This window comes from Jaculus jaculus, chromosome 7 (assembly GCF_020740685.1).
Source record: "Jaculus jaculus isolate mJacJac1 chromosome 7, mJacJac1.mat.Y.cur, whole genome shotgun sequence".
NCBI classification, from domain to species: domain Eukaryota; kingdom Metazoa; phylum Chordata; class Mammalia; order Rodentia; family Dipodidae; genus Jaculus; species Jaculus jaculus.
In genome coordinates, this window is record NC_059108.1 from 114,732,014 (window position 1) to 114,844,594 (window position 112,581).

A 112,581-nucleotide genomic window follows, 5' to 3' on the forward strand; every position below is an offset into this window, starting at 1 on the left:
CGCGAGCCCTCGCTCGGCTTGTCGGGGAGGAAATGCGCCTCCTCCTCCACGCTCCGGGAGAGCGCAGCCGGGCGGGGTGAGACGCCGCAGCCCTACTCGACTCCACGACTTCCAGCGCGCACGCGTCCTGTCCCGCTCGGCGGCTCCCAGCGCGCATGCGTCCTGTCCCGCTCGGCTCGACGGCTCCCAGCGCGCACGCGCTCCGCTCGGCTCGGCGACTCCAGTGCGCACGCGCTCCGCTCGGCTCGGCGGCTCCCAGCGCGCACGCGCTGCGCTTCGGCTCGGCGGTTCCCAGCGCGCACGCGCTCCGCTCGGCTCGGCGGCTCCCAGCGCGCACGCGCTGCGCTTCGGCTCGCTGCTGAAGTTGATGTTAGCCATGGAAACCGGGAGCGGTCCTGGAGGCCCAGCGGTGAGCTGGTGGTGGGAGTGCTGCAGCCTCTTGGCCTCCTCCGGCGGGAAACCAAGGATATGCAGTCTCCAGGATGCCTCCGCGCCGCCTCTCACCTCCGGTGACTCGAGGTATGTTCCATCCCGACACACCACACCTGCGCCTGCCTCAGTTTCCACGTTGTGCACGGCCACGTTGTTCTTCCAGGCTGCACTGCGGCAGATCGTTCACGCGTTGTCGTAATTTTACTGAAGAAGAACACTCGTCCAGCCGCTGAAGTGGAAGCAGTTTGTTTCGGGGAGGCCATAATGGGAATGGGGAATGGCTCTTGGATCCTGGATGGAAAGATGGGCAGGCTACTGTATCCAGCTAGACCCTTCGCCTCAAATGCATTAACTCTTAGCCATGAATAGCTCGTTCTCCAGTCTTCTTTTTCCCCACAACCCTTGTCTATACAAGACCAGAGTTTACTTAAGTGACATCTGCTGCCATCTGAAGCTATGGAAGTTATTTATTATGCCGCTTATGCAACCTGTCATATTCATGTTCATTTTTAATTGTTGTCAGGTGTTTTGTTAAGATCATCAAATTAAAGCATCCTTCGTATTATGTTAGATCTACTGCCATCCACACCCAATCCCGGATCTTTCTCGTAGTATCTAATTAAGATAGAGCCATTTTGATAATTTTTTATTGTTGTTTTGTTTTTCGAGGTAGGGGCTCGTTCTAGCCCAGGCTGACCTGGAATTCACTATGGAGTCTCATGGTGGCCTCGAACTCACGGTGATCCTCTTACCTCTACCTCTCAAGTGCTGGGATTAAAGGCGTGCGCCACCATGCCTGGCTTTCATTTAGTAATTTGATTTTGGACACCTGTTAACTACCGTTGTTTTTTTTTCCCTGTATGTTATATAATAGCCTTTGCTACTATCATTAATGGCTGTAATATCAAGCAGGAGACCTTTTCTTTTTCCTTTTCCTTTGTAAGAGCATCACTGAGATATAATTACATTCCATACAGGTCATTCATCTGAACTGTGCATTTCATTGCTTTTCAGAATAACATAAGCTATCTTAACAACTACCCCCTACTAATCTAGCTTATGTTTAAAAAGCTTTCCATTTTGAAATTCTGTATTCCTCTTGGATCCACCATTCCTTGTATCCTCAAAATAAACTTTGTTTTCATTTGATAAGAGCTTGGCTTCAGAAACTCAATCTGTCAATAGTTGACATCGTATCTTAGTTGAGTCACTTAATATCGCTGATTATCACTTTTCAGTAAAATTACTTATTTCTAGTAATTAATATGAGTGGAAGACTTAACTCACATGATCCCTCGTTTTTGAAAGAAAAGCTTACCAATCAATTGAGGATGTATAGTGGATTTAAAGATGTGTGAGGTATGGGAATAGTAGGTCCAGGATAGGTTTGAAAGTATTAAGTGTTCCTATATTTATGCTTTGATATGAATTTTATTTTGGAATTATACATTGAGAAGAGTGAAAGAGAACCACCTGACAACTCATTGTCCTTGTGAACTATTGCCAATGTTTATATTAGATCCTTTGAGTTGTCTAGTCTCCCTTCCAATCAAATCATTGTGGTTGTTTGTGGTACTGGGGATAGAACATAGGGCCTCAAGCATGCTGGGCTTTTTACCACTGAGCTCAATACTCAGCCCTCATTTTTACTATTTAAATTTTTGACATGCAGTTCCACTAAGTTGTCTGCACTGGCCTTGAGTGTGCTCTATAGCCCAGGGAGTCCTTGATCTTGAGAACTTTCTGCCTTACCTTCCTGAATAGATGAATTTATGGGCCAACTCTTATTTTTTATAGACCAATTCTAAAGACTTGCTGAAAACTCTTCAAATTCATTGATATACTGTTGCAGTCAGCTTCACGTTACTGCACAAAGAACCTGACCAAGAGCAGCTTGTGGGAGGAAAGGGTTTATTTTAGCTTACAAACTCAAGGAGAAGCTCCATGATGGCAGGGGAAAACAATGGCATGAGCAGAAAGTGGACATCACCCTCTGGCCAACATCACATGGATGCCAGCAGCAGTAGCAGAGTGTGGTAAACACTGGCAAGAATGGCTATAACATCCACTGGCCTGTTTCCAACATTACATCACCTCCAGGAGACTCCAGTTTCCAAATTGTCACCAGTTGGGGACCTAGCATTCAGAACACATAAGTTTATGGGGGACACCTGAATCAAACCACAACATTCAACCCCTGGATCCCATAATCTGATAACCATGCATGATGTAAAATACAGTGCATTCAGTCCAACTTTAAAAGTCCCTATAGTTTTTATCAATTCCAGTGATTTTCAAAAACATCCTCATAGTCCAAGATATTTTAACTAAGCTGTAATACCAAAAAAAGAAGAGTAAAGAAACTGCGTAATGGCACAGAATAAACATTCACACTACAAAAGATAACATTGAGCATAACAAAGAAAAATTGCACCCAATACAAGATTTAAAATAAATGGCAAACATCAAATTGTGCAGTTCCAAGTCTAATAACTCTAACCAGTGACAAGTCTCTGAAGTTCCATTTCTGCCTCTCCAGCTAGGCTACTCACAGTCCCAGAAAACTTCCTCTGGTGCTAGCAGCTCTCTGTTCTATAGTCCTGGCTTCTCCATTGGGTCTCTACTGCAACCCATGGTTCATCCTCATGGCTCCATTGGGCCTCCGTGCAGGTAATCCAACAACCCTGCTTCACACTGCCCATGCCTATTTTCAACATTTCTGCATTTGTTTTACTCCATAGTACCTGGTGGGCTACCAGCTTGTTAATCTGGGGAGAAATAAAGCTGATTTAGAAGAACATGACACTCCTTTAGTATTCAGGCCCCTTCAGGAGTCTGCATTCTTCCTGTTGTCCCAATGCAGATCAGCTGGCCCAATAGCAGCAAGGACCACCCCCATCTTGGTACCCATTTTACTGTTGCAGTCAGCTTTGTGTTGCTGCACAAAGAACCCAGCCAAGAGCAGGTTGTGGGAGGAAAGGGTTTATTTTGGCTTACAGACTTAAGGGGAAGTTCCATGATGGCAGGGTAAAATGATAGCATGAGCAGAAAGTAGTCATCACTTCTTAGCCAACATCAGGTGGACACAAGCTGCAAGAGAGTGCGCCAAACACTGGCAAGGGGGAGCTGGCTATAACACCCATATGCCTACCCCCAACAATACACCTCCAGCAGGCTTTAATTCCCAAATTGTCACCAGCTGGAGACCTACCAGTCAGACACTTAAGTTTTTTGGGGGAACACCTGAATCAAACCACCACACCTACCAAAAGTTTTGAGTTTTAATACCATTTTAATAAAACCAAACTAATGTAATGTCCTCACATAATATTCTCACTCTTCCTTTTGAGACGACAATGGAAAGGCTATTTACCGTGCATGCTTTTAAACCAAACCATGGGATATATTTTTCATATGTCAGCTTCAAATGTCTTTAAATTGACTCTTCAAGAATTTAGCTGTCCATGGCAAAGCTTGCTGTTAAGATCCCATAGAGGTTGTTCAGAATTAGAGTGGCAGCTATCTTTGTATCTCTGGAATTTTTCTTGTATCCTCAGCAATTTACTCTTGACTATCCTCAAACAAACTGAAAATCCTTACCTGTAAACTTGAACTGCTCTGTTATGTAGTAATAAGTGATTTTTATCCAGAGAAGCTGAGAATTAACTTGGTTCAGATTTGTTTTGTTTTTCAAGGTAGGATCTCACTGTAGCTTAGGCTGACCTGGAATTCACTATGTAATCTCAGCATAGTCTTGGACTCATGGCAATCCACCTACCTCTGCCTCCCAAGTGTTGGGTTTAAAGGTGTGTACCACCACACCCGGCCTCATATCAGAGTTTTTGAATACTGAGATATTAGAGCCAGTTTGTTTCTTGTCCAGACAAAAAGTTTTCTGGTTTTTTTTTTTTTAATTTTTATTTATTTATTTGACAGAGAAAGAGGAGGAGAGAGAGAGAGTGTGTGAATGGGCATGCCAGGGCCTGCAGCCATTGCAAACGAACTCTAGACATTTGTGCCCCTTTGTGCATCTGGCTAACATGGATCCTGGGGAATAGAACTTGGGTCCTTTGGCTTTGCAAGCAAACTTTAACCTTAAGCCTTAACCACTAAGCTCTCCCTGTAGCCCAAAAGTTTTCTGTTTTTAAAATTACTAAATGCTTGTAAAAGTAATATTAAATCATACTTTCTTTTACAGTTCATGATATATATATAGTGGGGGGTGGTTGAATAGGGTTTCACTCTAGCCCAGGCTGACCTAGAACTCATTTTATAGTCCCAGAGTAGCCTCCAACTCAGAGAAACTCTGCCTCTCCTGAGTGCTGGAATTAAAGCATGTACCACCACACTCATAACTTGTTAATTATATTGTAGGAGCATGAATGAATCTATTTTCTTCATAGATTAATATGATAATTTTTTTAAAAAGGAACTTAAAGTCCAGGTAATTACAAAAATATTCCAAGAAATTTAATTATTTTTACTACCCTTAGAGAACTATAAACTTAGCATAATATAAACAAATTATATTTTATTACTTTTTTATTGTTTTAAGGGGTATTGTTTTAGTTGGTGTTAGAATAATTGATGAAGTTTTTTATAACTAAGAATTCCCTTACAGTAGAATGCCAGCTTGAACTTTGTTCCTCCTTATGGGTAATTCATAAGAAACATGACTCAGATCCCAAATAAAGCAACATGTCAGTGTCTGTCTTGTTGGCCTACTTTCAGAGTAGCATATGAAGAGAACATATGGCCTAAATCAGTGCTGTGGTACCATCTTTATCCCTTAAGCTATCTTTTCACAGCTTTTGTTTTTCTGTCTTGAGCCATTTTTCATTTGAACATGCCAGAGGTAGCAACCATGTAAATACATCAGTCCTTTCAGGAAGTGGCAGTCTTCCAGAAGTGCCTACTAAATTGTTAGGGAATAAGTTTATTCATTTTGATTATTTAAGTAATCCAGGTTGAAATTTGGAAATTTGTTTGTATAAATGTAATTGTTGTTAAGTCAACTATTACCAGTTTATTATAATCGTTGCTGTTACTTACTATTTAGTAATGAATATCTGGAAAATATATATCCATTTTCTCTTTTAACATTGTATTTATTTATCTATTTATTTACTTATTTATTTGCAAACAGAGAGGGATAGAGAGAGGAGAGACAGAGAGAATGAGTGTGCCAGAGCCTGTAGCCACTGCAAAGGAACCACAGATGCATGTATCACTTTGCGCATCTGGCTTTATGTGGGTACTGGAGATTTGAACCCAGGTCATTAGGCTTTGCAGGCAAGTGCCTTAACTGCTGAGCCATCTCTCCAGCCATCCATTTTCTTAATGTCCTTAAAATATTAGTCTTAAATATCTATATTTTGTCTTTAATTCTGTTTATGCTTACTACATGTACTAGTTATCAAATTTCCCTAATTTATTTTTCTTTTTATGCCCTTTTTTCTTTCTTTTTTTATTTTATTTTTATTAGTTTTCTATTCTGCAAGTACAGACAGTTTGGTACCATTATTAGGCTCATCCATGACCTACCCCCTCCCCATTGGCCCCTCCTTGTTGAGGTATATGGGTCGTGCATTGTGGATTTAGCCCACCGTTATTGGTATGATAAATGTCTCTGTATATCATGACCCAACATGTGGCTCTGACATTCTTTCCACCCCCTCTTCTGAAAAATTTCCCTGAGCCATGTTGGGTTCATTTTTGGTCTGCTTCAGTGATGAGGTGTTGGGGGCCTCTGGGGCTCTGGCTCTCTGATTTGGTAGGCATTGATTTTTCTCTGTGTTGGTCTCCTTCCCCCTTGTGCTGGTATCCAGTTCATCAGGAAAACAGCACCCTTGCTTGTTTTGCCAGTTTTCCTTAGTTTCAGTCAGGGTCCTTTTGAGGTATGATGGGGTGGCTCTCTCCTTAGGATCTGCATCTATCTGAAAAAGAGAAGCAGATCCTCTAATGGAGAGTAAGTTAGCACCAGATCAAATGAGATAACCCTTACTTTTTTTATAGAGAGTTTAATAGCTGTAGGCCCTCTTGTACCTCATGATTGATGATAACTTCATATTGGAGAGTGGGCTTATGTTTGGATATGGTTCCGACTTGTTTCCCAGTTCCAGCTATGGGTCTCGTGCCAATGAGGGGATCAGTTAGCCAAATCAAGAGCAGTTGGTTTCCCACCATGGCTGTGTGCCAATATTGCACTTGTGTGGGCATCACAACAGGTTATTTGCTGCTACGTAGGTTGGACCATGAGTTGCTTGGACAGATATTGGTCATTTCCCCCAGTCACCCATGTAGCACCTTCTGGCACTAGACACACTGACTGTCTGGGGACTGACTCTCTCCTGGCTTCCAGCCATGCCGTTCCATTTTACATGTCAGCTGCATATGGTGTCTTCAGCAATAGGGTCTTACCACAAACCTTTGGTGGGTCATCAAGTATTCTGACAGAAGTCTGTCATTCTTTTAGGAAACCTTGTAGGTTTCTCTGATCAAAAGTCAGTGTGGGTGATAGCCCCATGCTGGTACTGGGAGTTACAGGTCAGTGACCCCTAAGAAAATGAGGGAAAAAGGTAACTAATATATAGGAGTTAGAGAGGCGGGGGGGGGGGGGAAGGAAGGAAGATGTAGAGGATTTAGGTTAGACTTGATCCTACCCTCTCCAATGTCTTGTGGTTCAGGTGTTTCCTGTAAGGGCCTGGTGAAGGTTCAGCCATTTGTTCTACCTTTTAGGAAGTAGAATTTTATGGTACCATTGCCATTTGGGTCTAGATTAGTGTTTCCCACCCCTTCAATGCCCTCTCTTCCCTCCCCATCCCTCCTAGTGTCTAGTCCATGAAATGCTTGCTGGGTATGTAAGGTAGATTCAGGTTAGGTGCTGTAGATGAGTGAGACTATGTGGTGATTTTTTTTTCTGTGATTGGGTAAGTTCACTGAGAATGATCTGTTCCAGGTTCAACCATTTCTCCTCAAATTTCTTTGTGTCATTTTTTCTTACTGCTGTATAGAATACCATTGTGTAGATATACCACATCTTAGTTATCCATTCTTCTAGTTATGGACATCTGGGTTGATTCCAGCTCTTAGCTATTACGAATTGAGCCGCTACAAACATGGTTGAGCAAATCTCTCTGTCCTGTGGTTTGAAGGTTTTAGGGTACATGCCCAGGAAGGGTATAACTGGGTCTATTGTTATCTCTATAGTCAGCTTTTTCAGGAGTCTCCATATTGCTTTCCAAAGTGGTTGTACCATCCTGCATTCCCATCAACAGTGGATGAGTGTTCCTGCTTCTCCACATCCTCGCCAGCATTTATTTTCATTTGATTTTTTGATGTTTGCTATTCTTATTGGGGTAAGGTGGAATCTCACAGTTATTTTAATTTGCATTTCTCTGATGATTAGGGATGATGAACATTTTAAGTGTGTGCTTGCCATTTGTATTTCTTCCTCTGTGAACTGCCTGTTCATCTCTTTGCCCCATTTTGTGAGTGGGGTATTTGTCTTCTTACTGTTTAGATTTTTGAGTTCTTTGTAGATTCTAGAGACTAGGCCTCTATCAGTTGGATAACCCACAAATATGTTCTCCCATTCTGTGAGGTAATCTATTGGCTTTGCTTATTGTATGCTTGTCTGTAAAGAAACTCTTCAGTTTCATATGATCCCATTGGTTGAGTGACTGTTTAAAGAAAAATCAGCCTTACAGTCAACTAAGTTTAGAAAACTTATGTGATATATTTGAGGCATAATGATAGTCATATCCTTTAATTTCAAAGAAGTTTAGAGTTACTGGTTTGCTGATAATCATTGTGCCATTGTAACTTTTTTTTTTAAGCGATAGACATAATTAGTATGTAAACAACACATGTTGGTACCATCCTTTCCTTCCTCCTTACCCTTTTCCTGAAAAGGCCTTCTTTGTTTGTGATGCAGGTCAACCCCATGGGGGTTGTGGGTCATGCATTATGGGGAATGGGGGGAGGCAATGTTTCAATGTCCCAACTTAACGCTCTAACAATTTTTCTGCTCCCTTTTTCACAAAATTCCCTGAGCCAAGCTGGGAGCTTTTTAAGTATATTTCAGATATGGTCACTTAGGAGCCTCTGGATCTCTGGCTTGGGAGGTGTTGAGTGTCCTCAGTATCTATCTCCTTCATGCTTATGCTAATATCCAATTCACTAAGAAAGCAGCACTCCTGCTCATTTCCCCTATTCCTCTGTGGTTTCAGCTGGGGCCAGTGTTGAAGTTCACTTGGTCATTTATCTCCTCAGGTCCAGCTTCTGAATGAAAAAGAGAAGCAAATTTTCCAACAGAGAGTAAAGTCACCACTGGTTAAATGGGATAACCATTATTAATTTAGAGAGAATTTAAAGGGTGTAGACCCTCTTATAGCCCAAGATTAGTGGGAGCTTAAGGATGAAAAGCAGAATCGTTATCTGGATATGATTCTGACTTGTTTCCCAGTTCCAGATATAGTTTCTTTTCCGCTGAATGGATCTGTTAGCCAATCCAAGAGCAGTTGGTTACCCATCATGGCAGTGTGCCACTATTGCCCTTGTGTGAGCATCATGTCAGGTTGTTTGCTTCTGGGTCACTTAGCTTTTGAGTTGCTTGGAGAAATGTTGGCCACTTTCCTCTGGTAGCTCATGTAGTGTCTTCCAGCACTAGATGGACTAATTGTCTGGAGACTGGCTCTCTTCCTGATTCCAACCAGGTCTCTCCATCATCTGTGCTGACAGCATATGGTGTCTTCAGTAGTAGGGCCTGCTCTGACAGAAGTCTGTCTTGTTTGTTTTGGGAGATCTAGTAGGTCTCCCTGATCAGCAGCTGATTGTGGATGTAAACCACATCCTGGTACAGGGAATTACAGGCCAGTGCCAAGGGAAAAGGAAAAAAGAAAAGGAGAAGAAAGAGAAACAGGAGATATTTAAGGTTAGGTTTCACCTCATTGTCTCTAGGGCCCTTTGATTAATGTGCTCCCCCTAAGGTCCTCTTGAGGGTTCCACCTTTTAGTCTGACTTCCATATGGGATTCTGTGGTTTCAGTTTAATTTGGGTTCAGTTTTGTGCCCCCCCCATCCTTCCATTTCTCCCAAGCACTACCCTTCCTATTGACCAAGCCTGGAGATGATATTCAAGTATGTGAACAACTTAGGCTGATCTAGGTTAGGAACCACAGATGAGTGAGACTATGTGACGATTGCTTTCTGTGATTGTGTGAGTTCACTTAGAATCATCTGTTCCAAGTTTGACTATTTCTCTACAGAGTTCATTGTGTCATTTTTTTTTTTCTTACTGCTAAGTAGAATTCCAGTGTGTAGATATATTACTTCTTGGTTATCCATTCATCCACTGATGGCAACTGTATTGATTCCAATTCTTAGATATTATGAATTGAGCAGCTATAAACATAGTTAAGCAAATATCTCTGAACTAATATGTGGAGCATTTAGGATAAGTACCCAGTAAGGGAATAACAGGGTCTGTTGGTAACTATATTCATCCTTCTCAGGAGTCTCAATATTGATTTCCACAATGGCTGTACCAGCTTACATTCCCATCAATAGTGAATGATTGTTCCTGTTTCTCCACATCCTCACCAACATTTGTTTTCATTTGATTTTAATGTTTGCTATCCTTACTGGGGTAAAGTGGACTCTCATAGTTGTTTTAATTTGCATTTCCCTAATGGTTAGGGATGTTGAACATTTTCTTAAGTGTGTGTTAGCCATTTGTAATTCTTGCTCTGAGAACTCCCTATTTAGTTTTTTGCTCCACTTTTGGAGTGGGTTGTTTGATTTTTTAATTGCTTAGTTTTTTGAGTTCTTTGTAGATTCTAGCTATTAGGCTTCTGTCAGTAGTATAGCTAGCAAAGATTTTCTCCCATTCACTGGGTAATCTGTTGGATTTGCTGTGGGTATGTTTGTCTATACAAAAGCTTTTTAGCTTCATGAGATCCCATTGGTTGAGTGCTTGCTTAATTTCCTGGGCTACTGGGGTTTTGTTCAGGATGTCTTTTCCAGTCCTATATCATAGGGAGTACCTCCTATTTTTTTCTTCTAGTAGTTGAAGAGTTTCAGGTCTTATATTGAGGTCTTTAATCCATTTGGATTTGATTTTTGTGTATGCAGTGAGTCTAATTTCATTTTTCTACATATGGTCATCCAACACCATTTATTGAAGATGCTGTATTTTCCCCAGTCTACATTATTGGTACCTTTGTTAAAGATCAAGAAGCTGTAGTTGCTTGACCCAACATCTGGGTCTTCAGTTATGTTCCTTTGGTCTATGTTTTTGTTTTTATTCCAGTACCATGCTGTTTTTGTTACCTTAGGTTTGTAATATAGCTTTAGACTTGGCATGGTGATACCACCAGAGGTTATTTTTTTCCCCCTGAGGATATGTTTGTATATCTGAAGCCTTCTGCCATTCCATATGAATTTTGAGATCATTTTTTCAATCTCTGTAAAGAATGATGTTGGTATTTTTATTGGTATTGTGTTAAATCTATATATTGCTTTGATTTATTTTTATTTATTTATTTATTTTGGTTTTTCGAAGTAGGGTCTCACTCTAGCCCAGGCTGACCTGGAATTTACTATGTAGTCTCAGGGTGGCCTCAAACTCATGGTGATCCTCCTACCTCTGCCTCCTGAGTGCTGGGATTAAAGGCATGCACCACCACGCATTGCTTTTAGTAGAATTGCCATTTTAACAATATTAATTCTACCTCTCCAGGAACATGGGAGAGCTTTCCATCTTCTCAAATTCTCCTGTATTTCTTTTTTGAATGTTTTTATGTTTTCATTATATAAATCTTCAACATACTTGGTTAATGTTATTCCAAAGTATTTCATTTTTGTTGCTCTTGTTGCTATTGAAAATGAGATAGCCTCATGGATTTCTTTCTCTGTGTATTTGTCCTTTGCATATAGAAAATCTAAGTTTTGAGCATTGATTTTTTTTTAAATTTTTTTTTGTTCATTTTTTTATTTATTTAGTTGAGAGCGACAGAGAGAGAGAGAGAGAATGGGCACGCCAGGGCCTCCAGCCACTGCAAACAAACTCCAGATGCATACGCCCCCTTGTGCATCTGGCTAACGTGGGTCCTGGGGAATCAAGCCTCGAACCGGGGTCCTTAGGCTTCACAGGCAAGCGCTTAACCACTAAGCCATCTCTCCAGCCCTTGAGCATTGATTTTGTATCCTGCCACTTTGCTTAAGGAATTTATCACCTTTAGAAGTTTTGAAATAGAGACTTTCAGGTCACTTATTTATAGAATCATGCCATCTGCAAATAGGGCTAACTTAACTTCTTCCTTTCCAATTTGAATCCCTTTTATTTCTTTCTCCTGTCTTATTGCTTGGTTAGTACTTCCAGTACTATGTTGAAGAGCAGTAGTAAGAGTGGGCACCCCTGTCTTGTTCCTGATCTCAGTGGGAACTCCTTGAATTTTTCCCCATTAAGTATTACTTGGGCTTTAGGAGTTTTGTGTGTGTGTGTGTGTGTGTGTGTGTGTGTGTGTGTGTGTGTGTATGTGTATCCCTTATTGTATTGAGATATAAACCTTCCATGCCTATTCCTTCCAGTGTTTTGATCATGAAGTGGTATTGTATTTTGTCAAAGGCCTTCTCTGCATCAATTGAGATGATCATGTGGTTCTTATGGTTCAGTTTATTTATGTGGTGTATTAAGTTGGCCAGTTTCCATATGTTAAACCATCTCTGCCTCCCTGGGGTGAAGCCTACTTGATCAAGGTGGATTATGCTTTTGATGTGTTGTTGAATTTGGCCTGCAAGGATTTTTTTTCAGGATCTTTGCATCTAAGTTCACTAGGGATATAGGCCTATACTTTTCTTTCCTTGTTGCATCTCTGTCTGGTTTTGGTACTAGGGTAATGCTAGCTTCATAAAAGGAGTTGGGGAGGATTCCCTGATCTCTAATTTTGCTCAATAGTTTGAGAAAATTTGGTTTCAGTTCTTCAATAAAGGTTTGATAGAATTTAGCTGAGAAGCCATCTGGTCCTGGACTTTTCTTTTTCAGGGAGGATTTTGATTACCTTTTCAATCTTCATGGATGTGATAGGTTTGTTTAGGAGATTGATCTGCTCTGAGTTAGTTTTGATAGGTGGTATTTGTCTAGGAATTCATCTATTTCTTCCAGATTGTTTAATTTTGAGGGCTGGTTTTAGAAGTATGCCTTGATGATTCTTCCAATTTCATTGATGTCTATTTTTATTTCTCCTTCTTCCTTTCTGATTTTGTTACTTTGAGACTTCTCTCTCTCTTGTTTTTTTTTTTTTTTCCTGCTTGATCAATTTAGCCAGGGGTTTGTCAATCTTGTTTATTTTTTCAAAGCATCAACTCTTTGTGTCATCAATTTTTAAAACTGTTTTCTTAGTTTCCAGTTCATTAATTTCTGCTCTAATATTGATTATTTCTTTCCATCTGGAGCTCTTGGTGTTGGTTTCTTCTTGTTTTTTTTCCAGTGCCTTTAGGTGTACAGTCAGGTTATTAACTTGGGATCTCTCTGTCTGTATAAGGAAGGCACTTAGAGCTATAAATTTTCCCCTTATGACTGCCTTCATTGTGTCCCATATGTTTTGGTAAGTTGTGTTTTCATTATCATTTAATCCTAGGAATTCTATAAATTATTATTTTTTATTTCTTCCACAACCATTTATTGTTTAAATGTGTGTTGTTTAGTCTCCAGGAGCTGGTAGAGTTTTTGATGTCTCTTCTTGTTAATTTCTAGCTTTAAAGCACTGTGATCTGACATGATGCAGGAAGTTACTTCAATTTTCCTGACTTTATGAAGGCAAGCTTTTTGGCCTAATATATATATTCAATTTTTGAGTAGGTTCTGTGGGCTGCTGAGAAGAATGTGTATTCTGTAGAGTTGGGATAAAAAACTCTGTAGATATCCGTTAGGCCTAGTTGATCTATGATGTTGTTGAGCTCTGTTATTTCCCTGTTGATTTTCTGCTTGGAATATCTATGTATTGATGGTGATGGAGTACTAAAGTCTCCAACTATGATGGTGTTTGTGTTTATTTCTGTTTTATTGTCAAGTAGATTTTGTTTTATAAACTGTGGTGCCCCTGTGTTTGGTGCATATATATTTATGATTGTGATGTGCTCATGTGGATCAGGAACTGGGCCTCCCCAAGCAAAGTACAATGGGACTTACCAGGACCAGGGGACTGGAAGGAGCCAGGGAACAGGGATCTGGCTTGCTTACTCCATGCTGTGCCCTCCTGCACACAAAGCGGTTCAGGGAACTTGGACCAGGGACCTGGGAAGAGCCAGGAAGGGGGGCATCTGGCCTACTTACTCCCCACCCCCTGGCCGCCTGCACACTGTCAGGGCAGGGAACCCAGAACAGGAAGGTGGGGGCCATTGTAACTTTTTATTGAGACAGGGTCTCCTGTAGTCCAGACTAGCCTGGAGGTATCTATGTTGCCAAGGATGACCTTCAACCCTTCATCCTCTTGTCTCTACCTCCAAAGGGCTGGGATTACAGGTGTGGGGCATTGTGATTAGTTTATGCAGTGCTGGGGATCAAACCCAGGGCTTCTTATGTGAGAGGCAATCCTTCTGCAAACTGAGTTGCATCCCTTTCCCCTATTTTTACTCTTTGAGATGACAGTCTTCTGTACAAATTCTCAAACTTCAATGATTATAGACCCCTCAGGAAATACTGTCTGGAACAAGTGATCCCCCTATACATCAATCTTTTTATTTTTTAAATTGTCCATTAAACTAACTTAAGTCACCACCCAACAGTTTCTTCTCCTGTGTCGTTAAGGTTTCCGGAGGGAATTTGAGTTTTCTTTTTATACTTTTTTACTTGCTACTCAGGTAACTCTTGGTTGCTTCTGACATATATTGTCTCTTGTGCCTCCTGCTCCGCCTTAGCCTTCTCTCTCAATATAAAGTACCTCCTCCTTTCCTAATGATAAAAACATCAAATTATAGTGTAGGATAGTGATGTCATTAAAATTGTACTTCAGGAGTTGGAGGGTTAGCTTAGCAGTTAAAGTGCTTGTCTACAAAGCCAAAGGACTGGGTTCAATTACCCAGGACCCACATAAGCCAGACAGACAAAGTGGCATATGTGTCTGGAGTTCATTTGCAGTGGCTGCAGGCCCTGATGTGCACATTCTCTCCCCCCGCCCTGGCCTCTTATCTCTCTCTCTCAAATAAATAAATAAAAATAAAATTCTCCAGTTAATTTCTTCTCCACAGGAGAAAGCTTTTCATGTATCTATATTGCCCTCAGGTTTGACCCTGCTGCTTTGTGGCTTTGGATAATCCACTCTAGATAGAATCTTTCTCCGCCCATAATATCATTAGCAGATACCATTCCTTCTTCTATGATAAAAAGAAGTGGACATGTTTTTCACATATTTAAAAACTGGAATAACAACTTATGGGTTTATTGTTTAGAATGGGACAAAACAGGGTGAAAGTTTCCAGACTGGTACACTCTCCCAGCTTTTCTGTAAAACAGGAGTTTTCCAGCTCTAACCATCTTATTTAAGCTCAGAAATGTGTTGTGTGCTGCTCCAGACCAGCTTATTCTAAATATGAGAATCAGAAGAATCTTGACTTTTGGGCCTACGTGCAAAAACATGACTATCAGAAGAAAAAATACATGTGAGAAGATAGTATGCAAAGAGACAAACAACACAAGAACTTATTACAAGATATGTCTTGAGCTAGTCTGTGTTCCAAGATGAGTCGTGTAGAACAAGCATTGTTGGGAGGTAAACAAAAGGAGAGAGACACGCTGGCCAAAGTTCCTTGCAGAATTTTCAGTAATGAATATACCTGAGTCATAAAAGCTGACTAAGATTTCCAAGGAGGGAAGTACAAAATGTTTGTAGGAAATGGGGTTGAGAGTTCTGGGGAACATTTGGTAGTTTGAAGAGTTTTCACATATTATGCATAAAGCACAGAGTATACCTAGTGTCCCTTTAAAAACTTAAAATACATATACAAACTACTTACAACCCTCCAGCACACAGGTAATACAAATGGAGTCAACAATGCATTTATATCCTTATTTTTTAAATTTTTTATTGGCAAGTTTCATGAATATAAATATACCATGATCATAGTCCCCTCCCACCACTATCCTTTTTCCCTCTCCCAAGTTCCCCCTCTATGACATGCCTTCTTTCTAGTTTCTCTTCTATTTTGATGTCATCATTTTCTCTCATAACAGCCATGCCACCATTGTACCAGTTGATGTATTTGGCCTGGCTAGACAGCAGTAAAACTTGCAGAGTCCACTCGTTGATGACTTTTTCTCCCCCAACAAGTTGTATAGGTCTTACCAGCCTCCTGATAGCTAATCACTAGGAAGGAGACTTCCAGCTCAGCTCTAGCTTGATTTCTTACTGATTGCCACCCAAACATGTGACGTCTTTAGCAATAGGATCTTACCATTGAGTTCTGGTGGACAACCAAAAGCCTTGGCAATTGCCTGTAATGTTTGGGGGTTATCAGGGGCCTGTCTGGCCAACAACTCCCTGGAATGTATTCTACCCCAGGCACTGGAATTTTTCTGATAACAATCTAAGTCTTCAGAGCACAACATTGTCTACCTCCACAAGATATCTCTGCCCAGTCATACGTGCATGCACTCTCTCTCTCTCTCTCTCTCTCTCTCTCTCTTTTTTTTTTTTTTTTTTTTTTTTTGAGGTAGGGTTTTGCTCTAGCTCAGGAAGACCTGAAATTCACTATGTAGTCTCAGGCTGGCTCACAACGATCACAACTCACAACTCATAGCCTACCTCTGACTCCCAAGTTCTGGTATTAAAGGTATGTACCACCACACCCAGTGGAGAGAGAGAGAAATGGGTGTGGCAGGGCCTCCAGCCACTGCAAATGAACTCCAGGTACATGTGTCACTTTGTACATCTGGCTTTACGTGGGTACTGGGGAATAGAACTTTAGTCACTAGGCTTTGCAGGCAAGTGTCTTAACCACTGAGCCATCTCTCCAGCCTGCCTTTTTAAAACATGTATATTATTAGTTATCAAAAAGGGTAGGTTTCGGGCTGGAGAGATGGCTTAGTGGTTAAGCGCATGCCTGTGAAGCCTAAGGACCCCGGTTCGAGGCTCGGTTCCCCAGGTCCCACGTTAGCCAGATGCACAAGGGGGCGCACGTGTCTGGAGTTCGTTTGCAGAGGCTGGAAGCCGTGGTGCACCCATTTTCTCTCTTTCTCCCTTTATCTGTCTTTCTCTCTGTGTCTGTCGCTCTCAAATAAATAAATAAATAAATAAATAATTTTTTAAAAAAAGGGTAGGTTTCCATATGACTTATTCATAAATCTTAAATTTTGATTAACCTTCCTTCTACTTTTTCCTCTCCTTCATCTCTTCTTCTTAGACTCTCCCCTCTAGTAGTCTGCCCTTCTACTTATATACCTACTATACCTTCTCCTTAAGCCCACCCCTTCCTTCCCTCCCTCATAGTCCCTTTCTAGCTTCCTGGTCTCTACCACTGGATTTATTCCAACTCACATGCAAACCTAAATATTTGAAGCTGGAATCCACATATGAAAGAGAAGATGTGGTGTTTGACTTTCTAAGCCTGGGTTACCTCACTTAGTGTAATCTTTTCCAGATCCATCCATTTCTCTGTAAATTTCATATTTCTTTATAGCTTGAGTAAAACTTCATTGTACAAATATACCACATCTTCATAACAGTGCATTTATTTTACTATTCAGTATCTTTTGGGCATCTTTCATTATTTCTTCTTCAACAATCTGAGTATTCTGCCAGATGGATTTAAAAAAATACAGTTCAGGGACTGAAGAGATGATTTAGTGGTTAAGGTGCTTGCTGTGATGCTCGATTCCCCAGGACCCACATTAGCCCAGCGTCTGGAGTTCGTTTGCAGTGGCTGGAGGCCCTGGCGCGCCCATTCTCTCTATCTGTCTTTTTCTCTCTCTCTCTATCCGTTGCTCTAAAATAAATATATAAAAATGAACAAAATCTTTATGGTCCTTAAATCATAATCTACACTGAACAACATACAGATTATGTTATTATTTAATGCTTTCCCAGTTCTGGCATATTCTAGAGACTGACAATAGTGAGACTAAAAAAATGAATGATTATTGTCATGCCTGTTGAAAGCATAACTAAGTACGCATCTACCCTGGCACCAGTGTCTTCTGATTTCCAGTTTATTGTTCTTCCCACTACATACTGGCTGCCAGTTTCAATATGGGTTTTTACTGAGATGTCACTCATTTTAATGACATGTCACTTAATTTGTTTTTATCTATTTGCAAGCAGAGAGAGAAAGAAGAGGTAGGCCAGGGACTTCTGCCACTGCACTCCAGATGCATGCAACAGTAGCAGAATCAAACTTGGGTCTCTAGACTTTGCAGGTAAGCGCATAAACCACTGAGCCACCTCTCCAGCCTCAGCATGTGATTTTTTAAATTGTTAGCAAATCCTAAACTTTTCTGTAATTGTTAAATGACATGCATAACACTTGGTCTTTGTATTTCCATTTTAATTCATGAAATTACAGAAAATACCCTTATTTTGTATAGTAGGGATTGGCATACTACACGAAGCCCACTGGGATAAGTACTGCACATCTTACTGAAATATAGCCACCCACGTGCCTTGATGTTTATGGCTGCTGTTGAAGAATAGCAACAAGGTAGAGTCAGTGTAACAGAATCCACAAAGCTAAAATATTTACTGTCTGGCCATTTGGCGACCATGTTTGTTGAACTTTGTAATAACAGAAAAAGCTAAACAGCAAAACTCGCTGGGAAATAATAAAACCACTAGCAGGCTTGAGTCTAGAGCTTACTTTTTGAACTTTCCTTTGACAGCAGAATTTAAAACTATAAGTTTAGACCTACTTCTAGGGTTTTTTTCCTAAATTAATAAAGAATATAATTTTCTCTTTGTGTGTATTGTGTGTGTGTAGATGCACATTGTGGGTGTGCAGTGCATGTGGAGTTCAAAGGATAACCTCAGGTATGGCTCCACAGGAACTAGTGTCCTCCTTTATTTTCCCCCCGTATCTGTCTCCCTAGCACTGGGATCTTAAATGTGTGTCACCACATCAGGCATTTTTACCATTTTTACTTGGGTTTAGTTATTGAACTCAGGGCCTCACACTTTCAAGGCAAATATTTTGCCCAATTAGCTATCTCCCCAACCCCAAGAATAGAATCTCATTACAAAATTAGTGCTGGATGTGGTGGTGCACACTTTTAATCTCAGCATTTAGGAGGCAGAGGTAGGAGTATCACTGTGAGTTTGAGGCCAGCCTGGGACTACAGAACCAGTGCCAGGTCCTTCCCATTAGAAACTGCCCTGCAACTCCTCTATTAAGTGTGACTTTTTCAAATATTGACTTTTCTCCTTTCCCCCAGGTCCTGCTGGTTATGAAAGAAGATGTGACCTTAAGAATAATTCTCATTGAGAAGTATGAGTCCAGATGTGCCTCTGCTGAATGATTACAAGCAGGACTTCCTTCTGAAGCGCTTTCCTCAGACTGTTCTTGGAGGCCCTCGACTCAAATTAGGCTACTGTGCCCCTCCTTACATCTATGTGAATCAGATTATCCTTTTTCTGATGCCATGGATTTTAGGTGGAATAGGAACCCTTTTGTACCAACTCGACATCCTGAAAGACTATCATACAGCAGCTCTGTCAGGAGGACTTATGGTTCTCACTGCATCTGTCATCCAGGGCACAAGTCTGTATGCCAAAGGCAAATCAGTGATAGTACAAAGGATGCTGGCCACAGATATTCTAGCAGAGGAAGACAAGCATGAGTTTACAAGTTGTGCTAGTGCGGAAACAGTCAGATTTCTAATTCCTGGCAAGAAGTATGTAGCTAATACAGTTTTTCATTCTGTTCTTGCTGGGCTAGTATGTGGTCTGGGAACATGGTACCTGCTTCCAAACAGAATAACCTTGCTCTATGGCAGTCCAGGAGGTACTGTCATATTGTTCATCCTTGGATGGATGACACTGTGTATAGGAGAGTATTCACTGATTGTCAACACGGCTACAGAAACTGCAACTTTCCAGACCCAAGACACTTATGAAATCACTCCTCTCATGAGACCTCTTTATATTGTTTTCTTTGTTTCTGTGGATCTTGCACACAGGTAAAAACTACAAATAACCAAATACTGTGTAACTTGCCTTGTTCCTAAGTGTACCTGGTAAAAGAGCTCTCTGTGTTTAAAAATAATCTGTGTACTAAAAGTCAAGACAAAACCATCAGGTGATATGTTATTTTGATTAATCTTTCAGAACTAGTCTCTATAAGACATATGTCATACAGAAGTAGTTACATTTTATTGGACAGTCAAAACATAATACCATTTTTTAAAAAAAAAATAGGCAATTTTTTGTCCTGTGTTCTACTTTAAACTCAGAGAATTAAAAATTTATGGAATAGTCTAGTTGAGACCTATGAAAAGAAATGGAACTTTCTAGAGACTATAATTTAAAATTTATACACATAAATACTGTATAAAGATTGGGTGACAAAAAGAAAAAGATTGGGTAAGTTTAAGACAAATAGAACATTTACTTCTAATTTTGTTACAGTAATAATATATAGGACTATTGATTTTTACATTATAGAAATTTTTAAGATAAACATAATTTACAGAAGTACTTGATAGTCTACAGTTTGCTTGCCTTTTCTAAATCTGACTTTTCTCTCTGGGTTTCTGTAGATTGCTGCTTTCTCTTTACCAGATGAGTGTCTAGGTAGAAATATATAGGCATGTTATGGAGTGAATGTTTGTGCCTAGAAAAATTCATTCTGTTAGTTAGAGATGGAGCCTGTGGGAGATAATCAGGTCATAAAGGAGGAGCTCTAGACTGATATGATTGTGCTTGATCTCTGCCCTGTGAGGATACAGCCAGGAAGGGAGCCCTCACCAGGGAGCCCTCCTAGAGCCTGACTTTACTGGCAGCCAGACCTTGGATTTCCATCCTCCAGAAACATGATAAAATAGATTCGTGTTGTTAAAGTGTCCATCTTTTGTCATGTCCATCAAGCTGACTGACATTTTGATCCTGAACAGTACATGCTATAACAAATACCTAAAAAGCATGGATAATGGATGGCAGCTGGTAGATTTTTGCCTTGCATGCTAGAAATTGAAAGACTAACAGTAATTCTGATGAGGTCTTGGGTAGACAAGGGGTACATGTTGTTGGAAACTGGAGGAATGGGAATCCTTGTTATAAACTGGAGAGGAAATTGGCTAAACCGTGCTAGTATTTGTAGTCATAGAGCTTTGGATAATGGGATATATATGTAGGGAGATTTTGAAGCAAAGCATTAAAGAAATAGCTTGAGCTGGGCATGGTGGCACATGCCTTTAATCCCAGCACTTGGGAGGCAGAGATAGGAGGATCGCAGTGAGTTCAAGGCCACCCTGAGACTACATAGTGAGTTTTCAGGTCAGCCTGGACTAGAGCAAGACCCTACCTTGAAAAACATAAAAACAACAACAAAAGGAAAGAAGTTGATTCCTCCTGTGTGCTTAAACTAAAACCCAAAAGGAGAGAGATGAAGAGGAAATTGTTAAGCAGGGAGAGAGGGTGTTGCACTGAGGTTGGCATTGCTGGCAGAAACCACCTGACCAAGAGTAGCTTGTGGGGGAAAAAAAGTTTAGTTTGGCTTACAGAGTTGAGGGTTAGCTCCATTATGGCAGGGGAACCTCCTCACCAACATCAGGTAGACAACAGCAATAGGAGAGTGTGCCAAACACTGGCAAGGGGAAACTGACTATAACACCCAACAATACTGCCTTCAGGAGTCAATTTCCAAATCACCATCAGCTGGGAACCTAGCATTCAGAACACCTAAGTTTATTGGGGACACCTGAATCAAACCACCACAATCTGCCCCTCCCCCCATAAACTGATAATCATGCATGATATAAAATACAGTGCATTCATCCAATTTTAAAAGTCCCCATAGTTTTTATCAATCTCAATGATGTTCAAACATCCCCATAATCCAAGGTCTTTTAACTGAGCCATAATACCTAAAAAAAACATAATGGCATAAAGTAAGCATTCACACTGCAACAGATGGCACTGGGTATAGCAAAGAAATATTCAACCAACACAAGATTTAAAACAACCAAGGTAAATATCAAACTCTGTAATTCCAAGTCTAACAACTCTAGTCAGTGACAAATCTCCAAGTCTGATAATTCTAACCACTGACAAGTCTCTGGAGTTCCAGTTCCACCCCTCCAGCTAGGCTACTCTCACAGTCCTGGAAAACTTCATCAGAGACCAGCAGCTCTCCTTAGCAGCCATCGCGTGGTTGGTCATAGTCCCAGCATTTCCATTGGGTCTCCACTGCAACCCAGGGTCTGTCCTCACAGTTCCCTCAGGGTCTGTATGCAGGCATCCAGCAAACCTGCTTCACACTGCCCAGGGTCACTTACAAAACACAAGACTGTGTTGCAAATTCAATGACCCTCTATTTCCTGCATTTCTTGTACTCCACAATACCAGGCAGGGTGCCAATTTATTAATCCAAGGGGGAATAAAGCAGATTTTGAAGAACAGGACACTCCTTGAGCATTCAGGCCCCTTCATAAGCCTGCATTCTTTCTGTTGTCCCCATGCAGGTCAACTGGCCCAATCTGAATCTTTGTAATCTCTCAGTTGCAGCAGAACAGGCAGCATTTTCACCCCAAAATTTCATTTTTTCTATGCCAATCCCTCTGCTCACACCAGTCCATTTCTGCAAACTAAAACCCTGCACAACAACTCAGAACACAGCCATAACAGCAAGCCTTTCATACCCAGTCCAGGCAAAGCTCTTTCTCACCCTCATAAACCAAACCTCACAGTCCATAGTTCTTACTGCATTCAGGTCTTTCAACTCTGTCCAGAACAGTCCATCAAGTTGTACTTCACTGTAAGTTGTCTCTTAGGCCAAGGTTTCAAATCCTTCAACATTCCTCTTGATCAGTTCCAAAAGGCCAAAGCCACACAGTTAGGTGCCTAGCAGCAAATGACACCATGCCTCAGTACCAACTTCACTGTTGCAGTCAGGTTCACATTGCTGGCACAAATCACCCAACCAAGAGCAGCTTGTAGGGGGAAAAAAAAAGTAATTTTGGTTTACAGGCTGGAGGGGAAGATCCATGATGGCAGGGCAAACAATGGCATGAACAAAGGATGGACACCTCCTCACCAACGTCAGGTAGACAACAGCAACAGGAGAGTGTGCCAAACACTGGCATAGGGAAACGAGCTATAATACCCATAAGCCCATCACCAACAATACACCACCTCCAGGAGGCATTAATCCCCAAATCTCCACCATCTGGAAACCTAGCATTCAGAACACCTAAGTTTATAGGGGAACTTGAATCAAACCACTACAGAGAGGAAGAATCAGAGCTGAAGATTTGGAAAATTTCTAGCCTGCATAATACCTCACAAATAACAAAATAATGAAGACTAATCTTCCTACTGCAGATACGATCATGTAGCTAAATAATGCATAAATTGCATATGATCTTCAACCCTGGACAGTGGTCAGAAGTATCAAATTGTTTCTTAGCTTTCAAGAAAACTGAAGAGATATAACCAAAAGTCTTTATTCTCTTTCCTCATGCTTTACTCTATGTAGTATGGATGTGTTATGATTTTAGATGACTTTCTGTAAATTTGTATTTTACAAGAGGCAAGCATTAAACTCCAGTGCTTAGCTCAGACTCAGGGGTTACTTAGGTGAATTATGCATAATTATTTAGGCAGAGACCTAATTTTGGTAAAATACTTCTGGTTTCCTCATTTAAAGCAGAGGCAGCCTCTACTCTGAGAAAATTGCATTTTTACATTTGTCTTCTCAAAACCATACCACTGCTTATACAAAATAAAACAGCATTATAAATCCTGGTTAAGTTCCCAGAGTGACCTATAGAGATACAGTCATAATATAAGTTCACTGCAGATATTATCTGTGATGACTTTAAATTCTGAGACCTAAGAGGACATTTCAAGAGAGAAAAGTAGGAAACAAGAATAGAACTTTCTTTGTGAACTACTAATATATGCATGTGAGTAAAGTGTTGGCTTTCCCAAAGTTTCTTGCAATTTTAAATTATAAAATTTTGAAGTCTAAATAATTACTGGTAGGATTTTAGCCAATATGGATTTAGGAGGGAATATTTTCTGGCCTTAGATTTTCAGTTTTAAAATGTCTTACATTCAGTTTTAAGACTGCCAAGGAATAGCTTTTGTTTCTTTGCACAATTGAATCCACATATCCTTGTAAAACTTGGACCCATCTGAGATTGTTGCTGATTTGTAGGAGGGACAATGGTCACAGTATGTGTAGATCTGAGTTGGAACGAGGAGCTTCCTCTTGGTATTCTAGTCTTTTTCCAAATGTGTTATTTGTGGGTATGTGGACTTATTTCCTGGAAAGATTTTCTGTGTATTATTTTATATGGTTTAAATATTCTCTTTTTCTTATAGATTCCTTGTAACTGTACCAGCTCTAGAACAAATGAATCAGATTTTACACGTCTTATTTATATTTTTACCTTTCCTGTGGGCACTTGGGACTCTTCCCCCACCAGATGCACTTTTCTTATGGGCAGTGGAGCAGGTTTTAGTGTTTGGCCTTGGAGGCTCAACCATGTCAACTCATTTACGGTAATTTTTTTAAATATTCAAGCTTTACTTAACTTCTTAAATTTCTTTCAAGTAAATGTGTTTTTTTTTTCTCCCCCCCCCCCCCTTGCAGGCTAGTGGTAATGTTCGTCATTTCTGCTGCAACAGCTGTAATATCATATTTCATCCCCAGCACTATTGGTGTGGTTCTTTTCATGACTGGACTTGGGTTCTTGCTAAGTCTTAACCTAAGTGACATGTGTTTTGTCTTCAAGCACAGTGTGACCAGATGCAGAGCAAGCACCAAGTCTAAGGCTTTACCCAGTGATTCAGAAAAACAGTTCACATGGAAGGAATGTCTTGTGTGCATCATTATGTTAGGCTTGGCACTCTTGGAAACTGGCCTGCTGCATCAGTATGCTGTTTTCTCTCAGGTGTCCAGGAGCAGCTCACAGGCAATTGTTGGCTGTATTTTGATGCTGTTACTCTTAATACTATGTATACTCAGAGAAATTCAAAGCATCTATATCTTTGGACTTTTCCGGAATCCTTTGTACCCAAAGGATGTACAAGCTGTGACTGTGTTCTTGGAGAAGCAAGCCAAGCTTCTGAAGATTGGTGTTCTCAGGCGCATCCTACTAACTCTAGGTAGGAGAAGAGACCTACTGTCACAACCATGTCTAGAGGGTTCAGGTGGATCTTGTCACTCTAGGTAGGGGAAGAGATCTATTGATACAACCATGTCTAGAGGGTTCAGGTGTGTCTTGTCACTCTAGGTAGGAGAGGAGATCTACTGTCACAACCATGTCTAGAGGGTTCAGGTGGATCTAGTCACTCTAGGTAGGAGAGGGGATCTACTGTCACAACCATGTCTAGAGGGTTCAGGTGTGTCTTGTCACTCTAGGTAGGAGAGGAGATCTACAGTCACAGCCATGTCTAGAGGGTTCAGGTGGATCTTGTCACTCTAGGTAGGAGAGGAGACCTGCTGTCACAACCATGTCTAGAGGGTTCAGGTGGATCTTGTCACTCTAGGTAGGAGAGGAGATCTACTGACACAACCATGTCTAGAGGGTTCAGGTGGATCTTGTCACTCTAGGTAGGAGAGGAGATCTACTGTCACAACCATGTCTAGAGGGTTCAGGTGGATCTTGTCACTCTAGGTAGGAGATGAGATCTACTGTCACAACCATGTCTAGAGGGTTCAGGTGGATCTTGTCACTCTAGGTAGGAGAGGGGATCTACTGTCACAACCATGTCTAAGGGTTCAGGTGTGTCTTGTCACTCTAGGTAGGAGAGGGGATCTACTGTCACAACCATGTCTAGAGGGTTCAGGTGGGTCTTGTCACTCTAGGTAGGAGAGGGGATCTACTGTCACAACCATGTCTAGAGGGTTCAGGTGGGTCTTGTCACTCTAGGTAGGAGAGGGGATCTACTGTCACAACCATGTCTAGAGGGTTCAGGTGGGTCTTGTCACTCTAGGTAGGAGAGGGGATCTACTGTCACAACCATGTCTAGAGGGTTCAGGTGGGTCTTGTCACTCTAGGTAGGAGAGGGGATCTACTGTCACAACCATGTCTAGAGGGTTCAGGTGGGTCTTGTCACTCTAGGTAGGAGAGGGGATCTACTGTCACAACCATGTCTAGAGGGTTCAGGTGGATCTGGTCACTCTAGGTAGGAGAGGAGATCTACTGACACAACCATATCTAGAGGGTTCAGGTGGGTCTTGTCACTCTAGGTAGGAGAGGGGATCTACTGTCACAACCATATCTAGAGGGTTCAGGTGGGTCTTGTCACTCTAGGTAGGAGAGGGGATCTACTGTCACAACCATGTCTAGAGGGTTCAGGTGGGTCTTGTCACTCTAGGTAGGAGAGGGGATCTACTGTCACAACCATGTCTAGAGGGTTCAGGTGGATCTTGTCACTCTAGGTAGGAGAGGAGATCTACTGTCACAACCATGTCTAGAGGGTTCAGGTGGATCTTGTCACTCTAGGTAGGAGAGGAGATCTACTGTCACAACCATGTGTAGAGGGTTCAGGTGGGTCTTGTCACTCTAGGTAGGAGAGGAGATCTACTGTCACAACCATGTCTAGAGGGTTCAGGTGGATCTTGTCACTCTAGGTAGGAGATGAGATCTACTGTCACAACCATGTCTAGAGGGTTCAGGTGGATCTTGTCACTCTAGGTAGGAGAGGGGATCTACTGTCACAACCATGTCTAGAGGGTTCAGGTGTGTCTTGTCACTCTAGGTAGGAGAGGAGATCTACTGTCACAACCATGTCTAGAGGGTTCAGGTGGGTCTTGTCACTCTAGGTAGGAGAGGAGATCTACTGACACAACCATGTGTAGAGGGTTCAGGTGGGTCTTGTCACTCTAGGTAGGAGAGGAGATCTACAGTCACAGCCATGTCTAGAGGGTTCACGTGTGTCTTGTCACTCTAGGTAGGAGAGGAGATCTGTCACAACCATGTCTAGAGGGTTCAGGTGTGTCTTGTCACTCTAGGTAGGAGAGGAGATCTACTGACACAACCATGTGTAGAGGGTTCAGGTGGATCTTGTCACTCTAGGTAGGAGAGGAGATCTACTGTCACAACCATGTCTAGAGGGTTCAGGTGGATCTTGTCACTCTAGGTAGGAGAGGAGATCTGTCACAACCATGTCTAGAGGGTTCAGGTGTGTCTTGTCACTCTAGGTAGGAGAGGAGATCTACTGACACAACCATGTGTAGAGGGTTCAGGTGGATCTTGTCACTCTAGGTAGGAGAGGGGATCTACTGTCACAACCATGTCTAGAGGGTTCAGGTGGGTCTTGTCACTCTAGGTAGGAGAGGGGATCTACTGTCACAACCATGTCTAGAGGGTTCAGGTGGATCTTGTCACTCTAGGTAGGAGAGGAGATCTACTGTCACAACCATGTCTAGAGGGTTCAGGTGGATCTTGTCACTCTAGGTAGGAGAGGAGATCTACTGTCACAACCATGTCTAGAGGGTTCAGGTGGGTCTTGTCACTCTAGGTAGGAGAGGAGATCTACTGTCACAACCATGTCTAGAGGGTTCAGGTGGATCTTGTCACTCTAGGTAGGAGAGGAGATCTACTGTCACAACCATGTCTAGAGGGTTCAGGTGTGTCTTGTCACTCTAGGTAGGAGAGGAGATCTGTCACAACCATGTCTAGAGGGTTCAGGTGTGTCTTGTCACTCTAGGTAGGAGAGGAGATCTACTGACACAACCATGTCTAGAGGGTTCAGGTGTGTCTTGTCACTCTAGGTAGGAGAGGAGATCTACTGTCACAACCATGTCTAGAGGGTTCAGGTGGATCTTGTCACTCTAGGTAGGAGAGGAGATCTGTCACAACCATGTCTAGAGGGTTCAGGTGTGTCTTGTCACTCTAGGTAGGAGAGGAGATCTACTGACACAACCATGTGTAGAGGGTTCAGGTGGATCTTGTCACTCTAGGTAGGAGAGGAGATCTACTGTCACAACCATGTCTAGAGGGTTCAGGTGGATCTTGTCACTCTAGGTAGGAGAGGAGATCTGTCACAACCATGTCTAGAGGGTTCAGGTGTGTCTTGTCACTCTAGGTAGGAGAGGAGATCTACTGACACAACCATGTGTAGAGGGTTCAGGTGGATCTTGTCACTCTAGGTAGGAGAGGGGATCTACTGTCACAACCATGTCTAGAGGGTTCAGGTGGGTCTTGTCACTCTAGGTAGGAGAGGAGATCTACTGTCACAACCATGTCTAGAGGGTTCAGGTGGGTCTTGTCACTCTAGGTAGGAGAGGGGATCTACTGTCACAACCATGTCTAGGAGGGTTCAGGTGGGTCTTGCTACTCGAGGTAGGAGAGGAGATCTGCTATCACGGCTGTGTCTAAAGGTTCTTGTCACTCTAGATAGGAGAGGAGATCTATTGACACAACTGTCTGTAGTAGGGGTCAGGTGGATCTTGCTAATTCTAGGTAGGAAAAAGAAATCTCACAAACTGTGTCAGCACAAGGCTCAAAAAGATATGAACTCTCATTTGTGTAGTTTAAGCAAATGTATACTCATGTTTTGATTTTTTTGTTCACTCATATCTTGCATTAATTGCTTAAATGTGCTCATAAAAACTTTACCAAGATAAAAAATGGTGGAAGAGATCATGTTGCTTTTATTAAACTTAGTTTGCGGTGTTTTTTGTTTGTTTGCTTTTTGCTTTAGTGACACCTTTTGCAATGATGGCGTTTCTCTCACTGGATAGTGCTTTACAAGGGCTCCACTCTGTATCTGTCTCCATTGGATTCACAAGAGCTTTTAGAATGGTAATCCTGTTATGCACTTAATAGTCCTTTCCTATTGCTGTTTAGTTGTGGCTTTTATTTAGCAGTGCTTAGGCTACCAGATTCTGCCTAATAAAGTGGATAATTTGTATTCTGCAGGTATGGCAGAATACAGAAAATGCTTTATTAGAGACTGTTATTGTGTCAGTGGCACACTTGTTGATCTCCAATACAGACTCATGGTGGAACAGAAGTCTTGATACAGGAATCAGACTCTTACTTGTAAGTGTATTGTTCACAGTTCTGTCCAGGTATTTTCCCTATATAATAAAATTTATCCAATTGAAGTTTACTATTCATTGGTTAGTCAGAGTGTTGCAGCCATCATTGCAATCTAATTGAGAGCAATTTCATAAACAGCCATTCCCCACTCCTACCCTCTACCTCATCTGGAGCACTCCAGACCCAGCCGCCACCTATCTGCTTTCTGTGTATTTTTGCCTCTTAGAGACAGGTTACCTGATTGGAATCATGGACTGACCCTTCACATCTGGTCTCTTTAACTTTCTGTACACTCTCATAGTTCATTCCTAACATATGTATCAGTACTTAATTCTTTTTTAATTGCCTAATCATAATCCATTGTATAGATAACCATTTGGTTGGCTCCCTCATTACTAGTCTCTCATTGTTAATTTTGAGGTTGTAGAAAATTATAACAAAGAATCACATGTAAGAGCGCTTTCCCTTAAAATATTAGGTCAATAATAAAATATATGGCTTTTTTCTTCTGTGATCCTGAAAATTCATGACAAGTTTAAAAAAAAACAAACTCATTTCTATGTTTCTACAGGTTGGTATCATTTGTGATCGTCTGATTCAACTCATGTCTAAATTGCAGTTTGCTATAACTATACTTGTGGCATCATGGACAGAAAAAAAACAACATCGCAAAACAACTACCACTTTATGTCTACTCAACCTTATCTTCTCTCCATTTACATTGGTCATCATCGTTTTTTCCACACTACTGTCTTCTCCTTTACTCCCGCTCTTCACCCTTCCTGTGTTCTTGGTGGGATTTCCCCGTCCTGTTCAGAGCTGGCCAGGAGCCGTGGGCACTGCAGCCTCGGCGTGTGCGGATTCCGTGTACTACTACCAGACGGTGCCCAGGCTGACTGCCGCGCTGCAGACCGCAATGGCAGCTGGAAGTTTAGGTAAGTAAGTGGGTGGTTCTTAGTAACTTCTCTCTAACATATTTAAGGTGAAAACAAGAACACAGAGATAAATAATCTTTTTGATCCTACCATAAAATAGGATTAAATACTTTAATAAGGAGACAGAGACTAACTATGGAATAAAATTCTATCCCCTGCTCCTTATTTTGAGATAAAATTATAAAATAAAAATACTTAGAGAAAATTTCATTATAGCTTTTGAAAAAATAAATTTTTTGCTGTTGTTTTTTTTTGATGTAGATTCTCACTCTAGCTCAGGCTGACCTGGAATTCACTATGTAGTCTCAGGGTGGTCTTGAACTCGTAGTGATCCTCCTACCTCTGCCTCCCGAGTGGTGGGATTAAAGGCGTGTGCTAACACACCTGGCCAAAAATATATATATATTTCTTTTTTTTTTTTTTAATTTTTATTTATTTATTTGAGAGCGACAGAGACAGAGAGAAAGACAGATAGAGGGAGAGAGAGAGAATGGGCGCGCCAGGGCTTCCAGCCTCTGTAAAGGAACTCCAGACGCATGCGCCCCCTTGTGCATCTGGCTAACGTGGGACCTGGGGAACCGAGCCTCGAACCGGGGTCGTTAGGCTTCACAGGCAAGCACTTAACCGCTAAGCCATCTCTCCAGCCCAAAAATATATATATATTTCTTAAATAAACTGAGATTATAAATCCACTATTGAAACATAATATCCTTTCACCCACAGTTTCCATGAATTCATAATGAGTTGTCAAATAGACATACATAAAAAGAGTATAATATAAACTCACTAGTTATATAGCCGCTCTGCTTGTTACAGGGAAGCCAAGGTTCAGGTTCAGACAGTGAGATGCAGTGAAAGACTTATCAGTGCAGTAGTTCCCAGATGGCAGCCGAGGCTCAGCCTTTAGGCAGGCCGTGTAGAGGATGGCAGTCAGCTTTGCTGTATGAGCTCTTCGCTACAGCATGTTCTTTAAGCAGACCTATGCAAAGGTAATTTCTGTAGTATTATTTATAATGGCCAAAAATTGGAAATATCTGAAATGTTTTTCAACAAAAAAGGAACATGCAAATTCAATTATATTCATATAATGAATTCTAGACAATAATGAAAAACCTTGAGTAGTTTTTAATCAACATGAATAAATTTCAAAGTTTCAAACTAAGTTAAAAATATTTGTATACTGAAAAGTGATATGAAAGTGATGTAGAATTTTTAAACCATAAAACATTGTCATGTATTTGTCTGTGTATTTATTAAAAATGTTTATAAAAATATCCAAAATCTTTTACATTAGTGTGGATTGGCTTCTCTGTATTTAATACTTTTCCCAATATACTTAACATGCATTTAACATTTTATTCAGTAGTTTCTAACTTGTTTTCTGGAAAACAAATCCTTAATTTTTAAGTGTTATCATATATGTGTCATCCTTTCCAAGCACTCGTGAAGAGCTTCATTTTATGCCTCACGGTGTGTAGTGGAGGGTGATTTCTACTCTCATGATTGGTTTCTAGATGTGTTCAATTTTTAACATTCATGTAGCAGAATAAAACAAGCATGAAAAGTTATTTTCTTTTTTTCTTTCTATTCCATTTTAGGTCTCCTCTTACCTGGGTCTCATTACTTGGGCCGATTTCAGGATCGTTTAATATGGATAATGGTTCTAGAGCATGGCTATACTTACTGCTGTGTTAACATTAAGGTCAATATGCATTTAAACTTTGTTAGTGGTTTTTATAGTATATAAATACAGTTTTACCTGTTATGATCAATCCAACAACAATCAAGTTTGAAAGAAGAATATTGTTGTCTATGACAACATCTCATGATTGTTGAAGGTATATTTCATTAAGCACATAACTGATAGCTCACTTCAGTTGACTGTATCGTAGAGCATAGTAATAGATCTACCTGCCTACTCTTCTTCTAGTTTTGTTCTTTTTTCAATGTCTACTTGAGCATCTCAAAATATAAGTCAGGTTCTCACTTTGACATCATACATGCTAAAATTGGGACACTACAGAGAAGAGAAGATTAGCATGGCCCTTGCACAAGGATGACATGCAAATTCATGTAGTGTTCCATCTTTTTTTCCTGTGGTTTTTTGATGTAGGGTCTCGCTCTAGCCCAGGGTGACCTGGAACTCACTATGTAGTCTCAGGGTATCCTTGAATTCAAGGTGATCCTCCTACCTCTGCCTCCTGAGTGCTGGGATTAAAGGTGTGTGCCACCACGCCCAGCTCATTGTTTTAAAATATGAGTTAGTAATTTTTTAACCCTTATGTGTCATAGAAGCAGCCCCAGCTTAAAAACCAGTTTCCTGTCCTACTGCTTCATCTGCTGCATACCATTCTTCTCCTTTAAAAGCAAGTTGCCTTATTAGAGTTTCTTACTGTTAAACCTTCAGTTTCATTTTTCCCATTCTATCTTCCTCTTACTCTAGAGCTTTTAGCCCATTACCAAAACTGCTCTTGCCAAAGTCTCCACTAACTTTACCTTATGAACTCTGCTCTCAGACCCATCCTTGACCTGTCAGTAGCATGTGACACAATTCTCTTTTTCACAGCAACTCCGGATTGATAACCATGGTTGTCTCTCTAAGCTCTTCACGTCAGAGACCCCGAACCTTACAGACCCTGGAGACAACTGTCCTGGTGCTCAAGCCAAAAGTACCAGAATCATGTTTGACTCTTCTTTCACTCCTGCTGTCCCACATTCAGTCTCATTTGAAACCCTGCTAGTTCCACCTTTAAACCCATATTCTGCACCCCGTCACTTCTCACCACCACGGTGCCAGCCATCATTATCACTTGTCCATCCCAGACAGCTTTAGTAGCCTATTAATTGCTTTTCCTGCATGTACTCTTGCTCCCTGAAGTCTGTTGTCAGCCAACATGATCTTTTAAGCTTAAGAGCATCTCACTTTCCTACTGAAAAAGCCCTATAGTGGATCTCTTTCATGCCAAATAAAAGCCAGAGTCCTGAATGGGTCGGCTCTCTATTCCTTGTTTGGTCTTATCTACTCTGTACTCCCCTCTATTGCAACCTATTGGCTGTCCCTGTCCCCAACCATGCTGCCTGCAGGTAATGATTCAACAAGGTTGTTTATGGCCATTGTGTTTATAGTCACAGCCAGTCTCAACCCATTCCTTGCCCTCCTTATCCTTTTTATTTATTTTTGTGGCACTTTTTATTTATTTTCATGGCACCCAGCAAATTATTTTTTATTGACTGACCCTGTCCCTCACTAATATAAATATCTCAGGGACACAGATACCTTGTTTTTATTTAAGAATATCATCTAAACCTCTGAACGGTACCTGATGTAGAATATAAAATAGACCCTTAATTAATAGTGAGTGGATAATGTTTTTTTCTTAGCACAGATTGGATAAAATTACTACTGACCAAAAAGCGGTTTCATGGTTCTCAAAATGAAGTGGCCAGCAGTCTAGCAACATTAGCAATTCATGGAATGGGAAATTCCTTTTTTTTTGTTTTGTTTTGTTTTCTGAGGTAGGATCTCACTCTAGCTCAGGCTGACCTGTGTAGTCTCAGGTGGCCTCGAACTCCCAAGTGCTGGGATTAAAGGCATGTGCCACCATGCTCGGTGAAAGAAAATTCTTAAACTTCACCTTAGACTCACTAAATCAGAAACTGGGGTGAAGTCCAGCATTCTGCTTTGAAGGAGGAGGGGGCTACATGGTTCTCACTTATCTAAAAGAAGAGAACCTCTGCCTTACCCTGGCCTACACAAGTCCAAGAAGAAAAAACATTCATAAACTATCAAGGATATTTTTTATATTCTGTTTAAAAAAATGGTATGGCTTAATTATGTGACTCCTTTCAATGGTCTTTTGTGCTTTGAATGTGCATACTCTTTGTTGGAAAACTTTGTTTTCTCACCAAGGTGGCATAGGCTATTGTATTTACTAATACTTATACTTCTTTAAAATTTGTAAAACTTACTTAATAATTACAAATCTATTTACTGGAAGGTTTTCAAAGAGGGAAAGAGAGAGAGAAAGAATAAATGAATGAATGAATTCTTAGGATAAATGGCTTACAGATGTTTTAAACCAGCACCTGGTGGAGCCATGACTTTAAATTTGTGTTCTGAAGATATTGATAGTTTTATTTTAAATAAACTGGTAGATCTTCCCACTTCAAGTTGTGCCTCCAAAGGAAATCATCAGAATATCTTTACAATGCATATAAGTACATATTCACAAATTCATTCACTCAGCATACATTTATTTTTTATCTGCTGTGTACAGGTACTAGTTTAGGAAATAAGGCTATAGCAATGATAAAAGAACAACTGCTTTGTGAAAGGGCCTCCATACCTATGTGCATATGCCCCTAAATGTACCCATGCATCTCCACACATGTGAACACATACACATGTCTTTCTCTTTTTTTTTTGAAGTGTGATACAACTGTTATAATAGTCTTATAAAAAGAATATTTATACTCAGTAAAATGCTTTGCCTGATTTCTAGTGAAATTTATTTAATTTCTTTTGAAATAGTAGCACTATCTTAAATCTCTATCCAACATAAAATGTATTAAATAGTTACTGTAGATCCTTTTCATTAGAGAACTTTTTGCTTTTTAGTGTGTATATGTGTGGTAACACGGATGTGGTATGATAGGTTTGGTGTGAGCATGTATGTATGCCCTTACATTGCCTCATGTGTTGCCAGCTACAGGCAGAAGGGGTGTGTGTAGTCGCCTCTGAAGCAAAACACTGGGTGTTCAATTCCAGTCCTGTCACTTTTCTACCCATTTTTATTTTGAGCCAGAGTCTCTTACTGATCCTCAAACTTACTGTTTTTCATAAACCTGGATACTTCCTTGTTCTTTGCTTCCCTCTGTGGGACTGAAGTTAGGCATGTGTGGCCATGCCCAGATATTTATGTGGGTTCTAGAGATTTGAACTCAGGCAGCTTCACAGCCTCTCAGACCCTCCTGCTTGTACAGGAAACATACTTAGTCACTCTGGGCCATCTCTCCAAACCAGTTAAAGAAATTTTTGTATTTCCATAATTTTATGGTGACAATCTATTGCATTTACAAGACTAATATGATCATAAAGTCAGTATTTTTACTTCTTCAGGGATTAGAATTGCAAGAGACATCCTGTCATACTGCTGAGGCCCAAAGAGTCGATGAAGTGTTTGAGAGTGCTTTTGAGCAAGAAGAAAATGTAAAGCTATATTCCCTTAACAAACACTTTGGAAATGTCTTGACACCTTGTACTGTTTTGCCTGTGAGACTCTATTCTGATGCCAGGAGTGTCCTGTCCGGCATAATTGATTCTCACGAACACTTAAAAGAATTTAAAGATGATCTTATCAAAGTACTTGTGTGGATACTTGTTCAGTACTGCTCTAAAAGGCCTTGTAGGCCGGAACATGTTGACAGCTCGGAAAACAAAGAAAGAACTCCTGTAATAATCCTGCCTGCTTTGAATTCTCTGCCTCCTCCCACACCCGTGGAAGACACACACAGTTTAAACTCACTCGCTTCTGATGACTGGTCTGACGGTAGTATTTTTGATGATGCGCCAACTATCAACAGGGGAAAAGAAGAACAAATTCAGTTCAACTATTTAGCAAGTACAAATTTGCCTATTCCAGGATCGGTAGACTCCTGGAGGGTTGATGATCATTCTACAGGCACAGTACTTGAAAATGATTTTTACAGAACAGTTCTGTTGGGATACCCTGCTGTTGACAAAGGAAAACAAGAAGATGTAGTGTACATCCCCCTCGTGGAGTTCAGCTGTTCGCAGTCTCGCTTCCTGAGCTTACCTGAGGAGTGGAGGTCTGCCTGTGTGCCTGTTTCCAAAATGAAAGAGATGAGCTCCTTATTTCCAGAAGACTGGTACCGATTTGTCTTAAAGCAGTTGGAATGTTTTCCCTCAGAAGAAAAGTCTTCAAGTGTTCTGGAAGAAATTGCAAAGGATAAAAGTTTAAAAGACTTGTATGTTCACACAGTAATGACTTGTTATGTCAGTCTATTTGGAATAGACAATATGGCTCCTACTCCAGCTCACATACAGAGAGTTTACAATGGTATTTTGCCCTGGTCTAGTGCCTTGGATTGGCTCACAGAAAAACCAGAACTATTCCAACTAGCTCTGAAAGCATTCAGGTAACCCTTTTAGATTATATGCAAGTGTGACATTGGCATAAAATATTGATTCTTAAGCATTTGAAAGACTTTTTCTTTAAATTACTGTCTTAAAAATGAAACTGTGTGTTGTGTTATGAGTCTGTTGGCAACATACTTTAGTTTCTGCTTCTTTTCCTTGTGTATGTTTTCACATGTATGTGGGCCTGTTTCTTTTTTTTTTAAATATTTTTTTGTTTGTTTGTTTTTTGAGGTAGGGTCTCACTCTGGTCCAGGCTGACCGGGAATTAGCTATGTAGTCTCAGGGTGGCCTCGGCCTCACACCAGTCCTCTTAACCTCTGCCTCCCAAGTGCTGGGATTAAAGGCATGCACCATCATGCCCAGCTTTTAAACTTTTTTGTTGGTAACTTCCATAATTATAGACAATAAACCATGATAATTACCTCCTTCCCCCCATTTTCCCCTTAACAAATCCACCCTCCATCATATCCCCTACCCCTTTTAATTAGTCTCTCTTTTATTTTGATGTCATTTCTTCCTATCATGAGTGTCTTGTGTAGGTAGTGCTAGGCAATGCAAGGTCATGGATGTCCATTGTGTCTTGCTGATTGCATTGTAAGCAGTCCTATGCTTCCTTGGCTCTTACTTTCTTTTGGCCACCTCTTCTGCAATGGACCCTGAGCCTTGCAGGGTGTGATAGAGATGTTTCAGTGCTGAGCACTCCTTTGTCACTTCTTCTCAGCACTATGGGTCCTTTTCAGTCATCCAGAGGTCACTACCATCAAAAAGAGAAGCTTCTCTAACCAAAAGTGAGAGTACCATTAATATATGGGTATGAAGATTATGAAAAATACCTACAGGGCAGTTTGGTGGGCATAACTTATGCATTTAGCCAAACAACAGCAGGTGTTATACCTCTAGGTCTTATGACCTCCCCTGCCATAGGCTTTAGATGAGGTTTTCAGTACCAGATGTGTATTTCCTCCTGTGGCATGGCCCTCCAGTCCAATTAGAGGCTGTTTGGTTTCCCCCATAACAGGTATGACACACTTGCACTCATTGGCTCATTTGGCCTGGCTGACCAGACTTAAGGCTCACAATGTCCACTGTTGTTTATCACTGCTGATGACTTCTGTCTCCCAGGAATCTACATGCAGTGTAGCGTTTTCCAGCTTTCTGTCAGCTGGTCTATAGGGAGGAGATTTTCAGTTCAGCTCCTGCTTGATTTCTTATTGACCTGCAGCCCAGGCATGTGGAGACTTCAGCTGTAGGGTCTTCCCTTCTGTTTCTGCTGGGAAACCAGTAACCTTGGCAGTGGCATGCCATGTTTTGGGAGCATCAGGGACCTCCCTGGCCAACAACTCACTAGAAGGTATCCGATCTCTGGCACTGAAATTTTTCTAGTAAAATTCTACAGCTTCTGGGTGTACCATTATCCAAAAAGTAGGTTTTCATACAACCTATTCATCACATCTTAAATTTTGATTAACCTCCTCCCATCCCCTTCCTTTACTCAGTCGCTTCCTCTTCCCTCACTTAGGCCATTGCACCCTCAGTAATCTGTTCATCTACATATATATATATATATATATATATATATATATATATATATATGCACACACACATACAATATCCTCTACTTAAGTCTTTCCTTCACCTTCCTCCTTCATAGCCCCTCTCTAGCTGACTGGCCTTCTTCATTTGTATGTGGAGGGCCTGTTTGTTCATGTGTATACAGAGAGAGAACCTGGTTTTCATGTGCTCATTAGATTGTTTTCTCTTGCATGGCATCATTTTGCCCTCCACCTTTTATCTGAAATGTGAATGTTTTCTTTCCTTCAAAAAAAAAAATGTTTTTCTTTAAACAAAATATAGGGTCTTATGTACCCCAGGCTGGCCTCAAATTAATTATATACTTAAGGAAGGCCTGATCATCTTGTTGCCACCTCTCAACTGCTGGACTTAAAAGAATTAGCCACCAAAACTGCCTTGAAATAGTGTTGAAATTCAAAGTCATAAGAACATTGAACAAATCTCTTGTCTGTAAATTGTCTGGGTTTTTATTTTTTAGGTATACTCTGAAGCTAATGATTGATAAAGCAAGCTTGGGTCGAGTAGAAGACTTTAAGGAGCTGAGCACCTGCCTAAAAGAGTACGATAGTGACTGGTACATTGGCTTAGTGTCTGATGAGAAGTGGAAGGAGGCAGTTTTAGAAGAAAAGCCATGCTTGTTCTCCCTGGGGTATGATCCTAATATGGTAAGGTTGGCATGCTTTCAAACATTTCATGTATCAACCTTAAACATAGAGAGAGTGATAAAATAGAATATAAAATATCACTATAAAATGATACAACATTCTAGCTGTTGATAACATATCAAGGTATTTGTAATTAAGCCTTTAATCAAGATAGTAAATGATAGTAGATGAATTCCCTGACTCATTTACTTTTCCCAGCTGAATAAGGAACAATTGAAAATGTTGTGTAGTTACTATATACAGTAGCGGGTCTGTAAGATAGCCAAGTATATGTGATTTGCTATTGTATATTTGACAAGAGGAATTGTTTTTAATGTGTAGTTCAAGTATCAGAATGGTGACTTTGATTTTGGCTTTTAGAAGTAGAATAAATATAAATGGTAAATCACTTCTGTTGCTGATATCCATACTTTATTTGAAGCAAACTAAGAATCCAGAGACTCCAAATAGAGGCTCTTTGAAAGACTTATTGCTTATTATTGTTATATTTTTAAATGTCCTTATTGTGCATAATATGAAAGACTCAATGTTACAACTTTATTCTGGCTTTCAAGTCTACATAGCATTATAGTGAGAGGAGTTCTGTAAATATTGTCTCCAACAACATTGTTAGTGGAATAAAAATAAATACTAAAATCTCTAAAGTGGTCCTCAAGACATACAGAGAAACATTAATTTAGGAAATGTTATGAGCCCTAAGAAAAACAGTAGGGAGCCAGGATTTGAACCAAGTCATATTGTGTCCTCCCTCGGCAGGATAGAAATTTCTTTCACACAGGCACCAACAAGAGTATGGGCCTTCCCTCCTCCTCTGCTTTCCCTGGCTGAACACTTTAGTATTTTGCATCCAATTCCAAGCATAGGTAGTCAGGAAGTTGGCTCATTTCTCACCAACCCTATGCATGAGGGAGAAGTCTTTATCCTGGTAATGTTATCACTGGGAATATACAGCCAAGATCATCTTTGCCTTTTTGGTGGGTGATAGTTGTACCCTGAAAGAAATAAGCTGACTGAGGCCTGGGTGTGGCTCTTGCCCCCACCCCACACATACTAAGCACTTATCTCCTAGAGTAGAACTGTCACTCAGAGAAGCTTGTTATTGTTCTACCACTGGATCCAGAACTCTGCCTCAAAGAATTTTCTCTACAGAAGGAAATCATCAAGTGAATAAACAAACAATAAAACAGAGCTTTGGACCTGTTCTCTCAGTAATTGTCTTATTTGCAACAGTGTGGACATATTGAGTTATGCATTAAGTATGTTCTTAGGCACATAACATGCATCATAACATGCTTACTAGGAATGACACAAAGGAAATCAGCAGGGCAGGGCAGTAATGGGCCAAGAACTGACTCCATCAACATGGAAGCAGAAATCCTGAACAAATGGTTAGCAGACTGAATCCAGCAACCAGTAAAAGGAATTACACACCATGACCAAATAGGATGCAAAGTTGATTGATTATCTTCAGATAAGTTAATGTAATGTTCCATGCCAGCAGAGTGTAAAAACAGAAGCTAAGCCAGGCATGGTGGAGCATGCCTTTAATCCCAGCATTCAGGAGGCAGAGGTAAGAGGATTGCAATGACTTCGAGGCCACTCTGAGACTATGTAGTGAATTACAGGTCAGCCTGAGCTAGAGCAAGACCCTACCTGGAAAAAAAAAAAACAGAAGCTGTATGGTCATCTCAGACACAGGAGAACGATGTAGCAGAATCTAATACTTCCATAGTGAAAACATTTAAATGGTCAGTGGCCATGGTCCTGCTGCAGGCTCTGGAGGACAGTGATTTGGTTGGCTACTACAGCATAAGTCTAGTCTATGTATCCATCTACCCCTGGCTTCTGTGATCTTTAGTAGCTCTCCTGTTCCTTTATAAGGACACCAGTAATTGATTTGAGGTCCCACCTAAATCCAACATGATCTTATGTCAGAATCATTTATTCTATCTGTAAAGTACGCATTCCAACTAAAGCCAGAGTCACAGGCCCAGATGTTAGGTCTCAGATTCATCTTCTTTGAAGATGCTATTCAGTCATTAAAAACTTCACACCATATTAAAAATTAACCTTAGCCGGGCATGGTGGCACACGCCTTTAATCCCAGCACTCGGGAGGCAGAGGTAGGAGGATCGCTGAGAGTTCGAGCCCACCCTGAGACTACAGAGTGAATTTCAGGTCAGCCTGAGCCAGAGTAAGACCCTACCTTGAAAAACCAAAAAAAAAAAAAGAAAGAAAGAAAGAAAGAAAAATTAACCTTAAGTGTATCGAAGAAGATACAACTTAAACCTTTTCAAAGAAAGCATAGGAATAAATCTTCATAACTTCATGTTTGAGAATAGATTCTTAGATATGGCCCAAAAGTATGAGAAACAAATAAGACATATAAGTAGACAAAACAGAAGAATAAGAAACTGAGATTTTTTAAAAATATTTTTATGTGTTTATTTGCGAGAGAGAATGGGCACACAGGGCCTCCTGCCACTGCAAATGAACTCCAGATATATGTGCCACTTTGTGCACCTGGCTTTACATGGGTACTGAGGAACTGAATCCAGATCATTAGGCTTTGCAGGCAAATGCCTTAACCACTGAGCAGTCTCTCCAGCACAGGTAACTAAAATTTAACTGTCAGTTGATTATTTTTTTAATATTTTACTTATTTATTAATTTGAAAGAGATAGAAACTGAAAGAGGTAGATAGAGAGAGATAATCGACCACCAGAGCCTTTAGCTGCTACAAACGAACTCCAGATGCATGCACCACCTTGTGAATCTGGCTTACATAGGTCCTGGGGAATCAAACCTGGGTCCTTTGGCTTTGCAGGCAAGTACCTTAATCAATAATCCATCTCTGTAGCCCTTGTTTTTGTTTTTTGAGGCAGGGTGTCACTCTAGCCCAGGTTGACCTGGAACTCACAGCATTCCTCCTGACTCAGCCTCTGAGTACTGGAATCAAAGGCAGGAAGCACCATGTCCAGCCAGGTGATTCTTGATTTTAAAACCCCAATTTGTCTTGATGTTTTGTTGTTTGCTTGTTTATTTTGAGAAAAAGTTTGCCCACATGCTATGGGGTTTCTTTTTATAAGGATATAAATGAACTGTGAAGACCTACATGTAATCTCTTTCCCTCCTTCCTTCCCCTGTCACACTTTAAAGGGTGTGTACACAGGGCGAGTTCTGACCCTTCAGGAGCTGATGGTGCATGTGGGGAAGTTGAATGCTGAAGCCGTCAGAGGCCAGTGGGCCAATCTCTCGTGGGAGCTGCTCTATGCCACCAACGATGATGAGGAACGTTACAGTATCCAAGCCCACCCGCTGCTCTTAAGAAACCTTACAGTACAAGCCGCTGACCCTCCCCTGGGATATCCAATCTTCTCTTCCAAACCTCTCACTGTCCGTTTGTGCTAGCGTCCATTTTCACTGTAAATGCAAGGAGATCTGAGGACAAGAGACAGTGGAGCTCTGGAAACTTCACAGATGTCCTTCTTGCCTGAAAACACTCAGCACCTTACGGTCGATCTCCTAAAAGAACAGCTTAGCTTTATGTCCAACATAAAGTTTAGAATTAGGTGGCCAATATTTGTGCTCTGTGAATTGTGGTAGGCTTTGATAGATACAATAAAACATTTGTATAAGATTAGATAAGAAATTTTTCACTGCTTTGTTAAATGTTTGGTAGGTGATTTGTCTTACAAACCTCAACAGCAATGTGTTTACATACTTAAAAGATATATATCAATGTTCATAAATAATAATGGATCCTTTTAAAGTCAGCATGATATGTACATATATTTATTTGAAATATTAATTTTTTTAGTGTTTTCAAATGTTGTAGTTTTATTTTAATAGTAACAGTCTGAGTATTTCCTTATGTATTCATTTATTCCATACACTTCAATTCAGAAGACTTATAATGCAGTCTGTCCAAGAAAATCTCACTCCTCTTTCCAGTATTCTTTGGCATCTATGAAAAAAGCAGGGCTTGTTCCCTGCACACAGGGTAAGCAGCGTTAGAATGTTGTGTGACTGCTGGAGGGCATTCCGTTCACCTCACTCTAGGCAATTCTTCCGCCCAAGTCTACACTGAACCCTGGCTTGTCCACTCGGTACTTGCCTCAGATCAGTGGTGTCAAGACCGAAGGTAGAGGGCATTTTCATGTACTGAGCAGAAGGTTAATTGACACCAAATCTGTACTATTTCAGACATGAAATTCCTCTGTTCCCTATTTCCAACTAAATTTTCAGGAGGCTAGCACATTAGTGTTGTGATCCATTCTTTTTAGAAGCAATTGAAATTGTTTCAGTGTACCAGTTATAGTTTATTATTTGCTCATTGATGTTGCATATGGACCCATTTACTCCAGAAATGTAAAAAAATCATTTTTGCACTAATTTTCAGTTAAAAATTTATGAAATTTCTGATTAACCTTTTTGTGGCACTGTAATATAGTTATTAAAATACAGTTTTATATTACATCTGAGTTTATATAAAAATATGGTTTACATCATGAGATTCTTAGCCAGAAGTTATATCTTCTCATATAGAAAAATTTTCACATGTCATTAGAAATTATAATGATCAGGATTATTTTTGCATGTGTATGGTGTGTATGCATGTTCATATGCATGTGGGTGCACATGTCAGGAGACACACATGCACGTGTGTGCACCTGTGTGAAAGACCCAGAAACTGAACGAGGCCGTGACAGGCTTCAGTAGAGTGTTGCCCTGGTTAGGCCTAAATTACAAGTTTCAGCTTAAACAAAGAAACTAAGGGGCAGCAGCCCTGCCCCCTGCCCAGGACACCTGAGACTGGCCAAAGACTTGTCCCTCCTACCTCCCTGCTCTGGCCAATTAAGAGATTTATCCCTCCTACCTCCCTGTTTCGGCCAATCGAAATATATACAAATGTTATTATTGCTCATTGCTTAGTTACCTAGCTCCCACAGGTCAACCTTGCCACCAATGTCTTAAGAAATCAACTAATCATGCACCCATTCCCTACTTCTTTGTTCAAATCCCTATAAAAAACCTGTTCCCCCGCTGTTCAGGGCTCTTGTAGGGTCCACTGCGTTGGTGAAGTCCAGAGACTAAGCTTAAGCCCGAAGTAAAGCTCCTTGCCCTTGCATACGTGTTTGGTTCTCCTTGGTGGTCACCGGGGGTGCTAAGAACTGGGTGTAACATATGGGGGCCAGAGGTCAACTTGGGTGTCTCCTTCAATCGCTCCCCAATTACTCTTTGAGACAGGGTCTCTCTCGCTGAGCCTAGAGCTCACTGATTAGCTAGATTAATTAGCCAGTGAGCCCCCAGGGATTCCCCATCTTCACCTCCCCAACTCTAGGACTTCAAGCACTTGTCACCATGCCTGGCATTGTACATGGGTTCTAGAGATAAGAGCCCAGGTTCTCAAGCTTCCTCAGCAAGCACTTCACCCACTGAACCATGCCCTCAGCCCTCATCATGACCAAGTCGAATGACTACATAACTGTCCACTGATAGAATTTTCTGGACTCGTCCCCCAAATGATATTATTTTTAAGTTATTTAAAGCTTTTCATGATTAAAAGAATGCCAAGGCATACCTTCTGTGTACCTACCATCCTTCTTAAATGGTCCCATCTTCCTCCATATATCCAGACATTCCAATGTGGATTCTGTCTCCCGCTTCCTCAAAATAAAGGTCAAATTAAGGTCACTGTTGACTTCATATTCTCAAGTCATCTGACCACTTCCTGTCCTCTTCTTGACCTCTGACTAGCACTGGCACATTTCAGCAACTCTTCCTAAATCTTTGTGCTTTCTTTTGAGCTTTTCTCACACATTATCCTCAATGCCTCCTCCCCAAGCTCCTTGCTGTTTTTCCTCTTCTGCTTTGTCTCTAAAGCTTGGAATGTCTCAACAATTGTTTCTACAACTCGTCTTCTATGTTCACCAGAGACAGTCCAACCTGCTCCCAAGTCTCCAAGTGTCAGGCACGTAATGATGTCAAAATGTATGAATAGGCATGCTGCGGTCAATCGGGGATGGCCTTCGGCTTGCCAGGGGTTCTGGGGAGGCGGATTTCTGCTTCTACCCGTTGAGCTGCTGTCCTGAAAGGAAAAAACACAGCGCTGGGGGTTACCAGGGTGAGCTGTGGAGGATGGGGCCGTGGGGGGGGGGGAGGGAGGGAGTTGCAAGGATAGCACCAAGCTGGGCCCTGGGAAGGATTGGTGTGGGCAGGGAGAAGAAAAAACTGTATGTATATAAACTAGCCACTCTCCTTACGTAGGCCCTGCATGTCTTTCTTACTTCGTGTCTTTAACAGATACTAACCACTGGTCTGTCTGGCTCTCTAAAGCCTACTTTTCTGCTTCCAAGTTTAGCAGTGTGTAAGTAGATAATTCATGAAGGTGAATCATGGATAGCTAGGAAATCTAACCAAAAGAATATTTTTTCATTTATTTATTTATGAGAAAGAGGCAGATATATAGAGACAATGGATGTGCCAGAGCCTCCAGCCACTGCAGACGAACTCCAGATGCGTGCACCGCCTTGTGTGCATCTGGCTTCTGTAGGTACTAGGGAGTCAGACCTGGGTCCTTAGGCTTCTCAGGCACACATCTGAAGTACTAAGCCATCTCTCCAGTCCCCAGAAGAATATTTTGAAATGTATATGAAGGCAGAGAAGAAGCAACACAGTGAAGGATGTGTCACTACATGCAGCACTCTTCTAGGAGCACAGGGCAGCTCAGTGACCGGTTGTTGAGAGCCTGAGAAGCTCATGAGCACTTGGACAGCCTTGTCATAGAGCTAGAAGAGGGAGGAAAAAAATGGAGCCCAGGGCTGTCCAAGGAAGGAGTGAGGGGAATCTTAATAACTGGTCACACACAGGGCTGGAACTCCAAGAACAACATCTTAATTTTGAGAATGAACAAAAGTCAATGCAGTTTGAATCCTGTCCTGTAACTGCACTAAGATTTCTAGGGCACTTTGTATAACTCAGAACAAATATAAACCAACTCTAGACCTACATTTTAAGTTGTATGAGTTTTTTAATATTTAATATTGGATATTCCATTCAAAATAAGGCATCTAATTAAGATCTTAAGTCATCTCGCAAGTCTATGTATTCCCCAGAGTGGCACTATTGGCAGGGGAAGGGACCCTTTAGAGATAGATCCTGATGGAAAGTTTTAGGTATGGGGGACATATCCTAAAGGAGATAGCAGGAACCCAGCTCCTCTTCCTCTTCATCCTCCTCCCCTTCTTTTCCTCTCCGCCTCTTTCCTCCCTCCTCCTGTACATCACCTCAGCCATTGGCAGACGCCTTGCCCTTGCCACACTCTCCCACCACATGTGCCACCACAGGCCCACAGCAACGAGGCCAGTCAGCACCCGACCCTCCAAAACACTGGGCAGAAATCAAACTTTCCTTCTTACAAATTGACTGTTTTTAGACATTTTTTACACTAATGGAAAGCTGGATAATGCAGCATCCCAGGAAACAAGGCAGTGTATTCTAAAATGAGTGAGGGGAATTGACCTCCAGGGGGTGATAACCTTACTTAGATGTAGGCTCTAAAATTGTTGCCTCTATTGCGTTTAGAGATGTATTTATATTTAAAAACGATGTGAATTTCAGCAAAGAACTAGAAACCATAAACAAATATCACTTGGTGGGCTGGAGAGATGGCTTAGCGGTTAAGCGCTTGCCTATGAAGCCTAAGGACCCCGGTTCGAGGCTCGATTCTCCAGGACCCACGTTAGCCAGATGCACAAGGGGGCGCACGCGTCTGGAGTTCATTTGCAGTGGCTAGAAGCCCTAGCGTGCCCATTCTCTCTCTCTCTCTCTCTCTCTCTCTCTCTCTCTCTCTCTCTCTCTCTCTCTCTCGACCTGCCTCTTTTTCTTTCTGGCACTCTCAAATAAATAAATAAAAATGAACAAAAAAATTTTTTTTTTAAAGTTACTTGGTAAGGCCCCGAATGAAAAGTATATTAATCAAGATTAAGCAATGAGTAGATTTCTTTTGCAATTCAAGGGTTTGAATTGTGCATCCTATCAAATGTTCTACCACTAAACTGTGTACTTAGTTCCAATTTGTGTGTGTGTGTGTGTGTGTGTGTGTGTGTATGGTGTATGCATGTGTGTATGCTGATGTGCATACTCCTTGTGCATGTGTGTGGAGGCCAGAGGAAAAAATCTGTGTCCTCTTAGCATTCATCCACATGCTTCCTTGAGGGGGTCTCTCCCTCAGCCTGGAGCTGCTTTCGGTCAGCCAGCTCCCACAGCCCTCAGATCAAGATTTTTAAGGAACATCAAGCTCCACAAAACCTAACCCTGATAAATAAAAACAGAACCACACCTCTCCATGGCATAAATGTGCACTAGGAAATCACAAAAATCGTCAAAAATGTGTAAAAAATTACTTTTCAAGGAACAACTGTTTTATTAAATGACAGCTAACTTCTCAACAGAAAGCATAGCAAGCAGAGTTTAAAGGAATACTGTTTTTGAAAGAAAATTGCTGCAATCATGGAAATTTATGCCCAGTTATTCCTCTAGCACAATTTAAAAATGCAGGTAAAATCACTTTCAAACAGTTCTCACTAAAGGATATTCTTCAGAGGAAATCAACCCCCCACAGAAGCTCAGGGATAAAGGACAGAATGAAAAACATAAATATATAGTGAAAATGTTTAAGGTACATGACAATATGAGTATGTAAGTTTGGCATAGGAGTTTTATGTTCATTATATTATTCACAAAGTAGTTGAAAGTACCAAGTAATATTAGACCATATGGCAGTCCAAACATGAACAAGTGTGTAACTACAAATCTAACAGGGAGGGGGAAAATAAACCCCACAATTTGTGATTGTCCCCTAAATAAATAATTAATAATTCATATTTAACCTTCTTGAGTCCATCTTTATCAATTTTTTATTAAAGGTAGCAAATTTCTATACTAGTTACTTTCCTCATTACTGTGATAAAATACCTGACAAGAAGCAACTTAGGGGCTGGAGGGATGGCTTAGTGGTTAAGGCATTTGCCTGCAAAGCCAAAGGACCCAGGTTCAATTCCCCAGGACCCACATTAGCCAGGTGCACAAGGGGGCGCATGTGTCGAGTTCATTTGCAGTGGCTGGAGGCCCTCTCTCTCAATCTCTTTCTCTCTCTCTCTCCCCCTCTTTCTCTGTCAAATAAATTTTTAAATTTTATTTTTTAAAAAAAGAAGCAATTTAGGGAAGGAAAAGCTTACTATAGCTTATTGTGGAGGGGATACAGTCCATTATGGTGGGGAAGGCAGAGGTCAATCCTCATCAGCACCAAACCTGCTGGTGCCTCAATCTTGAACTTCCTAACCTCCAGAACTGTGAGAAGCAAATTTATATGTAATAGCGAATCTGGAGTTTTTGTTACAGAAACACAGATGTTAAATAAATTGCTATAATTATCTGGTTAAGTTTTGTTAATACAGATTGGAAACAAATATGCTTAAATTTTAAAAATATTCTTTGAATCAAGGATATAATATGTGTTAAATCCTCTTTGCAAAACTTGTGACAATATTTGATTTATTATTCATTACAAGTTGAAAGAAAACATATGAAAACATCACAAGCCAGGTATGATGGCCGACATATCTGTCATCACAGCACTTGGAAGAAAAGATTGTGAGATTGCGGCCAGATTGAGCTGCATACAGAGTCTGAGTATATCCTGAGCTACCTAGCATGCCTTTTCAGAAACAAATAAAAAAGTAAAATCCCAAATTAGGAAGATTATTTAGTTTTATTTTCCAATTCTTTATCAGTTTTTTGAAACTTTGAGGTACTCCATCCAACTATGTTTTTTCAATCCATTCTTTAAAATAAAATGCAGCTGCGTGTATAAAACAGTGGCATCAACATGGACTCATCCGTCCTCCTACCTACCTCAGTGTTTGACAACTACATGTTTATGTCTTGAGGAGCTATAGCATCATGATTCTCTATTAAGAATTCTGACAAGGGCTGGAGAGATAACATAGAAGCTAAGGCGCTTGCCTTAGAAGCCTAAGGATCCATGTTCAATCTCTCTCCAGATCCTACATAAGCCAGACACACAGTGACACAAGTGCAAGATCACACACGCACACTAGGTGGAGAAAGCATCTAGAGTTCAATTGCAATGGCTGAGGTCCTGGCATGCCAATTCTCTCTCTCTAAAATAAATAAATAAATAAAAGAATTCTGACAAGCCTTGGGCAAGTGCTTAAATAGAAATCAAAAAATTACAGCCAAATTTTTAGTTCTAAATAGAAATTTGCTGAGATTAGCATCACAATAATCTCTATGTGGAACATACACTGCTGGTTAGTGTCTGTGTGTGCCGTTTCTTAATATTGAATTACTATTGTGCTTCTCTTACCATGTGAAATAGGTCAGAGTAGTTAGAAATGCAATGTTTGGAAGATAATTGCAAAAGTATTTATAAACCTGATAATCCCCCAAGAAGTGACTTTCATGTTGGAAAATATACATTTACCTGCTCAAAGAATTTGCATAAGGCATAACAAAATACAATTACAGATAATAATTGTATTAGTCAGGGTTCTCTAGAGGAACAGAATTGCTAGAATGAATTATTTTAAAAAGGGAATTTATTGGATTAGCTTACAGTAGTCCAATAGCAGTTGCAGGCCCGAGCATCACCGAACCTGGTAGCTGCTCAGTCCACATGGCCAGATGCCTCAGCAGTCCCGACCCGGCACTGCAGATGGTGCCAGAAAGCCTGGAGGCTTCCTGAGGAGCCGCTGGGTTTTGATCCACACAGGTCTTCAGTTGATGTTGGTCTTTAGTCCGTACTGGTCTTCAATCCACGCTAGAAGGTAGGGAGCAGCTCCGACAGCCAAGTGGAAGGAAGGAAGGAAAAAAGGGAACTCTTCTACTCAGAGCTTCCTTATATCAAGTCCCCCTCTGAGTGGGGCCACCCACTCTGGGGGAAGGGCTCACCCTGGGGGAAAGACCTCCTCCTTTAGTTGATCCTTCCTAGAAGCAGCCTGTGGATTACTAACAGATCAAGTTGACAACACCTTAACTATCACAAGTCCACCCCTTATCAACTTGGCATCAAATCATGTCTCCTTAAATCATACTTAATTTCCAAATGAAAACAGTAACAGGCTCATAATTCCGCCTAACAGCGCATAACTATCCCACATACAACCGGAACCGCAAAATCTTCCCCCCAACACAAGCTTAGTTTCTAATACAATGGGTCTAATATAAATTCAACAGTTAGCTAATGATATATTCTTAATATTGGTGTAGATACCAACACTCTGTTATCAAGGCAGGACAGAAACATTGCAATCACAGTCCTCATTTCTGTAACTGATCATGTGGCCTTAGCTGATATTTGTAACTGCCTTCTTCTACTCCCCATTCTGTATTTCCTCCACCTTCAGCAAGCACCTCAGCAGGTCTTGGTTCTTTACCTGGAGGGGTAACCCATACCTTCATTCCTGAAGGATCTGGGCCATTTATCACACTACTTCTATTGGGTCGTTGCAGTCATCCACTGACTTTGACAACAGGACATGGTAATACTAACAGACGCCCTAAAAGATCTCCTGCACTCCAGGCATACTCTTCCTTACCGCCATTGTGGAGGAGCATCCCAATTCCCCCTGGTAATCTGGATCAATCACCCCTGCAATCACTGTAACTCCTTTCTCAGCCTGTTCACTCATGGGCATTAGGAGCCCAAAGTGACCAGGGGGAAGTCTTAGCTTCCAGTTCAATAGAATGTTCTTTGTGTCTCCTGGCAAAAGCACTCCCCCCACTGGGACCAGCTTCAGAGGCAGCTTCAGAGGCAGCAATGGCAGATCCAGCAGTGGCAGCTACAGCAGAAGCAGCAGTGGCAGCAGCAGTGGCAGATCCAGCAGCAGCAGCTTCAATAGCAGCAGCTACAGTAGCAGCAGCGAAAGATCCAGCAGCAGCAGCTTTAGCAGCAGCAGTAGTGGTTCCAGCAGCGGGGGTGCCGATCTGCAGGGTCACAGTTGCTAGGCTCGGTTTGCCCTGCAAGAAAAGTCAGTGCCCAGCTCTGGAAATCAAAACAGCAGCCCAACGACCCAGCCAGCAACTTGACTGAGACCAAAATCATCCAAAAAGGTAACTGGAATTGCACCAGGGAAGGGTCTCACTTGCTCACAAGCTGACTTGGATCCCTCAACAGACCAGAAATCTTAACCTCTTTGTTGATAGAGGATCTGGTTGTTATAATACCTACTCTTACATAATTACTTGGTGCTGTTTTTGATTGAATGTGTACAGTGTTTAGTTAACTTTTAGAATCTACCTGTATTTTATTCCACTCAGCCTACTTGAATACTCCCATAGCATGCAAACTCAACCCCTAGGAACACCTTTGTAGATACTCTGAGAGTCTTAAGAGCCACACCTAACACCTTAAGCTCTTACCCTGAAGATATATAACATCAGATCAATTGATGCAGCTAAGAATACCCAGTTAACTAGAAAATCTAAGCATTAACTTAATCCAAGATGTAAAATTATTACATTATAACACAAGAAACACTAAAAAGCAAGACAATATAAATCCACCTAAAAGTATTAATGCATCAGAAATGACCTCCAGTGAGAACAAGTTAGAGGAAATGCCTCAGAAAGGTTTCAAAAGAATGACTGTAAATATGTTCAAAGAAGCCAATGTACAAATGAAAGGAGTCAAAGAGGAAACCAAAGGAATCAAAGAAGACGCAGGACACCAATTTAATGAAATAAAGAAGGCAATAAATAAAAGAAAAAAAGAAAAAAAAGAAGACATAAATAAGGAAATAGAAATAATAAATAAATAAGCCAAACAAAAAATGGGCTGTGGAGCTAACTAGAAAGTTCTCAAAGGAAGAAATATGAATGGCATATAAGCATCTAAAAAAATGTTCTACGTCACTAGTCATCAGGGAAATACAGATTAAAACTACATTGAGATTCCATCTCACTCCTGTCAGATTGGCCACCATCATGAAAACAAATGATCATAAATGTTGGCGGGGATGTGGAAAAAGAGGAACCCTTCTACACTGCTGGTGGGAATGTATTCTGGTCCAGCCATTGTGGAAATCAGTGTGGAGTTGCCTAAAACAGCTAATGAGTGATCTACCATATGACCCAGCTATAGCACTCCTAGGCATATATCCTAAGGACTCATCTCATTTCCTTAGAAGTACATGCTCAACCATGTTTATTGCTGCTCAATTTATAATAGCTGGGAAATGGAACCAGCCTAGATGTCCCTCAACAGATGAGTGGATAATGAAGATGTGGCACATTTATACAATGGAGTTCTACTCAGCGGTAAAGAAAAATGAAGTTATGAAATTTGCAGAAAAATGGATGGACCTGGAAGGTATTATACTAAGTCAGGTAACCCAGGCCCAGAAAGCCAAGCACCACATGTTCTCTCTCATATGTGGATCCTAGCTACAGATGATTGGGCTTCTGCATGAGAATGAAAATACTTAGTAGCAGAGGCCAGTAAGTTAAAAAGGAGATATAAAGGCAAGAGAAAGGAAGGTAGGAGGGTACTTAATAGGTTGGTATTGTATATATGTAAGTAGAATGATTGAGATGGTGAGATAATATGATGGAGAATGGAATTTCTAAGGGGAAAGTGCGGGGATGGAGGGTATTACCATGGGATATTTTTTATAATCATGGAAAATGTTAATAAAAATTGTTAAAAGATAAAATAAAATTAAATTAAAAAATATTTATATAAAGATAATATAAATTACAAGTCATAGAGTTGAAGTATTTTCAAATTTCATGTGGACATTTCTTTTAAAAAATATTTTTATTTGGGGCTGGAGCTGTTGCTTAGCAGTTAAGGTGTTTGTCTGTAAAGCCAAAGGACCCAGGTTTGATTCCCCAGGACCCACATTAGCCAGATGCTCAACTGGGCACATGCATCTGGAGTTTGTTTGCAATGGCTGGAGGCCCTGGCACACCCATTCTCTCACTATTTCTCTCTTGCTCTCTCCCTCCCTGCCTAACTCCCTCTTTCTCTGTCAAATAAATAAATTAATTAATATAAAATATTTTTTAAATATAATTAAATAAATAATATTTTTATTTATTTGCAAGGAGAGTAAGAGTGAGTGAATGGGTGTGCCAGGGCCTCTTGTTACTGTAAGCAAACTCCAGATGCATGTGCCACTCTTCAATAGTGGGAAAAAAAAAATAGGAGGCATTCTCCACAATATAGGGGAAAGACTTCCTGAACAAAACCCTAGTAACCCAGGAAATTAAGCAAGCACTCAACCAATGAGATCTCATGAAGCTAAAAAACTTTTGTACAGACTAACATACCATAAGCCGATCCAATAGATTACCCACTAAATGGGAGAAAAATCTTTGCCAGATATACCACAGACAGAAGCCTAATATCAAGGATCTACAAAGAACTCAAAAAACTAAACAATAAAAATCAAACAACCCACTCCAAAAGTGGGGCAGAGAACTAAATAGGGAGTTTTCAGAGGAAGAATTACAAACGGTTATCACACACTTAAGAAAATGTTCAACATCCCTAACAATTAGGGAAATAAAACAACTATGAGATTCCACTTTACCCCTGTAAGGATAGCAAACATTAAAAAATCAAATTAAAATAAATGTTGGTGAGGATTTTGGAGAAATAGGAACACTCATTCACTGTAGGTGGGAATGTAAGCTGGTACAACCACTATGGAAATCAATATGGAGACTCCTGAAAAGGATAAATATAGAGTTGCCAACAGACCCTATTATTCCCTTACTGGGTATTAACCCTAAAAGCTTCACATCTCAGTTCAGAGATATTTGCTCAACCATGTCTATAGCTGCTCAATTCATAATAGCTAAAAACTGGAATCAACCCAGGTGCCCATCTTTGGACAAATGGATAACTAATATGTGGTATATCTGCAGGATGGAGTTCTATTCAACAATAAGAAAAAAAAAATGACACATTGAAATTTGTATAAAAATGATCAAACTTAGAACAGATCATTCTGAGTGAACTCACATAATCCACCATCACAGAAAGGCAACTGTCACATGATCTCAGTCATCTGCAGTTCCTAACCTAGATCAGCCCAAGTGCTGACATAACTGAATAGTATCTTGAGGCTTGGACAATAGGGAGGGTAAGGCTTGGGTGTGTGTGGGGGACACAAAACTGAACCCAAATTGTACTGGTATCATAGAATTCTATTTCCTGTAAGTCAGACTAAATGGTGGAACCCTCAAGAAGACCTTAGGGGGAGGACCTGAAGTGAAGGGCCCTGGAGAGGGTGAGATGAAATCTAACCTTAAATTTATCCTGTTTCTCTTTCTTCTCTCTTTTTTCTTTCCCCTTGGTGCTGGCCTGCAATTCCCTATACCAGGGTATGATCTACACCCACAATGAGCTGTTGATCAGGGAGACCTAGTAGCTATCCCAAAACAAACAAAACAGAATTGTGTCAGAGCACTTGATTACCCACCACAGATTAGTGATAACAGCCTTCTGCTGAAGACACCATACACTGTCAGCACAGACCACGGAGAGACCTGGTCAGGTTCCAGAGGAAAGCCAGTCCCCAGACAATTAGCCCATCAGTGCTGGAAGTCACTACATGAGCAACTGGGGGAAAGTGGCCAACATCTGTCCAAGCAACTCAAAAGTCTAAGTGACTCAGAAGCAAACAACCTTACATGATGCTCACACAAAGGCAAAAGTGGCACACAGCCATGCTGGGTAACCAACTGCTCTTGGATTGGCTAACTGATCCATTCAGTGGAAAGGAAACCATATCTGGAATTGGGAAACAAGTCAGAATCATACCCAGCTAATGATTCTGCTTTCCATTGTCAAACTCCCACTAACGTTAGACTATAAGAGGGTCTACACCCTTTCAATTCTCTCTAAATTAATAATGGTCATCCCAAACTCCTGAAGAATGACATTGGTGGCCATCTCATGGGAACGTTTGTCTCCCAGGTCAAGGGATAGAACCAGTATATCTTTTGCTTTTAAATTCCCATTCTCTAAATTAAGATAAATAAACACATTAGCATAGAAGACATGTCATACTTCAGTAAAACTGCTTCCTACACCACCTGTATCTATTATTTTCTTCAGTACTGTGAAAAAATACCTGGCAAAGGCAAACTATGGAGTAAGGGTTAATTCCAGCTGACAGTTGGAGAGGACACAGTACAGCGTGGTGCTGTAGGCACAGCTACAGGAACGTGAGGCAGCTGATCACATCACGTCTGCAGTCAGGAAACAGAGAGAGATGGCATGCCTATTTCCTTTCTCCTTTTTATACAGTCCAGTAATCTCAGCCCGTGGAATGGTGCCATGCACATTTACAGTGGGTCTTCCCACCTCAATTAACCTAACCTAAACTCCCTCACAGATAAGCCCAGTTTGTTTCCATTGTGATTCTAAATTCCATCAGTACTTAAACATTACTGCTTGTCACCATAACAGTCAACCACACCATTTTATGTCATAATCTTCCATCCACTGACTCATAGTTGTAGGGGCATCTCATAATACAAAATGCATCCCGTTAAACTTCAAAAGTCACCACATTCTTAGCAGTCCCAACACTGTTCAAAGTGTAAGTGCACAATCTCTTCTTAGATTCAGGAAATCTGTTAACTGTTAGCCCTTGTAACACAGACATGGGCCCCAAAGAACACGGATGTCAACCTCACCTGCGCAGACTGGAAGGCAGCTCCAGTCTGCAGCTAGACCACCCTGAAGGTGGTGGTCAGGAACAGCTTCTTGGTTCTTCCTCCTTAATGTTTCCTGGAACATTTGTCCTGTCCCCGGGGTCTTTCCTAGTCTGTCTTTCTCACCTGGGATTTTTTTTTTTTTTTTCCTGCCTACAGGGTCTTTCCAAGTCTGTCTTCTCTCATTTCATGTAAATTTTGACTTAACTAATGAAGTTCATCCCAACTGGATTTTTTTTACAACTCTGAGGTTTTAAGAAAACCTGACCCAAGTCGCCAAGATGATTTTGTGGGAAGATCCCTCCCAGCTTGAGAGCATTTGTACTTTACCATCTGCTTTATTTTCCTAAAATAATTCTTTCATAACTTCTCCATCTGTGTGTCTACACTGTCAGTTCTTTGCTAGTCATAAGACAAGAGCTCAAGCGACAGTGATTTAGGGAATTAAAGTTCCTGGCACTCTAACCCCTAAACTATGCCCAACCAGAACCCCAAGGAGTTTCTTTGCTCTAAACACGAGTAACACAAACATGAACTGATTTTCCTAATCCGTTCGATCAGGGTTTCAAATTAAATAACTGCTAATAGTCCCGCCCAGTTTTCACTTCCACTATTCCAACTTTTTGCAGTGGAGTTGTCTGCAGGGAATCTGAATGGTCCAAGTTCTGGGCAATGATATGATGTAATCATCTTGCATTTTAAAATTAATGTCTTTCCTTTTGTTAATCATGTCTAACATCATTTGGGGAATATCATTTTATAAACACATTCCCCAGATGTGTGATCTCTCATGTTAGAAGAACCCAATATTTCATACAAGATATCAGGTACAGGACAGACACTTAAATATGACCTTGTGGGCTAGAGAGATGGCTTAGCAGTTAAGCGCTTGCCTGTAAAACCTAAGGACCCCGGTTCGAGGTTCAATTCCCCAAGACCCACGTTAGCCAGATGCACAAGGGGGTGCACACGTCTGGAGTTCATTTGCAGTGGCTGGAGGCCCTGGCATGCTCATTCTCTCTATCTGCCTCTTTCTCTCTCTGTCACTTTCAAGTAAATAAATAAATAACAAGAAAAAAAAAGGTTTAAAAAATAAATAAATAGGACCTTGTTAAAGACTGTACAGAAAAAATTCACTAAAGCAGAGGGAGGAAATTATACTGATGTTGATGGTCCTTGTTTTTAGACTCAGTAGATTGCTGAGGCACATTCCTGTCTTTAACATAGTATGCACAGTTTGGCCCCAAATGACAAAATATATGTAACTTTAATTTTTTGTTTTGTATTAGCAAAGTTATAATCTGTAATCTAGTGAACTGTTTAGTTGAACCATTAAACCATTTTACTTATTTATTTATTTGTTTATTTGTGTGTGTATGTGAGAGAGACAGAGAGAGGAAGGGAGTCAGAAAGAGAGTATAGGCACATTAGGGCCTTCTGCCACTGCAATGAACACCAGACACATGTGCCACTTTGTATACCTGGCTTTACATGGGTACTGGGGAATCAAACAATCACACCCAGGCCATCTGGCTTTACAAACAAGCACCCTTAGCTGCTGAGCTATCTCTATAGTCCTCCCCCCCTCCACATATTAAACCATTTTAAACTATTTCAAAAAAAGAACAAGAGCAGGGCCTGATGATGCCAGCACTTGGGAGGCAGAGGTAAGGAGGATTGCCATGTGTTTGAGGCCACCCTGAGACTATATAGAGAATTCCAAGTCAGCCTGGGCTAAAGTGAGACCTTACCTTGAAAAACCAAAAAAAAAAAAAACAAAAAAAACTCTTAATTTTTAATTCTTTTCTTGCATTGTCTTTGTGTGTGTGTGTGTGTGTGTGTGTGTGCGCACACACAGTCATGTGTGTGTGTATCATATTTGTACATGTGTGCTGGTGGATGTATATAGATTCATATATGGATAACAAGTTCAATGTCAAGTATCTTCTTCAATAGCACCCACTGGCAAGCACTTTACCCACCTGAATATCTCTCCAGCCCAATAATGCTTGGGCATGAGACAGTGTCCTTCAATATTACTTTGTAGGGATCATAATTGTGGCTTCTTTTGCCATAATATTAGTAATAGTTGAAATTATGATTTTACTCCTATTTTTCTGCCCTCCATTGTATATTTTCATCTCTGTAAAGTTGCATTAGCATTCATGCTAATATAAATATAGTATCTGTTAGTATATAATATACTCCAGTTTAGAGAAGAAACAATACTTTTTGAATGCCAATTCTCCTCCAACCTTTCTTCATTTCTCACTTGTTCTTGTTCCTTTGAGACCTTGAGGTGCATCAGTAAGTTCTTGATTTGAAATTTCTTAGATTTTTTTTTAAAATGTATGTCCCTCTTAGGACTGCCTTTGCTGTTTCCCAAAGGTGTTGGTAAGTTATGTTTCCCGTTTCATTTGATTTAGCAATTTTTATATTTCACCCCTGATTTCTTCCTTACAACACTAATCACTGAGAATTGTTTTAATCAGTCTCCATGTATTTCTTTAATTTCTCTAGGTAACCAATTCTAATTTCATTCTCTTGTAAGCTAATAAGACATGAAAAATTATTTCAATATTTCTTATTGGTGAATCAGAGAGCATGACTAGTAAGTCAATGCCCTAAATACAACTTCAAAAATAATCTTCAATTGCTTTTGGACCTAAAATGTGGGCTTCTGAGAAGAATGTATATTCCATAGCTGTTTGATGGGATGTTTTGCAAATGTCTGTTAAGAGCATTCAGTCTATGATGTGTTTAATTCTGAAGTTTCTTTGTTGATGATTTTTTTTCTGGAAGGCTTATCTATTGATGACCGTGGAATGCTGAGTCACCCACTATGATTGGATCAGGACTTATCTGCCCCTTTGTGTTCAGTATTGTTGATTTTATAAAACTGGGTGCTCTAAAGTTCTACATATATCTACATCTACATATATATATGTAGATACATACATATATATACATATATATTGGCATTATATTTTCTTGATGGAGTTCTTTAACATTCCATGTACTTTTGTTTTGATGTCTACTTTGTCAGTACTAGATACAGGCACTCCTGCTTGTTTATAGGTTTTTTTCTGTGTGTGTATAAAATATCATATTCCATCATTTCACTTTCAGTCTCTTATGTGTCTTTGTTAGTGAAGCAATAGTCTTATGATCCCAAAACTTGGGTCTTATTTTCAATTAAACTTGTCTGAGTAATTAGTTAAGGCAGTTTATATAAATATGTACAAAACATACTTGCATATATGCATATGTATATACGTGAATATTTGATTATGTGTGTGGCTACTCACATGTGAGTGTAGGTGTGGACACATGGCATGCATGTGAAGGTGAATGGACAACCTTAAGTGTTGGGCCTTGCCTTTCACTTTGTTTTGAGGTTGGATCTCTTGTTGTTCACCACTGCATATGCCAGGCTAGCTGGTGTGCAAGCTTCTGGGATTATCCAGTCTCTGTTTCCTACATCACCTTAGAAGGGCTGGGACTAAAGATACTTGCTACTGCAGCCAGCTTTATGTTGACTCTGGAGATCCAAACTCTGGTCATCAGACTTGCTCAGCAAGAGCTTTACCCACTGAGCCATCTTCCCAACCCCATATTACAGCTATTTATTGAGAGGTATGTACTAAGTCCTCCCTTCAAAATAAAGGTATCTGCTATCACACCTGAATATCAGTGAATGGATCTGAAGCAGATTCATAACCTAGAGGTTAGGTCAGAAATACATACCTGGGGCTGGAGAGATGGCTTAGAGGTTAAGCGCTTGCCTGTGAAACCTAAGGACCCCGGTTCGAGGCTCGGTTCCCCAGGTCCCACGTTAGCCAGATGCACAAGGGGGCGCACACGTGTCTGGAGTTCGTTTGCAGTGGTTGGAAGCCCTGGCACGCCCATTCTCTCTCTCTCCCTCTATCTGTCTTTCTCTCTATGTCTGTCACTCTCAAATAAAAAAAAAAAAAAAAGAAATACATACCTGATATGAAAAGCAAAGAAAAAGAAAGAATGGAAAATACAGTAGGAGAATAAGAGATATGGACTTACAGAAAATCTAATATTTGTAATAGAAATTTCAAAATGATAGGAGAATGTGACAGAAGCACTGTTTAAGGAGATGATGCTAGACTATAATACAATGTTTGTTTGTGGGCTGTTGTTGTTGCTATTACTGGCTTTTGTTTGTTTGGTTGGTTAGTAGTTTTTTTTGAGACAAGATCTCATGTAACCCATGTTGTCATCAAATTCATTATGTAAAAGAGGCTGATATGAATTCTTGATTCTCTTGCTCCTTCAACCTCTGGAATTTCAGGTATGTGCTACTATGCTCAGTTCTGTTACAGTGTTTTTAATATGGACATTTGTTGCTGTTCAGTGTTTAGACATGTATTGCTTTGTCTAACCTAGTCTTGAAATCATGGGATCATGGGATCCTCATATCATCCTCCCAAGTAGAATAGACTAAAGGTATACTCCACCATTCCCATTGTAAAACTTTGAGTTGCAGGACTGGGGAGATGGCTCACTGGGTAAGAGCACTTGCTTTATAAGCATTAGGATCAGATTTCAATTCCCAACATCTACATAAAAAGCCAAGCATAGTCAACATGCCTGTGACCCCAGTATTGAGGAATACAGACATAGGAGAATCTGTGGGGCTTTTTGATGAAAAAGTTGGTCCAGAATCATAAGCTTATGTTTCAATGAGAAACTGCATATCAAGGCAATAAGCAGAAGAGCCTTAGAGGATGACACTCCTATGCCTTCCACTCATGTGCACAGCCGTGCATATCAGCACACATACATGTATACAGCACACATACATGTATACACCACACATACACAAATTCAAAAATATTTAAATTATTTTGATTCTTTAGCAACACAGTATATCAAAGAGAGAGCGGAATAATACCAGAAACTACAAAAGATTTTTCCAGGACACCTGAAGAGCACATAAAAGAAAAAGAAAGGAAACAGAGCCAAAATGAGGAAACAGTCTATGGGTTCAATCCCAGCTCCAGGCATAATACTTTGCCCAAGGCAAGCCTGGCAGCCTAAGAGGCTAGCAGTACTAGAAAAGGACAAACACACAGTTCTCCACAGCAAGAAATTCAGGGGGAGAGTTTGATGTGACTATTCCTATGTGATAGGTTAAAATTGGAGAAGAAAGAGATTTTGTCACTCCCCACATTTTGGAGAAACGTGACCAAATGCCTTCTTGAGAAAAAGCCTTTTTTGAGACTAAGCTAGTCCAGGACCTTTAAAATAATTTAGGGAGTCTTGTGATAGCTGACAGTCTCTGTGTGGAAGACAGCTGTACAAGGCAACTGTGGAGAGGGAGAGAGCTAGAAGTGGACACATTGAGATGCTCAAGCAACAGGAGGTTCAGTCTATGATGTTCATGGGAGCTGGTGGCCCCACCTTGTCTAACAAGAAACAAACACCATCCTGAGAATAATGCGGAGACTGAGAGCCCTGAATCTGCAGGAAGGAGGCTTTTGGGCTTCTAAAGCCTTCCAGTAGCTGAAGAGTTTCAGGTCTTATATTGAGGTCTTCAATCCATTTGGGCTTGATTTTTGTGTATGGCAAAATGAGTGGGTCTAATTTCAATTTTCTATATATGGTCATCCAATTTGTCCAACACCATTTGTTGAAGATGCTGTCTTTTCTCCAGTCTACATTATTGGCACCTTTGTCAAAGATCAAGCAGCTGTAGTTGTTTGCCCTAAGATATGGGTCTTAGGTTCTGTTCCATTGTCTATGTTTCTATTTTTATTTCAGTTCCATACTGTTTTTGTCACTATGGCTTTGCAATATAGCATTAGATCAGGTATGGTGATATGACCAGAGATGTTTTTTGCTGAGTATATGTTTGGATATTCAAGACTTTCTGCCATTCCATATGAATTTTGAGCACATTTTTTTTCAATCTCTGTGAAGAATGATGCTCCTATTTTTTATTGATATTGCATTAAATCTTTATATTGCTTTTGGCAGAAATGCCATTTTCACAATATTAATTCTACCTATCCAGGAGCATGGGAGGTCTTTCCATCTTCTCAAGTCCTCCTCTATTTCTTTCTTGACTGCTTTTATATTTTCATCATATAGGTCTCTCACATCCTTGTTGTTGGAGTCACGTTCACATTGTTGGTAGAAATCACCCAACCAAGAACAGCTTGTTGGAAAAGGAGGTTTATTTTGGCTTATAGGCTTGAAGGGGAAGCTCCATGATGGCAGGGGAAAATGATGACATGAACAGAGGGTGGACATCACCCCCTGGCTAACATAAGGTGGACCATAGCAACAGGAGAGTGTGCCAAATACTGGCAAGGGGAAATTGGCTATAACACCCATAAGTCCACCCCCAACAATACACTCCTCCAGGAGGCTTTAATTTCCAATTGCCATCACCTGGAGAACCAAACCTCCAAAACACTTAAGCTTATGGGGGCACTCCTGAATCAAACCACCACACTTGGTTAGTGTTATTCCGAGATATTTAAATTTTTTGTTGCTATTGAAAATGGGACAGTGTCACTGATTTCTTGCTCTGGATGTTTGTCCTGTGCATATAGAAAAGCTACTGATTTTTGTGCATTGGTTTTTTTATCCTGATACTTTGCTGAGGGAATTTATCACCTTTAGAAGTTTTGAGATTGAGACTTTCAAGTCACTTATTTATAGGATCATGTCATCTGAAAATAGGGCTAATTGGACTTCTTCCTTTCCAATTTGAATCCCTTTTATTTCTTTCTCCTGTCTTATTGCTTGGGAGAGTACTATGTTGAAGAGCAGTGGTGAGAGTGGGCAGCCCTGTATTGTTCCCCATCTTAGTGGGAACTTCTTGGGTTTTCCCCAATTAAGTATTACTTGGGCTTTAGGAGCTTTATATATAGCCTTTATTGTGTTGAGATAAAATCCATCCCTACCTATTTTTTTCCAGTGTTTATATCATGAAGTGGTGTTATATTTTGTCAAAGGCCTCTCTGTATCAATTGAGATGATCACGTGCTTCTTATGGTTCAGTTTATTAATGTGGTGTAATTCGCTGCCAATTTCCATATGTTAAACCACCTCTGCATTCCTGGGATGAAGCCTGCTTGATCAAGGTGGATAATGCTTTTGATGGGTTCTTGAATTTGGTTTGCAAGGATTTTGTTCAGGATCTTTGCATCTAAGTTCATTAGGGATATAGGCCTATATTTTTTGTCCCTTGTTGTCTGGGTTTTGTATTAGATTGATGCTATCTTCATAAAAAGAGTCAAGGAGGATTCCCTAGTCTCCAATTATGCAGAATAGTTTGAGAAAAATTGGTTTCAGTTCTTAGAAGGTTTGATAGAATTCAGCTGAGAAGCCATCCAGTACTGGGCTTTTGTATTTGGGGAGGTTTTTGATCACCTTTTCAATCTCCATGGATGTGATAGGTTTTTTAGGAGATTAGTGTTCTCTGAGTTTAGTTTGGGCACGTGGCATATGTCTAGGAATCCATCCATTTCTTCCAGATAATTTAATTTTGTGGAGCAGGGGTTTCTTCTTTCTGCTGTATAATTTACTGTTGGCAAAACGAGAAGCTCTGGTGCTTGGGATCTACTCTCCAGTGTCAGCAGCCTTCTCCCTCCTGCAGGGCAGGATCTGAAAGCCAAGTCCTTCCATAGAGATCTAAGATCTGTTCACATACCACCAGTGTGAGACTAGAGAACAACCTCACCTGTAATTCCTCAGATGCTGTCCAATTTGATTTTAGTATATATAGTTAAGAGAGAGAAAGAGGCAGACAGAGAGAGAGAGAGAGAAAGAATGGGCATACTGGGGTATTTAGCCACTGCAAACAAACTCCAGATGTATGTGCCACCTTGTGCACCTGTATTACATGGGTACTGGGGAATTGAACCAGGGTCCTTAGACTTCATAGGCAAGTGAGTCCCAAGTCAATCATAGATAGAGTGAGTCCTGCTTCAGAAGAAAACTGAAAAGAGAGAAAGAAAGAGGAAGGAAGGAAGAAAGAAAGGAAGGAAAGAAGGAAAGAAGGGAGAAAGAAATGAGGGAAGGAGGGAAGGAGAGAAGGGCAGGAGAGAGAGTAAATCCTTTTTGTGAGTTCCCTAGTTCATCTGCTTCACAATAGCAGCTTCAGTAACCTAAACCTAATCTCTGTTCCTGAAATTTTAAATCTGATTGAATTTTTCCAACTTGAAGTCTTATACTTTTCAGTTCTATATCTTCTGCTAAGCACATTAGTACATTACTTTCCAATTCAACGTTGATCAAACTCTGTGGACATGAATAGTAGAATGCAGCCAGCTCTTATGCCAGTAGTCCAGTTCCAACAAAGCTCTCTACTATCTCTTCTCTTTGAAAGTTCACAAGCTCACACAATTCTCTCTGCACTTAGCATTTTCAAGCTCTTGGCAGAAAAGCCTGTTATACTTGGCTTCAACATTGTGAGGCTTCTGCAGTCCATCCACATTCCTCCAGCACAAGTTCCAAAGGCCAAAATCCACATAGTCAGATTCATTTCCAAGTATCAAGTCTACCTACATTCCTCTAGCACACAAGTTTCAAAGACCAAAATACATATGGTCAGATTCATCACAGTAATGACTTCACTCTTCTGGAACCAAATTCTGTCATAGTCAAATCCATGTTGCTGCAATGAGCAACCAAACCAGAAACAGTTTATGGAAGGAAGGGGTTTATTTCAACTTACAAATCCAGGGGTAATTCCATCAATGGCAGAAGCTGCTTACTTCTATGCATCCAAAGAGAGAAAAAAAATTGCAGCAAGCAAAACACCAGCACCTACACACACACACATCCCCCCAGAGCACAGACTTTCTCTCTCACACCTTCTGATTGGAATCAGATCTGCTCCTAAACACACCCTAGGGCTAGACTCCAGGATCCACCCCCCAGTGACATCTCCTCCAGCCAAGTAGCTGAGGGTCCATGTTATAAGTTTAATTTTAACATTTGAATCAATGTGGGACATATATTCAAACTACCATAGATGTTATTGTATAATCTATAATTATTTTGAAGATACCTGTTATTATATTCAATTATAGCAACAAGGGTCAAATTTCAGTGAAGTAAGCAAACTCTATTAAAAATACAACTTTGTAGAGGATGGAGATATAACTCAGTCATGAAAGTGTTTGCCATACAAGCATGAGGACCTGAGTGTACTTCCACCAAACCTACATAAAAATATATCCAGGTGTCAATCTGGAAGTATAACTTAGTAATGTCATCCACATGGTAGTGGTTTTAGAAGCATGAAAAGTGCAAGATGGAGAAAATCATGGATAGAACTATGGCTCCAAAATTCCACTGAGGTAAGACCAAGCAATGTGAGGCAGGGTCAAAGATACTGAACGGAGGCCCTATGAGGCCACTTTATTCAGCAGTAAAGGTTAATCCTAACTTGCAAGGGACACCCCAGGATGTTGGAGATGTCATATCCCTAGAATATCCACCAAAGAAAATGACAATATCAGGGAAGATCATGCCCCAGAGAAAGGCAATGGGTACCATAGCTGGAGAGGCAGACCTGCCCAGGAGAGTATTTCATCATGTGCCCAAGATGCAAGGTATGAATCCCAGCATGTGGTATTTGCCCTGCTGGATTTTAGTCTTGCTTTGATATAATCATTCCTTACTATACTCCCATTCCTCTATTTTTGGAATGGGAATGCTTATCAGGTGCCATTATACATTGGAAGTTGTAACGTGTGTTTTAATTTCACAGAACTCACAGTCAAGAGACTGCCTCAGAGACTTTCGAACAGTATCCAAACTGGCAAAAACTATGAGGACTTTTGAAGTTGGATTGAACATATTTTGCAATATGAGATGACCATTAAAGTATGGTGCCAAGGGGGGAAAAGATTACAAGTTAAAAGTGTTATGTTTGGGCTGGAGAGATGGCTTAGCGGTTAAGCGCTTGCCTGTGAAGCATAAGGACCCCGGTTCGAGGCTTGGTTCCCCAGGTCCCACGTTAGCCAGATGCACAAGGGGGCGCACACGTCTGGAGTTCGTTTGCAGAGGCTGGAAGCCCTGGCGCGCCCATTCTCTCTCTCTCCCTCTATCTGTCTTTCTCTCTGTGTCTGTCGCTCTCAAATAAATAAATAAATAAATAAATAAATAAATAAATAAATAAAATAATAATAATTAAAAAAAATTTTAAAAAGTGTTATGTTTGAGTATGAAGTTGATACGGGATGAATTTTGCAGCAATTACTTTCTTTTGTGACAAAATACCTGACCAGAAGCAGTTTGTGGGAGATAAAGGTTTATTCATACTTACATTTTCAAGGGGAAGCATATTGGTTTGATTTATGTGTCCCCCATAAACTCAAGTGTTCTGAATGCTAGGGGACAATTTGGGCATTGGAGTCTCCTGGAGGTGATGTATTGTTGAGGGACGGTTTATGAGTGTTACAGCCAGCTTCCCCTTGCCAGTGTTTAGAACAGTCTTCTGCTTGCTGTTGTCCACCTTATGTTATCATGGAGCTTGGCTTCAAGTCTGTATGCCTAAATAAATCCCTACTTCCCGTAAATGTGCCTGGTTTGAAGGTTCATCCACTACAGCAATTATGTTCTTGTTGCTGGGACAATACAATTGTAACACAGACTGTCTGCTCATGCTATTCTTTCCCTCCAGGACAGAACCTTCCCCTCAAAACTAGAAACCCTTTTCATTTCATGACCTGCTTCTGGTCAGACATTTTGTTCTAGCAATGCAAAGGTAACTGTGCTTGTTTGAACATAAATGCATGTCCCTCATAGCCTGAGGGACTTTTGATTAAGCTTGTAACTTAAGTCTTCATCAAGTAAAGGCCTGCAGGAGGGAGCGTTCCTGGGGGTTGGATCTTAAGTACAGACCTAAACTATGTTCAGAGCCAAGTTGTAGCTTTGGCTGTTGATGCTTGCTGGATTTTGTTGTTAATTAGTTAATTTATTTATTTGAGAGAGGCAGATAAAGTGAGAAAGAGAGAGAGAATGGGAACACTGGGGCCTTTAGCCACTACAAACAAACTCCATATGCATGTGCCACATTAAGCATCTGGCTTTATGTGGGTACTAGGGAATCAAGCTTGAGTCCATTGGCTTTGCAGACAAGCGCCTTAACTACTGAGCCATCTATCCAGCTCCTTGGCTTTTGTTTTTTGTTTTTCCTGTCTCTGCTATGGATTGATGGAAATGAGCCAGCTTCTTCCACCATAAGGGAACTTACCTTGGATTCTATGACTAAAATGAATGATTTCCTCCTATAAGCTGCTTCTGGTTGGATGTTTGTTCCAGTAATGAAAAGTAACTGTAATACTAAAATTGGCACTGAGAAGTGGGGTCCCTTCCTGAGATGATTCTGACCCTGTGGGTTTTGGAATGTGTTTGTAGGATGTGTAAGAACTTGGTACTTTAGACTGGAGAAGCCTTGCAGTGTTGTAAGCAGAGCTTGATAAGCTGTCTTAGTGAGAGTTTGAAAATGCAAAATGAAGAGGGAATTGTGGACTGTGAAGGTTTGGCTTATGAAGTCTCAAAAGGGAAGGAGAAGACCTTGTTGGAACTTGGCTACTGGTGGAAAGGCTGACTGCATTCTACTGCCCATGCCCAGAGATTATTATCAAGGTTGACTTTAAAAGGAATGGACAAGTGTACTTGATAAAAGGTGTAGAAGAGAATGATCTGAAAGATGTATGGCTTATCACAGGAAAAATTATGCATGTTTGCATTTTGAGGTACAGAGACTGGTTTTAGGTTACTGAAGCTGCAGTTTTTCAGCTGATTACCACCATTAAGTGTGGGCCAATTGCTGTATATTGAAACAATGGATATTATGGCCTGAGGGTAAGCCATAGAAGGCTCAAATGAGTAGTAGAATACAAATTCTATTTACAAGGTGGCTCTAAGGAAGGCTTGAAGGAAGATTGCTAAAGGAGCATGCTGTTCTTCAAGGTCAAGATTTATTCCCCCCTTGTATTAACAAATTTGGTAGCCTTCCTGGTACTATAGAGTATAACAAATACTAGGAAGGAAAGCTCATTGGATGTGCAACATTGTTTTGATTTTTAGAAATGGTTCCTGGGCAATGTGAAGCAGGGTTAAATCCTTGTTGCCCAGTATGGCCATTGTATGAAGTTGACCGGTTCTAGGAGCCACTGAGATGTGGCATGTGAAGCATATTTGAAACCCCTGTTTGAAGACCCAGTAAGACCATTGTATCAAGATGAATTGGTTCTAGAAGCTTCCACTGAGATGTGGCATGTGAAACAGAGTTGAAATCCCTGTGTGGAAGCACATAAGGTCATTGTATGGAGCTGCGATTCTGGATCTCTGCAGAGGTAAGATAGTGTGAGGCAGAGGGAAGGTACCTGCAAGGAGGTCCTGTGTAGCCCTCATGGGTAGCTGTAATGATAAACTGCAAGATGTAGGGGAAACCCAGGATATGGGGAGCGTCAGGACTATGGGATAGCTGCCAAGAAAAAGTTGTGGATTATAATGGATTCTTCCTGGGCTGCAGGCAGCACAGTTGTAGAAACAGAACTGGCCAAGCCTTGGGAACCCAAGGGATTTCATCATGCTATGCATGGAACTGCAGTATTTGACATTTATACTACTACTTTTCAACCTTACATTGGCCCAAAATGTACTGCTATGCTGCCAGTACTCTTTCTTGCAATGTGAAGGCTTGCTCTTTGCCATTATGTACTGGAGGTTTGAAACTTGTGTTTTGATTTTACAGGGCTCACAGTTAGACTCTCTTAAGTCTCTATCGGAGATTTTTTAAGCATTTTTAAATTTTTTTTAAAATTTATTTATTTGAGAGCGACAGACACAGAGAGAAAGTCAGATAGAGGGGGAGAGAGAGAATGGGTGCACCAGGGCTTCCAGCCTCTGCAAACGAACTCCAGACGCGTGCGTCCCCTTGTGCATCTGGCTAACGTGGGACCTGGGGAACCGAGACTTGAACCGGGGTCCTTAGGCTTCACAGGCAAGTGCTTAACCGCTAAGCCATCTCTCCAGACCTCCATCAGACTTTTGCTCAGTGTCGGAACTGGTAAAGACTATGAGGACTACGAAAGTTGCACTGAAGGTATTTCGCATCATGAAACCACCAAGAATCTATGGGGACTAAGGGAAGCATGTAATGGTTTTAATGTCCCCCACTACCTCATGTGTTTGTGATTAAGATTTTATACTCAATCCTCAGATGATGCAGCCTTTCAGAGGTGGAGCCTCCCTGGAGGAGCTTTGTCACTGGGAGCAGCAACCTTGGGATATCCTAGCTCAGCCCTGCTTGCCAGTGCTAGTAAGTACTGTCTCTCTTTCTTGCCTGATACTGTGGTGATGTAACACCCAGATGTCTGCTCTGGCCATGCTTTCCCCATGGTAATGAAAGTTCCCCTTGAAACCATAAGCCAGAAATTCATCTATTCTTTCCAAAAGCTGCTTCTGGTCAGGTGTTTTGTCCCCGCACAGAGATGATAACTGCTAACCCCACTGACGACCAAATACCTCATGCAAATTGTTGTTAGTGCTGGAAGAACTGAGTTCAAGCAACCTTACCTTAAGAGCATGTTTGCTGGCACAATATCCACTGGAAAGGGGTACAGACGTGCTACAAGGCTATTCACGATAATAATCTTCCCTTGCATCCTCTCCATCATATGAGGAAGAACACACTTTGTCAAACACACTGTCCCCAAGTAGTTCACCTCTATTAGATCCTTGAACACATCCTGGTTGGCATCTTGAATGAAATAATATTGGGCTACTCCACCATTGTTGAACAGGATATCAATCTATTTAAATAAAATCAGAAAGAGGGCCTTCTGGAGAAATCTTCTGGATTGGTTTATGGACTTTTGTAGAAATGACTAGTTTTATTATTTACTTGAAGAATCACTGCAACAATGTCATATTTCCACAAGTCAACATTGAAAAGACAAAATAAGGAGAATTCACCAATGGAATTCTCATTTTAAGTAACTTTTTATGGACTGTAACAAAAGTTCTAAATGTAAAGCAACAGTGAATTTTGCATTCTTCATAGAAGAAATGGCACCTGTAGAGGTATGAGAAGTACATGTTACCTAGTCCAAGACCAACAATATAAGGTCCAAGTTATAGGCATGGTCTTAATGCAAGCAGCCCAGCTCCAAGAACCCATTTTAATGAGCATCATAGGAAGGAATCTCTTTGGCAGTTACATCAAGCCCAACAAAGCAACATGATTCATGGTCTATAAATAAAAATTTCTACTCACTCTTCCAAACTCCTTAAGAACAACTTTGGTAGCCATTTCATGGGAACTTCTGTCTCTCAGGTCAAGGGGCAAAACAAGTATATCTTTTTCTTTTAAGTTACCATTCTCTCAATTGAGACACATAAACACATTAGTAGGGAACTCAGGCCATCATTCAGTCAAGCTCCTTCTAGTCCAACTGTATTAGTACCTTTCCTCATTGCTGTGATGAAATGCCTGGAAAGGGGAACTATGTGGGGAGGATTAATTTTGGCTTACAATTTGAAGGAATACAGCCCATCATGGTGGGAAAAGTGTGGCAGCAGGATCATGAAATAGTTAGTGACATTTTATGTCTGTAGTCAGGAAATATGGAAAGATGAAATGCAGATCTTACTTTCTCCTTTTTATACAGTAAGGGGAAAAGTGCTTTGAAATGCTATTTTCTGGTCACAAATTGGTTGTTGTAGTTATTATTATCTGTACAAGACCTGTCATGGATTATGGAAAAGGGCAAAAGAAAAAAATAGACATCAATGTAGAAGAAGGAAGAGAAGGAAAGAAGGCGTTCAGTGTTGGGGATGGGAGAGGGGGGCAAAGAAGGGTGCTAGAAGAAGGTTGTATAAATTTTTCTAACAGTATTTTATTTTAATAAAAATTGTCCTTAGGACAAAATATTTGGATAGTATACTTGAAGACAAACTTGTCTTTCTGAAATTTGGCTTGTTGTCATGTTCTGTGAGATTTGTCTGCCCATCTTTGGGGAAAACATCCCTATGTCTGGTGATATACTCATATCAGAACAATCCTCCTATGCAAAACAGTGTTATATATAGAAAGGGGTAGGTTAGGAGGCAAGAGTTGGAATTAGGTGTCAGAGAGGTTCCCATGGGGTGAGCATCTTCTCCCATCATACCCTTCTGCCAGTATGGATTAAGAGGAAAGGCGTTTTCTCCTGGTAGTAGTAGCTAGGAGCTGGCCCACCAAAACAATGATTCCATTGCCCTGGCAGGACAATAGCCTTCTACCCTATCCAGCAAGTTTTCTCTTTCTTCCTCAATTTCCAGGGCCTAACCCCATGGGTAGGCCTATCCTGAGGCATTGTTCCTCTTGGGCCCAACAACCAATCAGGTCCCTATACACACCAAAGTCATGGGATGAATCTCATTGTAATTGGATGATTGATTCATCTAATGAGCCTGAAATATGTGTGTAAGTATCTCTTAGCTCCTTTGGCATTCTTAGTCCCTTACCTTTCTTCACTCTTTCCTTGTGTGAGGGGAATCTTCTCCATCTCCCCTCCTACTTCCCAGCCTTAACCCTTTGGAGATGAGAGCAGATGGATGTTTCCCTGGGTCTCAGGGAGACATGCAGTTGCATAGATCTCAAGATGACAGATTCCAGATACCATAATCAACCTTGGCTTCTGACCCTACCTCCCCACAGGGCATCATTCTCTGTGTAATATGCTACTTACATTTCCCATTTTGAAAAAAAGACATTCCTTTTATTCTATGTAGCAGAAATCATATGTAATCAGCCATGACATTGAAGCTGACATAAAATGAGTAAGGATCCTTCCAAATTAAATTGCAGAGCTTATGTTCAAGCATGTCATGGATAAGAAGCAACCTATTCTTCCCCTAAAACAAAGATATGTGTACTTGATCACCAACAATCCACCAGCTTTTAAGAAAACTTATGGTCACTCCCTAATGCCAAGAACCAGTGGAAAAGCAAGAGTAGGAAAGTGGCAGAAAAGAAGGAAATGCAAGGGAAGCTACTGAGCAGCGGACAGAGGAAAAGGTCTGGGCCAATGCACTTGGAACTTTTGAGCCAGGGTGAATGAATGGGAGCAATCCCACTTTCTCTCTCACACCCAAAGCTGCACTTGAGTCTGGAATCCGACTCACTTCTAGGAAGCACAGGTGCTGTTTGGGATTTACTCACCCAGGCACCTTCTCTTCACCCACTCCAGCTCGGGCACTCTTCTGGCTGAAAGCACCAGAGAAACTCCTAGTTTAGACAATTGGAAAGCCAGCTCCTCGCCAATGCCACTTGATGCTCCATCACCCACACCACCATGTCAGTCAGCTCCCATTCTGGTGAGGAAGGAGAAGGGACGTGGGGTATGATACCCCCACACCAAAGGGCAGCAAAACATCAATGAAAAATTAAATAAACTTTAAAACCATACATTGACTATCAAGACCTGATATTTGGAGCTTAAAAATTCAAGTATGCTAAGAAAATTGGCTTCTAGACATTTATGCTTATGTCCACAGATAATGCTGCTCTCAGTCTTCTGCAGAAAAAGTTTCCTGATTACAGTGGGCTATGGTTAATCTCAAATGTCAAAACTGATCAAAGTACTCAAAATAAGTGACTTCTGAGTCCTCAGTTCTACATAGGACATCTATGTAATCTTCCAGCAAGGCACAGGGAACAACACCAATGTGGTTTAGAAAGAAGGTAAGAGCTAGAGGGTGGGGAAGAAAGCTGTGGAACTCTTTTGCCTGGACACGACATGGTCATGAACTCACAGCCATGGCAACTTCCACAAGACCTCATAAGATAGGGTCGTCACCATTCTGTCATTGACAGAGGAGGGGCTCTGGGGTCCCCATCCCTCCATGAGGAGTTATTGATAGTGCCTGCTTGCTGGGGGAGAATCATTGTCTTCAATGTTGCATGTCCACTAGTATGTGGGGGAAACAAGAACTAGCATGCTCAGTGGCTTGTGCTTGCAGAGTCAGTGGACTGGTTAGCCAAGGAGCCATAAGACAGGATTTAGACCTGTCAGCTCCCATCAGTAAAAAGGAGCCTGAGGGCTTTGGTCATTGGTTTCGGTTAATAGTTTCATATTAATATAAAAGTTAGGAAATTGCTTTGACCTCTACTCTGGTTCACAAGTATCTCCAATAATCACTGGCCAGAGGGTAAAGGTTAGAAAGATTTTATTATAGAGCAGAAGAGAAGGACAAAGACACCTGTGCCACCTGGTGACGCTGCTCTGGGCGTTTTGTTTTGTTTTGTTTTTTTGTCTGTTTGTTTTTGTAGGAAGGTGAACTCCTTCAGGGAGGAAGAGATCTAGGGAGGGAGTCAGGTTTAAGAAAGACAGGGATCTAGAGAAGGAACTCCTTTAGGGAAAAAAAGATAAGGAAAAGCCCGTGGTTTTGTAACCTCTTTCAGTATGGAGAAAACACAGCATACACCATTTCTTTTTTTTTTTTTCTTCTTCATTTATTTGTTCTTTGACATATTTATACACATAATTATTGTAATCTGACCATACAGACACCTAGAAAGAGCCTCACAAAGCCAAATCTAAGTGTTAAATAGAAACCTAGAGTTCAGTCAATGGTCATGCCACTCTGAACACACAATCTCATCAGAAACCTTAGAGTTGAATGCCAAACCCAGCTTGAGAATTCTCTCCACTATCCACCAAATTGACTATCCACCTGATTTTCTTCCAAGAGGCTGAAACTGATTATCTTTTCATTTTGAACCAGTGGAATCATGCAAGAATTCATTCTTCTATTTCATGCTGTCTGCCTCTACCTTGCACTGACCTCAGACAGCAGTCGTGTTATCTAGTATGAGAAAGAATGAGCCAACCTCTCATGCACATGGCCCTCCTTCATGTACTTGAAGTCAGCTGTCATGTCTTCCCAAAATCTTGTCCTGGCTGGCTTCTCTAAGGCTAAATATGCCCAGGTTCTGCTATCTGTCCTAACATGACACGGAATCGGGTTTCTTTACTCTGCTCTCCCCCTCTGCCCGGGACCCATTGGTCAATGCTCCTACTAAATGAAGTGCTGGACACAGGACGCTGGAGGGTCTGAACAGTGCAGAGCAGAATCAGATGCTGTCACTACTTCCCTTCTCTCCAAGCACGTGCAGTTCATAAGGTGAGGCTCAGACTGTGTCAACCCTTTGCTGTGTCCTCAGTCCTCAGCCCAGAGACAAGGTTTGTAGTTGTTGCCTCAGACACTGAGCCTTAATAAGGCAGCCAGGACCTCTAGTCTTTCCGGGCAGCCACTTGTCTTATGTTGAGGTTACAGTCAGCTGAAACCTGAGCTTTCTTCACATGCATGCACTGCAATTACCTTTTACCATACATTGGGATCATGCCATACATTTTTCTGGAACAATGTGGAATTTGTGCCTTTAATCCCAGCACTCAAGAGGCTAAGGCAAGAGAATCACCCTGATGGCAAAGCCAACCTGGAGCCACAGAGTGCGTTTCAGGTCAGCTTGGGCTAGAGTGAGACCTGACCTCTAAAACCCAAAAACAAACAAGCAAACAAACAAGCCCACATGTAAAATATGAGATACCATCATGTGAGCCATCAGCCAGCTTCCTCACACACTTTGGGTATTTTCATAGAACAGGGACATTCCACTGGGGAAGTCTGGCTCTGGGCAGGCCATTTAATTTGTCTAGATGGCAGTTTCCCCATCTGGAAAAGCAAAACTACGAATTCCACTTTGTAAGAGTTGTCTGAAGCTCAGAGGGAATGTGTGAAGTTCTGAGCACTGCAGACCCAGCATATTCACATGTGTGCTGTAAGGAGCCACAGAAAGGCAAGGCAGACCAAAATGAGAGAGAAAGAAGGTCCCTGAGTGTGCCAAGAGTGATCTTGTTCCAGGAAGAACACCTTCAATCCTTGATGCTATTATTCACATAAGCAGGTAACTGCTGTCAAATGGGATTTGGTCTCAAAAGTTCTGTAGAGTGAGAAGCAGAGGGTAAACACCCCAGAGAAGGAGAGACAAGGAGGCAGACCCCTTACCATGGCAAGGACCACTGGTACTGCCTGACATCCCTGAGAGTTTGTGAAGAAGTCAGAGTCCTGGGGGGTGACTCTTGTTCTCTTGGGGGTAGTCCAGAGACCTCTCCCTGTCTTGTGGGTAGTTTGGGGGCTTCTGAAAGGGCTTCCTAGACTGGAAGGCAAGAACTTGCCATATTGTGAACAGGACAGTACACGAAAGAGGTAGAATTCAACATTAGCCCTGATTTCTTCCTCCCATAGAAAAGTCCTGGTGACACCAACCGAGGAGGTCCCAGGACTGCCACGAAGCCAGCGAGATCAGGATGCTCCCTGGCCTCTCTGACCCTCACCTGGGCAACGCCCCTGCCACTGGGCCCACAGCAGCGTCATGTCGCATCAAGCCGCAGGAACAGCAGCAGCAGAACCGCGCCCAGGGCCAGAGCAGCTCCCAGATCATTGTTGGAAAGCCTGCCTCTGCCCAGTGCAGCTCACCTGAATCTGGCGTTGTGGGCTGGCAAATTCCACCGCAGGGAGCTAGGCTCCACCCAGGAGCGGGCAGGGAAGGAGGAGTGGCCTTGGGGTTAGCAGCGGCTCCCAGTCAGTGCAGAGCCGGGCTCCTCTGCGGAGGGAGGTTAGGGCACGTGCGCCTGAGCCCAGAAGCCGGCTGCGGGTGACCGCGTCTCTGCTGCCCTTCAGGATGCTACCAGCCACGGTGGGACCAGCACTGTCAAGACTTGGGTGACCTGACGGGGTCTATTTAAGAGCTTAGGTACAAGCTTTTCTCCAAGCTATATTTGTGCTTTGGAGCAAAACAAAACAACTTTAAAGGAGGTGCCAAACCCTTCTCCCTCCTGATCCCTGTAGGAGAGAGAACCCAGGATTTAGCAAATGCTAGGCAAACGCACTGGCACTGAGCTGCATCCCAGGTTCTCACCCATCTCCAATCTCTCTCTTTCTTTGTTTCCTCTTTCCCTCCCTCCCTCCCTCCCTCCCTCCCTCCCTTCCTTCCTTCTTTCCTTCCTTCCTTCCTCTCTCCCTCCCTCTTTCTTCCTTTCTGTCATTTTTAAATATGTAACCTGATAAAAGCATAGAGTGATTTGTGTTTGTTGTTCTTTTGTCGTGTGTCTGTTCAGCAGCACTTTAAAGACAGCAGCATGAGGAGGAGAAAGAGGGCACTCTCAGCGTGAGGACACCTGCAACCAGGATTAGCTAAGCAGGGTCCTCAGTAACTCCTCCAAGCCTAAGCCCTGTCAGGGTGAACCCAACACTCCAGCCACATGCTCAGCATCCTCCCGGCCACTCTCTTGCTAGTGCCATGGGGAGATGTTCTCTTGTTTTGGCAATTGCTAAACAGGTCCACGTCAAACAGATACATCCAACCTGTTTGCTTATTTTTTTTAAGGGATTGCAACCACTAAAGAAAAGCAGAAACCAAGATGAAAGGTAAATGGAGAGAGACCTCTTTAGCCTCAGAGCATTGTCTTCCAGTTCTGTGGCTGCCTGAGCCACAGTGCTCTCTAGATAACAGAACTGATAGAATGAATATACATTATAAAGGGATTTATTGGATTAGCTCACAGGATACTGGCGGGGCAGTCCAACAGTAGCCATCTGCAAGCTAAAGATAACAAGTTCACACTCAGTGGTATCCAACCTGACACTAAATGCTTGAAGAATTCCTGGAGAGCCACTCCTCTTCAGTACCTGATGGAAGGCTTCCCCCCTCTGCTAATCCTTCCTGGAAGCTCCCTAATAGACCCACTCAAGAGGTGTGTCTCTGACTTGATTCCTAATCTGATCAAGTTAACAACAGAACCTAACTATTTCAAATCCACCATTTGTCAACTTGATACCAAACGGCATTTCCCCATGTCATGCTTCATTTCCAAATACAGACAATAAAAAGGTCATAACTCTACCTAACACGATACAGCTATCTGACATAAAAGCAGTAACACATTATCCCCCCCATACATGGAACGATCCCCTGAGAAATGTTTAGTCTCCAATATTCAGCAATTTAAAATATAAGTTTAACAATACTTAACTGCCGATGTATCACAATTAATATTGATTACATAGTAGAAACATAGAGGAATTAAAAACAAAGATACTTTAATATTTGTGTAGATATGTATATAAACATTCTTTTTTAAAAGTATTATTTGAGAAGCTTACGGAACCGGAAGTGGAGTTCAGATCTCTTCCCTTTAGCGGCCATCCCCAGAGTGGTAGCTGCCAAAATGAAGTTCAGTCCTTTTGTGACTTCTGACCGAAGCAAGAACCATAAAAGGCATTTCAATGCACCTTCCCACATTCGGAGGAAGATTATGTCTTCCCCTCTTTCCAAAGAGCTGAGACAGAAGTACAATGTTCGTTCCATGCCTATCCGAAAGGATGATGAAGTTCAGGTGGTACGAGGACACTATAAAGGTCAGCAGATTGGCAAAGTAGTCCAGGTGTACAGGAAGAAATATGTCATCTACATTGAACGGGTACAGAGGGAAAAGGCTAATGGCACAACTGCCCATGTGGGCATCCACCCCAGCAAGGTGGTGATCACCAGGCTAAAACTGGATAAAGATCGCAAGAAGATCCTGGAACGGAAAGCCAAATCTCGCCAAGTAGGAAAGGAAAAGGGCAAATACAAGGAGGAAACACTTGAGAAGATGCAGGAGTAGAGCCGTCTTGTGTACAGCTTTCACTGAACACTTAAGATTAAATGATCCTGGCCATCTGTTGCATTTGGAAAAAAAAAAAAAAAGTATTATTTGAGTGACAGAAAGAGAAAGAGAGAGAGAGTATGGGTGTACCAATGCCTGCTGCCTCTGCAAACAAACTCCAAACACATACATCACTTTTTGTGTTTTTATATAGGTACTGGGGATTCAAATCCAGGCCATTGAGATTTCCAAGCAAGTGCTTTTAACTATTCAGCCATCTCTCCAGCCCTGAATAAACACTTTTAATAAAATAGGACAAAGTACTGAGGAGATGGCTCAGCTGGTAAGGGTGGTGCTTGCTCCCAAAGCCTGCAGTCCCAGATTCAATTCCCTGGGGTCCATGTAAAGCCAGCTGCATAGAGTGGTGCATGTATCTGAAGTTTGTTCACATTCTCTCTCTCTCCCCTTACAAATGAATGAATTCTGTGTGTCCATGTATGAGAGTTTTGGCAAAAGCATGATGTGCAAGAAAGGCAAATCAATACCAGACCAAATATCTATTCCAGGAAGGACAATAGAAGTACTCCAGTGCAGACAACCTGTCTCCAGTTCATTGGCTGGTCACCTTGGCAATGGTGCTAGATGGGGACTCAGTGTTGGTCTCTGCGGCTGGTAGATTTGGCACTCAGCAGCAGCTGTAGCTGAGTCAGTCTTGGTGAGCAGAAGTCCATTATCATTTAGCCTCCATCCCTGCCACTTAAACACTGCTTTCATGGACCCATTGAGCAATGACAGGCATGGCCAAACACAGAACAAATCAGCTTATCTACTTGATTATTAAAGTTATCCTTTGTTGAGTTCACCTTTTGATAAGCATTTCCATGTGACACAAATATCTTTATATTCTTTGCCCATTTGTTCAGAGCTACCTAGATAACCTTTCCCCAAATATCTTTGTCTTCAATTTTTCCAATCTTGCTCCTTCCAACTCCCTGATCATCCAGCAATACCACATATCCAGCCATTTTCCCTTTCAAGTAAAGTGTGCAACCATGAGCACTTCCCAAAGTTCTGCCCATTGTGAAGACTTCCCTTACTACTGTCCTTCAGGGTTGTCCCAGAAAGGGGCTGATATGCTGTGGCTGTGAACTTATGGATGGTGCCTGCACAGCATACAGATCCATCTGTAAACCAGGCCTAAGTCTTCAGTGTTCAGTTTCCACTGAGACCCAACCGCAGGCCAAGGGCTATCACTCGAGGGGAGAATAGTTGTCATCAGATGACAGCAGAACCTTGCTCCAAAATCCCAAGTATCTCTGCTATGATTCCCCTATGGTGTCTTGCTCCTGACATACCAGGTACCACTTGGTCTGCTGGATCATACGACTCAAGTGCCAGAGCAGCCTACACAGAGCCTGGGCCTGATCAAGAGCCTTCTCTTGTGCTGGGCCTCAGTCAAAACTAGCTTTACAACCGGGCGTGGTGGCGCACGCCTTTAATCCCAGCACTCGGGAGGCAGAGGTAGGAGGATCGCCGTGAGTTCAAGGCCACCCTGAGACTACAGAGTTAATTCCAGGTCAGCCTGGACCAGAGTGAGACCCTACCTCGAAAAACCAAAAAATAAAAAAATAAAAAAACTAGCTTTACAAGTCCTGCAGGTCAGAGTAACACACCCAAGTGAGGAACATGCTGCCTCCAAAATCCAAATAGGCTCACTAAGAAGTGTGCTTCTCTTTGATTAGTAGGAGGGGCCAGGTGCAAAAAAGCACCCATTATCTTAGAGGGAATATCCCTGCATTCCCCACATCACTGGATTCCTGGAACATTTAAAATGCAGGGACCTACAATCAATATTAAAAGTAACAAAACTATGAGTACAGAGATGGCAGTAATCATAGTGGTGAGCCAGGGTGTCCAAGAAAATAAATTTTTATATAGGCAAATGGGCAGCTGGTTTATAGAAGCAGTACATGACAGCTTGTGCAGTCTATATAATTTAAAACTTATATATATATATATATACTGCAGTGACTAGAGTAGGGTTGTAGTCTCCTTGTTAGGGGCAGGTGTCCTCTTAAGCTTGACTTGGAGGGAACCCTCTGGGTTCCTGGTAATCTGTTAGCTACTACAATCAGCTGAGGACACTGTCCTCTTGACTCTGGTGTGATGAATCTATACCCCTTGGCTGATGGGTATGGGCCCAATTCCCTGAGAGTATGTGGGTCCCTTTGTGTTACAAAAGTTAAGGGAGCACCATCAATGGTAGGCAAATCTGATTTACCTCTATAAATCTGAGCAAAGAGACACCTTTGAACAACCAGCACCACCCTCATCAATCAGTAAGTACAAACAGCTAGAACTCCGAATTGCTTTTATATGACAGGTTGGGAGGCTGAGATCTATCCTTAATGATATTCCTCCTTTAATAAGACATACCAAGGAGAGATTAGACTAATGCAAATCAATAACTCTCAGGTAAACATAACCAGCGAGGGCAATTTTTGGAATTTTATTTAATGATAGCAGTGTCTGTCTAATCAGGGATAGGCAGAGGCAGAAGGCATGAGTTAATGTTAGAGTTTAGTATTGTAAGCCAGCATCATACAGAGGAGCCTATTAGTCTGAATCTTTGTTTATACTATAGTTATGTTTTGTAGTTATGTTTTTCTTACTGGGTGATTAAGAATGTAAGATGCCAGAATTAACTGTATATTTTAGAGGTCAATAATGGCACTGTAGGAGAGCCTTTTAGGGACCTGTGAGGAGTTTTGTGACTCTCAGCATTGTCATCTGCTAGGATAAGTCAAGGCCATGCAGACCAGGTGGCCCTCCCTCTTTTGGGAAGCCTGGAGGACCGATTTTCCTCCAATGTGATTCTCCTGTTGCAGATACACTGACTTAGAACTTATCTCTGGATCTCCATATCCTCTCTGATCAAGAAGACAGGTAACTTACCAGAGGCTAAAAGTTAGCAAGTGTCCCATCATCTCCTGTGGCCTTCTGACCCGAGAGCAGGAACCAAAATATTAGTTATCCTTTCAACTCCAGTATTTCTAATTGATTTTGGATTCTACATATAATTATTAATCACTCAGAGAGACTTACATATGTGATTAGCAAAACATATTAGTTAAAAAAGGTACAGAACATACCTGGTTAGCAAAGCAGATCTGGTTAGAGAATGACACAATAGTTTAAAATCATTCTGATTAATGTTTAAGTTTAGTTGTCAGGTGACAGTGTAAGGTATATCTGGGACATAGAAAGCATACACATTCTATCTTTTAAGTATATGCCAGTTATGTGTAGAGGCAGAACATTCTAGTATCTCTGAAAACAATATTTTACCAATTACTTTATCAATAATTTCAAGCCAGTTGATTTGCTCTAGAAATTGTATGCCAGGAAAGGCAGTATAAAAACTTGGCATCTGTGTTTGAAAACTTTGGCTAGTCTGTATACCATGGCAAGTACCAGTTAACCCCAAAACTGGAAGCAAAACAGTAGCTTAAGCTTGTTTCTTAGGGCAGGAAACATGTTTTAAATATCAATATCTCTATAAGCAATGAACGTAAGACACCAGAAATGAGATAATAAATTCAGTGAAACCTTGACTTAGTCTGATTATACATAGCTTAAGAATAAAATAAAACCTGGTCATTGTTGAGTTAAATAAGCCTGCTTTTAACATAAATTAGAGACAATATGACAGACACACAGGAATTTCTTAAATAAGTACCTTTTACCATTGAACAATTTTAAGGCTTAACTAAAGAAATATTTATGACTGTTATATAAAGCTTAGACAAACTATATTAACATTTTTTGTATATAATGGATTTCTCTAAGACATGGGGAGCTTTCTGTTTTCCTAAGAACAAAATCACAATAAGTCACTTTCTATAAGACTTAGATTATAACCTCAATGATAATTACCCAGCAAAGCCAGCATGAACAAGACAAGAACCATCTTAAAATTATAGAGTTTTAGTCAGGCATGGTGATGTATGCTTATTGGTAGCCAAACATCATGGACTATGTATAAACAAATTTACAAATGCTGATATCTGGAAAAGTCTGATATTAACAAAAAGTAGAGTGTACATATGTAAGGCATGTGAGGCTACAAGGAGTAAACTATGAACAAAAGATCTGCTGACAGAATTCAAAATAAACAAGAAATCTATATTATGTACTAACACTTTTGGCTTAAATAAGAAGACATGAAAAATTTTACAGTTTTTAAACCTCATCAGAATTGGGTTACATACATGTATGTGTATGTATGTGTGTGTGTGTGTATATATATATATATATACACACACACACACACACACACACACACACACAAGTATATACATATATATACTTTATGAGGAGATTTAGCATTTTAAAAGATAAGTAAGATGTCCACCCAATCTATAAGTCAGTTTCTGAAATTAGTTCAGCTATATCTAATATACCCAAAGAATAGAGGAACTGGAGTAAACTACCATGATCTAATAGAAAAGAGAGGGAATGGGCATGCCAGGGCCACTTGCCCCTGCAAACAATCTCCAAATGCATGCTCCACTATGTGTATCTGGCTTTGCAAACAAGCACATTTAAATGCTTAGCCAGAAAAAAATATTTTCAATCTTCTCCAAATCATATACAAATCATACATAAAACATATAAAATTTTATAATAATCTGTAACTACTCAAACCTTAACCAACTCTATAATTCTGCCCCATGGCACTCTGGCAAACTTGCTCAATAATTATATAAGTTAAATTTAAAGTAATTAAGATTATGATTGCTGGAGGTATTGAGGAATTACATCTTAAATCAGAATATAAATTTGTTTAGATTTTTTTGTCCTCAGAAGGCCTTTTGAAATAATCTTTTCTTAAAAAAGTAGACCAGAATTTAATATAGCCATATGTAGAATAAACATACAGATTTTATCATTTACTGATTTTGGAACTTCATTTCTTTTTTTTTTTTTTTTAAGTTTTTATTTATTTATTTGAGAGCGACAGACACAGAGAGAAAGATGGATAGAGGGAGAGAGAGAGAGAGAATGGGTGCGCCAGGGCTTCTAGCCTCTGCAAACGAACTCCAGACGCATGCGCCCCCTTGTGCATCTGGCTAACGTGGGACCTGGGGAACCGAGCCTCGAACCGGGGTCCTTAGGCTTCACAGGCAAGCGCTTAACCGCTAAGCCATCTCTCCAGCCCTGGAACTTCATTTCTTATAGCTTTCCTGTAACACATTTTTTTAAAAATATGAAAGCAGATTTAAATATTATTTTAAATTTTCTTACAAACTCAGTATCAAGTATTTCTAAGTTTAAACATAAATCTTAAGGCTGTTGTCTGTTAGTAGTCCCATAGAAGTGTAGGAAGATAAAGTAACAGTAAAAAGAGTTACAAATTTCTTATAAGTCCCCATCTGTTCATAGGGACCTAGCATTCACCCATCATCATGCTGGAGCCGGGATCCTGCGATTCCCCGTGCCTGCAGCCCCTGGCTTTGCAAGGCAGGGAAGCTAAGAAAGAGCCATTAGGGATTTTCCTGGGACAGCATAATCCCTAGAGAGATCTGTGTCTTCTCTCTCCGTCCAACAATGGGATTTGTGTGTTAGCCCCCCACCCCCCTCTCTTACTCCTAGGACCACCTGGCCATCTACAGATCAAGCCCTTCAGGGGAAAACACTAAGTAACACATTTCAGGTACATCTGCCTGGAGGGGCCCAGAACTTAATTATTCCTGATCTACTTCTTGTAACATAATGGGACAACATGGCCCCGCCCCCTTTTTTCTTTCCTTCCTAAATTCCAGGGAGAGTTTTGGACTTCCCTCAGAACTACAAGGCAGCTTTCTGATCCTGCCATTTTATAGCTCTTTAAGAGGAAGAGAGTTTTGCATTTTTTCCTTGCCTATGATCTTAATTACTTTCAGTGTTCCTTCTAGGGAACTCTCAACAGGAATCGTTGGCCATACCACCTAGTACAGTGGGCTTGGTGGAGGACATCTCCCACAGTGAAATGGCACTGCTCAGAACAGAAGGCCACATACATACTCAAACACACACATTCATTTTAACTGCACTTTTCTTACAGACTCCAGACAACCGTCTCCCCCTCACACGTTAACTCATTTATTCAGAAGTTATGCATTACCATTTTAAATTTCTATCCTATTCACAACTACGGAGACCAAAATCAAACCTTGAAATTACTTCAAGCATGTCAGACCTCACATTGAGGATTTTTCCAAACCAAAATTTGACTAGTCTCAATTTAAACTTTCAATTTTCATTTTCCAATTTATCCAGGTGGTCAGAGTGTCCAGGTCACCCATGGAGGATAAGCCCTGACTTGATTTGCAGTTGGAAGGTCGAAGGTTCCCTCGGGCAACATCCCAGACAAAGGCCCCGCAATCTAATTCATAGAACTTCCTCGAGGAGAAGGTATCACAGGCGGCTGCTGGAAGAATGAAGTCAGTAAGAACACATGACAATGGGCTAGGTGTGCTCTGTCCCACGGTGGAGTTTTCAGATTCTGCACCTGGTTTCCTAGGAGGATCCAAAATTGTGCAGCACAAAAGGACAAAAACAAACACTAAACAGAAAGACAGACACATGGCCACACAGAACTGAAACAGACCCCAGGAGTGTCTCACTACCGCCCGGGATTTGGGAAGTAGTGCTGCGTCCAGTCCAACCTTCCTTTGGATCCCCCTCACCTCCGAGCCTTTCCAGACCACATGACTCCCCGCCACAGTGTTGATGTCTCCTGACTACCACTCTTTCCTGCCAGGGCCCAAAGAACATCCCTGGGGCTGAGGAACGTCTCTCAGTGGCCGTCCCTTAGGGTCTACAACTCACAGTCAGAATAGAGTCCCAAGAAATCAAGGCTCCATGAGAAAAGATTTGGAGTGTATCAAAACTGTGCCTAAACAGACACAAAGCTTACCTCGGGGCACCTCCCTGTCACTCTGAAGAGGATGGAGGTTCTGAAGCCTCCTTTAGTTACAAGATGTCTGTGTGTTAAGGTCCCGGAAACTTTGCCAGTGCCAGGCTTTATCGACATCCTATTCAGGCTGAAATGAAAGTCACTTTGCCAGCTTTCCGAAGGGGTTTGGCCCTCAGTACTTCACCGGAGTTTCCCAGGCCTTAAGTCCAGTTGGAAAGAAAATAATGCAGGAGTGAATCAGGCTGAGTGCCCCTGGCAAGCCCCCAAATGTAATGGGCCTCAGGATCACTCAGATTAACCAGTCCAACACGAATATGATATTGAGAGACCAGAAAGAAATAACACGTAACTAATTAAACAATGACACTGCCATTGTAGGACAAACCATTGTGAACAAAGGAGGATCCCGGGCTCGGCTCAGATAAGGAACTAACTGATTAAAGTGCCGACCTTTGCTTCTGTAACTCATGCTCGCTTGCTCAACAGGACATTCCAGAAATACTTAGCTCTGGGGGCCTCCGGCCCCTTGCAAACGATAGGATCTGCAAGCAGTCTGCTGACCAGAGATGAGCAACTAGAAATGTTCCCACGCGCGCCTTCTTGGAACCAATCATTTTAAAAGATGCTATGTGATGTAACCCCTTTTCCCCCTTCCCACTCTTTTCCTTTATAAACCCCTACTTTTAGAAGGTCGGGGCTCTCTCCCACTCCCGCTGCGTCGGTCTGTGTGGATTGAGTCCCTGCTTAAGCTTGACATTAAAAGAAACCTGTTGCTTTTACATTCGAGTGTCTCGGCTTCTGTGGCGGTCCTCTAGGTGATTCCTGGGTGACCGGGGGTCTTGGCTCCTGGTCAGGGGTCGTGGCACAACATCTTGGGGGCTCGTCCGGGATCCCTAGAGACCCCCAACGAACCCAAGACCCCGAAGGTTTCTTCTCTGACCGGCCGGGTGAGTAACTGAGCGCTCCTTTTCCTTTTCTTTTTTTTCCCTTTTACTTTCAGTTTGCTGGCAAGCCGCATTCATGGCATTTGTAGTCCTGTAATTTTGGACAGGTCTTATGTCCCTGGTGGACGCACCGTAAGGGCAGACCTGGAGGAGGCTTGAGACGTCTTGCCCCCTCATTTGAGTAGGGACCCTGTCCTGGAGGACAGAGCCAACCTACTGAGGAGACCAGCTCCCATTTGTACCGTGTTTGGTATTGTTGAGCCGTCCCTTAAGGACACAGACTCGTTTGGCCATCATGGATTTGGGGAGACCAGCTCCCATTTGTATCGTGTTTGGTATTGTTGAGCTGTCTCTTAAGGACACAGACTCATTTGGCCATCACGGATTTGAATTTAGCTCTGAAGTGCACATAACTCTCTATTGGGCCCTCTGTGTTTGTGTTGTACTTGTATGTCTGTGTGTTATGTTCACCCTGATCCTACGGACGCTTTTCCCTGGACGTTTATAACATGGGACACACACCTTCTTCTCCTCTAGGACTCTGTCTGGCACACTGGAAGGATGTCAAAAGTGTCGCCCGAGAAAACAGAATAGCTGTTAAGAAAGGCAAATGGATCATGCTCTGTACCTCTGAGTGGCCCACCTTTAATGTAGGATGGCCACCAGAGGGAACTTTTCACCTGAATACCATATTAGAAGTTGAAAAAATTGTTTTTCGTCCTAGGAGTGGACACCCTGACCAAATTCCTTATATTGCGACCTGGAGAAATTTGATAGAAGAACCTCTTCCTTGGATAAAGCCCTTCCTTCCTCCCCTACCCCTTTCTTCACAGGTGCTGGCCGCCTCCCCTAAAAGAGATACCAAACCCATTGCAGAGGTGACGGCCCCCATCCTCACAGGAGGAAACGAGGAAATCGACATCTTCCCTCCCCCCTATGTACCTCCTCCCAACCCTAATCCTCCCCAACCTCCATTAGAGGCCCCAGCCCCAGCCAGCCTGCCTCCAAATCCACAGGGACCAGCTCAGGCTACACGGAGCCGGAGGGCAGCTACCCCACAAGTCCCTGACCAGACAGTGGCTCTACCACTCCGCCCTGCTGGACCCATTGATGCTGATGGGAATCAGCCCTTTCACTATTGGCCTTTTGCCACCAGTGACCTGTACAACTGGCGTTCTCAGAATGCTCCCTTCTCTGAGAATCCTAGGGGACTGACTAATCTGTTAGAAACTGTGCTCTTCACCCACCAGCCCACCTGGGATGATTGTCAGCAGCTCCTACAGGTTTTGTTCACCACTGAGGAGCGAGGCAGGATCATTGAAAGTGCCCGCAAACTCGTTCCAGGGCCTACAGGAGATCCCACCACCGACCCTGCCATAATAAATGGCAGTTTCCCGACTACCCGCCCCACCTGGGACTACAATACGGCACAAGGTAGGGAGAGACTCCTGATCTATCGCCCGACTCTGTTAGCGGGTCTCAGGGCAGCAGCAAGAAAGCCTGCCAATATGTCCAAGGTATATGATGTCAGACAGGGACCAGATGAGAGTCCAGCCGCTTACCTAGAAAGACTCCAAGAAGCCTTCCGCAGATACACTCCATATGAGCCTGAGTCAGGGGAAGTGGCTACCACTGTCATGTTTGCTTTTATTAATCAGGCCGCCCCTGATATTAAGAAAAAGTTACAGTCATTAGAAAGGTTAGGAGAGAAAAATATTAGGGACTTAGTAGCAGTGGCGGAAAAGGTCTTTGATAAAAGAGAAAGCATAGAGGAAAAAGAAATTAAACGAGAAAGGAGACAGGAAAGAAATTTAACTAAGATCTTAGAACTACAACAGACCAAGCATCGTCAAGATCTTAAGGAAATTCTGGCTGCCACTGGAAATCTCACCACCCAGGACACCACTTGCATGAGGAGACCCCATTGGAAGGGAGACAATAAAGGAACAAAATCTAAGGTAAGAAAGAATCAATGTGCATACTGTAAGGAGGAAGGACATTGGGTCCGAGATTGTCCCAAAAATAAACAACGGACTAATATCCTGGCAGCCAGTAAAGAAGACAGTGACTGAGGGGGACAGGGCTCAGTTCCCCTCCCTGAGCCCAGGCTAACCCTTGATGTGGAGGGGAAGAAAATAACTTTTATGGTGGATACTGGGGCAGAAAATTCGGTACTATTACAAGCAGAGGGGCCCATGACAAAGAAAACTACCTGGGTCCAGGGAGCCACAGGCACCAAACCTTACCAATGGACAACTAGGAGGACTGTTAATTTAGGCACCAACCAGGTGACCCACTCCTTCCTGGTCATACCTGAATGTCCATATCCATTGTTGGGACGTGACTTGTTATCTAAAATGAAAGCCCAGATATCCTTTTCAGAACAGGGGGCACAAGTTTCTGCCATGGGTGGATCTTCACCCAAATTAAAGGCTACAATAGCCCAAATTCTTATAACTACCAATCTAACAGAAGAATACAGGCTTTTCCAAAAACATGCAAAGGAGGGGGAACTTTTAGATTCTTCCTGGTTGATGGCATATCCGCAAGCTTGGGCAGAAACTGGTGGGATGGGATATGCACAACACAGGCCCCCCATACTGGTGGAACTAAAACCCGGAGCCACACCAGTTAGGGTACGACAATACCCAATGCCAATGGAGGCCAAACAGGGGATCACCCCCCACATCAGACGGCTCCTCCAGTTGGGGGTCCTAAAGCCAGTCCAGTCAGCTTGGAACACTCCCCTCCTACCAGTGAAAAAGCCTAACTCAAACGACTACCGCCCAGTCCAGGATCTGAGGGAAGTAAATAAAAGAACAATGGATATCCACCCAACAGTTCCTAATCCTTATACTTTGTTGGGAAGCCTAACACCTCAGCTCATTTGGTATACTGTCCTGGACTTAAAAGATGCGTTCTTTAGCCTACCCTTAGCCCCACAGAGCCAACCATACTTTGCTTTTGAATGGCATGATCCGGACATTGGAATCAACGGCCAACTCACCTGGACTCGGCTGCCTCAAGGATTCAAAAACTCTCCTACAATCTTCGATGAGGCTTTACATGAAGATCTCTCAAACTTCCGGGTACGTAACCCAGGACTTACTCTGTTACAATATGTGGATGATCTTTTAATAGGAGCAGTCAGCCAAGAGATATGCCTGGCGGGAACCAGAGACCTCCTACAGACGTTGGGCAATCTGGGATACCGGGCCTCTGCTAAAAAGGCCCAGATCTGCAAGCAGCGGGTGACATACCTAGGATACATCCTCCGGGATGGACAACGCTGGCTGTCAGATGCCCGGAAAGAGACTGTTCTCCGGATCCCAACACCAACCTCACCCAGGCAAGTTAGAGAATTCCTTGGCACAGCAGGCTTCTGCCGTCTGTGGATCCCTGGATTCGCGGAACTGGCAAAACCTCTATATGAAGCCACCAAGGAAAACCAGCCTTTCCAATGGACAGATCATCACCAACAAGCTTTTGATGACTTAAAGGTACGCCTTCTAGAAGCCCCGGCCCTAAGCCTCCCGGATGTGACTAAGCCATTTATGCTCTTCATAGATGAACATAATGGGATAGCAAAGGGAGTCCTCGCCCAAAGCTTAGGACCCTGGCGGCGCCCTGTTGCCTACTTGTCAAAGAAACTGGACACTGTAGCAGCAGGGTGGCCCCCATGTCTGAGGATTATAGCTGCCACAGCCCTTCTAGTCAAGGATGCAGACAAGCTGACTTTGGGGCAAAACCTTACGGTTGCCACCCCTCACGCCATTGAGGGAGTGCTAAAGCAACCGCCGGACCGCTGGCTCAGCAACGCCCGCATGGTCCACTATCAGACTCTGCTCCTGAATCCAGCCAGAGTAACTTTCCAGACGCCCATTACTCTGAACCCCGCCACTCTGTTGCCTGATCCGGACTTGGAGATGCCTCTCCATGACTGTGTGGAGATACTGGCTCACGTGTACAGCGTAAGGCCAGATCTCAAGGACACCCCCCTCAAAGACGCTGAAGTAACCTGGTTTACAGATGGCAGCAGCTTCATCCAGGATGGACACAGGTACGCGGGGGCCTCAGTCACATCGGGGACAGATGTCATTTGGGCAGAGTCTCTTCCAGCAGGCACATCAGCCCAAAAGGCAGAACTTATAGCCCTCACCAAAGCCTTACAACTAGGGGCTAATAAAATACTAAACATATATACGGACAGCCGTTACGCATTTGCTACGGCACATGTCCATGGAGCAATATACAGAGAGAGGGGGCTCTTGACAGCTGAAGGAAAAACCATTAAAAACAAGCAAGAGATCCTAGATCTGCTCCAAGCCCTCTGGGGCCCTACACAGGTGGCTATCATTCACTATTCAGGACACCAAAAAGGGGACGGACTAATTCCCCAAGGAAACAACTTAGCTGACCAGACAGCCAAACGTGTGGCCCTGGCAACTAGGATAGCCCCTGTCCTGGTAGACCCCGGAGGCAGAAAACTTCCAGACGTTCCAAAATACACCTCAGAAGACTTAACATGGATTAAACAATTAAAAGGAGCCCAACAGTCTGATGACTGGTGGAAAACAGAGGATGGCCGCCTGATTCTACCTCAAAGATTGGGACAGAGAATTCTAAAAAAGATCCACCATTCTTCCCATCTAGGAATCAAGCGGATGCAGGAGTTACTGCGTAACTCCTCAAAATAAAAAATGCCAGTCCGATCATTGAGCAAATTGTATCTAATTGCCAGCCTTGCTGTATGACTAATGCTACAGCTCTTCCCTCCAATCCAGGAACCAGACTGAGAGGAACCAGACCAGGAGCCTATTGGGAATTAGACTTTACTGAAATTAGGACTGGAAAAACAGCATATAAGTATCTCCTAGTGTTTATAGATACATTTTCAGGCTGGGTAGAAGCCTTCCCTACAAAAACAGAGACTGCGCAGGTGGTTGCTAAGAAGATACTAGAAGAGATATTGCCCAGGTATGGCTTCCCAATCTCTCTAGGTTCAGACAACGGACCAGCTTTCATATCTCAGGTAAGTCAGGGAATAGCCACTGCACTGGGGGCCAATTGGAAGTTGCACTGTGCTTATCGCCCTCAGAGTTCAGGACAGGTAGAAAGAATGAATAGAACTCTAAAAGAGACCTTGACTAAATTAGCTTTAGAGACCGGCGCTGACTGGGTGTCTCTCCTTCCCTTTGCTTTGTTCCGAGTTCGGAACTCCCCATATCATATGTGTCTGACCCCTTTTGAGATAATGTTTGGAGTGCCGCCTCCTATTATACCAAGCCTCCAAATTGACCTTCTAGAACAAATGGATGACCAGGACCTAATTCGCTCTTTAAAGCGTTTACAGCTCACTCACAAAGAGATCTGGCCACATTTAAGGGCTGTATATGAGACTGTTGCTCCCCCAAAACCCCACAGGTTCCAACCAGGAGACAAAGTACTCGTCAGAAGATACCAACGGAGGTCCTTAGAACCCAGATGGAAAGGCCCCTACATCGTGCTGATGACCACTCCCACAGCCATAAAGGTAGATGGCATCACTTCATGGATCCATTGGACCCACGTAAAGCCGCTTCCCTGGCAAGCTGGAGACACATGGACGAGCCATCCCGACCCAGAGGACCCACTGAAGCTCCGCCTCCACCGGAAAGACCCAAATTAAAACAAGTACTGATACTGTTACTTACTGTTTGCTTAATTAATAGCCAGGTTTGCTGGGCTGCTAGAAACCCTCATCTCCCACATAACATTTTCTGGCAGATCATCACCCCTAGTTCCAAACAGGTGGTAATGCAAACTTGGGAAACACATCCCCCTGGAACTTGGTGGCCCAATCTGACTCTAGACTTATGTGCCCTTTTTAAACAGGACCCCCATCACCAAGGCAGGATAGGAATCCCAGGATGTGGAACTCATACTGCCATGCAAACCTTACAGGGCACCTGCTTTTATGTATGTCCAGTCCCCATAGATAGGAGGAAAATCTCAAAATGTGGGGGAGAAGCAGATTTTTATTGTAAAGCATGGGGATGTGAACAGACTGGGACTTGTTCTTGGGTAAAGCCATCCCCCTCGAGCCTCATTAAGATCCGAAGGAGCAAGGCCACTCAATGTACCCCGAGGCAACCTACATGTAATCCCATTGTCGTTTCCTTTACTGAAGCAGGAAAAAAGGAGACAAAATGGGATGCAGGGATTACTTGGGGATTGCGACTCTACCAGTCAGGATATAACAATGGAGTCCTGTTCACCATTCTCTTAAAAATTACACCCCTACAGCCACCCCAGGCTATAGGGCCCAATAAGGCTTTAACTCAAGCCGCACCAGTCAAACCCCTTGCCCCACATAATAACACCAGGACCCTACCTCCTTCAAAGCCCCATCCCCCCCCATCACAAGCCTATAAAATGACAACACAAAAACCTCCAGGGAGGCCTGCAGAAGACACAGAAAGAAACCCTAGCAGGGATTTAATGCAAGAAGAAGAACACAACCCTCTTCTCTCACTCTTAGACTCTACCTATCGTTTCCTTAACTCCTCTAGACCTGATCTCACCGAATCCTGTTGGTTATGCTATAATGCGAGGCCCCCATTTTATGAAGGGGTCGCAGTCTCTGATTCATATAATGTATCATCAGATATAAACAAATGCAGATGGCAACAGCCAAGAAATATAAAACTTACCCTCCAACAGGTATCCGGACAAGGACTATGTGTCACTGGTGCCCAATCTAACTCAATTCCCTCTCCTTTATGTGATCAGACCATTTTTCTCAATGCCTCTTCCTCCTATCTTATTCCCTCTGAAGACTCTTGGTGGGTTTGCAATACAGGGCTCACACCCTGCATTAATGCAGCCGTGCTAACCACTGCTGAGGATTCCTGTGTTCAGGTACGATTAATCCCCAAAATAACCTACTACTCAGCTGAAGAGATGAAGCGCTATCTGGGTGTAGACTTAATCAGAACAAAGAGAGAGCCGATTACCGCCCTAACTGTTAGTTTACTACTAGGTTTGGGACTTGCAGGAGCAGGAACGGGAATAACTTCCATAGTGACTCAGAACCAACAGTACACTGACCTCAGAATAGCAATAGAGTCAGACATCCAAGAATTAGAAAAGTCAATCTCCCATTTACAAGAGTCACTTACTTCCCTAGCGGAGGTAGTTCTTCAAAATAGAAGGGGTTTAGATTTACTCCTTCTACAACAAGGGGGACTATGTCAAGCTTTAGGAGAAGAATGTTGCTTCTATGTTGATCATTCTGGAGTAATTAAAAAATCAATGACTAAAATAAGGGAGGGATTAGAGAAGCGGCAACGTGAACGCATACTTCAAGAAGGATGGTTTGAATCATGGTTCAATCGCTCCCCCTGGTTCACTACCTTGATATCCACCCTCCTAGGACCCCTACTCATCCTACTTCTATTGCTTACTTTTGGCCCCTGTATTTTAAATAAGCTGGTACAGTTTATGAAACAACGGCTAGGCACCATCCAATTGATGGTACAAAGAAATTACTCCTACCAACCAGTGACAACCAACATAGATACAGGAAATATTTAAACACTCAAATAGGGACCCTAGATAGGCTCCCCAAGACACATAGAGAGGGGGAAATGAGAGACCAGAAAGAAATAACACGTAACTAATTAAACAATGACACTGCCATTGTAGGACAAACCATTGTGAACAAAGGAGGATCCCGGGCTCGGCTCAGATAAGGAACTAACTGATTAAAGTGCCGACCTTTGCTTCTGTAACTCATGCTCGCTTGCTCAACAGGACATTCCAGAAATACTTAGCTCTGGGGGCCTCCGGCCCCTTGCAAAAGATAGGATCTGCAAGCAGTCTGCTGACCAGAGATGAGCAACTAGAAATGTTCCCACGCGCGCCTTCTTGGAACCAATCATTTTAAAAGATGCTATGTGATGTAACCCCTTTTCCCCCTTCCCACTCTTTTCCTTTATAAACCCCTACTTTTAGAAGGTCGGGGCTCTCTCCCACTCCCGCTGCGTCGGTCTGTGTGGATTGAGTCCCTGCTTAAGCTTGACATTAAAAGAAACCTGTTGCTTTTACATTCGAGTGCCTCGGCTTCTGTGGCGGTCCTCTAGGTGATTCCTGGGTGACCGGGGGTCTTGGCTCCTGGTCAGGGGTCGTGGCACAACAATATTAATAAATAGAGGCATTTATTTCTGGCCAGGACTACACTTCAAACAGGGAACTCGAGAAGGCAGCCCCCAGTTACATCTGGTCAGGGTTTATAAGGACAAATTGCTAAACAAGTCTGCATGACAATAGTCACAAGCCTAGTTACAAAGGCAAAGATTTAAAAAAGGCTAGTGGTTAACTCATTTAAGCAGATGGCCTGGTATTCTGCATAACAAAGATAATATTTGCAAGTACCACATTCTGCATACCACAGGTAACATATTTTTTATAACATTTTCTTATCCATCACCTTCCTTTATCCATCACAGTAACCAACCATTCTCTAATTGAACATAAGGCCTGCTTAGTGGGACAGAGCTCAGATCTGGTACTGGAAACCCAAGTCAGAATCCCATGGTCTGGAAACCCAGACTTCAGAGAGAAGACCCTGCTGCTCTCTGGAGAACAAGAGTGGGATTGCACACCAAAATGTCTTAAATAACTTTGCATACCCCTCTGTAGCCCAATCTGCTCCCATGCTTAGTTGGAGAATCCGTTTTATTTTACAGATGGCAGAGAAACCAAAGGAGAGCCTAGATCCATTGATAAGACAAGAAGAGAGCCAACTGCCCACCATGAGACTTGCCACCTCTAAGTACATGGGCCCAGGAGAAATTTCAGAGGAAGTGATGTCATGAATACTTCTCTTACTGCTAGCCTGACAACCAGCCCCAGGGTGATGGTGACACACAATGATTAAGTAAAACTTCTCAAAGAAGAAATCCAGAGGCTACAAAGAACTAGACAGTAAATCAGACTCCAACAGGCGTGCCATGGCTTGGGGATCATTGTGGAAGAAGAGGCAGAAAGACTGGAAGAGCCACAGTGTGACTAGGAATACCCAGATGTACTGTCCCCCACTATCCCATAGGGACTGGCTTCATGACCACACAATGAATACCATATACCCAGTGAGGAGGGCCCCCCAAGGTAACTAGAGTTGGGGTGAGGAGCTAAAAGAGTATAACCTGCACATATATAAATTTAGAAAAAGAAAACTAAGGTTTGCAATGATTAATTCACTCCAGGAGACTGTAAATTCTATCAAAGCACCTTTCTTTCTTTCTTTTTTCTTTTTTTTTCTTTTTTTCTGAGGTAGAGTCTCACTCTAGCTCAGGCTGACCTGGAATTCACTATGGAGTCTCAGGGTGGCCTTGAACTCACGGCAATCCTCCTACCTCTGCCTCCCGAGTGCTGGGATTAAACCCACACCCGGCTCTCAAAGTACCTTTCTAATCAACATGTGCCCCTTCCCTGGTCCCACTCTCTACTCATGAACCCATGTTGAATACGGAAAAACATGTTACTTAACTTGATATTTACTACAAAATAACTTAATAAGAATGCAAAGAAATGGGATATTGAGAAGAAAAGTCTGGAAAAAGCCATTCAGAAAGGCAATACAGAAGTTACAAGAATCTATGCAGAAAATACAATTAGTCAGAAAAAAACAAAAGATCGTTTATTTATTTATTGTTTTGAGAAGCGCTAAGCTTCTAGTTGCTAAGCCATAGAAACCAGAGTTCAAACTGCTGTAATAAGGGGCAAAGCGACAAAGTCCATGGCAGGGGTAGTTAAATCTAGGGATGTTAGAGGCAGAACTGAGAAGACTTCTGCCTTGATGGACAAAAAAGACTGATGTTTAAACACAACAGATAGAAAACATCATGTGTTACGCCACTGCCTTCACAGCACCACACTCCCACAAGTGGATACATTGTTTCAGGAAATAGCCAGTGATGTTGGCCTTGACCTCAGCATGGACCTAACACAGGGTCAGACAGGTTCTGCTGACACAATATTGCATCCATAGTATAGGATATAACTTAACAAAGTCCTTGTGTGTATACAGAGAAGTTGCACTCTGATTACACAAAAGCATTACATATGTCAAAATGTGCAGCCATTCTTTATATACAATGCTTTCTTTTGCCTTGAGCACTTTCCAGTATATTGAGAATTTTCACAGATTTTTTTTTTTGTATATTTATGTGTACAAGTGTGAGGTACATATTTTGGTACCCGTCATTGACAATGCCAGCATTAGTGTTCTGTATATTACACATCTTCCTCAAATGTTAAATCATATAGAAACCTACTGTTTTGGACAATGGAACACTCAGAAGCCATAGATTGTTGTTAGAAAATTTTCAGTGCCAAGGATGGGATAAGTTCCAGTGAGTTGTTGGCCACAGAGGTCCCTGATGCCCCCAAAACATTATAGGCCATTGCCAAAGCTCTTGGCTTCCCACCAGGAATAGATGGTAAGATCCTATTGCTGAAGACTCCACATACTTGGGCTGCAAGGCCACTGAGAAATCCTGCTGGAACTGAGCTGATAACCTCCTCCATGTAGACCAGCTGACAGAAAGCTGAAAGAAGCCATTCTGCATGCAGTTCAATGGGAGAAAGAAAACACCAGTGAAGATACTCAGCAGTGGACACTGCAAGCTTTATATTTGGCCAATCAGTGCAAATAAGCCAAATGGTGCAATACTGGTGTGTCTGTCATGGTGGAAACAACTGCCCTCTAATTGGACTGGAGGCCTGCTCCATGGGAGGAATACATCCCTGATACTGAAAACTTAAAACAGGGGTAGTCATGAGCCCTGGGGGTGTAACATCTGCTGCTGTCTGGCTAAATGTATATACTATGCTTATCAAACTGCCCAGTAAACACTTCTCTTAATGTTCATACACTTATATTAATGCTACTCTCACTTTTGGCAGAGAATCTTCTCTTTTCAGATGGCAGTGACTTTGGGAGGACTCAGAAGGCATCATGTTGCTGGAAAGAAGTGATTGGAGGGCTGGAGAAATGGCTTAGTGGTTAAGCTCTTGCCTGTGAAGCCTAAGGACCCCGGTTCAAGGCTCAATTCCTCAGGACCCACGTTAGCCAGATGCACAAGGGGGCACACGCACCTGGAAATCATCTGCAGTGGCTAGAAGCCCTGGCGCACCCATTCTCTCTCTCTCTCTCTCTCTCTCTCTCTCTCTCTCTCTCTCTCTCTCTCTCTCCCTCTCCCTCTTTCTCTATCTGTCACTCTCAAATAAATAAAAAAAAACCAAAAAATTTAAAAAAAAGAAGTGACTGGAGTGCTCAGTACTTAAATATCTCCATCACACCTTGCAAGGCTCAGAGTCTATTGTGGAAGAGGTGGCAGAAAGTGTAAGAGCCAAAGGAAGGGTGGAACTCCTTACAACATGCTCCCCCAGACACAAAATGGGCTGGATATCCATGACCTCACAGTGCCTGACACTACCTACATAAGACCATCCTAATAGGAGGAAAAGATCATGACATCAGAATAAAAGAGAGACTGATTGAGATTGGGAGAATGGAGTTTTAAAGGGGAAAGCAAACCATATGTGAAGTGACTTTATCTGTAGGATGTCCATGAGGTTATAGTCAAAAAGGGGGCTGAGTAATTGGTTCAGAGGTAAAAGGTGCTTGCTTACAAAGGCTTCCCACCTCGGTTCAATTCCCTACACACCTAGGTCAAGCCAGACAGGCATTTGTTTGCAGTGGCAAGGTATCCTGGCACATCCATACACAACACACATATTAACACACACATTCATGCAAGTAAATAAATATTTTAAAAGCCTCACAGAAGACAGATTTTATTTTGCTGTATAACATTTTGGGTTCTTGCAATCTAGGCCAAACAGGAGAAGATATTTATTTCCTCAGCAAGGAAGCATGTGAATAAAATTTGATAGCCTTTCTTTGGAAATGTGCCTGTCCTTTGCATGAGATTAGCAAAAGGTAATAATTTATACCTCTTGGTTCATTGCAGAGGCAAAACAAATACAACTTCATGATTTTTAAAAATATTTTTATTTAGTTGAGAAAGAGAGAGAGAGAAGGGGCGTGCCAGGGCCTTCTGCCACCGTAAACAAACTTCAGACTCTTGCACCACTTTGTGCATCTGGCCTTATTTGGGTACTGGGGAATCAAAACCAGGCTATTAAGTTTCTCAAGCAATTACTTCTAGTACTGAGAAATCTCCCCAGCCCTACTATTTTTTTTAACAGTAAACTTTATAGATTTTTTTTTTTAAGACACAATTGACTAGGATAGTTAATGTATGTCTTTTGAGGTGCTAAGAATCAGGAAGTCTGGAATGTTTTTAAATAAGAATCCTATTGAATCTGGGCTGGAGGGATGGCTTCTAGGTTAAGCTGTTTGCCTGCAAAGCTGAAGGCCCCAGGTTTGATTCCCCAGGACAGATATAAGCCAGATATATAGGGTGCTAAATGCTTCTGGAATTTGGTTGCAGTGGCTGAAGGCCCTGGCATGCCCATTCCCTGTATCTGCCTCTTTCTCTCTCACTCAAATCACTAAAATAAGTAAATTAAATTATAAAAGGAATCCTATTGACTCTATAGTCATGTTCTTGCTGGATGACCCATTTACTTATTGTTTCTGTATAAAATGATGTGATAATTAATCTCAGTTACCAACTTGACTAAATCTTAGGAGACAAATCTCTGGGCATACTTGTTAGGGAGTATCTGGATGAGATTGATTGAGGTGGTAAAACACACACTCCAGCTATGGGTGGCACCATTCCATGGACTTAGAACCTGGACTGAATAAAAGGGAGAAAGTGGGGCTGGAGAGGTGGCTTAGCAGCTAAGGCGCTTGTCTGCAAAGCCAAAGGACCCAGGTTCAATTTTCCAGGATCCACGTAAGTCAGATGCAGAAAGGGGCACATGCATCTGGAGTTCGTTTGCAGTGGCTGGAGGACATGGCATGCCCATCCTCTATCTGCCTCGTTCTCTGTCTCTCTATCTCAATAATAAATAAATAAAATAAAAATATTTTTAAAAAAAAGACGGAGAAAGTGAGCTGAGCACAAGAATCCATTGCTGTTTGCTTCTTGACAGTGAACTCAGTTTGACCAGCCACCTCCTGCTTCCACCACCGTTGCTTTCTCTGCTGGACATATTATATTCCCCCAGAACTTGAAGATAAATAAACCCTTCCTTTCATATGTTGCTTTTATCAGCCAATTTGTCACAGCAATGAGTCAAATAAATAACAAAGATAGCCTTACACTTAATTTTGGGATATAGGTATGAAACTCACATCTTCAAGGGCAGCTGCCATTGGAGCTTAAGACCCATCTTCCTTATGGAGGATGAGATTTCATCCTGTACAGTGGCTCTCTCTTTGCAGAAGGACGAATTCCCAGCTACTTAGAATTCCATGGAGAACAGTTCCTTTTCAGCGCTCTGGTTCCCCACAGCCGTGGTGAGCATTTCCTTTGTAGAATCTTCTCTCGAGCCTGGGGTTTTTCTGAGGGGACTGTTTATAGTTTGTCCATGGAATTAATCACATTACTTTACTTTCCAGGGCTAAGGTTATCAAGTAGATTTGTTCTTATGTCTACAATTACATCCCCCAGGCCTTTTAGACTGTCTTTCTTTTATCTTTGTTGATGAAAAGCCAAATTTAAAATAGATTTCACTGTTTTTGTGACTTCCTCCTAATGTCTAGATCAGATTGGCTACTCAAGTGTTTACTTAGTAATTGCCAACTTTAGAAAAAATAACTTTTAATTTGTCACCTTTAATTAGAGTAAAACTAATTACACACATCATCAGGCTTGAGCTCTATCAGTTACAAACATTTCTTGTAACACACAACCTTTTGCGATGCATTGAATTTTTGTTTTGCTTTCCCCTGTTTTTATTTTGGAATAATCGTTTACTTTAGTTGGGGCATTGAGGCCATTGATATTAAGATATATTATTGAAAGGTGTCTATTTATGTTTGCCATTTGTTTTTTTGTGGTTTCTGTTCTACCTGTGCTCTCTTGTGTTAACTAGTTTTTGAGTATTGCTTGTTTTTTCTAGGTTCCTTATATGTGTGCTTTTCCTTTTCTTCAGCATGGAGGATTCTATCAAGTATTTTCTGTAGAGCTGGTTTTGTCTTCAAATACTCCTTTAACCTGCTTTTGTCATGGAATGTCTTTATTTCTCCATCTATTTGAATGGATAGCTTTGTAGGGTAAAGTAACCTTGGTTAACAGTTGTTACCTTTCAGAACTTGGATTACATCACTCCAAGCCCTTCTGGCTTTTAAAGTCTGTGTTGAATAATCTGCTGTAATCCTGATGGGCTTGCCTTTGTAGGTAACTTGATTTTTCTCTCTAACTGCTTTCAATATTTTTTCTTTGGTTTGTGTGTTTGGAAGTTTGATTATAATATGGTTATAATATGGCGAGGAGAGGTTCTTTCCAGGTTTTATCTGGCTGGGGTTCTAAAGGTTTCCTGTATCTGCATTAGCACCTCTTTCCCAATTTGGGGGAAAATTTCTTCTATGATTTTGTTGAAGATGCCTACTATGCCTCTGGAGTGGAATTCTTCTCCTTCTACTATGCCCTGAATTCTTATATTTGATCTTTTCATAGTGTCCCGAATATCTTGAAATTCCCATTCATACTTTTCTATAAGTTTGTCTTTCTCTTTGTTGGACTGTATTAGATCTGCTACCTGGCCTTCTAGCTTAGATATTCTGTCCTCTCCTTTATCCATTCTACTGGTGAGATTTTCTACAGAGTTTTTTATTTCATTAACTGTGTTCTTCATTGCTAGTAATTCTGACTGGTTTTTCTTTATTATTTCTATTTCCTTATTTATGTCTTGTATTACCTTCTTTATTTCATTAAATTGGTGTCCTGCATTTTCTTTGATTCCTTTGATTTCCTCTTTGATTTCTTCTTTGATTCCTTTGATTTGTTCTTTGACCTCTATGGACATATTTACAATCATTCTTTTGAAATCTTTCTCAGGCATTTCCTCTAACTCTTTCTCACTGGAGGTCATTTCTGATGCATTAATACTTTTAGGTGGATTTATATCGTCTTGATTTTTAGTGTTTCTTGTGTTATAATGTATATATTTTTGCATCTTGGATTAAGTTAATACTTGGATTTTCTAGCTAGCTGGGTATTCTTAGCTGTATCAATTGTTTTGATGTTATATATTTTCAGGGTAGGTGTGGCTCTTAAGACTCTCAGAGTATCTACAAAGGTGCTCCTAGGGGTTGAGTTTCCCTGCTATGGGAGTATTCAAGTAGGCTGAGTGGAATAAAATACAGGTAGATTCTAAAAGTTAACTAAACACTGTACACATTCAATCAAAAACAGCCCCGAGTATGTGTGCAAGAGTAGTTATTATAACAACCAGATCCTCTATCAACAAAGAGGTTAAGATTTCTGGTCTGTTGAGGGATCCAAGTCAATTTGTGACCAACTGTGACCCTTCCCTGGTGCAATCCCAGTTACCTTGGATGATTTTGGTCTCAGTCAAGTTGCTGGCTGGGTCGTCGGGCTGCTGTTCTGATATCTGGAGCTGGGCACTGGCTTTTCCTGCAAGGCAAACTGAGCCTGGCAACTGTGGCCCTGCAGATCAGCACACCTGCTGCTGGAACTGCTGCTGCTAAAGCTGCTGCTGCTGGGTCTGTTGCCGCTGCTGCTGAAGCTGCTGCTGTTGCTGGGTCCACTGCTGCTGCTGCCTCTGCTGCTGCTGCTGTAGCTGCCACTGCTGGAGCCACCACTGCTGCCTCTGCTGCTGCTGCTGGGTCCACTGCCACTGCTGCCACTGAGGCTGCTGCTGCTGGATCTGCTGCTGCTGCCTCTGAAGCTGCTGCCGCTGGGTCTGCCGTTGTTGCCGCTACTAGATCTGCTGCTGCTGGGGCCGCTGTTACCAGTGCCGGAGCCGCTGATGTTGCTGCCGAACTCTGCTCCTGCTTGGGTCCCGTTGTCAGCCCAAGTTGGCGTGGCTGGGTCCCGGGCCGCTGCTCTGTTCGCTGGAGCTGGGCTCAGGCGGTGGGGGAGGGGAGGGAGCCGCGGCTGCTCTGGTTGTCTCGCTGCTCCACGTGTGCTTTTACCTCGTGGTCTGCTCCTCCCTCCGTTGCTCGCTGCCGCTCTCCCCTCACGTTTCCCGAGTTGCGGAGAGCACGGTGTGAGGGGAAAATCCCGCACCTGGCTTTTCCTGCGGCTCGAGCCGAGTCTGGCGGCTTTCTGGTGTGCCGATGTGATTGGTGGAGCCGCCGGGGCCACTTTTGCCAGCTTGTGTGGGCTCTGGATGTTCTGGATGCTCTGGATCTCTTCTACTTCTCTGCTGCCGCTTCAATTTCCTATACACCTCACTTTTTAGTAAAAGTGTGTATTTGGCTGAGGTTTTTTGGTCCTTTTACCCCCTAGGCTGCTTTGGCATGGTACCTACGCCACCATCTTAACCGGAAGTCCACTGGAATAATCTTTTACTTTAGGACAGGAGTACCATTCAAAATTCTTTTTTGTCTGAAACTGAATTTTCTTTTCTATAAACTCAACCATTTATTTCCTTAAAATTTTTATTTATTTATTAGCAAGCAGAAAAAGAAAGACAAAAGAAAGAGAAGAGAATGGGAGTGCCTGGGCTCTTGCCACTGCAAATGAACTCCAAGTGCATGCAGCACTTTGTGCATCTGCCTTTATGTGGTCACTGGGGAATTAAACCCAGGCCAGTAGGCTTTGTAAGCAAGCATCTTTAACTGACTGCCAAGCCATCCCCCAGTCCATATTTTTTTCTCTAACCTTTGTTTTTTAACCACAAATGTATCTTATATCTGTAACTTTTTCTACCTCTTCCTCTCATTTGGTGGTTTTCTTCTGACATTTTCAAACAAAATTTAGTAAACACTTAAAAATTTTTTTGAGTTTTTTTAGAGACAGAGAGTGAGTGACACACAGAGAGAAATGGCATGTCAAGGCCTCACCATTGATATCGAACTCCAGATGCTTGTGCCACTTAGTGGGCATGTGCCACCTTGTGCTTGCCTCATCATTGTGCATCTGGCTAATGTGGGCTCTGGAGAGTCAAACGTGGGTCATTAGGCTTCACAGGCAGGCACCTTAACCATTAATCCATGCCTCTAGCCCCCAGAACAATATCTTTTGAAATATTGTTTTGAAAAACTTCTTATTATTACTTTAGATATAGAAAATTAGCTCTACATTGGCATATTAAACTTTAGCCTTAGGACATCTAATAGATAGATAGATAGATTTATTTCTCTGTTAGGTGGGAATGTGGAGCTGGGGGAGAGTGTACAGAAGAACAACAACATGTACGATTTGTTTATCATTTTTATTTTTATTTTTTGTTTTTTCAACTTGGGTCTCACTTTAGCCCAGGCTGACCTGGAATTCATTATGTAGTCTCAGGGTGGCCTTGAACTTATGGTGATCCTCCTACCTCTGCCTTCCAAGTGCTGGGATTAAAGGTGTGCGCCACCATGTCCAGCTTGTTTTTGCTTTTCTAGGTAGGGTCTTTTTATAGCCTAGGCTGACCTGGAATTAAATTTATATTTTGAAATACCTTTTACAAAATTTTTGAAAATAGTAACAATAACTATAAACAAACTTATTACTTAGTGTATATGTATATCTTAAATAGGCTATATCACCCTATTCAACCATAGCTATAAAGTGCTCACTGAAATTTTTTAGCCTATAATCCTCATGCTCAGGAATCAATGGTGGGAGGACAAACATGAATTTAAGGCCAGTTGCAGCTAAGAGTGAGTTCCAGGTAAGCCTTGGCTAGAGTGAGAACCTGCCAAACTAACAAACAAAAAAGCAAATAAAAGAACATGAGGTTCTCCAAACATCACTGTTTACTTTTCTATTAGTCTAACTTTAAAGCAGTATAAAATGATTGATTTTGCATAAGATCAAGCTTTGTATTAATATTGCTCAAAAATCAATTATGTAGCTGGGCGTGGTGGCACACGCCTTTAATCCCAGCACTCAGGAGGCAGAGGTAGGTGGATTGCCATGAGTTTGAGACCACCCTGAGACTCCATAGTGAATTCCAGGTCAGCCTGGACTACAGTGAGAGCCTACCTCAAAAAACCAAAAAGAAAAAAAAAAAATCAATTATGTCTTTAGCCTCAACTTGAGAGTTTAAAACATTATCTTTCTTGTAAATAGTAGGATAGAAGGGGAGAGTCCCTAGGAGAGAAAATGCTCTAGAATACAGTGGTCATGAACACATTCACACATTCAAGGCACGGGGTTTAAGGTTATTGATCTATGGCCACTTTACTCCCTTCTGTCTTCACGTGGCCATAGGTTGCTTGATGGCTGCTGGATCTCCAGCCATCCTGGTGTTCTGAGCACACATTAGTGCCATGGAAGACACTGTCTGTAATCCTTTGCAGGCCTGAATGTCAAAAGCTCCAGAATTAGAATTCTGGATAAGTCTTAGTCCATAAAGACTCCATTTATTGGGTGAGTTCCTGCATCCCCAGTTCTGGGATTAAAGGTATGTGCCATCACATGATGGAATTTTCTATTATTGATCCTAGATAAGAACTCTAGTAGTGCTATTGCAAAACTCAAGCTTCTTGATTATTTTTCCCCATGATCAATGTTAGTGTTGGCAGACCCTGCTGACAGGTGCTCCGTGACTAGTTTGTATGCCAGTATAGTCAACTGAAACAAAGACCTATTGTGTAGTCTGAACATAACAGTTTAAATGTATGGCCCCATAGACTCAGATGCTGAATTAAAATTGAGCTGGCAAGGTGAGTCACTAACAGGCAGATCCCTGTCATGGGGAGGGGCAAGGGGTACAGCATGTCAGTGGAGGTAGATCTGAAGTCATGCCCAAGGGTGTGGAGAGAGCAGTCATGTTTGCTAGTGCTTCTGTTTGCTGGCTGCAGTTGTTTCTGCTTGGATGTATGGAAGTAAGCAGCTTCTTCCATTGCAGATGGAACATCCCCTGGATTTGTAAGCCCAAAACAAACCTTTTCCTCCCATAAACTGGGTCTGGTTGGATGTTTGTCCCAGTAACAGGAAGCTGACTGCAGCACCTGAGAGTTGGACACCTACAACTTTTTGCTTTTGACCTATCCAGAAGAGGAACATATCATGGAGAATGATAATTGACACTCAGAAATTTAATCAGGCCAGGCATGGTGGTGCACACCTTTAATCCCAGCACTTGGGAGGCAGAGGAAGAAGGATTGCAGTGGGTCTGAGGCCACCCTGAGACTACGTAGTGGACTCCAGGTCATCCTGAGCTAGAGCAAAACCCTACCTCAAAAAACCAAAAAGAAAAATTTAATTAAGTAGTGACTCCAGTTGCAGCTGCTGTACCACGTGTGGTTTCCTTACTTGAGCAGGCGGAGACATCTCTTATAACCTGGTATGTAGCTATTGCTCCTGTAAATGCCTTCTTCATACCTGAAGCAATTTGCTTTCGGATGGTAAGGCCAGCAGTACACCTTTACTGTTTTACCTCAAGGTTATATTAATTCTCTAGCCCTGTGTTGTAACTTTAGTTCACAGGGAACTTAATCTTTTCCATAAGGAACCACACTGATCCATTATTTTGATGATATTATATTTATTGGATAAGTTGGTACAGCATATGTGCATCAAGGCAAACAAAATTCAAGGACCTTCTACCTCAGTAGAAGTTCTAGGAGTTCAGTGGTGTGGGACATGCAGGGATATTCCCTCTAAGATGAAGGATATAATGTTGCAGTTGGTCCCTCCTACCACTAAGCAGAAAGCACAATTCCTAGTGGGTCTGTTTGAATTTTGGAGGTGGTACATTTCTCCCTTGGGTGTGTTACTCCATCCGACATGCTAAGTCACTCAGAAAACTGCTAGTTTTAAGTGGGATCCAGAAGAAGAGATGGCTCTTTAACAAGTCCAGGCTGCTGCTCAGGCTGCTCTGCCACATGGGCCATGTGATCCAGCAGACCCAATAGTATTTGGCAGATAGGGACTCTGTTTGGGGTTCTTGGCAAGCCTCCTTAGAAGAATTGTAGTAGATGACATTGGGATTTTTGGAGCAAGGTCCAAATGCCATCTGGAGAGTATTTTCTCTTCGAGAGATACCTAATGAAAACCCCTCCCTTTTTATGGCTCTTCTTACAGACATGGTTACTAAACAAATCCATCTAGACCCTACTTCTCCTGAAGAACAACTTTTTCTCAATGTACAATTTATTTCTCAGTCAGCCCCAGATGTCTGTAAAAAAAATTTTTTTTCAAAAGCTAGAACTAGACCTACTTACTCCCCAGAAAGAATTTCTTAACCTAGCCTTTTAAGGTCTTTAACAACCAGGAGGCGGACTCCAAATGTGAGAAAGAAAAACATTTAAAACTTAACTAACAGCTTCTGGCATCTGCTACAAATCCTCAGCTAAAACCAGTCAATCACTGAGAACAGTACAACAATCCAAAACAAATGCGGGAAACTATTTCTGCTATAGACCAGCGGGACATTGGCCTAACAAATACCCCAGTCTCCCTGGCCTCCCACCACACCCTGCCTAACTTGGACAGTGGGGGTCACTGGAAGGTGGACTGTCTTCAGGGAAAGATGCTCTTCCCTGAGGGAACCCATCAAACTATGACACCCCTCACTCTATTGCCACTAATGAAATGAGGAGGCCAGGGTTTACTAGCCGCTGACACTATTGGTGAGTCCCACCAACCCAGGATAATTGGGGCAGTGTCTAGCTACAGGATCTTCTTCCTAGTCGACACAGGCTCTGCCCTTTCTTTACTCCTAGTTTTTAGGACTCCTCTTCCTAGCCCCTATCTCCCATATAGATATAAAAGGAACCACACAAATACCCAAATTAGCTCCACCCTACCCCATTTGTAGGATAAGACTCGAAAAACTTAAAGCCTCACTATGTCTTCCACCATTAAATTATCATACAAGTTTTACTCTCCAGGAACATCTATTTCTACCTAGGTGTTCTCCCCCAACTTCCCTCTTTTGCCCCAAGTAAATTCACTAATATGCGGTACAGACAATTCATCAGTTGCAGCCACCACACACCCACAGACATCACTATGAAGGATCATTCCTCTTCTAGTTGCATTCTATTTCTAGTCCACAATACCCATTGCCCCCAGAGGGATTAAAGGGACTCAAACCCACAACAACCTACTTCGTAATGCCTGGACTTCTCATTCCTACTCACTCACCCAACAACACCCCAACCTTACCAGTTTAAAAAACAAACCAAAAAAATAAAAAACAACAACAGTGGCTTCTTCTGCCTTGTCCAAGATCTAAGAAAAACTAACGCTGCTGTAGTCCCCACATATCTCACCATTCCTCAGCCCTACACGCTGCTCTATCTCATCCCTTCAAATACCACACACTTCACAGTCATTGACCTAAGAGATGCCATTTCTACCATTCCCCTGTATCCTCTCTCCCAGCCTTTCTTCACCTTTACATGGACTGACTCACAGCCACCACTCACAACATGAAACCTGGACAGTCTTACCCCAGGAGTTTGGAGACAGCTCTCGCTTCTGTCACCAGGCCCCACAAGCAGACCTTGCCACCTTAGATCTGCACCCTAGCTCTCTTCTCCAGTATGTGAATGACTGCTTCTCTGCAGTCCCTCTGCTTCAGACTACATCCACCAATCCACTATCCTCCTCAGAGCTCTCTCTCTCTCTCTCTCTGTCTATGGCTGGGGTTACAGGGCATCAAAAGAGAAAGCCCATCTAGTCACCTTCTCAGTTACTTATCTGTGCTTGCTTCATCCTCATGCTGAACTAAGATGTATTCCCTCCAACCAAATACCTTTAATCCAAAACTTATTGTTCCCCACTACTACAAAAGACCTTTAGTCTTTCCCAAGACTAATGAATCCCTTTCAGATATAGAGTTCCAAGTCAGAGCCCGATCCTTTTATGAGGCCACTGGAGGTAACCTTGATGAGCCCCTAACCCCCCAACTCCCCTCCACCACTCCTTCAACCAGCTAAAACTAATCCTCTCCCAGGCTTCTTCTTTAGACCTTTCTAACCCATTAAAGCCTTTTTGTCTGTACTTACACACGATCGTGGGCAAGCTCTAGCCCCCCTGGGACAATCAGCAGGTGACACAATTCAACCCATCACCTACCTTTCCGAGCAATTAGATTCAGTCTTTAAGGGCTGGCCTCAATGTCTGCAGCTCCCGCCCTGTATTAATAACAGAAGCTAACAAACTTATCCTTGCACGCCCTCTTCAGGTCTGCTCCTCTCACAGCCTCAGTGAACTCCTGAGTCACAAAGCTTTTCTTTCACTTTCTCCATCCCACATCCAAATTACTCACTCCCAACTCTTAGACCCCCGACACTTCCTTTCACAGATGTATGACCTTAAATCCTGCAACCCTTCTTCCCATTACTACTCTGGACCTTGGCTCACCTCTCTCACACTCCTATACGTTTGTAATAGACTTTACTCTCCACCCTTTACATCACATTCTAGAAGAGCCCATCCCCAATGCCCTGATTGGTTCATAGACAGGAGCCCCTCTAAAGGAAGCAGAAGACTGGTTATGCTATTTTCCAACCCGTACCCCTTCCTAACACCCAAACCACTCCACCACCATCATAGAGTCCACTTACTCCCCTCCCCCACACATACACAGCCTCCCAACTGGCTGAACTCATTGATCTTACCAGAGTTCTTCTGTTAGCTAACAACAACAACAAAATGACCCCGAATAGAGGCTCAATTCCCAAGACCCACGTAAGCCAGATGCACAAAGTCGCGCATGGATCTGGAGTTCATTTGCAGTGGCTGGAGGTCCTGATGCACTCATTCTCTCTCTCTCTCTCTCTCTCTCTCTCTCTCTCTCTCTCTCTCTCTCTCTCCGTCACTCCTAAATAAATAAATAAAAATAACCAAAAAGTCTTAAAAGAAAGGAAGAAAGAAATCCAGGGATGGAGAGATAGCTTAGCACTTAAGAGGCATGCCTACAAAGCCTAAGAACTCCTGTTTGAATCTTGAGGTCCCACCTAAGCCAGATGCGGTGACACAAGCATGCAATGTCACATGTGCGCACAAGAGGGCGCACGCATCTGGCGTTAGTTTCCAGAGCTGAACGCCCTGGCGCGCCCATGCTCCCTCTCTACCCCACCCCAATCTTTCTCTCTCTCCCCTTCTCTCTCTCTTTCAAATAAATGGTTTTTTAATTAAAAAAAGAAAGAAATCCAGAGGCTACAGAGAGCGCAACACTAAATCAGACTGCCAACAGGCCTGCCATGGTGTAGGGAACGTTGCAGAAGAGGGGGCAAAAAATTGTAACAGCCACAGAGTGGGTGGGAATGCCACCATGCTCAGCCCACCCCGCTACCTCACAGGGACTGAGACGTACATGATGCCACAGTGAACACCATACCTCACTGAGAGGGAGTAATGGGAGCAGGGGTGAAGGGATATAACTTGTTATAATATATACCATTAAATTTACGTCCCTTTAAAAATACAGCCATTTATTGCTTTAACATTTTTCACCTTCTTAAATAAAACACAGGCTAAACAATCACACACCTTTAACCTAACTCTCCCCAGTTACCTAAGCCAAGCCATCTGTCTCACCACCCAGCTTTTAAGAGAACATAACGCTTCCTTATTCTCAGCCTGTTGGGTCTGTCTCTGTGCCTCCCAAATAGTTGACTAAGCTTTCCCAATACCACTATCTGGCTGAGTATGTCTTCAGGTCTCCTTACCTTCCATGATATACCCAATTACAATGTTTTAAAAACAAAACCAGGGACTGGAGAGATGGCTTAGCAGTTAAGACACTTGCCTGTAAAGCCTAACAATCTGGGTTCAACTCCCCAGTACCTACACAAAGCCAGATGCACAAAATGGCACATGTGTCTGGAGTTCATCTGCAGTGGCTGGAGGTTCTGGTGCGCCATTCTGTCTGTCTGTCTCTCTTCTATCTCTTCTGCTTGCAAATAAAACATAATTATTTTAATTTAGGTTTTTTTTTGAGAAAGAAAGAGAGACAGAATGGGCCCTTCAGGTCCTCCAGCTGCTGCAAATGAACTCCATATGCATGCACCACTTTGTGCATCTGGCTTACGTGGGTCCTGGGGAATGTCCTTTGGCTTTGCAGGTAAGCACCTTAACTGCTAAGCTGTCTCCCCAGCCTATATATATATATATAATATATATAATATATATATTTAAACAAAACCAGCCTAATCAACCCTCTGGAACATCAACAGCCTAAGACCAACCCCATTACCCTCATGGAACATTCAGTTCTTAAAAGCTAATACTAAAAACAAATTTATTCAAACTCTTATAAAAGTTAAGCCTCCCCAGAAGATATCTACAGATACCTACCTGACAAAATTCATGCTGGCCCACAAAGCCCTTTATGCATTTCCAGGCCTCCTTCCCAGGAGCACATCCTCTTGGCTCTCTCCTACCTCACAAGTGCAAACTTACTCTCACCAACTTTGCTCCACAGAGCCACCCAAACCACTTTGTGGAATATGGGCCTTCTGGTACAATCAGCCACACTAGTATACCCACTTTCAAACTTCCTGAATCTACTCCCAGCTCCCTATACTGCTGGGAGCAAGGAGAAAGATCCGAATTCCACTTTTTTTTTAAAAAAATTTTTTGTTGTTGTTGCTTTTATTTATTTATTTGAGAGCGACAGACACAGAGAGAAAGACAGATAGAGGGAGAGAGAGAGAATGGGAGCGCCAGGGCTTCCAGCCTCTGCAAACGAACTCCAGACGCGTGCGCCCCCTTGTGCATCTGGCTAACGTGGGACCTGGGGAACCGAGCCTCGAGCCCGGGTCCTTAGGCTTCACAGGCAAGCGCTTAACCGCTGCTAAGCCATCTCTCCAGCCCCCGAATTCCACTTTTTGGAAGATCTTTTCAGCTTCTTAACAACTGTCTTCATTCCCACCTGACTACTGCCACCTGTGAGCTCTCAAACACTCCTTGCTGAGTAGCCCTCGATATTAACACCTCTTACCTAACTCGAGAAAGACCTACCGCAAGTCAAACCTCAGCTTTCCTCCAGGCCCTCCCTGCTCTGTCTTTAGGTCGTTCCTTTTCCTTATGGTACACCCAAGCAAACCCATATGGATCTAAAGTTCTGGGAGAATTCCACAAAATAACCTGCTAGACATCTGTCTCCTCACAAACTGGACTGGCACATGCATGCTTGGTCTTCTTTCTCTGGCCATATACCACGGACTCCCTGACTCCCCATCCCAATCCCCTCATGAGTTTGAGGCCAGCCTGGGTTTCAGAGTAAGTTCCAGGTCAGCCTGAGCTAGAGTGAGACCCTGCTTAAAGAAAAAAAAAAAACAAGGGCTGGAGAGATGGCTTAGCGGTTAAGTGCTTGCCTGTGAAGCCTAAGGACCTTGGTTCTAGGCTCAATTCCTCAGGACCCATGTAAGCCAGATGTACAAGGGGGTGCATGCCTCTGGAGTTCGTTTCCAGTGGCTGGAGACCCTGGTGTGCCCATTCTCTCTCTATATCTGCCTCTTTCTCTATCTCTCTCTCTGTGTCGTTTTTAAATAAATAAATAAAAATTTAAAAAATTTTTAAAAAAAGGAGGAAAAATTCTCAGCAGGCAAAATGCCAAACACTGGGATTCAATGACTGCCTCTGACCTACTCATCACTTCAATTCCCTTCCATCAAGAGTTGGCACGATCATGCCACAAAGGGTTTCAACTTTATTCCCCTACCATGACATAGTCTCCCAACACATGGCACATGTGTTGCTTATTCTGATGCTTTATATAAACATTTTTTATGAAAGTTTTTGGTATGTGTATAATGTGATGTGGTGCCCCGTGCATCACCTATGGTGGAACTTCGGGTGTCCCCCTCCATCTCTCTTCTACCTGGTCTTGATTAGATTCCAGAGCTTGCAGGTGATTCTGCTCTTCTGAGGGACTGGGGTTTCAGGTGCAGGTGGCCATACCCAGCTGCACCTTACATGGGATCTGGAGAGTCAAACTCTGGTGGTCTCAGGCCTTCATGCTTTCACAGGAAGTGCACTTAACCACTGAGCCATCTCTCCTGCCCTCTTTTTCTATAACTAAGGTGTGACGTGTACAATGACTCATTAACTCCTGTTTTTGTTACTGTTCATCCATACTCATGGTGCCACCCACATTCTGTTTCCCCATCCTAAGCAACCACTGTGAATACTTTTGTAATAAGACTGTCCTATGCTTTCTCACAAAATGAACACTATCAGCCAGACGTAGTGACGCACGCCTTCATTCCCAGCTTTCAGGAGGCGAGGTAGGAGGATTGAGGCCACCCTGAGACTACATAGTGAATTCCAGGTCAGCATGAGCTACAGTGAGACCCTACCTCAAAAAAAAAGAACAAACAAACAAAAACCACTCTTCTGCAGACAGACAGTATCGTGTAAATTTCATTCCTAGGATGCACTATGTGGGCGCATCTGTTCTCTTGTTTCTGTCTGCTGCATCAGAGTCACCGTTCCTCTTTGCCAAGAGGAGCACTTGGGTGGCCTCCAATGTGAGCAACAACTACTGACCCCAGCTAACCTGTGAACTGCTTGCAAACAAGGGTCATGGTTTACTGCCATTACTCCTGTTGATTTCATATTACAGCCTATGCATATTTTATTCTGTAAGGTGCTGAATGTTAATGGAAAATTGAGTTGCCAGTGCTGGGTTTAATTGTGCTTACGCACTTTGGGTTGTTAGAAAGTTACACTTAGTTGCCTTAGGCATTTCTTTCTTTATCTGTCAAGGGCAGACAATATCCCCTATCTTAGTGGATGTTCTGAGGCATAAGTAAACTAATACTGGGCAACCCGTCACCCTCTTTGTGTAGTAGAAAGTGTGTCCGTCTCACGATACCAAGCAAATCAGTAAAGCAAACAGCATGTTGTAGGTGTTTAATAAATGATGGTGGCTGTTTGACCAGCGGTCTTCATAGTAGTCATTTCTGCCTGCGCACTCTTCTAAGACAGGTAAGCATCTCACACACGGGCTCCCTCTAAATGCTCATTTCTATGTGCTTGTTACCCTGCACTCTGTTCTGTGTACAATCCACCATACAGTCATGTTGCTGAAGCTTGAATGTTTCAGTTCCCGGCAAAATTCATGTTGACAATTACCAATGCAACAGTTGTAAGAGGAATGGCCTTTAAAATAACTTGAGTCCTAGGCTGAGGAAATGGCTTAGCAGTTAAGGGTTTGCCTGTGAAGCCTAAGGACCCTGGTTCGATTCCCTAGGACCCACATAAGCCAGATGTACAAGGGGGCACATGTGTCTGGAGTTCATTTGCAGTGGCTAGAGGCCCTGATGTGCCCATTCTCTCTCAATCTCTCTATCTGCCTCTACCCACAACCCCCAAGTGAATAAATAAATATTTAAAAAAATAAAAAACAAGATTAACTGAGTCCTGAATGGGATTAAAGGACTTAGGGACCAAGGCCTGGTGGTACAGGCTTCTAATTCTAGCCACTCACTCTGAGATGGAAACTGGGGAAATTTAGAAGTCCCCACTCCAAAGTTATGTCCTGTGCTGCCTAGACTTTTATATTAGTTATGTTTATACTATATGTTATTTTGTGCTGGCACTGTAGTTTTTGTACTGTTTCAAGGCCACGATCTGTATTGCAGCTCCTACTGTAAATCACCTTGTGTTTCTTGTTACCTCCGTAGCACAGTTGCAAGCATCTGTCTGCTAACTAGCCTTTTTTTTTTTTTTCTGTTTCTGTAAAACTTGCCTATCTCATACTCAAGGTTTCTGACACTAAGCTGGGGCTCTGAGCTCTGAGAATTAACAATAATGAGGATGATCCAAGGTAAGGAAGCTCTGAACCACCAAGAATCGGGGTCCAGGCTTCGGAAGAGGTGGGCCCACGCTGGCATGAAAATAAACTGATTCTCCACGCAGTCTCAGGTGCTGGTTCTGTGAGCCTCCGTTTCCCGAATTAACTCAATAGGTCAAGCCAGGAAGACTGCAAGTTCAATGTATTCTTGGGCTACAAAGTGAATTCAGAACCAACGTGGACAAACTAGAGAGACCTTGTCTCAAAACAAAGTGCAAACAAATGGACTGGGGTGTGGCTCAGTGGTAGGACATTTCTGGAGCATGTGCTGAGGCTCTAGACTCCATCCCCAGAATGGAACAACAGAAGGCTTTTCTCCCTTCCACCATGTCAGACACAGTGTGCCTCCC

General features: G+C 42.1%; 2 protein-coding genes and 2 pseudogenes across 4 annotated transcripts; 3 read left to right on the forward strand and 1 right to left on the reverse strand.

Moving 5' to 3' along the window:
• The first annotated feature begins 325 nt into the window (after window positions 1–325).
• Pcnx4 (pecanex 4) lies at window positions 326–42,640 on the forward strand. Of its 3 annotated transcripts, none has more exons than XM_045154415.1 (12): window positions 326–519; window positions 17,747–17,844; window positions 18,853–19,596; window positions 23,963–24,142; window positions 24,234–24,748; window positions 28,295–28,395; window positions 28,513–28,635; window positions 29,207–29,570; window positions 31,169–31,272; window positions 34,690–35,729; window positions 37,781–37,967; window positions 41,127–42,640. In XM_045154415.1, exons 3-12 carry the CDS (start codon window positions 18,908–18,910, stop codon window positions 41,376–41,378), a joined length of 3,555 nt encoding a protein of 1,184 aa, XP_045010350.1. In that variant the 5' UTR covers window positions 326–519; window positions 17,747–17,844; window positions 18,853–18,907; the 3' UTR covers window positions 41,379–42,640. The 3 variants fall into 3 exon arrangements, with proteins under 3 accessions (XP_045010350.1, XP_045010349.1, XP_004649291.2); XM_045154414.1 differs by having other exon boundaries at window positions 17,750–17,844; XM_004649234.2 differs by lacking the exon at window positions 17,747–17,844.
• LOC123462521 lies at window positions 31,548–31,661 on the forward strand (annotated as a pseudogene).
• Window positions 42,641–43,982: 1,342 nt separating the features above from the next.
• On the reverse strand, window positions 43,983–74,165 carry LOC101611518 (annotated as a pseudogene).
• A 1,823-nt stretch (window positions 74,166–75,988) lies between these two features.
• LOC101611515 (60S ribosomal protein L26-like) lies at window positions 75,989–76,497 on the forward strand. The gene has a single exon (XM_004649235.2). It carries the CDS (start codon window positions 76,004–76,006, stop codon window positions 76,439–76,441), a length of 438 nt encoding a protein of 145 aa, XP_004649292.2. The 5' UTR covers window positions 75,989–76,003; the 3' UTR covers window positions 76,442–76,497.
• Window positions 76,498–112,581: the final 36,084 nt, after the last annotated feature.

Bases quoted from the DNA above. Each gene is read 5' to 3' on its own strand.
- Pcnx4 (XM_045154415.1), top strand. From the start codon at position 18,908: ATGAGTCCAGATGTGCCTCTGCTGAATGATTACAAGCAGGACTTCCTT. The intron at 24,749-28,294 runs GTAGGAGAAGAG...TTTTTGCTTTAG, and splicing joins GCGCATCCTACTAACTCTAG to TGACACCTTTTGCAATGATG. The intron at 37,968-41,126 runs GTAAGGTTGGCA...CACACTTTAAAG, and splicing joins TGGGGTATGATCCTAATATG to GGTGTGTACACAGGGCGAGT.
- LOC101611515 (XM_004649235.2), top strand. From the start codon at position 76,004: ATGAAGTTCAGTCCTTTTGTGACTTCTGACCGAAGCAAGAACCATAAA.